Source organism: Pelophylax lessonae, assembly GCF_965119305.1.
Source record: "Pelophylax lessonae genome assembly, chromosome: 2".
NCBI lineage: Eukaryota > Metazoa > Chordata > Amphibia > Anura > Ranidae > Pelophylax > Pelophylax lessonae.
Genome location: NC_138769.1, coordinates 370,114,279 through 370,258,457, shown reverse-complemented (window position 1 = coordinate 370,258,457; position 144,179 = coordinate 370,114,279). Strand labels below are relative to the sequence as shown.

General features: G+C 45.3%; 1 protein-coding gene across 2 annotated transcripts; it reads left to right on the top strand.

Moving 5' to 3' along the window:
• The first annotated feature begins 85,007 nt into the window (after window positions 1–85,007).
• On the top strand, window positions 85,008–128,070 carry TMEM39B (transmembrane protein 39B). Of its 2 annotated transcripts, none has more exons than XM_082246272.1 (9): window positions 85,008–85,108; window positions 85,910–86,088; window positions 95,523–95,742; window positions 103,254–103,337; window positions 103,435–103,589; window positions 113,044–113,362; window positions 117,136–117,323; window positions 117,779–117,899; window positions 127,742–128,070. In XM_082246272.1, the coding sequence occupies exons 2-9, from the start codon at window positions 85,961–85,963 to the stop codon at window positions 127,976–127,978; spliced, it is 1,452 nt and encodes a 483-aa protein (XP_082102398.1). In that variant the 5' UTR covers window positions 85,008–85,108; window positions 85,910–85,960; the 3' UTR covers window positions 127,979–128,070. The 2 variants fall into 2 exon arrangements, with proteins under 2 accessions (XP_082102398.1, XP_082102399.1); XM_082246273.1 differs by lacking the exon at window positions 85,008–85,108 and adding an exon at window positions 85,125–85,235.
• Window positions 128,071–144,179: the final 16,109 nt, after the last annotated feature.

Genomic DNA, 144,179 nt, shown 5'->3' with positions numbered 1-144,179 from the left:
GGGTGCTGGGCCTGATCATATTTACCTTTTGGAATGGAGCAGTTTGCACTGTTCCATCCAAGGTCCCTTGAAAAGGGGATCCCGGTAAAATGGGACTAGTGTCTGAAGTCTCTGGAGAATCTGATCCGGCTGAGCCTGAAAACCAGGAGGTCTCTTGCCTGGTGGTCCAGACTACTATCGATCAATGTGTTGAAACTTCGAGCGATCAGGCTGTGCCTGGATCACTGGCCCGATCGCCTATGGGGGCTTCTGGTGTGGATTCAGTCAGACGATGCCACGGTGGGGGCTTATGTCAATCACCAGGGCAGAACAAAGTGTTTTGGCAGCCCTGGAAGTAGCTGGCATTCTCTGGTGGGGGGGGGGGGGGGTTTGTTCTGGTCCTCTCTGCCATACACGTTCCAGGGGTGGAAAACTGGCAGGCAGACTATCGCAGGCGTTGGACCAAGTGCAGTGGTACCTTCATCCTTACGTGATTCTTCAGATATGCCTCAGGTGGGGCACCCCTGAGGTGGATCTGTTGGCTTACCAGCTCAAACAGAAAGGTGCCAAGGTTTGTGGCAGGGTCACAGGATCCTCTTGCGTCCCTGTGGGGCCAGTATCTTCTGATCTAGGGTCCGACATCTGACTCCACTGTTGTGGTCTCTACCGCCTTGGATCTGAACTGGGTGCTTTCAGTTCTCCAGAAGCCTCCCTTTGAAAATATTTGAGAGATTCTCCTGCTTACTGTCCCAGAAGGTGGCCATCAGTTCTGCTTGCAGGGTGTCGGAGCTGGCTGCATTATCTTGTCATACCTATTTGGTGGTCCACAAAGATGTTTTTTGCCCATGTTAGTCGTTCCTTCCGAAGGTAGTTTGATTTTCTTTTGAATGAAGACATTGTGTTGCCTTCCCTGTGTCCCAGGCATAAACATCCTAAGTATTTTGTTTTGCATGCTTTCGATGTGGTTTGGGTGATTCAGCTGTGTTTGGTAGCAATGGAGTTTCTTTGGAGATCAGACTCTCTATTTATGATCCCGGACAAGCCAGACAAAGGGCTGTCTGCTTATTATGTGACCATTGCCAGATGGATCAGACAGACTGACTCAAGCCTATTTTTATCGGGTCAGGTTCCTCCTTTCCTTGTAACAGCACTCTACTGTGGCGCTTAGTGCTTCATGGGGCGTCAGGTTTGCAAGGCAGCCACTTAGTAAAAGTGTGCACAGACGACCAAATTCTACAAAGTGGATGTGTTGGCATCTGTGGATGCTTCCTTTAGCGGCAAAGTTTTGCAGGCTGCTGTTAGTTTTGTTCTCTTTGGGGGGTGTATTAAGGTTTGGGCCCCAGTTTGTGTTTTAGCCTTGGGATTTTTTGTTGTCAACCCCTCATGTTAGGGACATTCCCTAAGCAGTGCCCATGGTTCTGAATAATGGAGAAGCTGTGTCTGTCATTGGTGTATACCAAGCTGGCATATTAACTCTTCATGACAAGGTAATTTTATTATCTTGATGTCTTACCCAAATAAAGCTCTCGCCTAGTTAGGGATATAGGAATTTTGATAGTTGCTTTTACTGCCACTTGCAGGCGGATTGATCAGTTACAAACTGGGGGCGGGAGAAGACATAAGCCAGGCCCCCTCTCCAGGTGAGGAGGGGGGGACCAGGAGCTTTCTAGATTCCATGGCTAGGCAGATTTTGCAGCATTCTTTCTCTAATGTGAAACAGTGTAGTCATTGCCAGGATCCTCCATCCTTAATGGTACCTTTTTAGAAAAAAGAACCGGACTGGGATTTTTGAGGCCCTAATTGAACACACAAATTATTTTAAAATTGCAAAGACATGACAAAGTGCGATCATAACTGCATTCTGGCTTATGGCATATTATGTGCCTAATAAAGACCACCCCTCCTGTAAGTTACAAAGACTTTTACAATAGCCACAGTTAGGATTCAGAGCATGTTTTTGTTTTTTTTTTTTTTTAATTTTAAGTATTTTATTTGGTTTTAAACAAGAATAATAGCACTGCATGAACAGATGCAAGTAAGAGTAAGACAGACATTGATTGGTTGATGGAATCCCTCAAACATTATGCATATAAAATGAAAAAATTCAGAGACAAACATTTGACATAACTTGAAAGCATAATAAAGAATGTGTGAATTATGAGGTAAACATTCAACAAGGAGGAAATAAAAGGGGTAAGGGCAAGGGGCGCAGACAAGTAAAGCGGGCAGGAGCTGTATGCTCTCCCCGGGACACCCAAATGGGATCTATTTATGTCCCAGGGGGAGCCAGCCCCTTTGTTTACTAGTCGCCAGGCCAATCTGGGGTACACCACCATGACTACCTGTTAACAAAAAGTTCCCAAATGTGCCATCTACCTGAAAATTTAGTGGGATTGGACAGATGCGGACTCAGGAGTTTTTCATATTGATGGGATTCTTTCAGTATTTGGAGTACCTCCCTACGCGAGGGAGGGGATGTGTCTCTCCACTTGTGAGTAATAGCTAGTCGTGCAGCATATAAAATATGTTGGACCACCACTCTGCAGGAGGGCGGATACCAGTCCACTCCTATGCCTAATAATGCCTGCTCAACTCTTTTTTTTTTTTTTTTTTTTTTGTTCAATATGCCTGTAACTTCGGCTATCAGACGGTTGATAGAAGCCCAAAAGCTTCGCAAAGAGGCAGGACCATAAGATGTGTAAAAGAGTGCCTACTTGGGCACAACCTCTCCAACACAAATTGGAGTGCCCGGGATGAAATGTAGCTAGCATGTACGGTGTTCTATACCACCGTAAGTATTTTTTGGGCACCTTCTCTAAAATTAGAACAGGTGAGGGAGTAGTTTAATTTGAAGGCTGATGTCTACTGCTCTTCTGTGAAAGATTGACCCAGATCCCTTTCCCATTTTAGCTGTGGGTTTCCCTTAATGAAATGCAGCCTGTCTTGCATGTGTGAGTAGAAGAGGCTGATGCCTCCCCTACTGGATGTAGGCAAGAGGAGGAAATTTGCCACGGATTCAGGCAAGACTACGTGAGTCGGGGTAGGCAGCAAACCGCAGATCCTTCCATAAGTCAAGAATTCCTTACGGAGCTGGGGATAACGTATACATAAGTCCTCGTATTTAACTATTTTTGAAGTCTTATAAATATCACCGAGGAAAATAAGTCCACTGTTGTTCCATGTTACCATTTTTTTTTTTTTTTTTTTTTTAATCAACACATCCTCTCTTGGGGCACTTGATGGTCAGGCTGAATATGAATGTACAGAGGAGCAATTATGCTTACAATTAACACACACCGCATCAGTCAGAATACCTAAACCAACTTACAAACAAGTAGTGTATACACTACAGAGGGAGATCTCGGCCCCTCCCTCTCTAGTACGTACATTAGCGAAAGAGCGATGGGCGGTAACGTGACCACTGATCGGGATGGATTAAGGTATTTAGAATTTTATAAAATGGCTTGCAGTATATACTACACTATCCTAGCACAGGGGCTGCTGGTGATTGGGAGCACTGTCTTGACAAACCCCTTAATAAATATAGGGGGAGCAAGAGGGAGAATTGCTCTGATCCTGTGAGCCCACTCTAATACATTTAGTCATATCACAAGGCAGCAGTCCTACAAATATTGTTAGCCAGAGCCAGCCATGTAGAAAGACCAAACCAAAATGTGTTTCAGCTCTAAAAAAAATAATCAAATATTGACACCCCTGCATTTCTGATAGCTAATGCACCACTTTGCCAAAACATTTGTAATTGTAAAAAAATTTTCTGGCCATTCTCAGGTTTCTTTTGTATTAATATGACACAAAAAAAAAAAAAGCCGAGAAGCAAAAAGCCAAATTGGACCCATTCCACCCAAAACTCCAATAATGGACTGGGTAAAATTATCGGCACCTTCTGAAAATTGTAAGAAATAATTGCATTCCAAGTTTGTGATGCTCCTGTAATTTCTAACTAAACTCCCCTGTGTCAATTAATAGGTTCTGACAATATAGAAATCACACTGGCAACCAGTTGGCTCGTAGCTATACGTCGCTCTCTAAATGAAAAGGGACGCTATGGTAGCATGCCCAGGAGGACCCCCACTGCTGACACAGAATCTTGAAAAAGCCAGATTAGGAAAACTTCACAAACTTACCTGAGAGCCAAAATACTTTTGGGAGAATGTGCTGTAGACAGATGAAACAAAATTGATTTTTGGTAAAGCCCATCGTTCTACTCTCTCTTCAGAAAGACCCAAAGCACCCAGAAATGGTTTGACAAAGTGCTGGAGAGTACTGAACTGGGTAGCAGTGAGTCCTGTTCTAAATCCTATAGAGCACCTGTGGAGAGATTTCCAAACGGCAGTTGGGAAAAGGAACCCTTCCATTCTGAGAGAGCTGGAGCAGTTGGTGAAAAGTGGTCCTAAATTCAAGTAGAAAGGTGGAAAACTCATTGATCACAGGAAGCAAGATTCCCCCCCCCCCCCCTTCCTTCCTTCCCCCAAGGGCTGTGCTACCAAAGGTGCCTACCAATACAGATAAAAGCAATAAACATGAGAATGCCTAAACACTTGTAATTGCAAAAATTGTTTGGTCTAGTGGTGCATTACCTGACAAAAAAAATTCATAACTTTCCACCTTTTTAACCACTTCTACACTGAAAGTATTTGTCCCCTTAATGACCAGGCCATTTTTTTGTGATTCGGCACAGCGTTATTTTAACGGACAGTTGTGAAGTCGTGTGATGCTGTACCTTAATGAAAATTGTCTTTTTTTTTTTTTTTTCCCCGCACAAATAGAGCTTTATTTTGGTGGTATTTGATCACATCTGCGATCACTTCTTATTTTTTTTTTTTTTTTTAGGTGCTATAAACAGCAACAATTCTGGGGGTAAAAAAACAATTTTTTACATTCTGCTATATAACATTCCCAAAAAACTAATTTTTAAAAATCTAAATGTAACATTTTTAGGCTAATTTGTTGGCTGCTGCATATATTTTTGGTAAAAAAATTGCAATAAGCATATCTTGATTGGCTTGCACAAAAGCTATCGTGTCTACTAAGTACAGGAAAGATATTGTGTAAAAGAAAAAAAAAAATGTGGTTGCAAAAGTTTGAACACCCTTTTATAGCTGAGGATGTAGCGGTGTTCAGGATTAAGCAATCCCATTCAAACATGTTAAATGGGAGTCAATACACACCTGCCATCATTTTAAAGTGCCTCTGATTAACCCTAAATAACGTTCAGCTGTTCTAGTAGGTCTTTCCTGACATTTTGTTAGTTGCACCCTACAGTAAAAGCCATGGTCCAGAGGGCTTCCAAAGCATCAGAGGGATCTCATTGCTCAACTATCGGTCAGGAGAAGGGTACAAAAGAAATTCCCAGGCATTAGCTATACCATGTAACACAGTGAACACAGTCATCGTCAAGTGGAGAAAATATGGCACAATCGTGACATTACCAAGAACTGGATGTCCCTCCATGAAAAGACAACTGGTCAGGGAGGCTGCCAAGGGGCCTACAGCAACATTAAAGGAGCTGCAGAAATATCTGGCAAGTACTGTCTGTGGTACATGTAACAACCATCTGCCATATTCTTCATGTTTGGCCTATTGGGTACAAGACGGAAGCCTTTTCTTACAAAGAAAAACATCTAAGCCTGGCTAAATTTAGCAAAAACCAAATCTGAATTCTTCCAAAAGCATGTGGGAAAAAGTTATGGTCTGATGAAACCAACGTTGAACTTGATATGTTTGGCGCAAAAAACACTGCTCCCCAAAAGAACACCATACCCACAGTGAAGCGTGGTGGTGGCAGCATCATGCTTTGGGGCAGTTTTTCTTCAGTTTGAACAGGGGCCTTAGTCCAAGTAGAGGTAATTATGAACAGTTCCAAATACCAGTCAATATTGGCACAATCTTCAGGCTTCTGCTAGAAAGCTGAACTTGAGGAACTTCATTTTTAAGCATGACCACGACCCAAAACATTCATCCAAATCAACAAAGGAATGGCTTCCCCAGAAGATTAACGTTTTGGAATGGCTCAGCCAGAGCCCAGACCTGAATGGGATTGAAAATCTGGGGTGATCTGAAGAGGGCTGTGCACAGGAGGCTCTTGCAGTCTCAGATTTGGAGTGTTTTTTTTTCCAAAGAAGAGTGGACAAATATTGCCAGGTCAAGATGTGCCATGCTGATACTCGTACCCAAAAAAGACTGCATGCTGTAATAAAATCAAAAAATGCTTCAACAAAGTATGCACATATGCAATCCTATTTTAGTTTTTTACTTTCAACTAAAAGATTTCAGTTCAACTGAGTTGTACAGTTTATAGGTCACATTAAAGGTGGAAACATTTCTGAAATTTATAATTTCTCTTACGTCCTCTGACAATTGACGCCCGATGGTATTAGCCTTCACTAATGGGTAATGGTGCCCTCTGCAGGAGCAAGGCTAGGCAGAATATTAGGTTAATACCACAAAACTTTTATACCTCGGCACGCCACTAGGGGGCCATCCCTCAGCCATTATCCTAAACCCGGTCTGATATTACCTCAGTTTTTTGCTGCCTAGATTAGGAGCGGGTTAGGTCTTTCTGGCCGGGATCTAGTGTCTCGGTTTTCTTTTATATTTTTTTCTGAAATCCATGTTTTTTCTTTGCACAATAGATTTTTATTTCTCACTATCACTAGTTAGTCAGGGCTTCTTTTACTGGAGGACTACAAGTGACTGCAGAGCTGGGCCTCGCACTGGGTACTATAGATCCTTATGGAGTCCCAGCCTGCCAACAAGCGTCGCAGGTTACTGGTGCGCCCAGGCCTCGCAACGACGGTGCCCCTCGGAGCTGCGTCTTTGCTGAGGGTGTCTCAACCCGGACCGCCCACGTGTTGCCAGCATCCCTCCTTGGCTGACGGCACCCCCACTTAGGGTGAGAGGTCTCCCGTATCAGAGCGGTGCCCGCTTCCTGGACTGGTGAGTACCGGATACCCCCCTTGTCCCTGGGGACTTTTGGGGGCTCTGTGGACCCACTCTTAGGGGATAGCAGGGCTGGTGGTCTCTGTGGTATCCCCCTTCTTGCAGGCTTTGGGTATTTCCCAACCTCCCTGTCCCTGCTGAGGGTGCTGTATGAGATACTTGGGGGGGGGGGGTGCTCCATAGGTCCCCTGTGGTTTTGGAGCGGCCGCCATGTTTAATGTGGGCAGATCACTTGTGTCTGTGTAAGGACAGCAGCCATTTTAGGATACTGCAAAAAATCCAGATCGGGCGCCATCTTGGATGTGGGCACATGCCTTTTAAGGGCAAGCGGCCGTTTTCCCTGTGTCCTTTTACATAGTTTCCATAGGCACCTTTTTGTCTGGGTTTGAGGGCTGGGCCTCTAGAGGCGTGAGGTCACTTCCTCCTTCACACATCTCCTTAGAGAACACGCTGGTGGCAAGTACTGACAGGTTGGGGGATTTTTGCTCATCCTTCTGCCATTTTTCTGCAAAAACTATTTTTACTTGTGGCTAGTGGGTTTTCTGAAGGGGCTTTCAGTTAGTGCAGATTGCGTGGGGGTCCACGGGAACCGCCGATTTTAAAGGGCCAGCGTCCCTTTTTAATTTCTATGGCAAATATGGACTCCCAGGACAACAAATTCCCTGCAGACCTGGTGGGGGGCTAAGGGTTCCCCTGAAACCTCTTCCATGGCCTCTATATCTGCTGCTCTTGCGACTTTGGCGTCCAAGGTGGATCTGCTGATGACGGAACGCTCCTCCTAAAAACTGCATGTGCCCTCCCAGTCCTCTGGCTGAGCCCGAATTGGGTGCCACAGACGATGGCCCTCCTGAGGGGTCCCAATCCTCTGCTTCTGAGGGGGAGGAGGAGTAGTAATCTTCCTCCTCGAACGCGCTGCAATGGATGCTTTCATTAGCACCATTAAAGAAACTCTCAATCTTGACGATGAGCCATCTCCTTCAAGCGGTCCGCTTTCGGGTTCCGAAGACCCCAGAAGTCAGGTCAGGTTTTTCCCTGCCCTGAGGAATTTCTCAAGATTGTGAATGACCAGTGGCGACGCATTAAGCATATGTTGGTACTGCCTGAAACGTTTTTCCCTCCGCTATCCCTTTTTGGAGGCTGTGAACAAAAGTGGATCACACTGTGTCTAGGCTGACCAGGTCCACCTTGATGCCAGTAGAGGATTCCCCGGTATTCAGGGGTCCGGCGGATAGGTGTGTGGAGGCGCTGCCTCTCAGGCTCTCATGGCATGGTCCAAGGTGCTTTGCAGCACTCTGGTGGCGGAGTCGGCCTCTCCGACTGCCCTTGCCATGGTGGATCAGATCACCCATACTGGGATGTACTTGTGTGACGCGGCCTTGGACGAGGCTCCGTTAGTCGCCCAGTTGGTCGGGGTCGCGATCCGCCGCATTACCTGGTTGAAAAGCTGGTCGGCTGACCACGTGTCCAAAAAGACAGTGTCTGAGGTCCCCTATGTGGGGAGTCGTCTTTTTGGGGCTACTCTGGATGAGTTGATTAAGGGGCTCACGGGAGGTAAGAGTACTCTGTTGCCCCATGTCACTAAGGGTAAGCCCTCCCGCACGCGGCGGGGGCCCTCTTTCAAGACTCGGCGTAGTTCCTTTTGGGGCGCAGGAGAAGGGTGGACCCTTCGGTGGCCTCAAGAAACCGTGATTGGGTAAGCCAAAAGCCGGTCACTGGCTCGGCCACCCAGTCCACCTCTTCCTGAAGGGACGCCCTCACCCAATGGGTGGGGGGGGGGGGCGTCTGCATTGATTTCAGGTATCCTGGTTGTCCAGCATTCAGGACAGGTGGGATCACGAGCCGATTTGTTCAGGGTACAAGATCGAGTTTCGATCTCGCCCCGCAGACAGGTTCTTCCCATCTAATCTCCAGCTGCCCCCCGATCGTCTCAGGGATCTCATGGGGGCAGTGCATGATCTGCTTGCCCAAGGAGTCATTGTACCCGTTCCTTCACGGCACAGGTTTTGCGGGTTTTACTCCAACCTGTTCACGGTGCCCAGAAAGGAAGGCAAGGTGCGTCCGATTCTGGATTTGAAGTCTCTGAACTGCTTTGTATGGGTACAGAAGTTCAGGATGGAGTCCCATCCGGTCGGTGGTGGCATCGTTGAGGCCAAGGGACTACCTGGCCTCCATCGACTTGAAGGATGTGTATCTGCACATCCCTATTTTCGAGGGTCATCAGAGATATCTCCGCTTCATGGTGGCTGAGGAGCACTACCAGTTCGTGGCATTGCCTTTCGTTCTCCCTTCGTCTCCCAGGGTTTTCACCAAGATGTTGGCTCCGGTTCTAGCTTTGCTGCGTTTTTGAGGGGCATTGCGGTCCTCGGTTACCTGGACGAACTTTTTGTCAAGGTCGAGCTCATGTGTGACCTTGGTGAGCGATCTGGCCGTGATGGTTCAGACACTCCAGGAGTTCGGGTGGACCATCAATTTTCAGCAGAAGTCGGCACTGGCTCCTTCAACTCGTCTTCAGTACCTGGGGATGGTCCTAGACTCTGCTCAGGCTTGAGTCTTTCTTCCGGTGGAAAAACTTGGGACTCTGCGGGACGAGATCAGGTCTCAGGGACAACGATCTCTCCTTGCGGACCTGCATGCGGGCCCTGGGTCTGATGGTTTCAGCTTTCGAAGCAGTCCCGTTTGCTCAATTTCACACCAGGATTTTGCAAGCGGAGATCAAGCTTTGTCTGTTCCGTTGGTCGTCTCTGCTTCCAGGGTGTCCGATCCAGGTACAGACTGACAATGCCACGGCTGTGGCTTATATCAATCATCAAGGGGGCACCAAGAGTGCCTGGGCGGCCAAAGAAGTGGCCGAGATCCTGTCTTAGGCCGATTCGCGTGTCCTGGCCATCTTGGCTGTTCACATCCCGGGTGTGGAAAACTGGCAGGTGGACTGTCTGAGTTGCCAGACTGGGCCAGGGGGGATGGTCCCTACATCCGGAGGCATTTCACCTCCTGTGCGCCCGGTGTGGGACCCCGGACGTGGATCTGTTCGCGTCCCGTCTCAACAAAAAGGTGGAAAGATTCGTGGATGTGTTTGTTGCCTTGGCACCGGTATCGGCTGCCGTATGCCTTTCCTCTGATTCAACTGTTGTCCAGGTTCCTCCGCAGTTTGGCCTCGGAACGGATGTCAGTCATTCTGGTGGCCCCGGACTGGCCACAGCGGTCCTGATACGTGGAGATCGTTCAGATGGTCGTTGAACCTCCATGGCGGCTTCCGCTGTGAGACAATCTTCTGTCTCAAGGACCGATCTTCCATCCTGCTTTTAGTCTCTGGCTTTAATGGCATGGCTGTTGAAAGCCAGGTCTTGAGGGATAGAGGTTTTCACAGGCGGTCATCCCTACCTTGTTAAAGGCTCGTAAAGCTCCCTCTAGAAAGATTTATCATCGCAACTGGAAAGCGTATATCGCCTGGTGCAAAGCGCATGGGTTTCATCCTCGTTCCTTCTCGGTGGCGAAGGTCTTGACCTTTCTTCAGAAAGGCGTGGATCAGCGTTTTTGGTGCTGTCAAGGGTCAGTTGTCGGCCTTGGCCATCTTTTTTTTTTTTTTCCAACGTCCTTGGGCGTCGCATTCCTTGGTCCTCACCTTCATTCACGGGGTGCGGCATTTGGCTCCCCTAAAGAGAGCTCCCTTGCCTCCCTGGGATCTGAATTTGGTTTTGTCTGTGTTACGACCTCCCTTCGAGAACATCAGATTCCTCTGTCTGTGTTGTCCCAGAAAGTTGCCTTTCTGGTGGCTATCACGTCGGCTCGCAGTGTCTGAGTTGGCGGCCTTGTCGTGCCGTTCTCCTTATCTGGTACTTCATAGAGATTAGGTGGTTCTGTGACCCAATCAGTCTTTTCTTCCCAAGGTGGTTTCTTCGTTACATCTCAATGAAGATATTGTGTTGCCTTTGCTGTGTGCGTGGCCCAAGCATCCCAAGGAACTTGCCTTGCATTCACTGGATGTGGTCCGGGCGGTCAAGGTTTACCTGTCCGCCATGGAGTCTGTTCGGCAGTCTGATTCTTTGTTCTTCCTGAGGGACCTCGGAAGGGATTGGCCGCCTCCGCGGCGACCATTTCTAAGTGGATCAGACAGACAATTGTTCAGGCCTATTCTATTAGGGGTCAGGTTCACTGATCATGGACTGTGGAAAATGTTTGCATTTAACTTGGAAATCAAACTCCCAGAGTCTGGAGGAAGAGTGGAGAGGCACAGAATCCAAGTTGCATGATAACCAGTGTGAAGTTTCCACAGTCAGTGATGATTTGGGGAACTATGTCATCTGCTAGTGTTGGTCCACTGTGTTTTATCAAGTCCAAAGACAGCGCAGCCTTCTAGCAGGAAATTTTAGAGCACCTCATGCTTTCCTCTGCTGACCAGCTTTATGGAGATGCTGATTTAGGTTTCCAGCAGGACTTGGCACCTGCCCACATTCCTAAAAGTATCAATACCTGGTTCGATGATCATGGTATCCCTGTGCTTGATAGGCCAGCAAGCTCGCCTGGCCTAAAGCCCCATAGAGAATCTGTGAGGTATTGTCAATAGGAAGATTAGAGTGACCAGGCCCAACAATGGAAATCCAAGCAACCTCGGCTTCCATCACACCTAAGCCTCCATGCCACGCCGTATAGATGGTCAGGGCTTCTTTTGCATGAATTACCCCCAAGTATTGAGTGCATACTATACTGTACATGAACAGACTTTTCAGTAAGCCAGCATTTCTGTATTAAAATGTTTTTTTGTTTTTTTTTTTTATAATTTGTCTTATGTAATCTAATTGAATTTTGGGTTTTCACTAGCTGTAAACCATAATCGTCAAAATTAAACGAAAAATGCTTTGCAATATATCGCTGTGTGTAACACGCATATATATATACTGAAATTTAACTTTATCATTTTCTAATTTTGCAATGCACCTGTATATACACACCTCCACTTATATCTGTTTGTATACTTTAACCACTTCCGGACTGCCCTCCAGTTTTACGTTGCTACTCTGATGTTAAATATCGTTAAGGAAGCAGTTAGCTGCCCTATAACCTGGGTATTTTCTTACAAGGTGGGCGGTCCTCTTTCACAGAATAATGGTCCCAGTGGCAGATTAGTCGCAGAACCCCTTTTTTGGGCGGCAGGAGGGGTCCCCTCCGCCTTTCCGGCACTTCCTGGTAGTTTCCCCACCGCTTGCTGGAGCTGTCGGTAGCGGTGAAAACAATCCGGTCCTTTCAGGTCCTAGGCAGGAAGTTGAGTGTGGGCAAGATGGCCCCTGCTCGACTATAGCCTTGGAGGACTGGTGCGAGGCTATACGTCGCTTCCTCCCTACGGCCATTTCTTTTTTTCACTTACGGGACAGTGTAAAAATAAAAGGTCATATAGGAAAAAATTTAAAGCTCCCCGTCCCGCCGAGGTCGCGTGCACAAGGCAACGCATACGCAAGTCATGCTCACATCTGTAACATGGTGTTCAAACCACACGTATGGTATGGCCGCGATCGTTGGAGCAAGAGCAATAATTCTAGCCCTAGACCTCATTTGTAACTCTAAACTGGTAACCTGTAGAAAGTTTTAAATGTTGTCTATGGAGATTTTAAGAACCAATGTTTGTCGCCAATCCACGAGCGTGCGCAGTCTTGAAGCATGTCCTGTTGGGTATCTATTTACTCAGCGTAAAGTTATCTTTCGCATTATAGAAAAAAGTTGGGCTAACTTTACTGTTTTTCTTAATTAATTAAAAAGTGTATTTAAAAAAAAAAAAAATGCATTTGTCAGACTGCAGCGCAAATATGGTGTGACATAAAGTATTGCAATGATCTCCATTTTATTCTCTAGGGCAGTGATGGCGAACCTTTTTGAGCAGAGTGCCCAAACCGCAACACACAACCAACTTTATTATTTCAAAGTGCCAACACTGCAATTAGCTAGAGAGAGGGGATGGGAGAGAGAGAGAAGGGAGGTGTGAGGAAGGGGGGGGGGGGGGGTGTGAGAGGTAGGAGGATGAGGGGGGGTGGGGGGGCTTGAGAGAGGGGGGGGATGAGAGATACCTCTAGATCTGTCCCTATCTGCAGTCCCTGTTCTGCCCCCCTTTTCCAGTCTTTGTCTGCAGGTAGTCTGTATGATCGTGCCCGGTACCTCCCATGCCAGTCTCTGTCCTTGATCTGGGGGTGCTCTCTGCTCTGTTCCTTCCAGTTCCCCGGGTCTCACTGTTGAAGTTGAGGGAGTTTGAGGAGTCCAGCCTCTGGAAGGCGTCGGATGCTGCACCCACTTCGCGCCTCTTCGGGGGTCAAGGAGGCGGTGAAGCGCTTTTCTCCCTCCCTGGGCTCTCAGGCCTATTGGCCTTCCCCACGGAGGCTGCGGGGCCACCCACTCCCTCGCTGTGTGCAGATACGTTCCCGTACTGCTGTTTGCTGCCACCGAACCTGGACTCTCCATGAACTCTCATGTGCCCACAGAGATGGCTCTGTGTGGCACATGTGCCATGGGTTCTCTATCACTGGTCTAGGGTCTCTGCTAAAAAAAAGTATATAAAATGTTTGGGAGTTCTAAGTAATTTTTCTAGCAAAAAATACTAATTCTAATTTGTAAACAAGTGTCAGAAATAGGCCTGGTCCTTAAGTGGTTAAAGCTCAAGGTGCCCTAAAGCAAAAATTAAATAGGCTCTGAAATTGATAAACAAAACATCCTATCAATACAAAAAGTTTGGTGTTAAAATCTAAAATACCACTTCAAAGTAATCCACAAATAAAAGCTTACTCATCAGAGGAGACTCTTCCTATGACTCCTTGCATAGCATGGTGCTCCTGCACGTGATGGACACCGCACTGTTTTAAAATATCCCTATCACGATATCTAAACCTCTGAATTGTAACTGGGAGGGAATCCTGTGGCCACTTGCTACCAATACTCGCTCAACTAGAAGGCGCCATCCATCTTCCACGAGCACATGCGGGTCTCGGCTGCAACAGCCTCATCCTGGTTTAGGGGCTGCTGATGACAATTCAGACACATGCAACCAACCTTACTGACAGGTTCTGCCAGGGTCTCCCTAGGCCAATGTTTCTCAACTGCGGTCCTCAGGGCACACTAACAGGCCAGGTTTGCAAGAAAACTGAAATACATCACAGGTGATATCATTTGCTGCTCAGTGATTGCTGTATTCTAGTCTGCACCTCCCCAAGGTAATAGCTAAAATCTTGCCTGTTAGTGTGCCCTGAGGACTGGATTTGAGAAACACTGCCCTAGGCCATCTGTCACCCTTTTGTGCAAAAGTGCCTTTTTAGTCTCCTAGGCACCTTGGACATGGGCTCCAAGCCCTTCAAGGCCTCCCCTTCTGGTGGTCCCAATCATCCCTAGCAACACAAAGCCAAGAAGCTGCAGACAAGGCCTTTACCCCCTTAAAGTTTGTGTCACACTGGGGGGTGACTACACTGGTTTGCAGATTCTTGGATTTTTCAACCCTCCGACAGTTGTGTGCATGACCTAATTATGTACAAAATCGTGTTTCTTATCCATCAGACAAGTTCTCTTCCAACGTCAATATCTCACTGTTTTCTCTGTGATCTCTATCTGGCAGTCAAGGGCCTAATTTATAGACTGGTGATCAATCCGGTTCCTGCCCATAGGAGGTTCAAAGGGTTCTATGACATCCTGAAACCTCGTACAGTCAGGCAAAATATTGGCTAGTTCAAAAGGATACAGACGACATTTGGCCCGTGTACACCAGCCTATCTGACAGAAGCCATCAGAAGGGGCATGCTGGAAAATCAGCATCAGTGCTGATCGCTGTGTTCTGACAGGGGGCAGTCCTCCTGTCAGAACATAATAGCTCAGTGGGAAAATCACTGTATTAACATCATGTAATACAGTGAGCTCCTCCAGTTTTTTTTTTTTTTTTTCCGTTCAGCCCGCTGAGTTGAACGAAGTAAAACTGATAGTGTGTACTAGGCATTGTGGTGCCAAAGGAGGGGTGTATTTGGCCAATGCTAGACCGCCTGGCCTGACTGCCTTTCTTAAGGTTTAAAAATGATTGCTGGAATTTGCACGGTAGTCACATCTTTTTACGGGTGGGGGGTGACACTTAGCATTCATAGATGCACAGGTTGCGTATACTTCATGTACCCATCTGTGCAAGGCACTAGGCTTGTGACGGTATCAGATTTTCATGCTGCGATTAATTGATTAAGGTTTTGCCACGGTATACGGTATTATCACGGTATTCTATTATTAAATTTAAATTATTAAATTTCCACCTCACTTCAATTTCATTGCTGAATTTAGGGGCTTTGGTTCACTTATGCACATTATTATATAGTCAGTCAGTACAGACTCTGTGAACCAGGCCTAAAATAGGTCATCAAGCAGTGTCTGGCCTAACTGGTGATAACTGGTCCTGGCGCTCGGCTCCGATCCGATGGCCTGGTCATTAAGAGGGCAAATCCTTGTGGTCAAGAAGTGGTTAAACCTGAAGGAGGTGTTGTTTATAAATTACTTTACTATTGCTTTAGACCTGGTTCACATGTATGCGGGTTGGTGGTTCACACATGTATGCGGGTTGGCGGTTCACATGTATGCGGGTTGGCGGCCCACATTTGCACAGGCATAGCAGCCCATTGATTTGAACTGGCTGCTATGCCCTCATTTTCCGCAGAAAAAAGGTGCATGCAGCATTTTTTTAAAATTCAGTGGCCTTGAAATCCATCCTGCTTTTGCACCATGCGACTAACCTGCAGTTCCTGCTCTGGCAAGCTTTCTGCATTTTTTGTATACGTGGGCACGGCATTTAAAAACAGTTTGCGTGTGCAGCAACGGCAGGTAAGTCGCATGGTGCAAAAGAAGGATGGATTTCATGGCCACTGCATTTTTTTAAATTCTGCATGCACCTTTTTTCAGCTGAAAACGCAGGCATAGCAGCTCAAGCCCATTCACATCAATGGGCTGCTATGCCTGTGCAAATGTGGGCCCCCAACCCGCATACATGTGAACCAGGCCTAAAGCAATAGTAAAGTCATTAATTGGTTAAACCTGCAGGAGGACCGGTGCTTTTATCTATTAATGACTTTACTATTGCGTTAGGCCTGGTTCACATGTATGCGGGTTGGGGGCCCACATTTGCACAGGCATAGCAGCCCATTGATGTGAATGGGCTTGAGCTGCTATGCCTGCGTTTTCAGCTGAAAAAAGGTGCATGCAGAATTTAAAAAAATGCAGTGGCCATGAAATCCAGGAACTGCAGGTTAGTCGCATGGTGCAAAAGCAGGATGGATTTCAAGGCCACTGAATTTTAAAAAAATGCTGCATGCACCTTTTTTCTGCGGAAAATGAGGGCATAGCAGCCCGTTCAAATCAATGGGCTGCTATGCCTGTGCAAATGTGAACCGCCAACCCGCATACATGTGAACCGCCAACCCGCATACATGTGAACCGCCAACCCGCATACATGTGAACCAGGCCTAAAGCAATAGTAAAGTCATTAATAGATAAAAGCCCTGGTCCTCCTGCAGGATCGCAAGGATTTGCCCCTTTAAAGACCAGGCCATCGGATCAGAGCGCCAGGACCAGTCATCACCAGGTAGGCCAGACACTGCTTGATGGCTATATAATAATGTAATGTGGGCTGCTATGCGTGTGGTGTGTGTATGTATGTATGTGTAATATATATTTATATATATATGTGTGTGTGTGTGTATATATATATATATATATATATATATATATATATATATTAGAGCTGCACGATTCTGCGCAAATACAGTGTGACATAAAATATTACAACAATCGCCATTTTTTTCTGTAGGGTCTCTGCTAAAAAAATATATAAATTGTTTGGGGGTTCTAAGTACTTTTCTAGCAAAAAAAACTGATTTTAACTTGCAAACAACAAGTGTCAGAAAAAGGTCCAGTCTTTAAGAGGTTAAACTTCCTTTCTCCCTGGCAGAGGGAAGGAAAAGATACAAATGTAATCATTTTTGTTTATAGTTAGGCTTCTTTCACACGGTCCGCCTCCGCAGGCGGATCCGTGTTGCTCAGCGGGGATCGATCCGCGATCCCCGCTGAGCCGGGCGGATGACAGCTCCGTCTCTGCTTGCAGTGCGGAGAGGGAGGTGTCTCAGCACCCGCTGCCCTCTATGGGGGATTGGAGGAGAGCCGACCGCTTGTCCGCTCTCATCAGATCCGCTCCGCTCCGATTACTAAACGGATGGAAAAATAGGGTTTCCATCCGTCCAGATTTCAGCACAGGATCGGATGCGGAGGGCAGCGGGTGTCAGCGGAGGTCACCTCCGCTGACACCCGCTGCCCCATAGAGCTGCATGGAGGATCCGATCAGATCCGCCTAAAAAACTGACAGGCGGATCTGATCGGACCGCCCGTGTGAAAGAGCCCTTACTGGGAGACTTTAATGCTGAAAGGCTTAGCTGTGTGAGTGAATGAGTCATCCAGCTCACTGAAATGTATCAATTCACAAGTCAGACCCAGGAGCAGAGAAACTCGGTATTTTAAAAATGCCACAATAACAATACCGTGGCTATGCAATACCGCGATATATCGAATTACCGAAAACCGGCATATGTCTACAAGGCACCAGTGTTTTTTCTCACTTTTGCGATTGGGGATCACTTCCAGTTTTTGGTACTTTGACCTTTTGCCCCTGTAGCGTCACTTGTTCCCCTCCCCCCACAAATTCACAATGCAGAGGAGTTTGGTTTGTTTCTGAATTTCAACAAACCTTCACTGGTTCTGACTGCATGTCTAGAGGACCTGGGTCTAATTCTGGACTCTGCTCGGGCCAGGGTGTTTTTCCCGCAGGTCGTCCGCTCTGTACTTCTGTATGCAGGTGCTGGGCCTTGTGATCTGTATTTTATTTATTTTTTGTGCAGTTTCACACATGTTCTGCAGCAGGAAATGCTAACGAAGTGGGACAAATCTCCCTTGTTGCTTGACAAATTCACGTGGGATGGGAATTGACAGGTCACCCTATTGCATATCAATGTCCTGGAAATGCGAGTGATGAGCATTCTTTTGTGTTAGATCAGTGGTGTTCCGGGGGTGCCCAGTCAGTTTAGTCAGACAACGTCCTGGAGTTGATGTATGACAATCGCTAGGTTGGGACAGTGAGTCTGGGGGTGTTTGAAGAATCTCCTTTGTCGGTGGAAAGAGCTTCACATTCCTGCTTTCTACGCAGTCTACATTCTGGGAGTGGAGAACTGGCGGGTAGACTCTCAGCCATCAATGTCTAGACCAGGGAAAATGGGTCTTGCGTCCAGAGGTCTTCCTCCAGATTCATTGAAGGTGAGGCATCCTGGATGTGGACCTCCTTGGCATCTTGCCTCAACAGGAAGGTGTTAAAAGTTTATGGGCAAACAAGGGACTTTTTGCCAGATGCAACGGTGCCCTGGTGTTGCTGTGGGACAGTTACAGCCTCATCTGTGCTTTCCCATTGCTTAAGCTCCCTCCATTAATGCTACAACAGATAGAGGCCAAAGGAACTCCAGTAATTCTCATGGCCCCAGATTGGCCTCATTTCTGGTATGCTGATGTGAGGTGTCTGTGGATGCTCCTTGGCACCTGCCTCTGCAAAAAAAAAAATTGGGCTTGCAAAATTATTCAGCCCCTTTACTTTCAGTGCAGCAAGCTCCAGAAGTTCAGTGAAGATCTCTGAATGATCCAATGTTGACCTAAATGACTGATGATAAATAGAATCCACCTGTGTGTAATCAAGTCTCCGTATAAATGCACCTGCACTGTGATAGTCTCAGAGGTCCGTTAAAAGCGCAGAGAGCATCATGAAGAACAAGGCACACACCAGGCAGGTCGAGATACTGTTGTGGAGAAGTTTAAAGCCGGATTTGGATACACAAAGATTTCCCAAGCTTTAAACATACCAAGGAGCAATTTGCAAGTGATAATATTGAAATGGAAGGAGTATCAGACCACTGCAAATCTACAAAGACCTGGCCGTCCCTCTAAACTTTCCGTTCATACAAGGAGAAGACTGATCAGAGATGCAGCCAAGAGGCCCATGATCACTCTGGATGAACTGCAGAGATCTACAGCTGAGGTGGGAGACTCTGTCCATAGGACAACAATCGGTCGTATACTGCCCAAATCTGGCCTTTATGGAAGAGTGGCAAAGCACTGTATTTGCCAGTGACCAATCCTCCTTTTAGGCAGCAGTATACCAGACTTTATCTGAATTCCTGTGTCCCCCAATGGACTCCAAGAAATAGATTTTATGTAAAATATAGTGGTGCACCGAAATTGCAATTTTGTATTATATTCAACTTTTTAATAATTTAAATGAATATGAATTTGTCGGCCATTATTGGCACCTTTTTTTAGCACAAGAAATGCTCAAGAAAAATGTATCCCTTTTTTAAATTCTATGTATGTCTTCACTGGTCTGTTGCTCTTCCATTGTGGTGTTAAAAATCTTGCTGGCTGCATTTTTGGTTAGTTAATAAACTGCACCAAAACGCTGTTGAAATGCATTGAAAAAGCAGAAAGGACGCATCCAAAATGAACTTGTTTTTTCAATGCAGTTTTTGAGTCACATGGCCTGTGAAAAACAAACCATAAGCACTGTGAAATTATGGTAAAATCGTGTGCGTTTTTGGCGCCTCAATCTGCACTTTTCTCATCTGCAAAATGCTGAACACCATTTTTGACCACTGAAATTTCAGTTCATTTCCTAGTCAAATACTATGAATTTCATTTTGCATTGGTTTTCATGAGCTTTGATTTTTTTTTTTCCAAGGCCTCTATTTCATAAACTTTTAATGTTTTGCTTTTTAAAAAGTTGAGACATGACCAATGTGCATTTTATTTAAAAGAAATTGTAATCCTCATGAGTGGCACGGTGATGGGAACAAACATTTGATTGTGTGAGACCCATGTCTGTTGATGGCACATACATAGGTGTCTGATCCAGGTTCACAGTTGCAAACTAGATTAGATTCTCAAGGATCTGTGTATTAAAAGTCTAACTTTTTGTTTTTGTTTTTTTGCAGACTGTATGACCGTGCTCAGAAGCAGCCATGGGAAGTAACCAAAGTTCATGATGTGTAGAGCATATAGTTAGTGAGGCTTACAATTAAACAGTGGTGATGATGGAAGTTATGTGGAGATTATGGGATAACGGAACAGAATGAACACATACCCCCTTTAATCCAGGTATAGACATGGGAGGTTTACAAACCTAAGACTTTGGAATTTTTTGTTTAGACTGCCATCTCCATTATCAAACATCTGCCTTTTTTTCTTCTACTTCTAAATAAAGATATTTTTTATAATATATGGAGTGTTTCTTCTTGCATTGTGCCAAAATTGAGCCAAGCTAATGGAGCTAATTATAAAAACCTAGGCAAAGCAAATGTCAATTGCCAATCGTAACAACTCATGGTTTCTCTGATCACCTTCATAAGGGTCTATTTCCTTTGTTAGATATTTTCTCTTCCATTCATTTAGGACACGGAGGAGATCTTTAATGTTGGGTTTTAGTGCCACCAGGAGTTGGACAGCTCCTGCTAAAGACCCAACCCTCCATCTGCTGGAGGCTGCTAATTATCCCCTTGCTGACCAGGCCTTTTTATGAAGACCTTTATTGACAAGTAAAAATAAGTATTTCTCTTTCATTCGGACTCAGTGCTCCATAAATAACTAGTGGGTTATATTACTTCCTCCAGGTGTAGAACTAAGCAGAACAAAAAAAACAGGCTATGCCCAAGGGAAGTTCTCAGCTGGTATATAACAGCTGTTTTTCTCTCGGGAGATCTACAATCAACTGCCGGGCTAGGCGTTGGGCTGGATAATCCAGTGGTTGACCCCCCCCCCCCCCCCCCCAGCCAGCGAGCGCGTGCAGACGTGACATAACCTCACTGACAGAGGCTGGCCCTTGAACTAAACTTATTGCAGGGTCGCATACGACTGGGCTTGGGTCTGAGTCGCAGTGGTCCCTTGGCCGATAGCTCCCCTACTTCATGGTGAGGCGTTCTGTCTGCGGCGTTACCCACACCGTGTAAGGGTAAAGCCCCGTACACACGTACCGATTGTCGCTTTTGTCCAGTGCTGTCGTGTTGGTTGGAAAGTGCTCAAGACTGGACACGAATTTTGTCGGCCAACAACAACCAACTTCAGAAGTGATGTCATGTGATGGTTAACTTTCCGTGTGTTTTTTCTTCCCTGAGCATGCCCAGTCTTGCTCATCTGGCTTTTGTCAGCCGAAATCTGTACTGACTGACGAACAATCGGCCGTTCTGGTGACGGGCAACAAAAATTTTATAGCATGCAGACCAGATTTTGTTTGGCCGAAAAGTCGCAGTCGGTTGTCGGAAGCATCATACTAACAAGCCGACAATCGGACGTTGACTGAACATTTAGGGCCGACAATCGGTACGTGTGTACGGGCCTTAAGTCTTTGGGGTGGATGTGGATAACCTCCAGGGACGGTCGGACCTGCCTGAAGATTCCATCCTCCCATCCATAAATCCCTCACTGAGCTTGGGCCCCTCCCATTCCCCCCGTCTGGACCTAGAGTCTGGTGGGGGTCCCAGGGCAGAGCATGCAGCAGACCCCTGGGGTTCTCCCCCACTCTAAGGGTCCTGGGATAGTGTGTCCCACCCTGGTAGTCTTGGAGTCCCAGTGTAGGAGACCCCGAGGTGTATGCCCTGCTGTTTGCAGTGTGGGTATAGTGCAGGGGGTCCCAGTGCAGAGTGCACAGCAGTCTTTCCTGAATGGGTGTCCTACCTTCAGGGGGGGTCCCCTTGCAGAGAGTGCAGGAACGATCCTGGCAACATGCTTCTGTGTTTGTAGCTGATGGTGGCCATTTTCCCTTCGTCTGGTGGTCTCCGTTTGGTGGCCATGTTTCTGTAGCCATTTTGCCTTAGTCTGGGAAATGCTGGAGACAACTCTTGGGGATGCCGAAGCTCCTCCTCTTCCTCCTTAGTTTCCTCTTCTTGTGCCTGGGCCATATGAACAGGGATAGCGTCCATGATGATGCTAGGCTTGATTTCTCAGCGCTCCTCCAGTCGGTAGGGTAAGTCTTTAGGGGTCCTTGTTATCTCTCTGCTGATCGGTACCCTGAGCCTTGGGGAGGATCCTTTAGTGGTGCCAAAAGATCGTTTTTGTACTGCAAGGTCTTCCTTTTTCTTATGGAGCCTCAGGGTTACATCTCCCCCACTGACCCCCTCATGGAGGTGGCAAGTCCCTCGGAAACCCCAGCTTCCCTTGGTTTTACTGATGGTGGTCTTGCAGTCCTTAGTGTCCCGGGTGGAAGTGGCGTGTGGGCAAAGGCACAGGAGGAAGCGTCCCCCTGCTCTCGTCTTATTCTGAGCCTGATGCCGCTGTGGGCGTGGCCCGTCCAGGGGATTTAATATCACACCCGCTAATTCATCTGATAATGAGGATGATTCCCCTGTGGTCGCCGCTGCAAATTAAAAAGCACTGGTGGACGCACTTATCACTGCAGTGCGTGAGACTTTAAAAATGGAGGATGCGGCCAGGGACATGATTGTGTCATTTGGTATGCACAAGTCGCATCGTACTCCAAAGGGTTTCCTTATGTGCCTTATTTTGACAGGCTTTCCTGTAAGGAATGGGAACAACCAAAACTACCCTTTGCAAAAAAGAAAAGGGAAAAAGTGGAGTTTTCAAGGCCTTAAAGGGGATGGTCACAATATACCACACAATTTATTATATAAAAGCCATATTTATTAGATCAAATGGATAAAAAGCATGTGCACATTTGCATGCCTTAAGAAGGACATAACAATTATAAGGACGTCGCATACAAAGAATTGAACATAAATACAATTATCCCTGTAAGGGAGCAAATATTATAAAACCAATGGTGGGTCTCGAATGGAAATGGTAGGAAGTGGTCCCTGCGCAGCCGACACGTTTCGCATGGTAGTGCTTCCTCAGGGCTCAAGAGACCAAAACCAGTCAATGTTCTATAAAGTATACAACAATACTACAATAAGTACATAGCATAATAGTAGGGCGGGGTGCTGGGGAAGCTCTGTGCCCAGGGTACCTGGACGATGAAAGAGTCGAAACTACAGATTAAATGTTTTGGAGCTCAGAGCAATAGCTTTGTCTGAACCATTGGACGACTTGTCTGCATTGAAAAAGTTGAAAAATTCCGCGCTTAGGATAAGGAGTATATGGAAAGGTAAAACCAGAAGCAACGCCACACTCGGCTGCTGCCCACTTCAAGAAATGCGGCCCTAGAAGGGGAGCATCGAATGTATAAAGAGAAATGGGAGAAGTGATTGGCGCTGCCTAGTGGGGTATTCGGGAGATCAATTTGTAGTTACGTCACTCCTAAGATCAATTAAATATGAAGTATGTGTAATAAAAATCCACGTGATAAAAACTAAATTAAAACTGTGTGTATCCTTGTAAAAACATAGCATATGAGCTACTATACAATATAAAATCAAGGGCCACAGGGTGGCAATCAATGTGAAATAAATGCAGTGGTATGCAAATCAAAGAAATATAGGCGTGAAATAAGGAACTATTACAATTACATACAACAAATAAATACAGTGTCTGAAAGTGAACAGATAATAAATATAAAGTGCAGGGGTGCAATAGTGAATATTAGGAGTGGAACAATAAAATTAATGGATATATTCTATATAATAGCAATCATAAATAAAGATAATACAAATGAAATCACAATCAATAAATATAACTGTTATAAGTGTAAGTGATAAGTATAGCTGCCAGTAAATAAGTGCAATAGTGCAAGGGTGAAAAAAATTATATTATGACTGTGCAAATCCGGCAGAAAAAATGGGTGTCCCTATAGGATGTCACACAAATTAATCCCAAAAAATTGTGCAATCACGGTGGATTGGTAGATCCGAAAAGTCCTATATTTATATAGTCCGTATACAGTGGTTAAGGTGCTCTTTTTTCTATGCCCGGAGGGTGGTGAGTGGGCAGAAGGTAAGGTGCTCCCCTAAGCCTGGGGTCTTGCGCTTACCAGATTCCTTTACCCTTACAGGGGTAACCAGCGGATCGATATTGGGGATCGCTCCCATACACTGGCAAACTGGTCGTCCCTAGTACTCGATCTCACTCCGTCATAGGTTATATGGTGTCCGTTCAGTAGATACAAAAATTCCAGTACAGTACCCGGGTATGAAGAAGAAAAGGGAAAGGAGCCTGTAAATGCTGGGTGGTGATCGCTCGCTCTCTCTCTCGCTCTCTGTCTGTCTGCTCCTCTCCTGCACGTTGAGACAACGTGCAGGAGAGGAGCAGACAGACAGAGCGAGAGAGAGAGCGAGCGATCACTACCCAGCATTTACAGGCCACACAGGCTCCTTTCCCTTTTCTTCTTCATACCCGGGTACTGTACTGGAATTTTTGTATCTACTGAACGGACACCATATAACCTATGACGGAGTGAGATCGAGTACTAGGGACGACCAGTTTGCCAGTGTATGGGAGCGATCCCCAATATCGATCCGCTGGTTACCCCTGTAGGGGTAAAGGAATCTGGTAAGCACAAGAACCCAGGCTTAGGGGAGCACCTTACCTTCTGCCCACTCACCACACTCCGGGCATAGAAAAAAGAGCAACTTAACCACTGTATACGGACTATATAAATATAGGGCTTTTCGGATCTACCAATCCACCGTGATTGCACAATTTTTTGGGATTAATTTGTGTGACATCCTATAGGGACACCCATTTTTGCTGCCGGATTTGCACAGTCATAATATAATTTTTTTCACCCTTGCACTATTGCACTTATTTACTGGCAGCTATACTTATCACTTACACTTATAACAGTTATATTTATTGATTGTGATTTCATTTGTATTATCTTTATTTATGATTGCTATTATATAGAATATATCCATTTATTTTATTGTTCCACTCCTAATATTCACTATTGCACCCCTGCACTTAATATTTATTATCTGTTCACTTTCAGACAATGTATTTATTTGTTGTATGTAATTGTAATAGTTCCTTATTTCACGCCTATATTTCTTTGATTTGCATTCCACTGCATTTATTTCACATTGATTGCCACCCTGTGGCCCTTGATTTTATATTGTATAGTAGCTCATATGCTATATTTTTACAAGGATACACAGTTTTAATTTAGTTTTTATCATGCGGACTTGTCTGCATCGTCCAGTTCGGATTCAATCAGACGAGTCTTGGCAGCCAAGGAGGTGGCCGAGATTCTGGCCTGGGCGGAAAAATGTATTCTAGCCCTCTCTGCTGTACACATTCCAGGTGTGGAGATCTGGAAATCGGATTACCTGAGTCGTCAGATGTTGGATCAAGAGGAGTGGTTCCTGCACCCGGAGGTGTTTCATCTCCTGTGTGTTCGGTGGGGGACTCCCGAGGTAGATCTGTTTTCTTCTCACCTCAACAAGAAGGTTCAGAGATTCGTAGCCAGGTCTCGAGATCCTCTGCCCGACGTCGCAGATGCTCTGGTGGCCCCTTGGGGTCAGTATGGGCTAGTTTGTCTTTCCTCCCTTGAAACTCCTGCCGAGGCTTCTGCGCAGGCCAGAGGTGGAAGGGATTTCTGGTGGCTCCGGACTGGCCCTGGCGGTCTTGGTATGCAGACCTAGTAGAAGGGGCCTGGGAGGCACACGGTGCGCCGGCTCCACCGAGTACAAAGGGGTGAAGGCTTCTTTGCCGAATAGCTCCAGAAGGCATCGCTCCACAAATTCTGTGGGATCCCTCCCCTCCACCTTCTCCAGGAGCCCCATAATGTGAATGTTGTTACATCTGAGGGGGTTCTCAATATCTTTAGCCCGCATCTCTGTAGCTTTTGCCAGCCTTGCAGTGGATTGCGTTTCTCTGATGAGCGGAGTAAGCCTATCTTCCACTTCACTGATTCTGCTCTCAGCTCTCTGATCTTCTGCAGGTTCTGTCTTATGAAGCCCACCTCCTCCTTCAGGCCTCCAAAATCATCTTTGAGTGTGTTCACCAAGGCTGTGCATTTATTTACCACTCTCAGAATGTCAGCAAGAGCTGTCTGTTCACCCTCCTCATCTCCCTCCCAGAACAGTCAGAGGGGCCTTGTGTGGGCTGCTCAACCCCTGTCTCAGCATGAAAAATAGCTGGAGTGGCCTCTCGGTCCTCCTCTGGTGCCTGCCCTGTGCTGTTAGACAGTTTCTGGGCATAATATAGAATGTCTTTAGGAGGACCTTTCCCTAACGCCTTTGGGGTCTTGGGCTAATTACTTACTGTGTCCTTTTTGCCTGTGCCTCGTGGACCGCGCTCAAGCAAAGCTGCCACAGCGCCATTTTGGGAGTCTGAGAGTGCCCGGTCCTCGTTACTGCAGGTCACTATATCGGCCGATCGAAGGTTCTTGATACTCTGCCGGGACAGTGTGAGGTACTGGTAGGTCTGAGCTCAAGAACAGGGTGTCTGGTTAGCTGGGAGCAGGATCTATATTGGGAGCTCTGTGGAATGCGACCGCTCACATGCCGCTCTTGGCCACGCCCCGATCAAAATATTCTTAATTTTGGGAAAAAAAATTACGATTTTGTTTTCTTAAAATGTTTACTAATGACGTGACCTGCGCAATATATGAAATAAATAAGGTACAAGGGAACATTTTTGGAAGTTTAGAAAGATACAGATCGATTTCTATTGCTAATTACATGTGAGTGATGAGGCTCAGTTTTCACTAGTGCGACTTATCATGCGAGATTGGACACATAAAGTCGCATGACAAGTCACAGCCCACTGATTTCAATGGCACCCGTTCGCATCTATGCCACTTTGAAAATTAGTGACTTTGAAAAGGTGCCTGCACTACTTTGATGCGACTTTGATCCAAGGAGATCACACAACTTAAGAGTCGCAATAGTGGAAACATAGCCACTAGGCTAAAATGTGACTTTGAGTGCAGCTTTGATTCAACTTTACACTCTCTGGATCAAAGTCACATCAAATGTTGCATCAAAGTACTGCAGGTATTTTTTCAAGGTCGCTGATTTTCAATAGATGGGAGCGATGCCATTGAAATCAATGGTATGTGAGTTGTCATGCGACTGTGTGTCCAAAGTCGCATGACAAGTCACACTAGTGGAAATGGAGCTTTAGTCTACGTTTCCACTAATGCGATTTTAGAGTGCGACTTTGATCCAACTTTACGCTCTCTGGATCAAAGTTGCATCAAAATTCACATCAAAGTAGTGCAGGTATCCTTTAAAAGTCGCATAGATGGGAACGAGTACCGTTGAAATCAATGGGCTGTGACTTGTCATGTGGCTTTGTGTGTCCAAAGTTGCATGAAAAGTCACACTAGTGGAAAAGGAGCTTTATTCTACGTTTCCACTATTGCAATTTTGATGCAACTTTGATCCAACTTTACACTCTCTGGATCAAAGTCGCATCAAAGTAGCGCAGGTACCTTTTCAAGGTCGCTGATTTTTAAAGTTGCATACATGGGAACGGGTGCCATTGAAATCAATGGGCAGTGAATTTAGAATTTAAGGTATTAGGCTCTACTAAGGTATTAGGCCCCTTTCACACCTGTGCGACCTAAAAGTCGCAAGATTTTGCTACGATTCTCCCGCGATTTTGACTGGACTTGAAACGATGCCTATGTCTATGGACCTCAAATTGTATCAAAGTCAGACCGAAGTAGTGCAGGGACTATTTTGAAGTCGTTGCAACTTGAAGTCATACAGATATGAACGGTACTCATTGGAAATCATGGAGTACAACTTGTCATGCGACTTTGCAGTCCCAAATCGCAGAACAAGTCGCAGAAATGTGAAAGGAGCCTTAAACACTTTCAATTTGTTTGCAATCAGGCAATAAGCACTACATAGTTGAAGGTAAATCTAAAGGAAATTGAACAAGAAAATTGTATAATGTATGGCCAGCCAATCTGGTGCACCTGTGCATGGTAGCTGTCAATTAAACAGTTGTATCCTCACCAAAAAAAAACAAACCCTGCAGGACAAAGGCATAATGAGCTAGTATGTGCCTTGGCGCCACGTCTTCCGTGTTGCACGCGTGACGTCACTGCGTTCACACGTGATCGTCATTCTCGCGCCCAAACATAAAGAAGGACATCCGTGCCGCTACCCAGGACGGTAAATTCGTCTTGAATGCGGCAACCCATGCCTCCACTTGTTGACCTCTGCTGCGGCCACTATTGGGTACTCCCTCACTGCTCCCTCTGGTGCCATGGTTCACTACCCTTTTCACAGCCTTTCCACCTTGACCTCACTTTCCTTGGATTCACCTATCCTGGTACAGATCTCCCCTTTTCCCCATTTATACTTTTTGTCACTGTATCATCAGTGCACTTCCCAATTAACCCACTATGTACTACACTTATCATTATAGATACCATGGGAGATCACTACCTCGATCCTATCTATATTTGTCAATTTGGTTATCTTCTAGTCACCCTGATGTGTTCAATGGTTGTGCCCTGGTCCGCAGTTATGGGTTTCCTTCAGCTCCCGGTGCAGACTTTATGGCCCTGGACCCCCATCCACAATTTTATCCATATTTATCCTCATTACAAACATTGACTTGGGATACATCTGCTCCTGACGAAGTGGAAATTGTCCACAAAAAACGCGTTGAGCCTATCCTGGATGCATCCCCCACAATTACTATTATACCCTTTGATTTGGAATCTATACAGGCCCATCATCAATGACTTTCCTCCCCAATGTTTTTCTGGCGTTTTATGTATGACTCAACTATGAGATGTTTTCTGGTATCGATTGACCCTATTACCATACGTATTGTTATTATGATGGATATTATGATAATATCTGATTAAAGCCTACTTTTTACAGATTATTGTACTATTTCTTATCCCAACCAACTCCACACACCTCACGCAAAGTCCCGCTTTTTGTCCCCCCCCTTCCCTTCATACCTTTTATACCTTTGGGGATATCGGCTGTTCTAAGAATATTTATACATATTATGTCATGGATTATAATATTATCCCTTTAATTATTTTATCCAAAATGCCGATTCCCTTAATACCTCACCTCCTATTTACCCAGATTATTCCCCCTATCTTCCCCATATTTATTTATGAACAGGGCTCGGAGGCATACAGCCCAAGTTTTGGCTGTACCTCCCAAAGCCCTACTGTGTTTGTATATATATATGTTTGTGTCTTTGTTTGTCTTTTGTCCTTTTATGTCATCTCATGATGGTTGAAGGTAATTGTATAAGTTGAATTGTATAATGTATGGCCAGCCAATCTGGTGCACCTGTGCATGGTAGCTGTTAAAGCAGTTGTATCCTCACCAAAAAAAAGAAACCCTGCATGACAAAGGCATAATGAGCTAGTATGCATTGCATACTAGCACATTATGAAATACCTTAAAACGAAGCCCCGACACAGTTGCCCGGACACCGCTGAGGGAGCCGTCTCTTCCGGGTTCGGCGGCTCCGGCGCTATTAGGGCCGCGATGACATCATTCCCGCACATGCACGCGGGAGATCAATTTCCGGCAAGGAGCCGGCAAAAAGCTTTGAAGGTCCGCCGGACCTTCAGAGTGCATGTGCCGCTGGTTTCAGCGGCTGCATGCAGAGCAAATATCTCCTAAACCTTGCAGGCTCACACATGTGGTATCCCTGTACTCAGGAGAAGCATTAGAATGTATTTTGGGGTGTCATTTCACATATACCCATGGCGTGTGAGAGCAATATATTTTTTCCCAAGGACTCAACATGCCTCTCAGCAAATATCTTGGAGTGTCTACTTTACAAAAAGGGGTAATTTGGGGGTGTTTGAACTGTCCTGGCATTTTATGCTCAATCTTAGAAGCTTATGCCACACATCACCCTGTCTTCTAACCACTTGAAGACCAAGCTTTCTGTGACTTTTTGTTTACATGAAAAAAATGTTTTATTTTTTTTTTACTAGAAAATTACTTTGAACCCCCAAACATTATATATATTTTTTTAAAGCGGAAGCCCTACTGAACAAAATGGTGGGTGTTGCAATTTTTTCACACGGTATTTGCGCATAGATTTTCCAAATGCAATATTTGCAGGGGGGGAAAAAAAAACACTTTTTTTAAATCATCATCTCCAATCAGCTCTATGGTCAGATAATGGAACCACCGGATGCACTATCAGGTTAGCCGGTGGGACAGGAGAGCCCAAGAAAACCGTGGAAGGCGGCAGGAGAGGGCTAGCGGCTAATTATCTGCTAGGATCACGTTTACATGTAAGCCGACCGCTGGCCTTAATCTGCAGGCATCATCCTGGAATGACCACTCAAACTCCAGCTACGTACCAGTACGTTGCTGGTCCTTGTTGGGCATATATTGTATTTTTTTTTTTGTCATGCAGCCTGTGGGCTGAACAAAAAAAGAGAAGCTTAACAGATTCTTCCATTCATATCGATTAATGTGGATGAAGAAATCTCTGCCAGAAAATGTGTGGTATACCCATCATTAGACCTCCCAACATCGACCCACATCTAATGATGGGCATACATGATGAAAGCCATTTATGCTCTTTTTTTCCCTTGTCTTTCAGGACAGGCACTTCTGACAGAACCTGGCTCCTCCCTTCATAGGAAACACCGCCCCGATCATATAGATTTAAGCCTCCCTCCAGCTGGCTGCCCCAGTTCTGGTGTTTCCTCCAGCGGGGAGACACCGTCCAAAGAGGAGCCATAGCTGAGGCTGGGAGGCTGAAGCTACAAGGGAGTCAGGTACTCTCAGAAGCGGCCAGAAAGACAGCACCGGGTGGGACCCGTCTACCTGTCGGCCGCAAAAGACATCTATCACCCCAGCCCAGCTCAGGGGGGCTTCTAGGCTGGGGGGCCTGCTCTCCACACTCGGGGAGAGCGTCCGATGATTGTGCACCGCCCCCCGCTGTACGGCCAGTATGCAGCAGCCTGGCTGGATGACGGAGGACGTCACTTCCGGTAGGGGGCAGGCACTTCCGTCGGCAACCGCGACTTCCGGGTCGCTGCGGTGAGCAGGCCTGATTTGAAGACTGGTGCACTAAAACTGCTGGGGGACAGCTGCCTGAAGGTGTTCGTGAGCCACTCCAAGAGCCATGTCAGAGGCACAGGCCTCAGGGACTGCTCCGGGGGAGAACAGCACCAGCCACCAGAAGGTAAGGAGACCTGGGGTGGTACTCCCTTGTCTTCTCCCACTAGCTCCACTTCTTTTCCCCTAGAGGCTCTATAAGGGGATCAGGGAGGCTTGAGGGTTATACTGTGGGATCTTTTGGTGATGGTCGTCCCTAGTAACACCCTCTGTTGGGGCAAGCTGTGCGGGCTGGGGGCGCTAGTGAGAGTATATGTCTTTACTATGTTTTTTAATTTTTTCAGATTAAGGCCCCTGAGAAATCAAAAACAGCCCATATTGCAAAGAAGAGATGCCCTTCCTGCAAAGCTAACATGGGGGAATCCTGGACTAAACCTTTATGCAAGGATTGTCTGGATAGTTTAGTCAGGGAGCACACTGAAAGTAAAAATTCAGACTTAGCCACATCTGTCAAGGAGCTTGCTAGCACTTTTCAGTCCTTTAACCGGTTGCCGACCGCTGCAAGTACATATACTGCGGCGGTCAGCCCCGGCCAGGCAAAGTGACGTACCGGTACCTCACTAGCCTGTCACTGGCTTGTGAGCCAATAGCGGGCGAGCGCCCGCCCCGGCTCATTCCCTAACAAGTCAGTGCGTGTGACCAGCGGACCCGATGTCCGCCGGTCATTCGCGATCGTGCGCCGTGAAGGGAGAAAGGCAGGCGGCTAATGTAAACAAAGCCGCCTGTCATTCTCCCCTGTGTAAAAATGGAGATCACACGGTTCTACTATGTAGGACCATTGATCTCTGTTCTTACACCAGTAGCCATGTCCAATGACAGTTAGAAGCAAGCCCCTAGGGACACCTAATTGACGTCAAACTCGTTTAGGTACAGCGTCGCACGACCGCGCAATTGTCCGTTAAAGTCACGCAGTGCCGAATCGCAAAATAGGCCCTGGTCAGGAAGGGGGTAAAATCTTCTGGGGCTTAAGTGGTTAAGGATTTGCTCGCTAACATTCAGCTTCCGCAGAGTTCCCCCAGTCGGCACGGCAGGAAATTGCTCCAACTCCGCGGGTACTACCCTCTACAAGTGGGGAAGCACCAGCGGTTTCTGAATATCAGGGGGAAGAGTGTGACAGCACACCCCTCAATTCCCAATGGGAATCTGAGGCAGAGGGGTCGGATGGGGAATCTAACAGAACCTCTAGGTACAAACTGTCTCTGGAAGAGGTGGAGGGCCTTCTACTGGCTATCCACACCACTCTGGGAATCCAAGAGGAAAAGAAAACCTTATCCCTACATGATCAGATGTATGTGGGTCTGGGCAAACCTAAGAAAAAGGTTTTTCCAGTACACGAGGTCCTGGTAGACACCATAAAGGAAGAATGGCAGGACCCAGAAAGAAAACCCTCTTTTTCAGGCTCTAAAAAGGAGGGTTTCCTTTTTTCGAAGATGATTCGGCAGTCTGGAATAAATCACCTAAACTGGACGCAGCCTTTTCACGAGTCTCCAGACATACGGATCTGGCTTTTGAGGATATGGGGTCGCATCCTGATCCCATGGATAAGAGAGCAGACTCCCTCCTCAAAAAAGCACAGGACTCTTCTTTAGGAAACCAAAAAACCTGCTATGGCAATTACTGTGGTAGCCAGAAACATGGAGTATTGGCTAACACAGATAAAAGCGCACATTGAGGCTGGTACTGCCAAGGAGACCATATTGTCTTCCTTTCCCATGCTGCTACGGGGAGTAGCATACAGTGCGGATGCCTCCGCTGAGTCGGTGCGCATGACAGCCAGGTCATCTGCCTTAACCAATTCGGAGAGCCCTCTGGTTAAAAACTTGGCAGGGAGACGGGGGATCCAAAGCTGTGTGGGATCCCATTTACAGGGGACCACTTATTTGGTCCAGGGTTAGAGACCATCCTAGACCAAACGGCAGATCGGAAAAAATCCTTTCTGTTAAAGCAGGGGAAAAAGGTGGAGTTCAATAAAAGATATCCCCAAAATAATTTTTCGGCTCCAAGAAAATCTGAAGGACAGAGGAAATCCTGTAGTCAAAAAGGAAAGGGCTGTGGGGGGCTATTTTTCGCCCTCCTGAACAGCCCAGGAAGTCGCAATGACAGCATTACCACAGCGGGAGGGAGACTGGGGGCTTTTCACCTCCAGCCATTTTATCCTGGAGATCGTAATACGGGGCTATCAGCTGGAGTTCTCAAGCCCTCCCCCTGTCAGGATGTTAATTACCCATCTGCCAAGGTGCGAGAAGAAGGCCACGGCCATACTCTCCTCCCTCAAAGACCTGAAAAAACAGAAGGTCATCAGGAGGGTATCACCAGGGGAAGTAGGAGAGGGGTTCTACTCCCATATTTTTGTGGTATTAAAGCCCTCAGGCAGTTACAGGTTGATCTTAAACCTAAAGCCCCTGAATCGTTCAGTCAGATACAGGAAGTTCAGGATGGACTCTTATCTATTTGATAACGGCTATCCTTCCCCCAGATTGTTATATGGCCTCGATAGACCTCAAGGACACCTACCTGCACATTCCCATTGCAGAGAGAAGCCAAAAGTTCCTGAGGTTAGCCGTAAGAACAAGGGAGGACATACAGCATTGGCAATTTCAGGCCCTCCCATTTGATCTATCCTCTTCCCCCCCCCCCCCCGAATATTTACCAAGGTCATGGCAGAGACCTTGGCATTCATGCTTCTACAGGGTTTGTCGGTCATCGCTTACCTAGATGACCTGCTACTTTTTGCCCATTCCCGAGAACAATTGTGCAGGGACCTCCGAGATGCAACACGGATTCTGGAAAGTCTGGGTTGGCTACTAAATCTAGAAAAATCCTCCCTAGTACCAACACAAAGGATATTGTTCCTGGGCTACGAGATAGACTCCACTGTCCAGAAAGTCTTCTTACCTCTGGACAAGAAGCAGAGGATAGACAGTGCGGTAGGGCAGTTACAATCCAACCAAGCAATCTCAGACAGTCCATGTCTATACTGGGGTTGGTAACAGCCGCCATCCCAGCAGTTCAGTGGGCAGGCCTTAATTTTCGTCCCTTAAAGTTGTTCATTCTGGAAGCGTGGGACCGCAGCCAGGACTCACTGGATACTCTAATCCACATCCCAACCGGAGTAAAATGATCTCTGTGGTGGTGGAGAAAGGCCTCAAACCTATCGCAGGGCCTCTATTGGGTTCAGATAGCTTCCACCATTATCACCACGGATGCAAGCGACACAGGCTGGGGGGCCCATCTGGGATCCAAGCTAACTCAGGGGGCTTGGGGACCGGAAGAAGCGAAACAATCCTCCAACTGGAGGGAATTGAGGGCAGTAGAGCTGGCCCTCAGAGCCTTCCAAGAAGACTTGCAGGGACGCCAAATCCAGGTTCGGTCGGACAATGCCACAGTGGTGGCATATGTAAACCGACAGGGGGGAACCAGGAGCAATCTCCTATGGGAATTGGCAAAAAGGATCTTTCAATGGGCCGACGTCCAAGTTCTTTCTCTTTCGGCGGTTCATCTCAAGGGAGGGTTAAACCAACTGGCCGATTTTCTCAGCAGGAGAACTGTAAGGGAAGGCGACTGGACTCTAAACCAGGAGGTTTTCAATGTGATTACCCAGAGATAGGGAATACCAAATATCGATCTGTTTGCCTCGCGACAAAACACAAAGTCACCTCAATTCTTTTCCCTGAACAGATGGGACGGAGCTCTAGGAGTGGACACTCTGGCTCAACCTTGGGTTTTCCCCAGATCTTATGCCTTCCCTCCGCCGGTGCTAATACCAGCGGTCCTGAGGAAGTTTTTAGGAGGAAAATACAATGCTAATCCTTATAGCACAACACTGGCCAAGGAGGCCATGGTTCTCGATCCTAAAACACCTAGCGGTAGAACCCCCCTGGTTATTACCAGTGAGGGAAGATCTCCTCTATCAGGGCCCAGTACTCTGTCCTCGGACGCAACTTTGGAGCCTTGCAGCCTGGCTTCTGAAGAACTGTTAAGGAGCAAGGGTTTCTCGGACCAACTGGTGCTAGCCAGGGCCGGTTTTAGACAAAGTGTGGCCCTGGGCAAACCTAAAAGTGGGGCCCCAAATTTTTTTATATTCTACCAAAAATATAGGCGCATTTAATCAATTTAGCCAAATAAAACATACAACTACATGAAAATATGCTTTAATTAAATAACATTAAATAGAATAAATAAGAAATCAAGTGAGCTTTGCACCTTCACACATCAGATCACCCCAATTCCTGCACCTTCACACCTCAGACCACCCCAATTCCTGCACCTTCAAAAATCAGACCACCCCAATTTCTGCACCTTCACACCTCAGACCACCCCAATTCCTGCACCTTCACACCTCAGACCACCCCAATTTCTGCACCTTCACACCTCAGACCACCCCAATTTCTGCACCTTCACACCTCAGACCACCCCAATTCCTGCACCTTCACACCTCAGACCACCCCAATTTCTGCACCTTCACACCTCAGACCACCCCAATTCCTGCACCTTCACACCTCAGATCACCCCAATTTCTGCACCTTCACACCTCAAACCACCCCAATTCCTGCACCTTCACACCTCAGATCACCCCAATTCCTGCACCTTCACACCTCAGACCACCCCAATTTCTGCACCTTCACACCTCAGACCACCCCAATTCCTGCACCTTCACACCTCAGATCACCCCAATTCCTACACCTTCACACCTCAGATCACCCCAATTTCTGCACCTTCACACCTCAGATCAGCCCCTGGTAGGCTGGCACTGGCAGCAAATATTTTATTCAAATCAGGATTTCTTCAGCAAATAGGCTGGCATCAGAGTCAGACAATTACCAAAACCAATGTCATCATGACACATGATCAAAAAATGAGGAAAAATAAGGATTTTTTCTGCAAATAGCCTGGCAGTGACATCATCCGATCAGACAAGGCACTGGCAGGCATTGTACTAGACTAGACTAGTACTATGCCTGGCTGCCAGTGCCAGGCCAGCCTATTTGCAAAAGAAATCCTGATTTGAATTAAATTGTTGCTGCCAGTGCCAGTATATTTGCAGAAGAAATCCTGATTTCTTTGAATAAAATTGTTGCTGCCAGTGCCAGCCCAGCCTATCTGCAAAATAAATCCCTAAGTAGAAGTCACTCCTCTCTCCAGTCCTCCACTTACCTTGGGTGTGCTGTGCGGTGTGGCTGCAGAGTGTTCCCGCTGTACATAGTACAGGAGATGGTCAGAGACTGCAAACATGATACAAGAGATGGTCAGAGACTGAGGACATGATACAGGAGATGGTCAGAGACTGAGGACATGATACAGTATATGGTCAGAGACTGCAGACATGATACAGTAGATGGTCAGAGACTGAGGACATGATACAGTAGATGGTCAGAGACTGAGGACATGATACAGTAGATGGTCAGAGACTGAGGACATGATACAGTAGATGGTCAGAGACTGAGGACATGATACAGTAGATGGTCAGAGACTGAAGACATGATACAGGAGATGGTCAGAGACTGAGGACATGATACAGTAGATGGTCAGAGACTGAGGACATGATACAGGAGATGGTCAGAGACTGAGGACATGATACAGGAGATGGTCAGAGACTGAGGACATGATACAGTAGATGGTCAGAGACTGAGGACATGATACAGTAGATGGTCAGAGACTGAGGACATGATACAGGAGATGGTCAGAGACTGAGGACATGATACAGGAGATGGTCAGAGACTGAGGACATGATACAGTAGATGGTCAGAGACTGAGGACATGATACAGTAGATGGTCAGAGACTGAGGACATGATACAGTAGATGGTCAGAGACTGAGGACATGATACAGGAGATGGTCAGAGACTGAGGACATGATACAGTAGATGGTCAGAGACTGAGGACATGATACAGGAGATGGTCAGAGACTGAGGACATGATACAGTAGATGGTCAGAGACTGAGGACATGATACAGGAGATGGACAGAGACTGAAGACATGATACAGGAGATGGTCAGAGACTGAGGACATGATACAGTAGATGGTCAGAGACTGAGGACATGATACAGTAGATTGTCAGAGACTGAGGACATGATACAGGAGATGGTCAGAGACTGAAGACATGATACAGGAGATGGTCACAGACTGAAGACATGATACAGGAGATGGTCAGAGACTGAGGACATGATACAAGAGATGGTCAGAGACTGAGGACATGATAGAAGAGATGGTCAGAGACTACAGACGTGATACAGTAGATGGTCAGAGAGTGCAGACGTGATACAAGAGATGGTCAGAGACCACGGACATGATACAGGAGATGGTCAGAGACTGAGGACATGATACAGGAGATGGTCAGAGACTGAGGACATGATACAGGAGATGGTCAGAGACTGAGGACATGATACAAGAGATGGTCAGAGACTGAGGACATGATACAAGAGATGGTCAGAGACTGAGGACATGATACAAGAGATGGTCAGAGACTACAGACGTGATACAGTAGATGGTCAGAGAGTGCAGACGTGATACAAGAGATGGTCAGAGACCACGGACATGATACAGTAGATGGTCAGAGACTGAGGACATGATACAAGAGATGGTCAGAGACCACGGACATGATACAGGAGATGGTCAGAAACTGAGGACATGATACAGGAGATGGTCAGAGACTGAAGACATGATACAGGAGATGGTCAGAGACTGAGGACATGATACAAGAGATGGTCAGAGACTGAGGACATGATAGAAGAGATGGTCAGAGACTACAGACGTGATACAGTAGATGGTCAGAGAGTGCAGACGTGATACAAGAGATGGTCAGAGACCACGGACATGATACAGGAGATGGTCAGAGACTGAGGACATGATACAGGAGATGGTCAGAGACTGAGGACATGATACAGGAGATGGTCAGAGACTGAGGACATGATACAGTAGATGGTCAGAGACTGAGGACATGATACAAGAGATGGTCAGAGACTGAGGACATGATACAAGAGATGGTCAGAGACTGAGGACATGATAGAAGAGATGGTCAGAGACTACAGACGTGATACAGTAGATGGTCAGAGAGTGCAGACGTGATACAAGAGATGGTCAGAGACCACGGACATGATACAGTAGATGGTCAGAGACTGAGGACATGATACAAGAGATGGTCAGAGACCACGGACATGATACAGGAGATGGTCAGAAACTGAGGACATGATACAGGAGATGGTCAGAGACTGAAGACATGATACAGGAGATGGTCAGAGACTGAGGACATGATACAAGAGATGGTCAGAGACTGAGGACATGATAGAAGAGATGGTCAGAGACTACAGACGTGATACAGTAGATGGTCAGAGAGTGCAGACGTGATACAAGAGATGGTCAGAGACCACGGACATGATACAGGAGATGGTCAGAGACTGAGGACATGATACAGGAGATGGTCAGAGACTGAGGACATGATACAGGAGATGGTCAGAGACTGAGGACATGATACAAGAGATGGTCAGAGACCACGGACATGATACAAGAGATGGTCAGAGACCACGGACATGATACAGGAGATGGTCAGAGACTGCAGACACGATACAGGAGATGGTCAGAGACTGAGGACATGATACAAGAGATGGTCAGAGACTGCAGACATGATACAAGAGATGGTCAGAGACCACGGACATGATACAGGAGATGGTCAGAGACTGAGGACATGATACAGGAGATGGTCAGAGACTGAGGACATGATACAGGAGCTGGTCAGAGACTGAGGACATGATACAAGAGATGGTCAGAGACTGCAGACACGATACAGGAGATGGTCAGAGACTGCAGACACGATACAGGAGATGGTCAGAGACTGCAGACATAGTACAGGAGATGGTCCAGAGACTGCGGATGTGATACAAGAGAAGGTCAGAGACTGCAGACATGATAGAAGATAGGACACTAGGGGGCCGGAGAGCACAGGGAAAGCAGATAGCACTGGAGGAGCTGAAGGGCAAGGGGGGAGGGAACTGGAGAGAATTAAGGGGGGGGGGGTTTGGAAAGCATTGCAGGGGGGTTGGAAGGTGCAGGGTGTGGATAGCACTGGGGGGAGGGTGGCGGGCAGGGAAAACCAGGGGGATGGAGAGCATGGGGGGGGGGACTGGAGAGCACTGGAAATCACTTAGGGGGAGCCAGGGAGCACGGGGGGGGGTGGAGAGCACTGGGGGAGCCAGAGAGCATAGGGGGAGATGAAAAGCACTGTGGGGACTTGAAGAGCACGGGGGGGCTAAGGAGCACAGGGCGGGGGGGGGGGTAAAAAAATACAGGGGGTTTAAGATCACTGGGGTGGCTAAGATCACTGGGGGGGGGCTAAGATCATTGGGGTGGCTAAGATCACTGGAGGGGGTGGCTAAGATCACTGGGGGGGGGGTGGCTAAGATCACTGGGGGGGTGGCTAAGATCACTGGGGGGGTGGCTAAGATCACTGGAGGGGGTGGCTAAGATCACTGGAGGGGGTGGCTAAGATCACTGGGGGGGGTGGCTAAGATCACTGGGGGGGGGTGGCTAAGATCACTGGGGGGGTGGCTAAGATCACTGGAGGGGGTGGCTAAGATCACTGGAGGGGGTGGCTAAGATCACTGGAGGGGGTGGCTAAGATCACTGGGGGGGTGGCTAAGATCACTGGAGGGGGTGGCTAAGATCACTGGAGGGGGTGGCTAAGATCACTGGGGGGGGGTGGCTAAGATCACTGGGGGGGGTGGCTAAGATCACTGGGGGGGGTGGCTAAGATCACTGGAGGGGGTGGCTAAGATCACTGGAGGGGGTGGCTAAGATCACTGGGGGGGTGGCTAAGATCACTGGAGGGGGTGGCTAAGATCACTGGAGGGGGTGGCTAAGATCACTGGGGGGGGTGGCTAAGATCACTGGGGTGGCTAAGATCACTGGGGGGCAGTAAAAGAAGTTGAATAGGAGGGGGATGGGACAGCTCAGCTGCATATAGAGAAATTGATATTTCCATATTTCTCCTGCAGCCGCAAAATGCCTGCAGAAGGGAGAAGAAGAATCCATCCATCCATCCAGCGGCATAAGGAAACATCAAATCCTCTATATGCAGCCGAGCCGCCCCAACCCCCTCCTATTCAGCACACACGGCCGGGGCTGCACAGGCTGCTCTGCAGGCAGTCTCTTACCTTCCCTCTCGTCGCCGCCCCCCCCCCCCCCCCGCGAGCAGCCCGGAGTCGGGCTGAAGGAGCTCCCATCTGCAGCGGCTTCAGTGATCATCGGCGGCCGCGGGAAGGAATACACACACCTTGACTTCCGGACCGGCTCCGCGGCCAATCAGCCTTCTGCTCAGGGGGGTGTGACTCACACCCCCCCTGAGCAGAAGGCTGATTGGCCGCGGAGCCGGTGTAGTTGGCAAGTACACCGGCCGGCGGCCGCCCGCAGTGAGGGATCGTCTTCTTACTGTATCTGATGACTCTGAGCGCCGCGGCCCACCGGGAGTCGGGACACTGCCCGGTCCGGCCCTGACTGACAGTGACACGGGGCCCCTGGACATTTGGGGCCCTGGGCAGTTGCCCAGTTTGCCCCCCCCCCTAACGCCGGCCCTGGTGCTAGCTGTGCTAAAAAGCAGAAAGAAAGAGACAAAGAGCATTTATCTAAAAACTTGGAAGTTTTTTAAAGGTTGGTGCAAAACAAGCTCTTTAGACGCAGGAAGCCCAGTGTAAGTACTTGAGTTCCTGCAAGAGGGGGCAAACAAAGGGTTAGCCGTCAGCACCCTGAAAAGTCAAGTTTCAGCCATTAGTGTGTTCCTAGAAATTCCTTTAGCAAAGGATCCCTGGGTGATCCGTTTCTTTAAGGCTTTGAATAGACAACGACTGTCAGGAAATCTCCCATTTCTAATCTGGGACTTGTCCGTAGTTTTGCAGGCTCTCATTAAAGAACCATTTGAGCCATTGGAGTCTTGTTTGGTGAGAACCTTAACCCTCAAGACTGTCTTTTTAGTGGCAATCACTACCGCTAGACGGGTTAGTGAGCTAGAGGCTCTTTCAGTTAAAGCACCTTTCTTACACATTTTTGCAGATCGAATTATTTTTAAGACCGATCCAGCATTTCTTCCTAAGGTAGTCTCGAAGTTCCATAGAGACCAGGAGATAGTGCTACATACTTTTTGTTCAAATCCTGTGAAGGAACAGGAAATCAATTTTCACAAGTTAGATGTCAGAAGATGTGTTCTGCAATACTTAACCATCACGAAGGAGTTCAGGAAGTCAGATTCCTTTTTTGTTTTGTTTACTAGTTCAAATAAGGGTGCTAAAGCGTCCAGACGCTCAATAGCCAGATGGCTTAGACTAGCCATTAGTGAGGCTTATAGGCTTTCCGGGAAGGAGGTTCCTATGGGTATCAAGGCACATTCTACTAGAGCAATGGCGGCCACTCAGGCGGAAAGGGCTGGAGCTACCCCGGAGCAGATCTGTCGGGCAGCAACCTGGTCCAGCTATACAACCTTTTCCAGACACTACAGACTGGACATACTATCCGCTAAAGATCAGGCTTTTGGGTGAAAAGTCCTGCAAGCGGTAGTCCCACCCTGAAAGTAAGTACTCGCTTATCCTCTCAGGAGTGCCTGTCCTGAAAGACGACAAGGGAAAAGCTGGAGGGAGGCTTAAATCCATTTGATTGGGGCGATGTTTCCTATGAAGGGAGGAGACAGGTTCTCTCAGAAGTGCCTGTCCTGAAAGACTACTGGAAAAGACGTTACCAGTAAGTAACTTTAATTTTTTAACTGTGATGGTGCAATCACCTCCTACAGCGCTGCCATCCTAGATTTCCATATATATGCTGAGAGCAAGCGCTGTTGCTGTCAGAATATATAAATCAGTGTGGCAACTGATGGGCATACCTGCAAGGCAAACAATGGTTAACAATAAAACAGTAAAAATTAAGCATTACATTATAAAAGCATAGAATGTTGGTATCTGAAAAGTAAAAAATGGTTAACAATGAAAAACAGTAACAATAAAACATTACAGTATAAAACTATTATAAAGTACAGTAAAAGTAGAGTAAGAACAGAAAATTAACTCAATAAAACAACTTTTTTTTGCTTTTTTATTTTTTTTTACACTTTTTTTATGTAACTTTTTTTTTTTACACTTTATCGTTCATCGACAGACGCAGCTGCATCTTCATTACTAGTAGGCTTATGCTCCTCCCATCAGGAATAGGCACTAGGCAGGCAAAAAGCTTAACCACACCTGCAGGCATAACCCCTCGCACTCTGCTATCATTAATCAGTTTGTTAAACAGTTTGTTCTGCCTAGTCTTAGGAATAGGACCTAGCCCTGCTGGGACTTTGGTCTTAGCTGTAACAGGGAAAGTTTGTGATTTTTTATTTTTTCACTAGTTAGTTCCTGAGGACCAAGATCCAGAGGAACTACAAGCAACAGCCGGCTGTGGTTTTCGCACTGGATAATCTAGATCCTTAAGGTCTCCCAGCCTGGCCATTGAGCGTGAGCAGGTTATAATCCAAAACTAGGCCTTGCCACAACAGGGCCCCCATGGATGGGGGACAAGCCAGTGAGTGGCCAGTCTCGCTGGGATGCACACGACCTGGAGCGCCCCGAGTTGCAGCTTCCGCTTGGCTGACAGCACCCCCATCCCGGGTGGGAGGTGATCTGTTTCAGAGTGGCGCCCCCCTGGTACCGTGATATGGTGAGTAAATGTTGCCCCCCGAAACCCCTGGCGGTCTCGGGTTGGTCGTGGGCCCCTCCCTGGAATGTTCGGACCTTAGGGGCTCCCTCGGAGGACTAGTCTGGTATTCTACTCAGCATTCCCCCACCCCTAGCAGGTTTTTATCTGGGGGGGGGTGTAATAACAGAGACCTTTTAGATGCCTATTGTTCTGGGACCCCTTTTTGGGCCGTGGGGGCCGCCATTTTGCTGTGTTTCATGATTTCTATGTTCCCATTAGGATTGCATGGGCAGCCATTTTATATAATTCCCCATTGAGAATGCATGAGCGGCCATGTTTTTGAGGTCTATGGGCTGGACAGGTTAGCGGCATGGCTTTCTACAGATAGAGGTAGAGTTTTCTCTTCCTCTTCCTGTTCAGTCAGTATCAGTTTCCTTTTTACACTGATCATGCTGGCAGCTTCTTGTGGTCTGGTAACTTTTTTCCTGAGGTTTTTCCTCATCTGCTCTGCTATTAATATATAATTATCAGAGTTTGAGAGCCCACAGTGTTAGCGGTGGGACCGCGTTTTTCGCGGGCTTAAAGGGACAGTACCCGAAGAATTTTTATTACATAACTTGGAGTCCCAGGATAAAATTTCACCTGCAGAGTGCAGACCCCCTGGGAGTGATTGCGGGACCTTCCGGTTCCCAGTCTCAGCCAGAGATTGCTGTCTTTTTTGCAAAATTTGATGTCCAAGGTAGATTTGGTCATATCTGGTGCTGCCAGCCGCAAACGCCCTCACCTAAATCAGTAGGGTCTTCGGACTCTGAGATAGATATGGTCGCCGCAGACCACCTTGAGGGGTCGGTGTCTTCGCATTCTAATGGTAAAGAGGACCTTTTCTTCATCAACCGCGGGAACGAGCAATAGCGGAAGCTCTGATAGTTTCTGTGCGGGAAACTCTAAAATTGGCTGTCAGGTGCACAGGTGTCTTTTGGCTCCCACAAATCCCCTAAAATGGGGAAAGTGTTTCCTTGCCCAGAATTTTTTCACTGCAATGTAAATGAACACTGGAGACGCATTAAGCACATGTTGGTGGTGCCTAAGTGTTTTGCACACCGTTACCCCTTTGCGGAGGTGGTGTCCAATAAGTGGACTGTTCCACCAAAAGTAGATTCTCCGGTGGAAATGTTGAATAAGGCGACTCTGGTACCGGTGGAAGAATCGGCAACTTTTCCGGATCTCCTAGATAGACGGGTGGAACAGTTGTCCCTCCATTTACACGTGGTGGCAGGTCACAGGTTAAAGACTAGCTTTGTGAATGTTCTGGTAGCGCAGACTGCTACTGAATGGGTGAAGTTACTTAAAAGTAACTTGGAAACTGCGCAGCTTCCCCCTGCAGTGCTGGAATTACTAGACCAGTTGGCTCAAGCTGTGGTATTCATGTGTGCTACGTCCCTGGATTAATCTCTGTTACCAGGACGTCAGCAGTGGAGATTGCGATTAGGCGCTTGGTATGGCTGAAATGCTGGTCGGCTGACCTGGCCTCAAAAAAGGCTGTGGCTGATCTTTCGTTTACATGGGAAAGACTGGATCCTCTCTGGACGAATTGATCAAAGGTATCACGGGGGGTAAGAGCTGTAATCTGCCCCAATCTTCTAAAAGTAAGGACTCCACGTCTTAGGCGGGGGCCTTCCTTTAATGCTCACAAACGTCTTTTTCGTGCCTCCGGTTTGCAAGAGAAAGAAAAATCGTTCAGGTCTTATGGGGGGTCCCAAGAAGCCATGGTCCGGAAAGACTACGTCCGGAAAATCTTGGCCTGCCAATGAGTCCTCAGCTGCATGAAGGGGCGCTCTCACTTGGTTCTGGGGTGGGGCGGATGTCTTTGTTTCTTTCAGGACAAGTGGGTTCACAAACTGATTCGATCAGGGTACAAGATCGAAATCCGGTCTCGTTCGTTGAACAGGTTCTTCCCGTCCAATCTATAATTATCTCCAGACGGGTTACGGGACCTGCTTGGGGCGGTACAAGATTTTCTGTCGCAAGGAGTGATTGTACCAGTTCCATCTCAGGAACGGTTTCAAGGGTTTTATTCAAACCTATTCACAGTGCCCAGAAAGGAGGGCAAGACACGTCCCATTCTGGATCTCAAGGCTCTGAATCGGTTTGTGTGAGTACAGAGGTTTTGGATGGAATCCATCAGCACAGTAGTGGCGTCTCTTCATCAGGGAGAGTTCTTAGCCTCCATAGATATCAGATGCATATCTGCACATCCCTATTTACGCTGGACATCCGGCGGGTACTTCGCTTTGCAGTAGAAGGGGAACATTATCAATTTATGCCGTTACCCTTTGGTCTCGTCTATGCTCCCAGAGTGTTTACCAAGGTCTTAGCACCCGTATTGGCATTGCTGCGTCAGCGGGGGATTGTGGTACTGGAATACCTAGACGATCTCCTGTTGAGAGTGGACTGTCCTTCAGTCTTGTTGCGAGATCTGACGGTCACTGTCAGAACTCTGCAGGATTTCGGTTGGAACATCAATTTCAAGAAATCGACGCTGACACCTATCTTGAGACTTGATTATCTGGGCTTGACTCTGGATTCAGCCTTGGCCAAGGTGGCGATTGCAGGAGGCGATTCGGTTGTTGTTGGTGAACAGTCTGTCCTCTCTACGAGTATGCATGCGGGCCTCAGGTCTGATGGTATCAAACTTCGAGGCGGTTCCGTGTTCTCACTTCCATACCAGACCTTTGCAAAGGGAGATTCTTGTCAAATGGAACAAGGATCCAAAGTCCTTGGACTCTTGGTTAAGCCACAACACAAAGTTTGCTCTGTTGTGGGGGATCCAGTCTCCAGCACTATGCCAGGGCAAGTCCTTCCTCCCGATGTTTTGGACGGTGGTGACCACGGACGCCAGCTTATTATCGGGCTGGGGCGGGGTGCTGGGGAAGCTCTATGCCCAGGATACCTGGACAATAGAAGAGTCAAAACTACTGATAAATGTTTTGGAGCTCAGAGCAATAAAGCTTTGTCTGAGCCACTGGATGACTCATCTGCAAGATTGTCCGGTTTAGATTCAATCAGACAACGCCACGGCTGTGGCTTACATCAATCACCAGGGGGGGCTCCAAGAGTGTCTTGGCAGCCAAGGAGGTGGCCGAGATTCTGGCCTGGGTAAAAAATTTATTCCAGCCCTCTGCTGTACACATTCCAGGTGTGGAGAACTGGCTAACGGATACCTGAGTCGTCAGGTGTTGGATCAAGGGGAGTGGTCCCTGCACCCCGAGATGTTTCATCTCCTGTGTGTTTGGTTGGGGACTCCCGAAGTCAATATGTTTGCTTCTCGACTCAACAAGAAGGTTCCGAGATTTGTTGCCAGGTCTGGAGATCCTCTGGCCGACGCCACAGACTCTCTGGTGGCTCCTTGCGGTCAATATCGGCTAATTTATGCCTTTCTTTCCTTGAAACCCCTGCTGAGGCTTCTGCACAGAATAGAGGTGGAAGGGATTCTGGTGGCTCCGGACTGGCCTCGCCGGTCTTGGTACGCAGACGTAGTAAGGTTGGTCGCTGATGCTCCTTGGAGACTTCCTCTCAGGGAAGATCTGCTGTTTCGAGGTCCAATCTTCCATCCTGCTTACCGTCGCTGGCTTTAACGGCATGGCTGTTGAAAGCCAGGTGTTGAGAGATAGAGGTTTTTTTTGACTCTGTGATTTCTATGCTATTGAAGGCTAGGAAGTCGACTCCTAGGAAGATATTAATCGTACGTGGAAATTGTATATTTCATTAGTGTGAATCACTGAAGGTGCACCCTCACTTGTTTTCAATAGCTAGGGTCTTGGCCTTTCTGCAGAAAGGAGTTGAACAGCGGTTGGCTTTGGGCACTATCCAAGGCCAAGTGTCGCCTTTTGGCTATCTATTTCCAACGCCCGTTAGCTACGCATGCTTTGATTCATACCTTTATACAAGGAGTGCGCCATATGGCTCCTTTGAGATGGTCCCCGCTACCGCCGTGGGATCTTAATTTGGTATTATCTGTTCTTCAAAAGCCTCCTTTCGAGAACATTCGGGAGATTTCTCTGCTTTCTTTGTCCCAGAAGGTTGCCTTCTTGGTGGCTATCACTTGCACTCTCAGAGTATCTGAACTGGTAGCGTTGTCCTGCTGCTCACTTTATCTGGTGATACACAGAGATAAAGTGGTACTTTGAACTAATCAGTCGTTTCTTCCTAAAGGTTGTTTCTGATTTTCATCTGAATGAAGACATTGTGTTGCCTTCACTCTGCCCTCAGCCCAAACATTCTAAGGAATTTGCGTTGCACTCTTTGGATGTGGTTCAGGTGATCAGAGACTATGTGGACACCACTGAGTCTTTTAGAAAATCAGACGCTATTTTTATCTTTACCAAAGGATCTCGAAAGGGATTGGCTGCGTCTGCGGCGACCATATCCAAATGGATCAGGCAGACGGTAGTTCAGGCTTATTCACTGAAGGGTCAGGTTCCTCCTCTCCCGGTGAACGGTTCCTACGTTGGTTCGTGCAGGAGGGGATGCCTAAGCTGTGGTTTTCTGGGCTTTGACTTCTGATTTTCCAGATCTGAAACTTTTTGGTCAGTGAATCATAAATTATTGAGGCAAATTATTGGGGCTTACATGCTCTGTGTTCGTCAATAGACACACACAGCCCAGTTCGGCATCAAGCCCCAAGGTGTGCCCCCATAGCAAGCGGCTTGCGGAGGGGGCACGCAAAGAAGAGGAGGAGCCAAGAACACTGATGGGGGACCCAAGAGGAGATTCGGGGCCGCACAGAGCAGGTTAGTATAACATGTTTGTTATTTTAATAAAACTAAAATGCATCTTTAGGCTCGGTTCACACCTATACAGTTTGCTTTTGATCCGTTTCTGCAGTGCGTTTTACCGCAATTTGCATTTTTTTTTCAATAATTTTATTGAATTTTAAAGAAAGATATATTTGTTCACACCTCACATTTCGCGGGCGCAGCCACTTATTAGAACTTGATACAATGAAAAACATTTAGCTTGCCAGCATGGCATTTTAAAGGAAAAACACGTTAAGAACTAGTTACCTACGCAAGTGATAGTCCAGGTACTTAGTTATGTAAACAACAGCAACAGTAATGTTATGATGGCGTAATAAGGGAGTAAGAAAAGGCATAGGATGGGTATTTGAGTTCCTGGGTCTTATGGTGGGTGCCAGGATACCCATGGGCCCCATATGAGTTCAAAGTTACGGATGGATTGTATATATGGAGTGAAGGATTTTTCATACAAATAATGTTGTTGGGTAATGTTCACTACTTCTGAAGGATTAGGAGCTAGGTCTTGTTTCCAATACCCAGTGAGAATTAATCTAGCTGACATTAGTATGTTGGCAACCGTTCATTGTAATTGGGTAGGAAATTGCTCAATGCCCAGATTGAGTAGTGCCAATGCAGAGTTCATCGGGGTAATAAAATCTGTCATTTCCAATATCAATTGAAAGGTTTTCCGCCAGAAGCTGCGAATGTTATTACATGTCCAAAAAACATGCATAATCGTTCCTAAATCACTGCATCCTCCCCAGCATAGGGGAGAGCTTGTTTGATATATTTTTGACAATCTGGAGGGGGTTAGATACAGTAGGGATAGAAAGTTTGGGCACCCCAGGTAAAAATTTGTATTAATGTGCATAAAGAAGCCAAGGGAAGATGGAAAAATCTCCAAAAGGCATCAAATTACAGATTAGACATTCTTATAATATGTCAACAAAAGTTAGATTTTATTTTCATCATTGACACTTTCAAAATACAGAAAACAAAAAAATGGTGTCTACAAAAGTTTGGGCTCCCTGCAGAATTTATAGCATGCACTGCCCCCTTTGCAAGGCTGAGACCTGTCAGTGTCATGGATTGTTTTCAGTCATCGTCTGGGAAGACCAGGTAATGTCAATCTCAAAGGTTTTAAATGCCCAGACTCATCTGACCTTGCCCCAACAATCGGCACCATGGGATCTTCTAAGCAGTTGTCTAGAAAACTGAAACTGAAAATAGTTGACGCTCACAAAGCTGGAGAAGGCTATAAGAAGATAGCACAGCGTTTTCAGATGTCAATATCCTCTGTTTGGAATGTAATTAAGAAATAGCAGTCATCAGGAACAGTGGAAGTTAAAGCAAGATCTGGAAGACCAAGAAAAATATCAGACAGAACAGCTTGCAGGATTGTGAGAAAAACAATTCAAAACCCACGTTTGACTGCACGATCCCTCCAGAAAGATCTGGCAGACACTGGAGTTGTGGTACACTATTCCACTATAAAGAGATACTTGTACAAATATGGTCTTCATGGAAGAGTCATCAGAAGAAAACCTCTTCTACGTCCTCACCACAAAAATCAGCATTTGAACTTTGCAAATGAACATATAGACAAGCCTGATGCATTTTGGAAACAAGTTCTGTAGTCCGATGAGGTTAAAATTGTAGTTTTTGGCTGGAATGAGCAAAGGTACGTTTGGAGAAGGGGCAAAGAATTTAATGAAAAGAACCTCTGTCCAACTGTTAAGCATGGGGTTGGATCAATCATGCTTTGGGGTTGTATTGCAGCCAGGGGCACAGGGAACATCTCACGAGTAGAAGGAAAAATGGATTCAATAAAATTTCAGCAAATTTTGGATGGTAACTTGATGCCATCTGTGAAAAAGCTGAAAGTTAAAGAGAGGATGGCTTCTACAAATGGATAATGATCCTAAACACACCTCAAAATCCACGGGGGATTACATCAAGAGGCGTAAACTGAAGGTTTTGCCATGGCCTTCACAATCTCCTGACCTCAACATAATTGAAAATCTATGGATAGACCTTAAAAGAGCAGTGCGTGACAGACAGCCCAGAAATCTCAAAGAACTGGAAGACTTTTGTAAGGAAGAATGGGCAAAGATACCTCAAACAAGAATTGAAAGACTCTGTCTGGCTACAAAAAGTATTTACAAGCTGTGATACTTGCCAAAGGGGGCAGTACAAGATATTAACTCTGCAGGGTGCCCAAACTTTTGCAGACGCCATTTTTTGTTTTCTATTATTTTGAAAGTGTAAATGACGGAAATAAAATCAAACTTTTGTTGACATATTAGAAGAATATCTAATCTGTAATTTGATACCTTTTGGAGATTTTTCCATCTTTCCTTGCCTTCTTTATGCACATTAATACAAATTTTTACCTGGGGTGCCCAAACTTTCGATCCCCACTGTACCAGCGATGTAGGAGTTTCAATGCCAGTTCCCAGTGATTTACACAGTGTGAGATAGTGTGGGAGTATTTAATAATTTGGATCCACTGGATAGTAGAGAAGGAATATTTTAGGTCTGTTTCCCATTTGAGCATTGAGTGTGATTTATGGAAGAGCATTTTATCATTCAATAGGTTATAAAGTAAAGATGTTCTTTTTATTGATTTGAGGGGGTTTGTGTAAAATTGCCTGAAAATATAAAGGGCATGTAAATATATAGTTATATATGCGGCTTGTGGTGAAATGTGAGGAGTTAGGGAGTTTGAACTTGTTGATAAAATTCTCTGGTGTAGTGTGAAACCCTTTTGGCATGAGGTCCTTTAACCAACAGAGCCCCTTTGTATCCCAGTCTTTAATATTTAAGTCTTTGATGACATGTTTTAGAGTAGTGATTGGTATGTCTGCTCTATGATGTTGTGAAGAGTTTGGTGTGAACTGAGTCATTGCTCGCCATGCTAACAAGGATGCGGTTGCTGTAGGTGGTAGGCAGTTTAGTAAGTGTCAGCATATAGTATGGAGCTGTCAGGATTATTGAGGAGATTAAATAAAAGAAAAATGGAATTATATAAAGTCTGGCTATATATATTCAGTTCTATATAGAAATTTTGAGCAGCTTGGCATCCATTTTGTTAGAGGTGAATGAAAGTTCAAATGTTCTTTTAAACAAGATGTCTCTTACAGAGGGTCTGATGGTTTCAACAGAAAATTCTGTTTATCTATGTAGTCATAAATAAGTAGAAAACTGACGTTCTTTTAGATAAGACTCAGTCAGCCTGACGCTAAACCAGATGCTAATAATGTTAGTGTTATAATCTTATCTGTGTGTAACCATGAACAATAGTTTAGTATATTCTGTTAAGGCTCATTTAAAATAAGTTTTAAAGAAATATTATATTGTGTGAGAAAATATTAGCAACCATGTTATTATACATGTGTAACATACATAGATATTTAGGAATGCCTTGTATACTATATTTTGTTTCATATCTTTGCTAAGTACCAATTTTACTTAAGTTGAGCTAATTACTTCATTTTTAAGGTATATTTATGTAAGGTCTTGTAAGTTTTTATAGTTGCCATAAATTCTCTATTCTCGCCACAAAGTCTGAAGTATTTGACAGAGTTTTGGGAATTTAGAGCTCTTCACCAGCCTAAGGTCAAAGGGTTATCTGTGGGAAAATAATGTAATTATATTCTATATCCCAAATCTAAAAGTAATACAACACTGCCCTCTCTCTGGTGATTGCTTAATTTTGGGTTCAGGTATTAATTATTAGAAATTATATCCTTTGAGTGACGTAGAAATTATATGGTAATGAGATCCCCACGCACACTTAAGGGGGCATAAAGTTTTAGTCAGCCAGAGAGAGGGGGAGAATTGAAGAGATCGTAAGAGGAGTAAGATGCTTTTGGAAGAAAGCTCTGGGACACTGATGGGTGACATTTGATCCTGAAAGCCAGGGCAGCATGACATCCCATGCAACAGACTCTCCAGAGTTTGGTAAAGTATACGTTCTGTATTGCCTTATACATATAATCCTAATTGATCCATTCTCACACCTAATCTGTTAGCATCAAGATTTGAATTTAAAAATAATAATAAATAAAATAATTCTTTGTAGTAGATTGACTGAATATAATTTTACTTTACCAAAAATCTTTGGACTTTAATAAGTCCCAGTACATGATATAACAATTTATATCCATGTAGCTTTATTTAAAATATTGTAATTATGAATATCTGTTGGATCAGAGAAGTCGCGTGTCAAATCTGTCATATTGGTTTCCATCTTTTATGTCTTCCTGGTAGACTATTAATCATCTTCTAGAAGTCACTGGTTATGGACATCTTATTATTCTGAGATAATATTCTTTGATTTTATTCTCACATTACCTGTGATATATTTTATTGTATTTTATTCTAAACTTTGTGTTTATCACCAATTATATTTTTGATATTTTATTTTGCACTGAAGTATTTAATAAATATATATATTTTTGCACAGAATTGTATCCTCCTTATCTTCAGTTTAGCATCACTTAAAACGATCTTGCATTTTTATTGATTTATGGAAATAAGTTGAGAATCTCCTAACTTACAGATCTTTGCTTGTTTACATAAATTGACACTGTTATATCAGTATAAACATTCTAACATAATTGGAGGCCCGTGCGCGAGATAAGTACCTAGTGAAATAAGGGTTACAATTGTGCAAAATATATATTTTGTTGCCATTTGCATTAATTAATTGTTGCTATTGTTGGTTACAATATTGAACATGGCTGAATCCGAAGATATGTCGGATGAAATTGGTCACATTGACGCAGGACCAGAAATGGGTATGAGCAATGAGAAGATTAGAAAAACGGTCACATTTAATGTGATGTCTTATGTCAAAGATAGATTGGATATTAAAGATGAGGTCGATAGTTGGGTAGTTGAGATGAAACAAAGAATTGCAGGATATGTAAATGATATCTGGAGTGAAGACTCATGGGTGGCAGCATTTCTTGGTCAAATTGCTGATGCTAAAAATTAGAAAGATAAAGATGCACTGATATACAGATCATGGCCAGAATTTCTTTACACAATTGTTGCATTAGCCGATCGATCGGACCGGTTTCAAAATGAAATGGGATCTCAGGCTAAGCTTGTTGCACAGTTACAACAAAAAGTTTGTGAGTGTAAAATTCAATCTAAAAAGTTGGTTGATGAAAATAAGAAATTGGCCGATCACATATCAGTTCATCAGGCGCAAATCAATCAGACCAAAGAAATGATTGATTCTCTAAGAAGGGAACTGAATCAAAAACACTGTGAGTTGGTAGCATGTGACAGAGAGAGGCCTACTTTAAAAACGGAATGTGAAAAATTGCAATTGGCTAAACAATTAATTCAACAGGAGTTAGATGATTCGGCCTACCTAAACTCAGTACTGGGAAAACATGCCAGCAGTGAAAAGGTTAAGCCTTCTATTTGGAAGGGAGAAAATGTCCCTGAATTTTTGAGCCGAACATCTGCTGAAGATAATGTTTTTAAACGTCCCATAAAAACTCAAGTGTCAGATTCTGAAAGTGATTCCAATAACCCATTAGAGGAAGATATATGTAAACCCAAAAGATATTCTCTTTACAAAGGGAGTTCAATCTCACCTCAGAAACAATCTCATAGAAGTGAAAGAAAGACTTCTCAACCTGTGTGTGATAGCCCAAAGGTGATAAAATTCTTAAAATAAACAGTGGATCTGTTTACTAAGAAAGGTTCTCCTTCTATAATTAATCATATAGAAGCCTACGAGGAGGCCATGTTGACTCTAAATTTAGACCATGATAGGCAGAAAATCAAATTCATTTCATGGGTGTTTGAGTCAAAATACAGGTTTTCTTTAATTCCCTACGAGATATGGGCAAAAATTCCTGGTCTGTAGTTGTTTTAGAAATAAAAACTGAATTTGGTCCCTATCAGACAGCTACCGCTGCAAGGAAGGCCATGTTTACTTTGAAATGTCGGCCAAATCAAAGCCCTAGGGAGTTTTTGTCCATTCTCAAAAATGCCTATAGTCTGGCTGAGGAAAATCCCCAATTTGGGAGCAATGAATTTATCCAACTGTTTTACGGTGCTAAAATAAGAATTATTCTGGCCCTGGAGGATAATCCCAAATGGGGTCTGGATTGGTTACGGTCAGAAAGTACAACCCTATTTGCTGTTTTGCAAAATAGTGAAGAGACTCAGGATAAGAGGTTTAAAAAGCCAAATAATGAAATCGCTGAGGTTCATAATAAAAGAGATGAGGGACACTTTGAAGCCCCAAAAAGGAGTTATGCAGATGTGGTTAAAAACCCCAATACTCCCAAATTAAATAAGGCTAAACCCCATTCAGAAGATAAAAAGGGTCCGATAGTCGATAGTGCACCAGATAAAAAGCATCAATGGGTAAAAAGACGCAACCCTCCATTTAAAAGATACCCGAGAGGTAAGTATAGGAATTATCAATATGGCCCTGAAGAAGATCAAAATAATTGTTCTGGATCAGAAGGTTCTGGCAAGTCTCAGACTTCTAATCCCAAAAATCCAGCCACCAGGGGTCACTGGAAAAATAGAAATAACTTCCATGATCGAATGGATCAAAAGCAGAACCAGGTGGGGGTTTTAGCAGAACAGATGGACAAAAATATCCCAGCTTCTCAGTAATAAACCTAACAATCCTTTTTTAGGACCTAATTCTGTCGAAAGCAACCCACAATAACAGAGCTTTCCAGTCATGTAAATACCTTTACTGTACCAATACCTAAAAGTGAAATCATTGAACCTGTTGTTTGTATGCCTGAAGAGAATTTAACCCTTCCAATGCCAGATGGCAAGGAGGAGGGGCGACTTGTTTGTGATCTTATATTGCAGCCCACAATGAATTCAGCTGTTGAAGAGCTGACAGACACGCACTCTTGTGTGAAAAAGGAAGGGGGGTCGCTGGGTAAGACACAGCATGAAAGTCGTTTCACTGGACATTCCAAATACTTATGTGCATTGCAAGAAATTGATCAAAGGTATTACATCGAGGTTAAATTGCATAATGATTTCCACAAATAATGGCTTTATTGGACACAGGTAGTCATGCAACCATTTTATCTCAGGAATATTTTCAACAAATCCAGGATTTATCTTCTGAGAAATACAAGCTGAAAAGTTTTAAAGCTAACCTCATAAATGTTTCAGGCACTGCTTTAAAGGTCAGAGGAGAAGCTTGATTGAACGTCAACTTGGGGAATAAAATAATTTGTCATCCCACATTGATAGTTGATTTGCCCTATGATCGTTTATTGGCATAGATCTCCTTAAGAGACTGAATCCCATTGTGGATTTCATCAATAAGGTTATTTGGTCCCAAGCAAAAATGTCCATTAATTATGAACACTCCCAGTCCTATCATAGTAAAGGTAACTGCCATGTGATTGAGGAAAGACCGGACTCTATTGAGATCCATTTTAGGAATTCCCAAGTTCCAGATATCTCATTTCTAGAGGCCACACCCACCTCTACAATAGGTGGACAGGAGGATAACACCATATGTGGGTCCCCTGAGAGAGTTAAAAATGTTTGCTTGGAAAATGATGTTCTGACCATTCCCCTTCATCCTGGAAATACTGACCCTACTGGGTTCAGTGATCATACACAATTCTTAGCAGGAATTGAAAAGATGAATGATGAAAAGTTCTTTCCCCTACAGGTTAATGACTTGGGAAGAACTAAAAGGGCTAAACTGGATCTGCGCCAGGAACAGTTACATTAGTAGGGATCTGCTAAAACAAGTGGCCAATCCTAAAGTAATTAGGTACCCTAACCCTCAAGATAACTGGGTCCATGAATTGGATGATAACTCTGATAGTCACAATGTCATTGCAAAATGCATGTTATCTATTTCCATTGGGGGTAAAACAGCCACTCATTTATTCCTGGTACACAATGAGCCACGGTATCAAATGTACATTGGCAACGATATATTACATCCGTTTGCCATACACGTGGATGAGGTGAATTCCATATTGTAGACTAGGTTAAAAGAGGATCCATGTGCTTTCATGAATGAATATGAGGCTATCAGATCATCCCAGATACTGCCATATGCAGTAAAGGTATTAGTACCACAAAATTTTGTCATTCCTCCAGGTTCCAATAATTTCCTATTACCCATTCAGGTACCAAAAGGCCAAAAATTAAAGAACCTTGATGCATTAATATGCCTCTCAAATTGGATGCAACCCCTGGGAATTTCAGTAAGTCATATGCCCATGGTAAATATTCACCAGTCCAAAACCCAAATCCATTTGTCAAAAGACACTGTAATTGGTCTGGCCTTAGATTCAGATTATTATATTTTTGGATTTCAAAATGTAGTCATCGGCCTAATTCCTGAACAATATCTCACTGAGGAGCAAATAGTTGAACAAACATTTAATTCTTCTTCTGAAGGATTGTTCACCATTAATTCAATTTTTCCTTTTGATCCTGAAAAAGGTACCTGCCAGGTGGAGGAATCTTCCCTTTCCTTTGATCATCCACTTAATGAGCAGGTAGCAAAGGAATATAGTGTGTCTGTCGGTGAGACTAATTAGCCAAGTCATGACCTCACTGACAAACTTGAAGAAGCCTATGAAATAGGTCAACCTGAAGCTTTTCTAGGGTTTTTAGAAATGGTCCAGCAAGAAATTTTCTTAGCTGATGGATGCTCTAATGACTCAGAGCGCCAAAGACTAAAAGAAGTTCTTCTGGAGTGTCAGGATATCTTTGCTAAGGATTCCTATGATTGTGGTTTAACAGACATACACATGCTAGGATTCAAACTGATCCAGAGGCACCTCCCGTTTATGTTAAGCAATATCGTCTTCCACTAGCTTGTTACGATTCGCTAGCGGAAATAATAAGGAATCTCAAGGAGAGAGGCATTATAAGATCGGTGCACAGTTCTTATAATAATCCTATCCTTGATATCCTTAAACCGAATGGTCAATGGCGTTTGTGTGCTGATCTCAGACAGCTCAATAATGTATATGTCCGGCTGGCCCATGCCATATATTGACCAATGCTTGGCACAAATGCAAGGAGCCAAAATTTTTACCGCACTGGATTGTGCCCAAGGCTATTGGACCATCAAGGTAAGTCCTGAAGACCAATACAAACTAGCATTTACATTTGGCAAGGAACACTTCACGTGGAATCATATGCCGTTTGGTTATATAATTGCAGGTCCTGAATTTGCTGTGTTCTTACATAAGGCTATGCCTGATGCTACTGAAAGGGGAAATTTGACATATGTGGATGATATTTTGTTGAAAAGCACCTCCTTTGAACAGCATATCCAAGAGATTAGGCATGTGCTTAACCAGTTGAGAGAGGCAGGTGTAAAAATTTTGTTAAAGAAAGCCCAGTGGTGTCGTACCAAGGTAAATTTCTTGGGATACGAGGTCACTTCCGAAGGCCTTAATCCTCAAAAGAAGAAAGTAGAGGCTGTGATGAAATCTAAAACACCTACCAATGTCAGTGAACTGAGATCATTTTTGGGTATGATGAATTATTTACGTAAGTTTATTGATAATTATGCAAAAATCAGCAAACCATTGTTGACATTGCTAAAGAAGGATGTACCATGGACATGGGGGGAAGACCAGGAATAATCCATGGTTGAACTTAATGGACTCACCCAAGCCACATGTCTCATATATTTAGAGGGGGGGAACCCTTTTATCTGGAAACTGGTTTTACAAACCTCAGCATCAGTGCTGTATTGTGTCAAAAACAAGACAAATTGAACAAGGTCATCGCATATGCCAGCAAAGCCCTGTCCCCTGTAGAGGTAAAATTGAATGACTGTGAAAAAGCACTATTAGCCACGGTCTTGGCCCTTCAAAACTTCAGGGTGAGAAAATCATCGTTGAAACCGGCACACCAACCACTACAATATTTACTAAGTGACAAAATCAGAGATGGCAATTTGTCCAACAGCTGAATAACTGCGTGGACGTTATCCTTACAAGGTTGGCCATTAGAAATTCTGTATAAACAAAATAAAGAGTCCAGTAGCTCAAGGACTTGCTGAACTTCATGATTGTGCGGCTCATTCTCATAAAGAGGAGCCAATAGAGGATTTCTTAGAGGAACAAATCAGTTCCCCTTACAAAACATATGATAAGGATTACTGTCCTTTACTTCCATGTGTATATATTGATAGTTGTGCTTATCACACCACCACAGGGGATGAGAGAAAACTAGTAGCAGGTATTGGAATCGCTTGGACAAGTGGATTTCCAGATATTTCAGTAGGATACAGCATTGGCGCTAAGAGCTGCCAAGTGGCCGAATTAGCAGCTGTATACAAAACTGTTCAGATTGCTATAGAGCATAATATCACCAAAATTGTTATAGTCACCGATCCCAATTATGTACGTAATAGTTTTGTTGAATACCTGCCTACTTGGAAAATAAATAACATGTTACGGTCCAATAACAAAACTGTAAAACACGCCAAGTTGTTCTGTGCCATTGATGAATTAGTCAAAAGTAATGGCCTAACCATTTATTGGAAGAAAATTAAAGGTCATTCTAAAACCCAGAACGTGGACAAAGAAGGTAATGAGCTAGCCAATCAACTTGCTAAACAAGGTGCCATCAATGGAACAAATGTAGACATAGATCATTTACTAGGACTGATACACATTGAAGCTGTCACTAGACAACGAGCTAGCACTCAAACTACAAATAATGTGGCACAATGGAGTCAAGAATCCACAAGTGAGGATCTAATTAAAAGCCAAAAAGAAGATCCTAAACTTGGAATCTTTATAAGCACATTGAGGATCCCATTAACAACCCCCTATCGGAGGAAGATTATGCCCAAAAGGAAGACCTCCGATTACTTGTGAGAACCAAATCTCAGTTTAAAATTCAGGATGGTTTACTAATGAGGTCATCTAAGAATGGTCTTCAACAGTGGGTGGTTCCCACTACATTTAGAGGCCTAATGTTACAACATGCCCATGACGCACCCATAGCAGGTCACCGTGGTGAAAAGATTACTTATGAGTTACTAAGTGATTATGCTTACTGGCCTCAAATGTTGAAAGATGTCCAAACATACTGTCAGGGTTGTCTGGTCTGTGCTCAATTCCAACCTCAAGGCCCTACACATTGTGCCCCACTTCAGAGAAAGGAAACCGATATATGTTGACTGTCACTTGTCTCTTCACCAAATGGGTAGAATGTTTACCAGCTCATAACACTGCTGAAACATGTGCCACTTTGCTTGTTATCCATGTTTTTTCCAGATTTGGTCTGCCATTAAAGATCGAGTCGGATCAGGGCCGGCACTTTACAAGTGAGGTAATGTCTAAGCTGTGGAAAATCTTGGGGGTTAAACGAAAGTTGCACATTGCATATCGTCCAGCATCTAGTGGAGCGCTATAGCCAGTCAATTGTCAACATCATTAAGAAATTCATCAAAGAATTAAGTAAAGACTGGGACATAAAATTGCCTTTAGTACTCATGGCTATTAGAGCCACGCCAAGCGCTGCCACCAAGATGTCGCCCTTTGAACTGGTAGGAAAATGGTTCTTCCACAACATCTGTTGTATCGCACATCAGATCATAACCTGACCAATGCAGCCACGACACATCAGTATGTGGAGCACCTACGTCAACATCTCCAGCATGCTTTTGCTTTTGCGCAGAAGAACCTCGAGAAAGCAGCCGTAAGTAACAAGACTTATTATGATCTCAAAACCACCAAGGAGTACGAAACAGGTGATAAGGTGTATCTGTACAATTTTGCTTGGGATCGAGTAAAGGAAAAGAAGTTTCTTCCTTCATGGAAAGGTTCATACACCATCATTGATAAGATCTCACCTATGGCTTACAAAATAAAAATTGTCAAGAATGAAGGTTTTGTAGAAAAATGGGTTCATGTCAATCAATTACGTGCTTGTCATCCTAGGTCCCAACTGAGAATGCTGGAAGGAGAGGCTGAAGAAGAAACCTAATGTACATAATGATTTGACATTGTGATATTTTCTCTCACTTAACAGATCTTTACATGCAAAGCTTCTTTATAGTTGCGTAGATCTTGCAAAATATCAATTGATAAGAATATATATATATACTGTATTCATACTGTATATTTCATCTAATAGGAGGAGATTAACCTTCCATGCCAGGTCGTTGATCGGTACAGACGATGATGAATACCAAAAACGCAGCGATCGGATGGGTCATCTTTCTCCTTGGAGCCCAGCTCAGGACGGAACCCCTCATTGAATCGGGTCCTTCTTCAGGAATCATGTTGCAAGACGCCCCTGGATTCTTGTTGATGGAGAGGAAGATTTGTTTCAAAAGATCTTTGTGAATTTGATCCGAGGATATCCAGTGAGAGGAATTACAATACCTCCTATTTTCAGTTGAAGGAGATGCGAGAATGGTACATTGCATATGTAAGCAAAACTCAGTCTAGGTGTATGACACTCTAGACCATGCTGAGACCATTCATTATTCAACCAACATCCAAAGAGATTTCTCGGATTCCTGATTGCCAAGATTGTTTTACTGTGCTTTGAATGGTAGTTGCCAATACCATTGCGCCAGTTAATTTCCGTCTCTATCAAGACTTTACAAGCTGAAGTTGGAGATTTCAAGACAATATTGAGTTTCTTTACCAGGAGATCGAAGTTGAAAAGATTAATAAGGAACAGTTTGTGACATAGCTAAAACTAGCAAAGTCGCTACGAACTTACACTTGGAATTGATCTTTCATTTCACCGCCTTACTTAAAAGTTATGAACAATTCCCAGTATGAACTATTCTCTTATAAAAAGACGTTTTTTTTTTCTCTCCTGACCTTTTCCCAGATGTCTAAGGTTGTTCACCTGAATACTGGGAATAAAGGGGGGAGGGATAAGTCAGGATTATTGAGGAGATTAAATAAAAAGAAAAATGGAATTATATAAAGGCCATATATATTCGGTTCTATATAGACATTTTGAGCAGCTTGGCATCCAATTTGTTAGAGGTGAATGAAAGTTCAAATGTTCTTTTAAACAAGATGTCTCTTACAGAGGGTCTTATGGTTTCAACAGAAAATTCTGTTTCTCTTACGTCCTCCGACAGTCGCAGCCACCTCTAAGTCATCACTATTGGGTAGCTAGGCATAAGACTTAGTCAAAAGAACAAAAGCATTTAGCATAGACACACCCATGGGGGCTGTCCCACTGGTCAATACCCCCCTGCAGTGATCCCTCCCAACTCAGTTCGTTTCTGCCTAGCGTCAGGAGTAGTTAGGCTTCCCTGTGCTGGGGCTACAGTCTCAGCCTTTCTAATCTTATTTCTTTAATTTTCTTTGAAAATGTCAGTTTTTTCTTTGATTTACTAGCTGTTTATTTTGTCAGCTTTAGTTTTTAGTCGGATCTTCGGATGAAGACGGATTCTTGCGGAGCTGGGATTCGGACTGACTGCCCTGGTTCTCCAGGGCAGAGGGTCAGATGGACCCCCAGCCAGCCATCGAGCGTTCAGCCATGTGTTCGTCCTGGCATTATGAACGACCCATCCCTGCTCGCAGCAGGGATGCAGCCTGTGAGGTGGCTACCTCACTGGACACATCTGCGGTGCTGCAGTGTCCTGTCCTTGGCTAACGACATTCCCTGTCAGATGAGGACAGTGGCTTTCCGTTCATAGAGGCACTCCACGCCATCCGGTACAGGTAAGTACTTTCTGTGTGGGGCCTCTGGCTGGGGTGGCAGTCCTGTGTTTGCTGTGTATTCCCCATGTCTGTTTCTGTGTGGGGCTCCCTGATGCGATCCCTGCAGGGGTCTCCTGTTACATGTGCTGTGTGGGTTCGGGGGCCCCTTCCCCTGTGTCACTGCGGTGTTTGGGGGTGCAGACTGTGTCGTGCGGCGGCCGCACCGGGTGAAAACCGCGCGGTCCGCCATTTTAAGTATGGGCAAGCGTGTCTGGCTTCACTGTGGGCTTCACTACATGCTGTTTTGGCGCCATCCGCCGCCATCTTGTGTGTGGCAGAACGATCGTTCCGAGCACATGTTCGGCGGCCATCTTGCCGAAGCCTTCCATTCAGTTCTATGGGCAGCCATTTTCCCTGGGTCTTGCAGCTTATAGTTCAGCCTCTGATGACCTCACTTCCTTTTCCTCTGAAGCAGCGATCGATGTGGTAACACTCTGTGGGGGCTCTGCAGACTGTCTCTTCCATAGCTCCTTGTTTTGTCCTTCCTGTCTCAGTTTTGTCTCCTTTTGGGGGTCTTTGTTCACTGTGCATATAGCGGTGGGCTGCACACTCCGCAGCGATCTTAAAGGGCCAGTACCTCTTCTTGTACTTTTCTACTGTAACTTGGGCAATGGAATCTCAGGACAGAAAATTCCCTCCAGCCCTGGTGGGGGGCCCCAGTCCTGCTGTACCCCCTGTTATACCTGATTTGGCCGCCGTAGTGGCGTCTTTAGTGTCTAAAATGGAGGTGCTGATGGCTGAACTTGCTGCTAGGAAAAGGCCTAGATTATCTTTCTCCTCTGATTCAGATGGTGATGTGGCTGCTGTGGCGGGCATGCCCTTTTCAGGGTCTCGCTCATCCCTGGACCCTCTGGGGTCTGAGGGGGAGGCGGAGGGGGTTGATGATTCTCCCCCGGGGTCGCCTGAAGAACGTGCAACTATGGATGAGTTGATCTCTTCTGTGAAAGAGACACTACATTTGGAGGATGAGCCCACTCCTCCGGGCATTGTGTCATCGTTTGGTACACATAGGACCCGCAAGTCGGCGCAGGTTTTTCCCTGCCCCGCTGAATTTCATTACACTGTGAATGAACTGTGGCGCAATTTAAAACGTCCATTCGCGGTGCCTAGTCGGTTTAAACTGCTTTATCCCTTTGCGCCGGCTACGGACACGCGCTGGTGCGTGCCTCCACAGGTGGATCACACTGTGGCCATCTTAAACAAGGCTACCCTGATTCCCACTGAGGACACCCCGGTGTTCCAGGATCCCACGGACAGGAGGTTGGAGTCTCTGGCCCGCCATTCCTACACGGTGGCGGGTTCCTTGCTCAAACCTGTTTTCGCGTCCGTCCTGGTGGCTCAGGCGGTGGCGGATTGGACTAAGGTGCTTAGGCGCACCCTCACATCTGATTCTGCCACACTGGCTATGGTGGATCAAATTCATCAAGGAGTCATGTATTTGTCCGATGCGGCCTTGAATGAGGCCCCTCTGGTCGCACGCCTGTCGAGTGTCGCGGTGCTTAACCGTCGACTGATCTGGCCGAAGAGCTGGTCGGCTGACCAGACATCACGGAAGACAGTTGCTGATTTTCCTTATGCAGGTTCTCGCCTTTTGGCGAGGCGTTGGATACCTTGGTAAAAGGCGTCACGGGGGGCAAGAGCACGATGCTGTCCCAGAACCCGAAAAACAAGTCCTTTCATGGCAAGCGGGGTTCCGCCTCTCGACCCAGTCAGGGGTCTTTTTGTGCCTTTCGGAATCAAACAAAGGGCAAGCTCTTCAAGGGCCAAGGTAGCCAGAAGAAGCCCTGGGCGGGCAAGCAGAAGTCCGGCAATGCCGATGCGGCGGGTCAATCCGCCTCTGCCTGAAGGGGCGCCTTCACCCACTTCTGGGGTGGGGGGACGTTTGCGCGGTTTCCTCCAACCTTGGCTGCTCCGCATTCCGGACAGGTGGGTTCAGGAAATCATTCGATCAGGGTACAAGATCGAATTCCTTTCCCGGCCGGCAGACAGATTCTTTCCCTCAAATCTTCATTTGACCCCAGGGCGCCTGCAGGACCTGCACCAAGCGGTGCAGGACCTCCTTGCTCAGGGGTTGATTGTCCCGGTGCCTCATCGGGACAGGTTTCGGGGGTTTTATTCCAATCTGTTCATCGTGCCCAGAAAGGAGGGCAAGGTGCGTCCTATTCTGGACCTGAAAGCACTGAACCGCTTTGCGTGCGCGTTCGGAAGTTCCGTATGGAATCTCTCCGCTCGGTGGTGGCCTCCCTGAGCCCAGGGGAATTCCTGCCCTCTATAGACCTGAAGGATGCGTACCTACACATCCCCATTTTCGAGGGTCACCAGAGGTACCTTCGGTTCGCTATCGCGGAGGACCACTATCAGTTTGTGGCGTTACCTTTCGGTCTCGCTTAGGCTCCAAGGGTCTTTACCAAAGTGCTGGCGCCTGTTCTGGGCCTGCTAAGGGCACAGGGCATTGCGGTCTTGGGATATCTGGACGATCTCCTCTTAAGATCGAGTGTCAGCCGGAACCTACTGCGCGATCTGTCCACCACGGTACAGACGCTCCAGGAGTTCGGATGGACCATCAACATTCAGAAGTCGTCCTTGTCTCCTTCGGTTCGTCTTCCCTATCTGGAAATGATCCTGGAATCTGCTCAGGCAAAGGTGTTCTTGCCGGAGGACAAGCTCCGGACCTTACAGGACGAGATCAGGTCTCTCAGGGACAAACCATCCTCGTCGCTCAGGGTCTGCATGCGGTCCCTGGGGTTGATGGTATCGGCCTTCGAGGCGATACCCTTCGCTCAGTTTCACACAAGGTCTCTTCAAGCGGAGATCCTGGCCAGGTGGGACAGACTACTTCAGTCCTTGGATCTGAGTGTCTCTTTGATTCGCCGGACCATAATGGATCTTCTGTGGTGGCTCCAGTCCCCGGCTGTGTCAGAAGGAAAATCCTTCCGTCCGTTACTGTGGACAGTGATTACCACGGATGCCAGCCTGTCGGGCTGGGGTGGAGTTCTGGGCAACCTGTCTGCCCAGGGCACTTGGTCGGAGGAGGAATCCTCCCTTCCGATCAACATTTTGGAATTGAGAGTGATCAAACTCTGTCTCTTCCAGTGGTCGGACCGACTTCGGGGCCGTCCTTCGGGTACAGACGGACAATGCTACCGCGGTGGCTTACATAAACCACCAAGGGGGCACTAGCGGCCCGGGAGGGTGACCGACATTCTGTCTTGGGCCGAGACTCATGTTCCAGCGATTTCGGCAGTTCACATTCCGGGTGTGGAGAATTGGCAGGCCGACTATCTGAGCCGCCAGACCCTGGACCAGGGGGAATGGTCCCTGCACCCGGAGGTCTTCCAGATGCTGTGTGCGAAGTGGGGATCCCCGGACGTGGATCTGTATGCCTTTCCTCTGGTTCAGCTGTTGTCCAGGTTCCTTCGCAGGTTGGCCTCGGAACCGCACTTGGTGATTCTGGTAGCGCTGGACTGGCCGCGTCGGTCCTGGTACACCGACGTTGTTCACCTGGCAGTGGCGCCTTCTTGGCAGCTGCCAATGCGGGAAGATCTACTGTCTCAGGGACCGATCTTCCATCCTGCTTTACAGTCGCTGGCTTTAACGGCCTGGCTGTTGAGACCCAGGTCCTGAGAGACAGGGGTCTCTCCTCAGAGGTCATTCCTACTGTAATCAAGGCTAGGAAATCATCTTCTGGTAAAATCTATTACCGTACCTGGAAAGCTTATTTCGCCTGGTGTGAGTCCAGGGGGTTCTCCCCTCACTCGTACTCGGTGTCAAGAGTGTTGGCTTTCCTCCAGACTGGTGTGGACCAGCGCTTGGCGCTGGCCACGATAAAGGGCCAGGTATCTGCACTGGCTATTCTTTTCCAACGCCCTGTAGCGTCTCATTCCTTGATTCGCACCTTTATTCAAGGTGTGCGACATTTGGCCCCTCCGTGGAGGGAGCCTTTACCTCCATGGGACTTGAACTTAGTTCTGTCCGCATTACAGAGTTCTCCCTTTGAAAACATCCGGGAGATATCGTTGCCTCTGCTGTCTAAGAAGGTTGCCTTTTTAGTGGCGATCACTTCGGCTCGCACGGTGTCGGAGTTGGCGGCGTTGTTCCACCTTAATGAGGACATTGTCTTACCTTCGCTCTGTGCGAAGCCGAAGCATCCTAAGGAGGTTGCTTTGCATTCCTTGGATTTTGTCAGGGCGATCAGGGTTTACCCGTCGTCCACTGAATCCTTTTATAAGGTGGATGTTCTGGCATAAGCTGATGCCTCCTTTGGCCGCAAAGTTCTCAGTGCGGCAGTGCCATAAGGGGACCCTTGGTTTTTTTGTGGGTCCATGGCTGTTGGGGTGTTTATCCCCTGGATATTTGTTTTCCTGGGTTGTTGCTCCTGTTGAGCCTTTTCTATTGCCCATAAGGTTCTCTTACTGTGCGTGTAAGGTTCCTTTCTCTGATGTGGGTACTGCGTTGCCTTTTCTACGGTTGCGTCTCCCACCCCTCATGTCTACACTGCTTTGGGACATCCCAATAGTGATGACTTAGAGGTGGCGGCGACTGTCGGAGGACGTAAGAGAAAACGGAATTTTTGTAAAAGCTTACCTGTAAAATTCCTTTCTCTGAGTCCTCCGACAGTCGCCGCCCCCGCCCCTCTTTTGTTTTTTTTTTCTTGTACACCTACTGCTATTCTACCAAACTGAGTTGGGAGGGATCACTGCAGGGGGGTATTGACCAGTGGGACAGCCCCCATGGGTGTGTCTATGCTAAATGCTTTTGTTCTTTTGACTAAGTCTTATGCCTAGCTACTTCTGCGGAGCGGAAGTCAATACCCAATAGTGATGACTTAGAGGTGGCGGCGACTGTCGGAGGACTCAGAGAAAGGAATTTTACAGGTAAGATTTTACAAAAATTCAGTTTTATCTATGTAGTCATAAATAAGTAGAAAACTGACGTTCTTTTAGATAAGACTCAGTCAGCCTGACGCCATACCAGATGCTAATAATGTTAGTGTTATAATCTTATCTGTGTGTAACAATGAACAATAGTTTAGTATATTCTGTTAAGGCTCATTTAAAATAAGTTTTAAAGAAATATATTATGTGTGAGAAAATATTAGCAACCATGTTATTATACATGTGTAACATACATAGGTATTTAGGAATGCCTTGTATACTATATTTTGTTTCATATCCTTGCTAAGTACTAATTTTACTTAAGTTGAGCTAATTACTTCATTTTTAAGGTATATTTATGTAAGGTCTTGTAAGTTTTTATAGTTGCCATAAATTCTCTATTCTCACCACAAAGTCTGAAGTATTTGACAGAGTTTTGGGAATTTAGATCTCTTCACCAGCCTAAGGTCAAAGGGTTATCTGTGGGAAAATAATGTAATTATATTCTATATCCCGAATCTAATAGTAATACAACACTGCCCTCTGGTGATTGCTTAATTTTGGGTTCAGGTATTAATTATTAGAAATTATATCCTTTGAGTGATGTAGAAATTATATGGTAATGAGATCCCCGCCCACACTTCAGGGGGCATAAAGTTTTAGTCAGCCAGAGAGAGGGGGAGAATTGAAGAGATCGTAAGAGGAGTAAGATGCTTTTGGAAGAAAGCTCTGGGACACTGATGGGTGACAGTTGATCCTGAAAGCCAGGGCAGTGTGCAGGGCCGGACTGGGAATAAAATTCAGCCCTGGAAATCATTTCATACCAGCCCCAACGCATTATTATACCGACCCAACAGCATAGCGCCATTATTTGCTTGTTCATAAAAGGGAAAACCATGCATTTTTAAGCACATTTGAAGAGTGTATTAAATATAGATAACAAAGATATAAAAGCATGTAGTGCTTCCTATATATATGAGTAAAATTCCGGTTAAAAGTGGTAAAAGTGCGGACATGATACAGGAGATGCAGGGGCTGCGGGCATGGTACAGGAGATGCAGGGGCTGTGGGCATGGTACAGGAGATGTCGGGGGCTGTGCGGCAATAGTACAGATGTCTGGCGCTGCGCGGCCATGTTACAGATGTCTGGCGCTGCGCGGCCATGGTACAGATGTCTGGCACATGCGCGCCCATGGCACAGATGTCAGGTGCTGCGCGCCCGTGGCACAGATGTCAGGCGATGTGCGGGCATGGCACAGATGTCAGGCGATGTGCGGGCATGGCACAGATGTCAGGCGCTGTGCGGGCATGGCACAGATGTCAGGCGCTGTGCGGGCATGGCACAGATGTCAGGCGCTGTGAGATCATGGTACAGATGTCAGGCGCTGCGCAGGCATGGAACAGGAGAGCAACACAGGACAAGTGGTCAGAGGCTGTGCATTTTTATGGGAGAGGAGAGAAAACCATGACAGGGGGTCAGAGGCTGTGCAATGGATGGTAGAGGACAGAATGTATAGGTGATCACTGACCAGAGGCTGGAGGGGTACAGTCCTATTGCTCGGCCGGCCGGCATGCACCATCACGGAGAGGGCTGAAAATGCATTTAAAAATGGCGCCGCCCAGCAGCATTACGTGACCGGAACTTCCCCTCCGTCCTCGCTCCCCATACGTCCCTCCCCCTGTCAGCATGGCTCCTACCTGCTCCTCCGGCGGCGATAGGTAACCCAAGGAACGTGACCGGATCTGTGCATGCGCTGTGTGGCCGAATATGCCAAAGCTTGTACAGGTATCTTCGGAACGGCGCATGCACAGTTGCCGTGTCAGCCGGGCCAGGAGACATTTCTTTATGGGCGCCGCTGCCCTCAAAGCGGCCCCAGGACAGGCGGACTTGCCGGCCTACCTGGAAATTTACCGGTATCCCGGTAGGCCAGTCCGGCTCTGGCAGCATGACATCCCATGCAACAGACTCTCCAGAGTTTGGTAAAGTATACGTTCTGTATTGCCTTATACATATAATCCTAATTGATCCATTCTCACACCTAATCTGTTAGCATCAAGATTTGAATTTAAATCATTCTAACTGCAGTATGATTGGTTTAATTCTTCTTATCTTGGGATTTGAAGCTAATTTTGTCTTTAGTAAATGGTTCAATTATGATGATAGAATTTTACTTTACCAAAAATCTTTGGACTTTTAATAAGTCCCAGTACATGATATAACAATTTATATCCATGTAACTTTATTTAAAATATTGGAATTATGAATATTTGTTGGATGAGAGAAGTCACGTATCAAATCTGTCATATTGGTTGCCATCTTTTATGTCTTCCTGGTAGACTATTAATCATCTTCTAGAAGTCACTGGTTATGGTCATCTTATTATTCTGAGGTAATATTCTTTGATTTTATTCTCACATTACCTGTGTGATATATTTTAGTGTATTTTATTCTAAACTTTTTGTTTGTCACCAATTATATTTTTGACATTTTATTTTGCACTGAAGTATTTAATAACACGCAAAAATAGTTGCCGTAAGATGTGAGCCATACCCCTATATACTATGAAGAAAAATATAGAAAAAAGTGGGGCTTTCAAGGCTCAAATGAGATGGTCAATAGACTCAACGCCACACCGTACTGAAGTTAAAACACATTTTATTAACTATCAATCAATAAAAAGGGCATGAAAACATGCCTACAAGCACATATATACATATACCACATATATTTAAAATGGAACACAAAGTAGGTAACCAGATGGTAGAGTCTCAGTCAAAGTGATGGATATGGTCCCTGGGCAGCCCTGTGAAGTATTTAATAAATATATATATTTTTGCACAGAATTGTATCCTCCGTATCTTCAGTTTAGCGTCCCTTAAAACGATCTTGCATTTTTATTGATTTATGGAAATAAGTTGAGAATCTCCTAACTTACAGATCTTTGCTTATTTACATAAATAGACACTGTTATATCAGAGCAGTATAAACATTCTGACAGAGCATAAATTGGGGGTCTTATTCAGGACCTTTTCAATGTCTATAGTGGTTCTGAATAATGATTAAACCAGTGTTTTAAATGATCAGCATGAACAGCTATGTGGTAGTCTTATAGGTTTATTATACCCATACCTCCTGTTGACCTATGCTTTGTAAGAGATGCTTTGGAGCATTTGGCACTCTTACCTTGCCATATAAAGCTCTTCATTTGAGAAGTTAGAAATTATTGTTTTAGGGGTATGTGCAGAGTCCTAAATAAATATTGGATTTGAAGAAATATCATAATTTTGTAACCTGCCAGTCTTCCCACCCAGGACAACTCAACTTGAGCAATTAAAATGATCTTGCATTTTTATTGATTTATGGAAATAAGTTGAGAATCTCCTAACTTACAGATCTTTGCTTATTTACATAAATAGACACTGTTATATCGGAGCAGTATAAACATTCTGACAGAACATAAATTGGGGGTCTTATTCAGGACCTTTTCAATGTCTATAGTGGTTCTGAATAATGATTAAACCAGTGTTTTAAATGATCAGCATGAACAGCTATGTGGTAGTCTTATAGGTTTATTATACCCATACCTCCTGTTGACCTATGCTTTGTAAGAGATGCTTTGGAGCATTTGGCACTCTTACCTTGCCATATAAAGCTCTTCATTTGAGAAGTTAAAAATTATTGTTTTATGGGTATGTGCAGAGTCCTAAATACATATTGGATTTGAATAAATATCATAATTTTGTAACCTGCCAGTCTTCCCACCCAGGGCAACTCAACTTGAGCAATTATTTTAAGTTTCTTATCAATTTTGGTTAGCACCAGTTTATAATTTGCTTCCTTTAGGAAGGCACATGTACACGTGATCTTGATGCCCAGATAGGTAATTTCCCTCTTGGCCCAAGTGTACAGTAGACTGTCTTTAGGTAGTTCAATTGTTTATTTAGGCATACCAAGGTGTAGGATTATTGATTTAGAGTGATTAACCTTATAGTATGACAGCTGGCTAAATTCTCTTGTTAGAATGGCATGGGCCTTAGGTAGTGAAGTTTTAGGATTCGTTAACATTAGGATGATATCATCTGCAAATAGGTTAATGATGTGGGCTTTGTCTCGAAAGAGAAATCCTGTAATCTGTGGGTCCAAAGGGATGGTTTTCTGCCATTGGTTCAGTCAGTAAATTAAAGATTGTTGGCGAAAGTGGACATCCTTGCCTCGTGCCATTTGAGATTGAGAACATTTTAGATAGCATACCCTCTGTATAAACCTGGGGGGAATAGTACAGTGCTAGACAAGTGACATATAGGTCCAGTATATTCGGTGGAACACATTTTCTCAAGTCGTCTTCCAGGACAGCCCATGAGACCTAGGGCTCCTCCTACCAGGACAGGAAACACATTCCAATCAAATAAAAGGCGTCGCCCTAGTGCTCACCTTCAGTATTAGTGTTTCCTCCGGACGGGGGGGGGGGGTAACATGTTCCTGGAACTGAAGCTCCTGGTCTCATGGAACTGTCCTAAAAAGACCGGGATTGAAAGAATGCATCTTCTCCTTGCCCAAGTGCGGTACCCTTACTTGTTGCAATAGGGGCTGACCGCTTCTCTCCTGTATCTCATGGTCCACAGGGGCAGGACCGTGGATGTCGTCAGTGGATCGCAGGGGGAGTCTTCTTCCGTTCGTGGTGGTGTCCTTGGAGCAGCACAGGCTATGTACCCGTGACCCCACCGATTCAGCAGGGAAACCTGCAAGTTTGAATTTGGCGCCACAAGCTGAGAGAGCGGAACTCCAGCATTGCACTCTGGCCCTAGGAGGCATCACAGGTCACTTCTGGTGCAGTGACGCACATCCACGGGCACTGTAAACAGTAGTTCCGATTTCCAAAGGCGCAAACATGTGATGCTGGGCCGCCGGTGTAAGGTGAAGCCCAGCACAGGCTACGGACAACCAAACAGAGCAGGATGGATCCAACGACCGCAGCCGCTCAGGCGGTAGAGGCAGGCTCCGACACCTCCCAGGTAAGCAATGGGGAATTTTCCCTTCCAGCATATACTTGTGGTGGTCTTTTTCCCTCCCCCCCCCTTTTTTTAGTTAAATCAGGGCGGTAGAAGGAGGCACTATTTCTTTACCCTGTACACACTGTGTGGGAGGGTGAATTTGGGAGTCATAACTAATTATGTTTTTTTGTTGTTATAGACCAAGGCTCAGGACAAGGTCCAAAGACGCAGCCCCCCCCCCCCCCAAAAAAAAAGAAATGTGCAGTTTGCGGGACTAGGCTAAGTTCCACATGGAGCAAAAGCGTGCCGCACATGCATTTGATAATCTTGTTTAAGATGACTCTACTGTATCCATCCAAAAGAATGTTGACCTTTTAGTTAGGTCAGAGTGTATGGTGACGACACAAGGGAAGAATTGGAGTCCCCTCATCTTTTCAGTTAAAGAGTCTGGATCAGGGGAGGAACCCAGGGAAAGAGAGTCCTGTGAAGGTTCCAGATTCAAAATTATCCCTTAAAGATGTGGATGAATTGCTTAAAGGTTACACTAGAAATGAAGAGGAGAAGTTGCAAGCATAATCTTTTGTATACAATCCATAAGAAAAGTGCTAGAGTTTTTCCCTGTACACAACTCCTTGCTAGAGACAACTCAGGATGTGTGTGTGATTAACAATCACTGGCAATCAATCAGCTCTGTGCAAGCTGCCATGGGAAAAATCCTGAAAGGTGGAGGACAATGAGTGCTGATTACACCAAATCTCCCCCACCACCCTGAACAGACGATTCAGGGTATGTGTGTGATTACCAATCACTGGCAATCAATCAGCTCCTTGCTAAAAATACAATCAAGCTGGAATGGGAAAATCCTGAAAGGAAACCATTTTTCTCTAAATTTAAAAAGAGGTTTTCCTTTGACAGCAAAGAACTATGGAATAAAATTCCAAAATAGATTGTCAGTGAGGTTTTTCCTTACCTGTTCCTCCTTATGGAAAAATAGAAATGATGAATGGAGGAGGATGAGTGCAGATTACACAGATCTCCCCCACCACCCTGAACAGACAACTCAGTGTGTGTGTGTGATCCTGTTACCAATCACTGGCAATCAATCTCTTAACAAGGAGTTTTTTTTGGCTGATTCATCCGCTGAGGTGGTTAGAATGACAGCCAGAACCTCTGCTTTGGCAGGAGAAGTTTCTGGCTCAGGTCATGGTCTGGTGACTGTACTTCCAAACTATGCCTCTGTGGTCTCCCCTTTACAGGTGACCATCTCTTCAGGCCCCATGTTGTCAGAAGCTCTGGAACATACTACTGACAAAAAGAAGGAAATTCCAGATAAGAAAAAATCCCCATATACCGAATGTTCTTTCAGGGCAGGGGCAAACAGCAAGGGCCATGTGAAGTTCAGTCCATGTCCAAGAAACACTGGACTGGACACAAAGGTAGGGGTAGGGGGAGCATCCTGTTTAACCCTCCTCAGCACCCCACCAAACCTTAATGACTCCTTTCACAAAGAAGATTAAAATTACCAGTCTGCCAAAGGATCCAGCCAAAAGCAGCTGCTCTAAATCTCTAGATTGGAGACTTAGTAGATCAGAAGGTTTTGATACCTGTTCCAAAGGAGGAACAGGAAAAAGGGTTTTATTCCCACATTTTTGGGATAAGAAAACCCTCAGGGAGTTATCGACTGATTTTTAACCTACAAAAATTAAATCTCTCGATAAAATACAAGCATTTTCGCATGGAAAACAATGTATTCCATAAGAAGCTTGCTGTATCCAAAATGTTTCATGGCAACACTGGACTTAAAGGATGCCTACTTTCAATCCCCATTCACCTGGATTATCAGAATTTCCTAAGACTGGCAGTGAAGCTAGGACCAGAGGGTCAGACACTATCAGTTTCGGGCACTGCCCTCCAGATTATCCTCAGCCCCCGTATCTTCACCAAGGTCCTGGGGGGAAGCGTTAGCTCCATTGAGACTGAAGTCCATCATGATCATCCCCTACCTGGACGATCTCCTGGTAGTGGCGGATTCAGATCACAAACTAAAGGAGGACCTACAATAGTTCAGGAGTTCCTTGGATCACTGGGATGGATGATCAACAAACAGAAATCTTGCCTGACACCCTCTCAGAGAGTGACTTATCTCAGATACGAGATCTCCTCTCTGGATCAAAGGGTTTTTTCTACCAGAACTCAAAGTTTTAAAAATGTTTCACATGGTGGCTTCTTTACAGACCAGCCAGTGGGTCTCACTCAGGGACATAACAAGAGTCATAGGCCTCATGACTTCCTGTTTCCCAGCTGTCCCTTGGGCAAGGTACCAGCAGCGTCCCCTCCAATGGTTCCTGTTAAAGAACTGGGACGGACTTCCAGATTCCTTGGAACTGAAGGTGAGAATTCCCACCGGGGTAAAAAGAACACTATGGTGGTGGAGATCACCTCTTCACCTTACAGAGGGACAAAACTGGGTTGTTCACATATCTCAAAGAATAACCACAGACGCAAGCTCTTCCGGATGGGGGGGGGGGGGCCCATCTCCAGAACCAGTTGGCTCAGGGAGAATGGTCCCAACAGGAAGCTCAAACCTCGTCAAATCAGAAAGAGCTCATGGCAGTACAAAAAGCTTTAGAGGTTTTTCAGATAAACATAAAGGGGAGTCATCTGCAGATTCAATTCGACAATATAGCTACAGTGGCGTACCTTACAGGGAGGTACACGGAGTCAAGGGTTACAGAGCATAGCCCAGAAAATTTTCCCCTGGGCCGAGCTGAAGCATGCATCCATTTCAGCTATTCATCTGAAGGGGACTCAGAATGCCTACAGGCCCTAACCTCCAAGCCTCCAATAATCTTGCCCTGGAGACAAGACCTGTTGACTCCGGTGACCCATCCAAACATCAAATCCTCAACCTAACAGCTTGGTATCTGAAGAGCAGATACTAAGTTCCCAGGGATTCTCAGACAAATAATTAAGACCTTGATCAATTGTCAAAAACCTGTCATGAGAGCTATATACTCCAAAGTATGGAGAAAGTTTCACTCTTGGATGGCTGAAAATCACAGGCTATCTCCAGAAGATTCTTTAAGGCAATTGCCTGGGCTAAGCCTCCAGTGGTCAGAACATGTCCAACTTGGAACCTATCTCTGGTCTTTCAAGCTTTAGTAACGGTCCCTTTTGAAGGACTTAACAGGAAGACTACTCACTCTGAAAGCTTCATTTTTAGTTGCAGTGACGTCAGCTCGAAGAGTTAGTGAACTGCAGGCCCTCTCAATTAGGGGGCCCTTTCTTATGATTTTGAAGACAGAATAGTGTTAAAAACTGATCCAGGGTTTTTACCTAAGGTAGCTACTTCCTTCCACAGAACACAGGATATTGTATTACCTACCTTTTGTAGTTCTCCAAATAATGAAAAAGAGAAGAATTTTAGTTTTTTGGATGTCAGAAGAGCTCTTCTGACCTACTGTACCTGGAGGTGACTAAAACCTTTAGGAAGTGTGATACCCTATTTGTGCTTTTCTCTGGTACATATAGGGGTAAAAAGGTTTGAAAAGTCACCATAGCTAGGTGGATAAAACAGACTATTACAGAAGCCTATATAGCAAAGAATGTGGTTGCACCATATATTAACGTACATTCAACAAGGGCCTTGGCCACGTCTTGGGCCGAAAGGGCTGGTGCCTCACCAGAGCAGATCTGTAAGGCAGCTACCTGGTCTAACTTTTTGACCTTTGTTAGACATTATCGCCTGGACCTCCTCTCTTCTCAGGAACAGGCATTTGGTCGAAAGGTGCTCCAGGCAGTAGTCCCTCCCTAGACTGGCAAGTTTCTGGCTCATCGTCTCATGGGCTGTCCTGGAAGACGGTTTGAGAAAAGCGAAGTTAGACTTACCGGTAACTCCTTTTCTAATAGTCTTCCAGGACAGCCGGATTACCACCCGGTATTGTCTTGTATTATGTATATATATATATATATATATATATATATATATATATATATATATGTATATGTTTTACAGGATGCCCTACGGTTCTCGAGAATACTGAAGTTGAGGACTAGGGCGACGCCTTTTATTTGATTGGAATGTGTTTCCTGTCCTGGTAGGAGGAGCCCTAGGTCTCATGGGCTGTCCTGGAAGACTATTAGAAAAGGAGTTACCGGTAAGTTTAACTCCGCTTTTCCACATCGATTGAGAGTAGCAGAGAAGGCCATCGATCGCGTTCAGCAGCGTGCAGAATATTAATCACCCTTCTGGTGGCATCGGAAGTCAGTCTTCCAGGTACAAAACCAGTCTGGTCAGGTTGTATTAGTTTGGGCAGTGTCTTTTTCAGTCTTTGCACTAGGATTTTGTCGTAAAGTTTGCCTACATTAAGAAGTGAATTTTATAAGCTATATAAAATTAGTGGGGCATTCTGGGTTTTTACCTGATTTAGGGAGTGTGATAATGTGTGCTTTTAACATCTCCGGGGGAAAGGTTGCTCTGTTAGCTGCCTTAGTGAACACAGATTTTAACTAATATAAAACAAACCTTAGTGCTGCGCTAAATGATAACATATAAAACAATCAAAGAAATATATAAATAAATAACAGCTGTTAGAACCTCAGTTGTGACAAGTGTGCTATACTAGAGGTAACGTGTGAATTAAGAATACTTGTGATATAATCCAATGCTTCTTTTAAAAAACAAAGTCCACAACTATGCAAATTTTATGTAAATATATTGTGATGATCCTCCCCGCCACCGACATCCATGTTGTACCGGGTGCTCACTCTTCCTTCCCCTTTTGTGCAGTTAAATGAACACATCCATATGCCACCACGGTGAGTGCCCCCCCCCCCCTTATAGTTTGGTTCTCACCTCAAATGATGTGACCCCGCACCTAAGCTCGGTCTAATAATGCCTTTATACCTCTCCCCGGCCTGGGGATGAGTATCCGATTAGCCCCAATACGTACTGCTTGTCTCTTCACCCCACTCTTCCACAGTACTGTTGCAATGTCACATATGAAGAAAGAATTCAATAGTGCTTATACCCTTAAAAGCATATCTTAAAAACAATAGTGTGGGTACTCACATTTTGCTGGTGCTTCCAGCGCACCAGACTAAACATACAAAATATCCTCCAACAGCAGTTTAATTCGTGCCTGCAAGCCGTCAGACCACACTCCTGGAAGCTGGTTCTACCTAGCCGCCGGGTGCTGCCGTCACTGTCCTTGCCACTCCCCTACGCGTATCGACACAGGGTCACGTGTCTTCATCAGGGGGAAATTCTATGGGACAGAAGACTGACTGACTTTTTATACTGAGTCATTCTCCATTTTCTTGGAACTCAATGAGCGCATCCATTTTCTATGTAATCAAATTCACCAATGTAACAACACCCAATGCTAACTATATATGCTACTATGTTGACAAATAGATGCACCGCTATGCTACACTTCTTATAAACATAGGACGGCAACATCTGATCGGCTTGTGTATGATATGAAACCAACTAACACCCATATAAAATATCATAACCATATTGAAGCAATAAATATATAATGTTATTTACAGATTTTAAGTAAGTTAATTAGGGTTTAGCTAAAAGTCTGGTAATATTCACAAGGGATTCCATCTGGGCCAGGTCATTTATTTTTTGGTAAGAAGCGAATTATTGAAAGTATCTCAGAATTAGAGAAGGGCGGTTTAAATCTTCTAAATCTGAAGAGGTCAGCAAAGTCAAATTTAGTGTTTCCAGGAAGGAGATGATTACATGTCGTGGGTTGTGGTGTGGTCGGGTCGTCTTTTAAGTTATATAATGCCCCATAGTAATCTGCAAACGCGTACGCTATTTGTTTGGGGTCAGACAATTTCTGTTTCGTGGAGGGAGGATATATAAATGGAATTTTAGCTTTGATCTTTCGTGCTTTAAGTCTAGAAGCTAGAAATTTCCCCGTTCTATTATGTGAGGAGTAATACTTCAATTGAAGTTGTTTAAGCATTAGATCATGCTGGTCTTGGAGTATAGAACGAAGCTCCATACGTAATTTGGATCATTTTAGAGCAGTAGAAGGGTTTGGGTTGTCTTTATTTCGATGTTCTAGATCTCGTAGCGTTTTGCATTTTTATGCTTTTTTTTTTTTGGCCAATTTGTTGTTAGGCAGATTACAAACCGCAAATTGTGGCAAAATCGCAGCAAAAATGCACTACATGCTTTTCTGCAGCTTCTCCATTAAAGACTATTGAAGCAAAAAAATAAAAACGGTTTTGAATTTAAAAAAAGTCCCTGACCCTTTCCAAAAATGCAGTGACTAATAAAAAAGCATTGATGTAAACATGTCCCATAGGAAACCATGTTAAATGGACTGTAGTGCCCTTCTGCAAAAAGCATTAAAAAATGCATAGGTGTGCTTGGTTCACGCCAATGCATTTTTTGGTACTTTTTGCTTTTTTCAGAAATGCAACACGGTTCAGAGCCCTTTCACCCCCTTCCTGCCCAGGCCAATTTTCAGCTTTCGGTGCTGTCACACTTTCAATGACAATTGCATGGTCATGCTACACTATACCCATATGAAATTTTTATCATTTTTTTGACACAAATAGAGCTTTCTTATGGTGGTATTTAATCACCGCTGGGTTTTTTATTTCTTACAAAAAAAAGTTTTTCTTTTCTGTGAGTAAATTTTGAAAATAAGTAATTTTTCTCCTTCAATGATGTGCGCTGATGAGGCGGCACTGATAGACTGCACTGATGGGCACTGATGAGTTGGCACTTATGGTTAAAACTCACACATGACAATCTGTCTACTACTTTGTAAAAACCTTGTAAATAAATTTATTGGAATTTTATGTTTATACCAATTCTTTGTATACTTGCCCTGAAAGTCCCATATAACCTGGTTTGAGGCACCAAATCTACACACATATTACCCCAGGGACGGTGGCAAAACCCTTATTGCAAAACCATTTAGAGGATCAACCCCCCTCTCTTCTAGGGCACTGATAGGCAGCACTGATGAGCACTGAAAGGCGGCAATGATGGGCACTGATGGGCGGCACTGATGGGCAGCACAGATGGGCACTGACTGTGGGCACTGATGGGCATTGGTTGGGGGGACTTATGGGCACGTTTTTTTACTTCACAGTAATCAGGGCACTGATGATTACCTATCCTATGCTCCCCTTTGAGGAGGAGCCACTAATTTTCTCCCCTCGCCACACACTCTGACAGTGTGAGGCAAGGAGAGCCGAAAAAAGGCACTTCCTCATTTACATGTGATCGGCTGTGATTGAACACAGCTGACCACATGGGTAAAGTGCCATGTCTTTGGCTCTTTACCAAGATTGGGGTCGCGCCACGTCCTAGAAACACAGCACGGCCAAAACACAGCACGGCCATTAGCGTTGCACTGCGCGCCCCCGGGGGCGCGTGAGAGAGACTGTTCTGGTGCGCCGTCATATGACGGCGTCCCAGAATGAGAGCCGCACCACTCCGCCGTCATTTGACGGTGGGCAGGCGGCAAGTGGTTAACATGGTTTCCTATGGGACACATCACTGCATTTTTAGAAAGGGTCGGGGTCATTGGTGCTTTTTTGGTTCAATAGACTTTTTTGCCAAAAGACTGGATTTTACCATGTTTTTTTAATCTGCCCAATAGCAAATTGGCCGAAAAAAAAAGAAAAAGCATAAAAATTGCAAAATGCAAATCATGTCAAAATCGCGGTAAAATTGCATGTGAAAAAACGCACCACAAAAAGCACTGCAGAAACAGATCAAAAGCAAACTGCATACATCACTGCTTGCTGTAGTGGGTGGGCCCGGGAGTCAGAAAGCCGGTCTGACTTGCCCACTATGATTGCATGGTTTTAGTGACAAGACAGAAGAGACAGAAGAGAGCGTGTACTCAAAGAACTTTTTACATTGCAACATGTCTGCCCTCCAATCCCACCCACATCCCGCCTATTCACAACTACAACTCACATTGTTTGATGAGCATTTGAGTTTCTACTAGTGCTACCGCACAGTGAGCAGCTGTGATATATCTGCCACCATAATACCTCCTTCAGGTTCCTGGTCGTAGATGCTTTTTACCTATGGAGTGATGACACAAACATGTCTAGTAAATGGTAAAGCTTTATTGTAAAAATTCAAAGCTATATAATACAGAATGGCACTTACGGAGCGGTTTTACTTATATCTCAGAGTTCAGCTTTAACTGTCTTCTTTCCAAGCTGTCCCTAGTGCGAATGCGAGTGTTCCAGTGATATTAGGACAAAGCCTTTTGTAAATGAATCTATGTATTCTCCAAAGTGCTCTCCATTATACAGTATATGTACTATGTGAAAAGTTTAAAAGCTTTATTTTTATTGTGATCATTAACCCAAGGTTCTTGACTGCAGATGAATTACCATCTAGATTGAACATGTGTTACCCAGCAGTAGACAAACATGCCAAAGTACATTAAGGCTGGGTTCACACTTAAATCGGATGTGGATGAGAAACAAACCTGTGGAAAGATTGAAAATTGTATACAACTTCATATGAAATCCTCTAAAATGGTAATAGGTTAAACCATATGTCTCCCAAAGTTGTCCAAACTGTCACATTATTGGTCAGCTCTCAAACCAAGTAGATATTATACAGAAAAGGATGGTGACCAGGAAGTTCCCAGTATGACACCCATTGTCCCCTAGGAGAATGAGCAAGACTGTATTGCAAGCTACCACTGTTAGTCTCTTCACGTGTCCTGAAGAAGCGCAATTGTGAAATGCGTTGACCCATGGAAACTATTTGTCACAATATCACTTTAAGACACTGAGCCGAAATATTTGGACATCTTAGGTATTTCCATGTACTACCGTTGATGCTTCCACTTGTTTCTATCATGAATTGGTTTTAGCTGACCTTTTTTCTTGTCATGTTTATGTAATACTTTGTAATAAAAATTATCTTTTATAAATACTACAGATCTTTTATAAAGCCTAGTTTGCCTGTAAAGTCTGAAAGATTTCTCTCTAATATTTCACATTCTGCTAGTCAGGGACTTTTTGCAGCAGGGACAGGGGGGGACGCATTCCTGGCACCTCCAGCACTGAACGTTTACAGTGCCTTGAAAAAGTATTCATACCCCTTAAAATATTTCCACATTTTGTCATGTTACAACCAAAAATGTAAATGTATTCTGTTGGGATTTTATGTGATAGGCCAACACAAAGTGGAACATAATTGTGGGGTGGAAGGAAAAAGATAGTTTAAAAAGTTTTTTTAAAAATAAGTATCTGAAAAGTGTGGGGTGCATTTGTATTCAGCCCCCCTAATTCAATACTTTGTAGAACCACCTTTCACTGCGATTACAGCTGCAGGTCCTTTTGGGTATGTCTCTACCAGCTTTGCAAATCTAGAGTGACATTTCTGCTCATTCTTCTTTGCAAAATAACTCCAGCTCTGTCGGATTGGATGGAGAGCGTCTGTGAACAGCAATTTTTAAGTCTTGCCACAGATTCTCACTCGAATTTAGGCCTGGACTTTGACTGGGCAATTCTAACACATGAACATGCTTTGACCTAAATTGTTCCATTGTAGCTCTGGCTGTATGTTTAGGGTCGTTGTCCTGCTGGAAGGTGAACTTGTGCCCCAGTCTCAAGTCTTTTGCAGACTCTAACAGGTTTTCTTCTAAGTTTGCCCTGTATTTGGCTCCATTCATCTTCCCATCATCTCTGACCAGCTTCCCTGTCCCTTCTGAAGAAAAGCTTCCCCACAACATGATGCTACCAGCACCATGTTTCATGGGGATGGTGTGTTCAGGGTTATGTGCACTGTTAATTTTCCATCACACATAGCATTTTGCTTTTAGGCCAAAAAGTTCAACTTTGGTCTCATCTGAACAGAACATCGTCTTCTACATGTTTGCTTTGTCCCCCACATGGCTCCTCGCAAACTGGAAACGGGACTTCTTCTGGCTTTCTTTTAATAATGGCTTTCTTCTTGCCACTCTTCCATAAAGGTCAGATTTGTGGAGTACACGACTAATAGTTGTCCTGTGGACAGATTTTACCACCTGAGCTGTGGATCTCTGCAGATTCTCCAGACTTATCATGAGCCTCTTGGCTGCTTTTCTGATTAATGCCCGGCCTGTCAGTTTAGGTGGATGGCCATGTCTTTTTTGCAGTCGTGCCATACTCTTTCCATTTTCGGATGATGGATTGAACAGTGTTCCGTGGGATGTTCAAAGCCTGGGATATTATTTTATTACCTAACCCTGCTTTAAACTTCTCTACAACTTTATGCCTGACCTGTCTGGTGTGTTCCTTGGCCTCTTCATGATGCTGTTTGTTCACTAAGGTTCTCTAACAAACCTCTGAGGGCTTCACAGAACAGCTGTATTTATACTGAGAATAAATTACACACAGGTCTACTCCATTTACTAAATAGGTGACTTCTGAAGGCATTTGGTTCCACTATATTTTAGTTAGGGGTATCAGAGTAAAGGGGGCTAAATACAAATGCACGCCACACTTTTCAGACATTTATTTGTAAAAAAAATCTGAAAAACATTTATCATTTTCTTCCACTTCACAATTGTATCACCCTCCTAGGTAGGTGCTAGAGAGAAAGTATAGTTTTGGGTCCTGTCTGCTTACCAGAAGAACTGCAGGTAAATCTCTGTTGTTCTCTGCTTACCAGAGAGCAGGATCTGCTAGTGAGGTCTGCTCAATGTGCTCAGGTGCAGCTCAGTCTGTCTGCAAAGTGTTTCACACTGGTCCAATAGGGAGGCATATTGGACAGTGGGAGGAAACTTGACGAATGAGTGCACAGGCTTTTGATACAGCCCTGATGATTTGACAGAGGAAAAGTGCCTCGTTGCATGCTGGGATACTGTATAAAAGCCAGGAGCACATGTGCTTGGGGTCTTTCGGCTGAATAGCGGAGTCCCGGAGGGTGGGGGGCAGCTGCCGTCTCCTCTGTAGAGGGGTTGTGAGGCCTAGAGAGTGCCAGTGAGGAGCTGAACCCAGAGGTCCAGAGAAGCTGATTGGAAGGGGAGACACTGAAGGATCTGATTCTGCAGTACAGTGAGTACAGATCTGTATCTAGGGGCCTGACCTGAGGGGGGGGGGGGGCACCCCTGCAGTTAGAAGAGTCAGTGGACCGATGTCAGTAAAGGGGATGCTAGTGAGTGTCCCAAAGATGATGTAGGAGCACCAAGTCTATTGCTGGTGAGAAAAGAGTAAGGAGACTTAACCCTTTCCATACAAGTGACATTATGTATTAAACAGCTCTGTTGTTTCCACAAGCAACACATTGAGGCAAGTGAGAGTTGTCCTTATCCCTTGTGAATAGTTACAGTTGGAGTATCCCACTATTCCCTTCTCCCATCCAAGTTCCAAAATAAACACTAAAAACCAACACCCCCAGACTGTTTATTGTGTGACGAGCCACCAGGAATAAGGAGGGATAATATATACTACTCCTTAAGTGACTGTGTGCTGGTAATGAGAGGAGGCACGAGAAGTCATCTTACAGCAGGCCATACGGGGACAGTGCTACACAATTATATGACGCAACAGCTGTATTTATACTTAGATTAAATCACACACAGGTGGACTCTATTTATTAATTAGGCGCCTTCTAAAGGCAACAGGTTCCACCAGATTTTGCTTAGGAGTATCAGAATAAAGGGGGCTGAATACAAATACATGCCACTTTTCAGATATGTATTTGTAAAAAATGTTGAAAACCATTTATCATTTTACTTTGCAACTATGTGCAACTTTATGTTGGTCTTTCACATAAAATCCCAATAAAATACATTTACCTTTTTGGTTGTAACATTGGAAAATTTCAGAGGGTATGAATCATTTTTTAAGGCGCTGTATAACAAGGGTCCTGGGATGTGCTGGAGTGTCTAATGATGTGGGCTGCTAGGGACTGGGAGAGCCCTATTGCTGCTGCTGTGTGTGCGTGGGGGGAATCTATTGTTTCTGGGGGTCTGGGGAGGGGGGGGGGAGGTCAATTGTTGATGGGAGAAATTTCCTGGCTATTGGAAAGTCTAGATGCTGGATACTGGGAGATCTATTGTTACTGGGGGGGGGGGGGGGTGTCTATAGCTGTCAGGCAGGATCTATTGTTGCTGGCTGCAGGGGACCTATTTTACTGCCTTTCATTAGCGAATTCCATACAAACTACTTAGCAACATTAAATTTCACTTTTCTGTATTCTCTAGGTAAAGCGTAGAACCAAGGGATGGTGCTTAGAGGAAGGTAGGGAGTGGGGACAAGGGGTGACTTGGAATGGGAGAGTACCTGCACCTGTTCTTTGAGAAAAAAAAAGCCTTAGTATTTTTTTTAAAACCTGTAGCTGATCTAGCCTGCAATATTTTAACATGTATTTTTATTGGTAAGGCCTCATGCGCATCGGACATTTTCACAGCTGCTGTTTTTGGCTTTAGTAGTAGTGTTTTCTTCTACAGCCAGTAAACTCCCCAGCATGTTTATGTGTCCATGCACACATAGGCCGTTATCAGCGTTTTTTGGCAGGGGCGTTTTCTGGCTGGAAAAACCCGCAGAACTAGTTGGGTTTAAGAGTTTTTCAGCTGTAAAAATGCTCTAACTCTGATAAAAGCAAAAAAGCACAGATATTCAGCATTTTTGAGCCATATGCTTTAGTGGGAGTAAAGTTTTGCTAAAAAAAATGCTACTGCAAAAAACATTCTACAGCTAATATTACTGGCATTTTGATCATGTCCAGTGTGCATGAGGCCTAAGCCCCCCTTCACATTGGTGCGATTTGACATGTTAAATCGCAGGCCTATTGCCAGCAATGGCACTGTCCCAATGTGTGCGATGCCGACTTTGCAGCACTGCACAGATTTCCAAAAGTAGTTTCTGCACTACTTTTGGCGACTTCATGAACCCGCACAGATTTCTTTCAAAACGCTCCCAAACTCGCACTGAAATGCGGGTTTGAAATTGTGCGAGTTCAATGTGAACGAGGGCTTAAAAGAGAAGTATGGGGTTTGGCTTTTTTCCCCCGGTTATACTTACCTAGGTGGATGTAGCATTGGTCCGACCCTGGCGCCTCTACACTGAGAACCGAGCGATTGCACACCGCCGATCGCTCGGTTCTGACAGCTCCCTGAGCAAAGAGCTGTCATCCGTCAGCAGCTATCCGCTCTGTCCCCTCCTCGCTCACTGAAGCGCTGGGCTATGGAGGGTTGGGGAGCGGCCGGCTCAGGCTCTCATGATGCGGTGCCTGGACTGACTTCAGCTCACTCTGCTGAAAACGGGTCACAGGAGTACAAAACTAACTGCACTCCTGTGATCCATAGATGTACAGCTTTGGCTATACTTCTTTAAAGAGGAAGTAAACTCAGTGTGGTTTTTTTTTTCCCCTGAAAAGTACAAGCATACTGTGCTGGTATGCATTGCATACTAGCACATTATGTGACACTTACCTCCAAACTAAGCCCGTGTCATCCCCACTGGAGGCTGCATCCATTTTCAGTTGTCTTCCTTCCTGGTCTGTGGACTCCGGCTATGCTCTTGGCCGGGAGCTGCATAACGGTCACCTTCCTTCAGAGCGCATGCGCCGATTATGTCATTGGATCCCTATACTAACGGTGCAAGTTTAGGAGATATTTACAGTACCTATAGGTAAGCCTTATTATAGGCTTATCTATAGGTACAACTTACAGTAGGGGGGGGGGGGGTTACAACCACTTTAACCTCGCACAGAACATTATCACAACTGTCTTATCAAACCAAAGGCTCAACTCAACTGTCAAAGCTAACACATGAGAATAAAGATCCTCATTTACAAAGTGAAGACTCTCTCAGCAGTGTCCAATTGCCACATGCCTGAACAGAAACAGTCTTCTCCTCCTGTTTACTATTATCACTGAATTGTCTCTTCTATTGCTGAATGACAAGCACACCACAGAGACTCCCTAATGACAGAGCACGATAATGCGCGCGCAGCAGACTGTTCTCTTCAGCGTCTGATGTCATCACGCTGGATGGAACTCTTCCTCCACAAGCGGGATCCTCTGTGCGCGGCCCCGATGGTGTATGACACAAGGCGCGCTCTCGCCGGGCTGAAGCGGTGAGTGTTTTTGGTGAGGGGGGAGGCAGGCAGTTCTTACTGCTTACCTGGCGGCTAATAGGAGCACTTCCCGTATATGCGCTGCCCTCTCGTAGGTTACTACGCTGCTATGTGTTTGACGGGTGTGGTAAGGCGGTTTAAAGTGCTTTACATGTGTTCCTGCACACAGGACACGGGCTTATGTGTACATGCGTTTATATTACCACTGTCAGCACCCAGCTGTGTCTGAGGGGGGCCCTGATTTACTGCACATGGGCTCTGTGCTTCTGCAGGGCTTGCAGCCCTCATATCTAGGCTCCTCCTGTATTATTTGCATTGCTTTTATTTATGGACACTGCTGTATTACCAAATGCTAACTACAATGTAGGCATTTCAGGAACATGGCTTCACATTCAACTTCTTTACTTTCTCTAATATGGCTAAACTCAGTTACTGACAGCTTATCAGACACTTGAAATAATGGCTATAATCAGTAAGTAATCAATAATCACTCAGACCAGATGGAAGCATACATTTATGTTTATATATATATATATATATATATATATATATATATGACACATTTTTATATAGATATATGTAAGCTCTAAGGAGCAGGGCCGTCTAATTCCTCCTGTATTGTATTGTAACTGTATTGTCTTCCCTCATATTGTAAGTGCTGTGCAAACTGTTGACACTATAAAAATCCTGTATACATTTTATATATATATATATATATATATATATATATATATATATATATACACACACACTGCATCCTAGGGCTACAATGTTTATGTAATGTCTCCTATTCACACCCAGGTTAATCAAGCATACATGCCAGGCAGTACCTAAAGTCATTTAAGCCCAGATATGGCTGGGGGGCGTCGGGGCCCAAACCGGACATCATATTGTCGTACGCCCCTTTGTGACCCAGGATCTGGAGGTGGTGCAGTTCACGGCGGAACACCTGCTGTCAGCGGAGTGAGATCCAGAACCAGGTACAAATCCAAATCTAAGCTAAGTTTTCTGTGTCGTAACCAAGGGACAAGGATTTGCTTTAAAGTGAAACTAAACCCATGTATTTAAAGTGTTCCCTGCGTTTTACTAAATCTGGTCTCCCACAGTACACAGAACATGGATATGCAATTATTTTCGGAAATATAAACTGCTGAATACCCCTTCTCGTCAGCAGCAGTATATAGCAGTCTTGTGATTTCTATTAGTGTCTGGTTAAAGCTTGTAGGAGGAGTTTTCATTGTACTCCATCTGTCCTATGAGGTTGCAGGACCTCTGACCCTCTGGGCAGTGCTGATTGGCCCTGTACTGATTACATGCACTCTACCAAAAAGAAAAAAAAAAACTCTAGCAATGCACACCAAACTGAGCATGTGCAGAGGGACTCCAAAGACTCTGTACTATCAGAAGGTGGATTGGGGACAGCAGAAGGGGAGGATCAGAGAATACAGGAACCAATAGCCTTTTTTACATAATGTAGAGGATTAACCCCTTAGGTTCCACAGTGAGTATAACAAGCATGCTTTACGGCATATACAGACTGATATTACTGTTGTGGGTTTAATAATACTCTAACCAGTTCTGGGTTCACACAATTGCAATATCAAAAATTGCATGTGATTCGCACTGCATTGCTATGCAGCTCACATGCGATGTCTGTGCAATGCAAATTGGCTGAATTCGCTACGCATTTGGACAAAAGTGGCGTAGGACCCCTTTTTTTTGGTCTGCACTGGAATCTGATCAGGTGGGTATTCCTGCACCATTTGACAGTTTGCACTGCGGTCCTCTCCTTTACAGCCAAGGAATCTGACATCTAATACGGGCGGCACAGTGGTGTAGTGGTTAGCACTTTCACCTAGCAGCAAGAGGGTCGCTGGTTCGAATCCCAACCACAACGCTACCTGCCTGGAGTCTGCATGTTCTCCCTGTGCCTGCGTGGGTTTCCTCCGGGCACTCCGGTTTCCTCCCACACTCCAAAACATGCTGGTAGGTTAATTGGATCCTGTATAAAAAAAAAATTGGCCCTACTATGTATGAATGAGAGTTGGGGACCTTAGGTTGTAAGCTCCTTGAGGGCAGGGACTGATGTGAATGTGCAATGTATATGTAAAGCGCTGCGTAAATTGACAGTGCTATATAAGAACCTGAAGAAATAATAATCTAATCCTCTTTTGAATCTTCTGTTGTCATGGTGCTGCACATGTGATCAGTTATGACACTTGCCATTCTAAAGTATAACTATATGCAAAACTTTTTTTTTTTTTTTTTTTTTTTTTCCATTTTGGATAGAGCAAGGGAAGGTTATATCTCTGTCCCATTGTAGAGAATTCCCTTCACTTCCTGTCCTATAGCCAAACAGGAAGTGGGAGGAAATCCCTGAAAATTAAGGGAATTTCTTGGGAACCCCCCCAGGTTACCAGAACTGGTGTCCTCATTGAAAGATTTCCTGTCTAATACTTTATTGGAGAAAACCCAAAATTTGTGGGTTTTTTTTTTTTTTCCCTCTTAATTTCACTTTTAATAATGTATAACAGGGCAAATGGAGAGGGTGAATCTCCTTAATGGGGGCACGGGTAGAACTAAAAACCTGACAGGTGTTCTAATCCCTCTCCAAAACTTAAAAAAAAAAAAAAAGTTTTGCTTTTAGTTAGCCACTTCCGGACCGCCCGCTGCATATATACTGCGGCAGGGTGGCCCGGCTGCGTAAAATCAAGTACATGTACATGATTTTATGCAGGGGATTTTGGGGGCGCGTGCCCAGGACCTGCCGATCGTTCGGCGGGATGCCAGAACGGTGATCTGCCTATGTAAACAAGGGAGACCTCTGTTCTGTCACAGAGGAAGAGAGCAATCTTGTGTTTCAGCTAAGCTGAAATGCAGATCTTTTTTTTTTTTTTTTTTTCCTCTAGTAAATTCAGTCCCCCTCTCTAGGAGCACAGTTAACACCTTGAGCACCCCTAGTGTTAACCCCTTCCGTGACAGTGTCATTTATACAGTAACTGCATATTTTCAACACTGATCACTGTATTGGTGTCAGTGTCAGATTTGTCCGCCACAATCCCGCTAAAAATCGTTGATCGCCGCCATTACTAGGAAAAGCAATAATAAAAAAATAAAAATCCATAAATGTATCCCAAAGTTTGTAAGCTGCTATAACTTTTGCTCAAACCGATCAATATATTATGATTTTCTTTTTACCAAAAATCTGTAGCAGAATACCTATTGGCCTAAATTGATGAAAAAATGTGATTGATCTTCACAATCTTTTTATTGGGAATGTTTTATAGCAGAAGGTACTTTTTTTTTTTTTTTTTAATTTCTTTTCAAAATTGTGTTTTTTTTTTTTTTTTTTTTTTTTGTTTTTTTCTGTTTATAGAGCAAAAAATAAACACCGCAGAGGTGATCAAATACCACCAAAAGAAAGCTCTATTTGTGGAAAAGACATCAGTTTTTTTGGGGTACAGCATCGCACAACCGCGCAATTGTCAGTTAAAGCAACGCAGTGCCGTATCGCAAAAAACGGCCTTTTCATTCAGGGGTTAAAACCTTTCAAAGCTGAAGTTGTTAGGTTTTAAGGCTTGACGGTTTGGTTGAGAACACAAGCGGACTGTGACCGTTACTATTCACGGCATGCCTTGAATGTAACTGCTTTGGAAAACCACTGATGCGTTTTGTTCAGCTTTAAGGCCCCTTTCACACAGGCGGACCGTTCAGATCTGCCTGTCCGTTTTTTTTTTTTTTTTGGTGGATCTGAACGGATGCCCCTATTTTCCATCCGTCGATCGGATCAGATGAGAACGGACAGACGGTCAGTTCTCATCCGATTCCCCCATAGAGAACAGGGGGACCTGACAGCTCTGTCTCCACACACAGCGCAGAGACAGAGCTGCCATCCGCCTGCTCAGTGGGGGATCGCCGGATCGATCCCCCGCTGAGAAAAACGGAGTCCGCCGACAGACTCTACAGTGTGAAAGGGGCCTCAAGGCTACATTCACAATGGTGTCTAAGGCCGGTGCAAATTGTAGCAGCAGTTTCTGTTTCTCTCAGCATCTATGTGAGGCTGCCGACCCAGTTCACTATAATGATAGGTTGGCGGTGGCCGCAGTGCGGCTTGCACCCGAGGGTTCTTAAAGAGCTCAGCCAGGTGAATGCCAGACCATTATTCTTGATCTTTAAGGATAGTTTACAGACGGGTATGGTGCCAGCTGATTGGAAAAAAGCTGACGTGGTACCAATATTTAAAAAAGGGCAGAGATATATCCCAGGTAACTATAGGCCGGTCAGCCTAACATCAGTAGTCTGCAAGATTTTGGAGGGGATGTTAAGAGACCACATACAAGACTTTAGTAATAAAAACGGTATTATTAGTAGTAATCAGCATGGATTCATGAAAAATCGTTCTTGCCAAACCAATCTATTGGAGAGAGTCCAGAGAAGGGCAACAAAAATAATTAGGGGAATGGAGGACATCAGCTATGAGGAAAGACTACAAGTACTGAACCTATTCTCTCTGGAGAAGAGACGATTGAGGGGGGATATGATATCAATGTACAAATACTGTACTGGCGACCCTAGCATAAGGAACAAACTATTCAGAGTAAGGGAATACAATAAGACACGTGGCCACTCACTAAAACTAGAGGAAAAGCGGTTTAACCTTAAAATACGTAGGGGGTTCTTCACTGTAAGAGCAGTAAGGATGTGGAATTCTCTTCCACAAGCAGTCGTATCAGCAGGGAGCATTGATAGTTTCAAAAAACTATTAGATGGGCACCTTAAAGACCACAACATACAGGGGTATACAATGTACGGTTAACAGCAAACACACACGCACATCATAGGTTGAACTGGATGGACGGATGTCTTTTTTCGACCTCACTAACTATGTAACTATGTATTCATAGATCTCTGCACAAAGTGCGTCCAGCAGCGATCGCCGCTGGTAATCGAAGGCTGTGCAGAGATCCACTAATAGCGCTGGCCACCGGCAACCTGTCATAGTGGAACAGGACTGGCAACTGCACCTAGCCGTTGAGCACAACAGAAGGAATCTCTGGTTCCTGCCACTACTGGTCGCACTGGCCTTATCGTCAATGTAGCCTGATAACCAAAACAAGTGCATTCAAGCCATGCCATGAATGATAACTGTTACAGTTACTGGTGTGCTCATGTTAGCTTTCAACTGAACTGTCATAACTAATCACATCTGCGCTCCTCCATGACTTTTCCATCAAGCTCAATAATACAACTATCAGTCCCTCTCCTCAGGCTAAAGTGCATGGTGTAATCCTAGACTCTGACCTATCCTTTCAGCCCCAAATCCAATCCCTGTCCATAGCTGTCAATAGCTTGTAGACTTCACCTCTGTAACCTCTCTAAAATGTACCCCTTTTTAACTAATGAAACCACCAAGCTCCTCATTTACTCCCTTGTTTTCTCACACCTTGACTATTGCAACTCCCTTCTCATAGGCCTACCTAGCCATAGGCTATCCCTTCTTCAGTCTATCATTAATGCTGCTGCCAGACCCATCTACTTTACCCACTGCTCAGTATCTGCTACTCCTCTTCACCAATCTCTCCACAGCCTTCCGATAACCCAGAAAATTAAGTATAAAATGCTAAAAATAACATGCAAAGCCATCCACAACTCTGCCCTGAGCTACATCACTAATCATGTCTCCACATATTACTGAAACCATCCTCTCTGCTCCTCCCAAGACCATCTGTCAAGCTCACCTCCTACCATGCTCCTCTCCAGGATTTCTCCAGAGCCACTCCCATCATCTGGAACTCTCTACCTCAATCTGTCTGGCTATCTCTTACTCTGGCTGCCTTTTAGGTTATTATTGAAAACTCATCCATTCAGGGTAGCCTATCACACTTTCCAATAACTAAACTTTTATCCTTTCCACCAGTTTATCCCGACAGTTATAACATGTTGTACTACTTGTGCCAGCCTATTAGATTGTAAGCTCCTATGATCAGGGCCCATTTAACCCTCTTGTATTGTATTATTTTGTAATTGTACGTTCTCCCTTAAGATTTTCAAGTGCTGAGCAAACTTTTGGTGCTATATTATTCCTGTATAATAATAATATAGTGCAGCACCATGGCAATTGCAGATCAGAGGCTAAGATGGCAACTTCATGGCTGTAGGATAAAAGGGTTTAGTTCCACTTTAATGACTGAAGAAAAACGAATGAGTAGTTGCAAGTTTACTGTGATACAGTAAGGACATGGGTTGGGAAACGGTTCACAATAGCATGCTGACCATAGTCTAAATTCTTGTTAATTATAAATGTGGCTCAGCATGATGCAAACGTAACACACTGCTAGTTGCCCTCTGAGTATTGGTGGTTTTAACTGTTTACATGAAGCTTAAATTGGAACTAAACCCACCAATTTGTTTCCAAAAATGATTACATTCAAGGCATGCTGTGAATAACTGTCACAGTTGCTCGGGCTCTCAACCAAACTTTCATGCCATCAAACGGTTTTTGTTATAACTGATCACATATGCAGAACCATGGCAACTGCAGATCAAGCTAAGATTGCAGCTTCTGTGGCTGTTAAGAATAGGAGTGTTTAGTTCCAGTTTAATAGGTGCTGAACAGCAGCTGTGAGGGATTGCCAGGTAAATGTCATGCACATAAGTCCGTAATCATAAACTGCGGGCATATTCCCACATTCACGTTACACAGCTGCTGCGTACAGCAAACTGTAGCAATGAATGGCTAAATGGGGCTGTATGGGGGTTTTATGATGCTACATGTGTTGATAGAACAGTTTCATGCATGTAACTTATAAAGGTACAGTCGCATATGGCCATTCAGCTGCATGTGGCAGCTGTAAATCCCAAACGTGGAAATAGACTTGCAGTTTACGTTATGACCTCATGCGCTCCTGTGCATAAAGTCTTCTGTCCATGTCAACATGATGTATATTTTTTACCATGGCGACTTTATGGGAAACATTTGTTCAGATTTGTGCTGCGCATTTTTCTTTTTCTGTTATTCCGTTCATTATAGTGAAAAAAAATTGTATTCTGTATGGGTTTAAGATCTATATTAATAGTATTCAGTATGTGTGTTTCACAGGCCTTTATTTATATTTTTCAGCTATACATGCAGGCCCAGTTGTCCAGCAAAGTGCAGAGTTTTTGTGTTGGACTAAACTATTATACTAACTGGGGTGCTTACTATGCTCATCATTTTGTTCATGTGGATTAAACCTTTTTTTTCCAACTGCCTGTGCCTCTGAACACCTCTATAATGCAGAAAAATCGACGACTGAAGCCTCGTCAAAAACTGCCACTTGTGGAAGTAATGGATTCTTGGTGCCCTTGTTCTATCAGAATACTGTTACCTATCAGATTCTGCAACCAGAAGTGACGTACGGACTATAACCACTTATTGCGCATGCACCATGCGTTCCAATATGGCCGCTATGCGTTCCAATAGGTTTCCTAATGTGACAGAACACGAAGCAGAAGCGGACATCTTCTTACACCCACGCAAGTCTTGAATTTTACATTTATTTTAGCAGTAAACTCACTTTATAGACCAAGTGAAATAGTCTTTTTCACAAAATAAACAGTTTGTCGCTGAGCAGTTCGGGGTGTACCAAGATGGCCATTGCCACCTGTCTACCTGCAGGCTTCTAGCTATACTTACTAGAATACAATAATAATATAAATGTAGTACTGTGATTCAGTATATAAGGTGAGCTTATTGCTAAAATAAATGTAAAATTCAAGACTTGTGTGTAAGAAGATGTGAGCCTCTGCTTTGTGTTCTGTCATGTTAGGAAACCTATTGGAACGTATAGTGGCGATGTTGGAACGCATGGCGCATGCGCAGTAAGTTCTCGTCCGAGTGTCACTTCCGGTTGCAGAATCTGATAAGTAGCGGTATTCTGATGGAACCCCCTGCTGTGCTCAGTGGTTCCTCCTTTGAGCCCCACACATTACCCTTGTGTCCTGTAGGAATTAGGGGGCTGGCAGGAGGAAAATGATAAACGCATTGGGTGGGAAGAGGCTGACACTCCTGAAGCGTTGGCTTCTAAATAGACTTTCGTCAGTTATTTCTCTTCATCAGAGTGGCACAAGCAGCAGAAGAGTATTTTCTATTGTCTTTGCAGATCCATCTTTTCTTGGCAGTTTTGTTTAAATGACGGTCATTTTAAATTCAGTTTACAACTACATGTCCGTCTAAAACTACACTAATTTAATGGTGGCAACAGTGCACTGGGTTTACTGCAGAACAAACATGATTTTTACACCTTTACAGGACAGAGAAAATCAACAGATTCAACAGGTAGTAAAACAGTATCTGAGGAAAGGGATTTAGGAGTAATTATTTCAGAAGACTTAAAGGTGGGAAGACAATGTAATAGAGCAGCACGAAATGCCAGCAGAATGCTTGGATATATAGGGAGAGGTATAAGCAGTAGAAAGAGAGAAGTGCTTATGCCGCTGTACAGAACACTGGTGAGACCTCACTTGGAGTATTGTGCGCAGTACTGGAGGCCATATCTCCAGAAGGATATAGATACTCTAGAGAGAGTTCAGAGAAGAGCTACTAAACTAGTACATGGATTGCAGGAAAAAACTTACCAGGAAAGGTTAAAGGACCTTAACATGTATAGCTTGGAAGAAAGAAGAGACAGAGGGGATATGATAGAAACTTTTAAATACGTAAAGGGAATCAACTCGGTAAAGGAGGAGAGCATATTTAAAAGAAGAAAAACTACCACAAGAGGACACAGTTTTAAATTAGAGGGGCAAAGGTTTAAAAGTAATATGAGGAAGTATTACTTTACTGAGAGAGTAGTGGATGCATGGAATAACCTTCCTGCAGAAGTGGTAGCTGCAAATTCAGTGAAGGAGTTTAAGCATGCATGGGATAGGCATAAGGCTATCCTTCATATAAGATAGGGCCAGGGACTATTCATAGGATTCAGATATATTGGGCAGACTAGATGGGCCAAATGGTTCTTATCTGCCGACACATTCTATGTTTCTGCCAGAGGGCACTCTAAAAAACAGAATCTGCTGTGTTAAAGCCAATATCCAAGATTTGGAAAAAAAACTGCTTGTTAACTAGTTGGTAGAAGAAGTCAGTATTACTAACCATATTCTTCACTCTGGTGCTTTCCTCTTCTTTCTGATGCTCTAGTTTGTGGGCAGTCTCTCAAGGCAATTGAGTACAATGCAGAACTATTTGTTCTGCATTATATGTGAGTAGGCAAGCATGCACAGGCTGGAGCATCTTGGACAGGAGGCTGTAGGGGACCTGTTACACAGATGGAGGATGCCTGTGGGAGTAAGCAATAAGGTAATTATTACACCTTAATCCTCATTTCCTGGGAGTTAACAAGTATTTACCCCTTGGTGGGACCCCACTGCAAAGTGATTATTTTTTTCTTGTGCCCTGAGTTGGGATTTAATGCTAGTGAGAAACTTTATTATATACAGTATCTCACAAAAGTGAGTACACCCCCTCACATTTTTTGTAAATATTTTATTATAGCTTTTCATGTGACAACACTGAAAAAATGACACTTTGCTACCATTTAAAGTAGTGAGTGTACAGCTTATATAACAGTGTACATTTGCTGACCCCTCAAAATAACTCAAACACAGCCATTAATTTCTAAACTGATGACAACAAAAGTGAGTACACCACCAAGTGAAAATGTCCAAATTGGGCTCAAAGTCAATATTTTGTGTGGCCACCATTATTTTCCAGAACTGCCTTAACCCTCTTGGGCATGGAGTTCACCAGAGCTTCACAGGTTGCCACTGGAGTCCTCTTCCACTACTTCATGATGACATCACAGAGCTGGTGGATGTTAGAGACATTGTGCTCCTCCACCTTTCCGTTTGCTGATGCCCCACAGATGCTCAATAGGGTTTAGGTCAGGAGACATGCTTGGCCAGTCCAGAGGACTCCAGTGGCAACCTGTGAAGCTCTGGTGAACTCCATGTCCAAGAGGGCTAAGGCAGTGCTGGAAAATAATTGTGGCCACACAACATATTGACACTTTGTGCCCAATTTGGACATTTTCACTTAGGGGTGTACTCTGGTTTAGACATTAATGGCTGTGTTTGAGTTATTTTGAGGGGACAGCAAATTTACACTGTTATACAAGCTTTACACTCACTACTTTACATGGTAGCAAAGTGTCATTTCTTCAGTGTTGTCACATGAAAAGATATAATAAAATATTTACAAAAATGTGAAGGGTGTACTCACTTTTGTGAGATACTGTATGTATTTTTTTTCTCTTGCTCATAGTTCCACTCAAAGCTGTCCTTTTTTAAATAATTGCATTGGAATGTAAAATTAAGTTTTCAGACTATATTAAGGTAGTCTTCATTTCCAATGATTACATTGTGTTTTCATTTTCAGAAGCAGTTCCAGCACCGGCTTGTCCAGCCCCCCTCTGGCTGCTCAGACAGTTGTACCTCTACGGCACTGCAAAATCCCTGAGCTACCTGCAGATCGCCACCTCCTGTTTGAGCTGCAGCTTTTTTTGTGTCACCTCATTGCCTTATTTGTACACTACATTAATATCTACAAGACTGTTTGGTGGTACCCTCCATCTCACCCCCCTTCGCATACATCTTTGGTGAGTACCACAAATGGTAGCGAATTGTTATAAAATATATTTTTTTAAATGTGTTAATGACAACTATATATTACAGCAGGTCAAGAAGTCCCATAGGCTTCTGCCTCTGGCCACTGTTGCAGTAGACCTAAATCCAATCAACAGTGACTTCATTGTTCTTCCTAAAGGGTTACTTTACCAAAAAACTGCCTATACAGGGAACGGGCATGTGTAGATAAAAACAAACTGCGCACCTTTGACTAACGTTGAATTATGCCCTTGTTAAAGGTGTACACCATTTACATACCTGATGAAGCCTGACGTGTCAAAGTTTTAGCAGCATCCTGGGAGTTTTAAAGCAAGGCCCAGCTATTACTGTTTATCTGCACCATCACAGGAGTGAGCTCTCTCTATTTCAAACCTCCTCGCATGCACTTTCTCTCCCCTGATGCAGTAACTCTGAGCTCAGAGTTTGAGAGCTCGCTCCTGTGACTGTGAAGGTGAAGAGTAAAAGCGAGGCCTCGCTTATCAACGTCCTGGGAGTTTTCAGGTCTGACTTTGAGGTACATACATGGCCTATACCTATAGCAAGGACCTTTTATTCAACTTTAGTCAAAGCTGCACAATTTTTTTTTATCTACAGGCTCTCCTCATCTGCATAGGCAGTTTCTTGGTAAAGGTGAATAAACCCTTTGAGCTATTATTTATTCATGTACTGCTGGGTGAATTAATATCAGCCTGGTGGTACTGTTTGTGCTATGGATCCTGATATCACCACACTGACCAAGAAGCAGCGCTGGACGTCAGGAAAAGCGCTATGATCGGCCACGTGATAGCTCCTCTGGACGGGGGCTGCCCTGCGAGTTAAACGTCTAGTGAGGGTGCATTCAACCTGGCTTTGGCCGGAGTCGCAGCGTTCTTCCTGGCCGACAGCACCCACATTACAATGGAGCGGTGATCTGTCCAGAGCGGTGCCCACCCTGTTCCTGGTGTGGTAAGTAGCTGTACCCCCTCTAACCCTAACGAGTTTTGGGGTGGACATGGGCCCCTCTCTGGGATGGTCGAACCCCTGGAGTCCCCTCCTTCCCAGACAGCTCCCCCCCTTTCTCGGTGGCCTTCTTCTGCAGGCTTTGGTCACCCCCCATCTGCCCCCCCCCCCTCAGTGGGGGGGACATACCACTTTAGGTCAGTCTGGGGTGTTGAGCTGGCGATGAGGGTGGGTGGGGAGCGTGCTTCTGGGGACCGGATGATCGAACTTTGGGAGGGGACTGGGCCTGGTGGGGGCACCTGCCAGCGCTCCCCTTCCTTTTGGAATAGTTTTTGAGCTCCTGGAGTTGCAATGCAGTACCCTTATGAGGATTCCCTCCTTTAAAAATGGACGGTTCCTCCTGTAGTGGACTATCCAGTTTCCAGGTTGAATAAAACCACTGTAATTCTTGTTGAAGAGTCCCCGGTCTTAACAGATCTGGCTGATTTGTTTACTGGCTGGTTCGGTACTTTGGCCGGTATTTACTATTGCCCTGGTGTCGCAAGCTATGACTGAATGGGCAAAACTTCTACGCCGGGACCTGGAAGGGAAACCGCTCCCCCCTGCCTTTGCGGAGCTGGAGAATCGGATGGTCCAAGGGCTACAGTTTGTCTGTGATGCCTGTTTGGATGCGGCTCCCTTGACTGTCTCAGCAGTGGTCCTACAGCATATTATCTGGTTGAAATGCTGGTCTGCATACCAGGCTTCTAAGAAGGCTTTATCTGATCTTCTTCCATTTGTGGGGAATCGCCTGTTTGGAGCTTCCTTGGATGACATCAGAGGCCTCACAGAGTGAAAGAGGACTCTTCTTCCACAGGCTTCCAAGGGTAAGGAGCCCCGTCGCAGACTGGGGGCCTTTATTTTTCATCTCACAAGTGGCCTTTTTGTCAGGGTCTCAAGACAAGGTTCTAGCGTCAGCGGGGGATCGTGGTACTGGGGTACCTGGATGATCTGCATTTGCGAGCAGTGTCTCTGACTGCTCTTCTGGACAACTTGGAGATTACTCTGCAGGAGTTCAGTTGGATTCTTAATCTTCAGAAGTCTGCTCTGGTTCTGTCCACCAGTCTGGACTATCTGGGTCTGACTCTGGACTTGGCCTCAGCCAGGGTGTTTCTTTCTCTGCAAAAACTCCAGAAATTGGAGGAGGCAGTTCAACTTCTGCTGTCCAGTAGACGGTCATCTCTTTGGACTTGCATGCGGGTGCTGGGCCTGATGGTGTCTACATTTTTGAGGCTGTTCCTTTTGCTCAGTTCCACACAAGGTCTCTGCAAAAAAAAGATCCTGGTAAAATGAAACAAGAATTCTCAGTCTCTAGACAATCTGATCCTGTTGAGCCAGAGTACGAGAGGGTCCCTGGTTTGGTAGCTTCGTTCTCCGGCATTTTGTCAGGGAAAATCTTTTTTTTTTCCCCTGTACTGGACGGTCGTCACCATGGATTCCAGCCTGTCCGGGTGAGGAGGTGTCCTCGGCACGGAATATGCTCAAGGGGTCCAGGCTACCGATCATTGTACTGGAACTCCGAGTGATCAGGCTTTGTCTGGACCATTGGACGATTTGTTTTCAGGGGTGTCCGGTACGATTTTAATCGAACAATGCCACGGCTGTGGCTTATGTCGATCACCAAGGGGGCACAAGTAGTACCTTGGCGGCTTGGGAAGTAGCCAGTATTCTAAGGTGGGCAGAACGTTTTGTTCCAGCCCTCTCTGCTGTGCACATTCCATGACTTGAAAATTGGCAAGCGGATTACCTCAGTCGACAGGTGTTGGACCAGGAGGAATGGTCACTTCACCCGGATGTGTTGACATGAAAGTCTCAACATGAATGTACAGAGGTTTGTTGCACAGTCTCGGGATCCTCTAGTCGATGCCACAGAGGCCTTAGTGGCTCCTTGGAGTCGGTATCGTCTAGTTTACGCCTTTTTTCCTCTCAAACTTCTCCTGAGACTCCTGCGCAGGATCGAGACAGAAGGGCCTCCAGTCATTCTAGTGGCTCCAGACTTGACCGGCTTGGCCGGTCTTGCTATGCCGATCTGGTACAGCTGGTCGCCGATGCTCCTTGGGGAATTTCTCTCAGGAAAGATCTGCTGGCCCAAGGGCCAATCTACCATCCTGCTATACAGTTGCTGGCTTTAACGGCTTGGCTGTTGAAAGCCAGGTGCTAAAGGACAGGTTTGTCTAAATCGGTGAATCCTATGCTCCTTAAAGGCTAGAAAATCTACCTCTGGGAAGATTTACCGTCGCACTTCGAAGATGTACATGTCCAGTGCGGTCTCTATTGCCGCCATGGGATATCAATTTGGTGTCAGTTCTCCAGAAGCCTCCTTTTGAAATTTTTCGGGAGGTTCCCTTGCCTATGTTGTCACAGAAGGGGGCTTTTTTGGTGGCTATTACTTCTATGTTGGAGCTGGCAGCGGTGTGTTGTCATTCACCTTACCTGGTGGTTCTTCGTCAATGTCCGTTGTTCCTTCCAAATGTCGTCTCTGATTTTCATTAGAATGAAGACCTCGTGTTGCCTACCCTGTGTCCCAGGCCTCAGCATCCTAAGGAAATTGCCTTGCATTCCCTGGATTTTGGTCGGGCAATCAGGGTGAACCTGGCAGCTACGGAGTCTTTTAGGAAGCCCCACACACTATTTGTCCTCACGGATGGACATTGCAAAGGGTTGGCTGCTTCTGCTGCGACCATTTCCAGATGGATCAGACCCAGTGATTCAGACTTATTCCGTTAAGGGTCAGGTTCCTCCTTTCCCTGTTAAGGCGCATTCTACTCGGGCGCTTAGTGCCTCCTGGGCCTTTTGTCATCAGGCGTCAGTGATGCAGGTTTGCAAGGCGGATACCTGTTCTTCTGTGCACACATTCACAATTTTTTTAAGTTGTATGTGATGGCATCTGCGGATGCTTCCTTTGGCCACAAAGTTTTTCAGGCTGCTGTTTAGAGAACTTGGTCCTCTTTGAGGATGTTTTTTTTTTTTTTTTTTTTAGGTAAGCTCCAGTTTTATGGTTGAGCTCCTTGTTACCTGGTTAGTTATGTTTAGCCTTTGGAAGTATTTTTTTTCTTGCTGTTCCCATTCCTCCATGTTTGACACTGCTTTTGGGACATCCCATGTAGTCAAGAATAGGAGGAGCTTTGTTGTCAACGAACGAAAGAGAAAATTAGATTTTTGACTTACCGTAAAATCCATTTGTCTGATGTTTATTGACGGACACAGGTCCTTATCGTCATCCAAGAAATGGATTTTACGGTAAGTCAAAAATCTGATTTTTAATGTTTTTGGAGATTCTCTTGGAACACCATTTTTGCTGAAGGGTTCCTCAAGGGTAAACAGGTTGAGAAAGGGCTTTAATACAGATATATATTAGAGATTTAAAGCCCCTTCCAGCTAAACTTAGAACAGAAAAGGGTTAATCACCTTTTTTCTATTTATTATTTCTTTAATAGCTAATTATGGCCCCTTTTTGGGGAGCGACAGGAAGACACTTTAAGCAATAAAACCTCACTAAGGTTCTGATGCACCTGCTTAAATATAATGCTTTGTTGCTGTCTGTGCCTCCATTAGAGAAATGAAATTTTCTTGACTCTCTAGAATGCCCTGTCATCAAGACAGGAAGTAAAAGGAAATCCCCAAGGAACCATAGGTAGAATAATCTGACAAATGTTTAAAACCTCACTGGAAGTGGCTTAGCTTCATTTTATAATCTGTATAATATACATATGTGACAGTGGCGGAACTACGAGGGGTGCAGCGGTCGCAGGGACACTTGCTGCACAGCGCAGCGGACCGCCCACACAATCCCTGTCCGGTCCGTGCAGCTGCAGGCTGATGAATGGACATTCTGTCTGTCTGAGAGCCGATCTGCTGACCCAGTACAGTGATGGGGGAGGAGCTGCAATTCTGATTGGTTGTGATGCTGAATGAGGATGGATGTCACAGGAGACACGTGGAGCAGAGAGGGAGCCGAGAGAGGCAGCAATGCAGGGGGAACCGAGTGCACAGTGACAGGAAGTAAGTGTCACTGAATCCATTCCCCACCACTGCTGCTGATTTAATCCATCCCTAGCTCTGACACCCATCCCATCCATCCCCCCCCCCTCCCTAGCCCTGACACCCATCCCATCCATCCCCCCCCAGCCCTGACACTCACCCCCTCCTCCCTAGCCCTGACACCCATCCCATCCATCCCCCCCAGCTCTGACACTCACCCCCCCCTCCCTAGCCCTGAAACCCATCCCATCCATCCCCCCCCCCAGCCCTGACACTCACCCCCCCCCTCCCTAGCCCTGACACCCATCCCATCCATCCCCCCCAGCCCTGACACTCACCCCCCCCTCCCTAGCCCTGACACCTATCCATCCCCCCCAGCCCTGACACTCACCCCCCCCCCCCCCTCCCTAGCCCTGACACTCATCCCATCCATCCCCCCCAGCCCTGACACTCACCCCCCCCTCCCTAGCCCTGACACCCATCCCATCCATCCCCCCCTCCAGCCCTGACACTCACCCCCCCTCCCTAGCCCTGACACCCATCCATCCCCCCCAGCCCTGACACTCACCCCCCCCTCCCTAGCCCTGACAACCATCCCATCCATCCCCCCCCCAGCCCTGACACTCACCCCCCCCTATCCCTGACACCCATCCCATCCATCCCCCCCCCGACACTCACCCCCCCCCCCCCCCAATTGCATACAGCCACCTGCACACCTGACTAGGAGGGTGGCGACATATAAAGTAACCAATTTTCTTAATTTTCTTTCTGCAGCCTTTTAGTTGCTGCAGGAGGAAAATAAAGGGTGTCTATTCCTCTATATGCCACCCCTCCTATTCACCGCCTGCTGCCCCAAGCTCTTGTGCCCGCAAAAAAAAAAAAAAATGTAAAAAAATAAAATTGTGAAAAAATAAATAAACTGGTAAAAAATAAAATAACTAAAATAAAAAAAATGACACCAGTGGCTGAACTACCAGGGTCCCAAAAGTTGCACTTGTGACCGGGCCCTAGCATTTTGCCAATGGCTGGGGGTCAGGGGGCCCTTTATGGTGTCTTGCACCCGGGCCCGGAAGGTTCTAGTTACGCCTCTGATATGTGATATCCTGCCGTGTTATACAAGAGAAGGTAAGATTATTTTATTGGGTAGACACTGGGTGCATGATGAATGTTGAATATGAAAAGTTCAATAACCACAAGCTTGTCCTCAAGATCGGTGTGTGATTTGTTTCAAACCAGATGGTCTGAAAAATAACTAAATGGATAAAATGTGAAAGTGTTCTGGATTTAATGCAAGTGGTCATAAAAGCAAAGATGTTTTTTTTTTTTTCCCTTGATGCATTCTCTGCATAATTGTAAACACCTTTCAATAGCAGCTCTCCCCTTGAAAAACTTACCTGAGTCTATTTTTGATCCAGCACTATGCCAGTCTGCTGCCGGTCTTCTCTCCCCTTCCTGTATTCACTGGAGGCTCAGAGAGCAGTGGGAGCCGTTGGCTCCTGCTGCTGTCGATCAAATCCAGTTTGAAGGGATCAGGGGGGCATGTAGCTGAACTGTGCTACGTGTGTGTGGCTTGCTTATGGGGGCACTGAGAGAAGAGGAGTAGCAGAATGCACTGGTGGAGGACCCCAGAAAAGGAGGTCCAAGGCTGCTTTTTGCAAAATCACTGCACAGAGCAGGTATTTATGAAATTATTTTTATTTTAGCAAAAATAAATGTAAGCTTTACAGTAGAGCTGCACGATTAATCGTTAAAAAAATTGCGATCTCGATTCACCCCCCCCCCCCCCCCTTGATCTTAAAACGGCATGTTCTCGATTCTTACAGAGCTGTTCTCTGCTCACTTACAGCTGACAAGAAAAAAAAGCCTCAGGAAAATGTCTATCAACATTGTTAAGGCTGCTAGATAACTATAAACACAATGTTTTACTATGTTTGTTTTTTTGGGAAAAAATACGCTATAATGAATTTAAAAAAAAAATAAACATTAAAGTTAGCCCAATTTTTTTGTATAATGTAAAGGATGATGTTACCCCCAAAAATCGTGTTGTTTATTCTAAGCAAAAAAAATTGTGATTCTCATTTTATCCAGCATCGTTCAGCTCTACTTTACAGTCACTGTACAGTAAACCTGTTGTGAGAAAACGACAAAAGCTGACATGTTTGTGCTAACAATTCTAGCTCCTTGGCTTTTTTTCTTTTTTTAATTTATTATAGGATTTAATAATTTTTGAGTCACTGAACTGGAAGAAGTAGGCAGAGCCAAAAAAAAAATTCACAAGTCCATATCTGTTCATGGTCAGCGGCTTAATGTTTTTAAGCCAGAAGGGTCTGCTTGATAGCCACCTATTAGCATTTTTAGAACAAGTCATCAGTGGCAGCCTAGGTTTCCTTTAATGATATATGGTATATTATTTTAGAAGATAGAAAATGTCAGATATTCTGTGATTATAACTGGAGACATGACTCTTTAATTTGAACATGGTTCATCCAAAACAGATCCGTTTAATTTATTTCATTTACTACAGAACTTCCACCTGATAGATTTTAACGTTTTGACACTCACCACGATTGTGCTTGCACGAAGATTGATTGCAGCTATTGTGCGGGAGGTGAGTCTGCAGAACAAACCTCAGTGAAAAAGTTGTGTTTTTTTATTTTATTTTTTATTTTTCACATTTTAACAATTCCTTCTCTTTGATTCTGTAGGCTTCACAAGGAGGAAAGTCATCCCTGCCACACTCATTGCTTTTGGTAGCTACACGGTTTGCAGTTCTGACTGGAACGGGATGGAGTCTGTGTAGATCTATAATACTGTTGTTCAGGACGCATTCATTCCTCAACCTTCTCTTTTTATGTTACCCGTAAGTAAAAGGTTATTAGTGCTTTATGTACTGCAGTTAAAGCTTTTCACATCAATAACCTTAAAATGCACTGCATTCACTAGAGCGAATTTACAAAGTCTGAGGTATAAAGAGAGTGCAGAATAAGTGTATTCTTTTACAGTTTCTGTTGGGATTTACCATGTTAGAATAGTTGGTGACACAGGAATCACATTCTCAAAGATGATTTTTGTTTAACATTTTTTTTCGTAAAGCCAGCCATACATGGATCAAAATTTTGGTTTGTTCAGCATGGACTGGCCAAATTTCAATTCATGTATGAGCACCCTGGTTGTACACAAGTTGGTCCATGGATCAACATGTATAGAAAGCCTGTGTGGTTCTTCTCGCACGATTAGTGCTTCCAAATAAATGATCCATCTCTAGCTTTTCGGTGTTGCAGAAATCAAGATAAACTTATTTGCCATGCAGAAGGGGACTGATGGCCTCAGCTGTGCATGTTTCTCCTATGAGACACTGTAGAGGTGGGTATGTCTATTTCCTCCTCTCATGTCTTGGATTACCCCAACTCCCTGATCTATGTTGTACATGTGTGAGGTCCTATCCCTGCCTTCTTGAACTCAAAAATGCTGTCTAAAATTAGTGTTCCTTAACTACTGTGTAAGTGGCTGTAGCAGAGAGAGGGCTGCAGAAAAACAGGTACAACTTATGTAGGAGAAATTATTTAATCTCTGCATCACCTAAAACTAGTCACTTTAGTGGCTATATGTATGGGTTTACAACCTTTTTTAAAGTGATTGTAAATGTTTTTTTTTCTCTTTCGTTCACTGACAGACACCGCTTTAATTCTTCAGACCATTGGGCTCACTTCCTGCTGTAGGACACCAGTTTTTGTTCTGCCTAGCCAGGAGTATGAACCTGGCTCTCTGCTGGGATCTGTGGTCCTGGCATTTTTTCCAATTTTTAATGGATTTTTTTTACTTTTTCTTATTTTTGTTCGTATGTGAACTACAATCGACAGCGGACTGGGAGACGCACTGAATATTCTAGATCCTTACGGTCTTCCCAGTCTGGCCTGCAAGCGCGACCCAACTATTAGCTCTGCGCTAGGTTGGCCGCAACATATCCCCACTGGACGAGGGCTGACCGGCGAGTGAAACGCCTCACGGGGTCGCAAAGCCCTGGTCACGACAATAGTCCTGACCAAAGTCGCAGTGTACCTCCTGCTGCAGCACCCCCATTCCAAGATGGTGCGGTGGACTGCTGGTAGTGGCGCCTGCCTGGTGACAGTGGTATGGTGAGTAGTGTCCCTTCTCCTTTCCTGCGGAATTGCTGGGATGGTAGGCCCCTTCTGTGTCCTAGCTCCCCCCTTGTGTTTCCTCCTTCTCCTTTGCGGGGTTCCCCCTTAAGTTTGTGCCCTCAGCTGTCTCCTATTCCCCCCCCCCCCTTTTTTTTTTTTTTTTTTGGCATGGGTGAAATTGGTTAGGGGGGCTGCATGGTGCTGGGCTGAAGATGCTGTGTGTGCTGCCGCTGTCGGCCCTTTGTAGGGGGTGTTCATACCTGGGTGGGGGTCCCCTCCTGGGGTCTGTGAATTTTTCCCTGGAGTCCAGGGTCCCGTGCAGCGCTGCGTGGTGCCACCATTTTGCCATGGTCTCAAGATTCCCGGCTTCGGCGGCCATGTTTTTGGTTTCCCCATAGTTTCATTGGCAGCCATTTTCTTTTAGCCAGATGCAGTGCTGAGCTGTGGGGGGCCTCTAGTGTCAGGTCAGTGTCTGCCACTCTTCCTGCAGTGTGGCAGACAGTTTTTTTGGCACGCTTCGTATAGGGAGTTTCTGGGGGTATATACTCCTTCCTCTGCTGTATATAGCGCAGCGGGTGCGATGATAGTTGTGGTGTCCCAGCGGTGCACAGGGGGGAGGGGCCTCCCGTTTTAAAAAAAATAAAAATTTTCTTTGCTGAGCAGCGCGGTTACGTTTAACCCTCTTATTGCTATGGAGCATGTTTCACCACCCAATCCACTCCTGGAAGCTGCAGGACCCTCTGGGTCTCAGTCTGCCTTGGCAGCCATGACTGCAGCTCTTCAGTCGTTAGTAGCCAAAGTAGATATAGCCCTGTAAAGGAGACCTGGCAAGAAGGCCCCCCCGCCTTCACCTGTATCCTCTGCTTCCTCAGATTCTCAGGTGGATTTGGCCACCGCAGACGAGAGTCAGCCCACTCGGTCTGCTTCAACGCACGCTGAGTGCTCTGATATTGAGGATGAGTCTTCTTCCTCTGCAGCTGCGCATGGAAAACCGCTGGTGGAGGCCCTGATTGTACCAGTGTGGGAAACTTTAAAGTTGGAGGACTCAGCTTCTGCTGAGTCGGCTACACCGGTGCAATTTGGTATCCGCAAATCTTCCAAGGTGAACAAGATGTTTCCCTTTCCTGCCTATTTTGACGGATTGTCAATAGTCAGTGGGGTTTCCAGAAATGCATGGTTGGTATACCTATTAGTTTTGCTAGAAGATATCCCTTTGGGGAGTCTCTTCTAAAGAATCTAATGGTTCCACTGTCGGTGGACCCTCAGGTTTCCAGGCTAAATAAGGCCACACTTTTACCAGTGGAGGATTCCCCGTCTTTTAAGGACCCATGGACGAAAGAGCCGAGGCTCTGGTCTGGTACCTCTTCACCGCGGCTGAAAAAAGAAAGAGAGCAAACATTTGCCTCAAGTACCCCTCATGGACTTGGATTGACAAAAAAACACCCAAATGTAAAATCATGTAAATTTTTGTTGACCTATTCAATTTAAAAATACAATTGTGTGTCCAACAGGAAAGGAGACACTATACATAAATGCAGTATACAAAGCTGAGATCATCGTACAGAATATGGTATGATACATGGAATAGGATAGCACTTAACAGGGTAATGTCCTTCAAAGGCTGTATCCAAATTCACCCATATATCTGGATAAAACATCAAAACATAATCAATGCGTATGTTTAATAGTAGGCGTGTATATTGCAGTACTCACATGTCCATATAGGATTGATGTACAAAACTCATAATCGAGCTATGAAAGTGAGCACTGCCTATAAGTGATAGTACGGTGTCTCAATGTTGGAGAGATTGCTGCAAGGGATGCGCGGCAGGCCGAGTTGGACTGCAGATCACGAGGACCCAGGGCTGGTATATCACCATATGCCCCATTACTGCTAAAATGTTAAAAAAAAAGAAAAGGGGGGTCTTCACCGCGGCTGGGTCGATTTTGAGACCAGTGTTTGCTATGACTTTGGTATCCCAGACCTTAACAGACCTGGGGGGATCAGTTAATCCAAGAGTTATAGTTTTTTTTTTTTAATGCATCCCTGGATGCGGCCCCCTTGGCCGGCAGGATTTCTGTGACAGCGGTGATCCTTCGCCACATAATTTTGTTCAAGTACTGGTTGGCTGACCAGGCTTCCTGAAAAGGTGCTGACTGATCTTCCTTTTGTAGGTGACTGGTTCGGTTCCCTTTATGGAAGAGATCAATAAGGGCCTAATGGGAGGTAAGCAGGGGTCCCTTTTTTTCGGCTCACTAACGGCCCTTTTGTCCGTCTGGTTCACAGGAAAAGGGTTTGAGATCCACCTGTAACTTTGTGGGAGGCTCCAAGAGACCCTGAAATAGGAAGTTCCTAAGCGGGCACTTCTGGTTCCCGCAGACAAGCCTTCCTCAGCCTGAAGGGGTGCCCTCACCCGCGCCTGAGGTTGGGGGGAGTTTTAGTCCTTGCCCCTGGCAAGGTTCTTTCCTTCCAACATATGCTTGTCTCCAGAGTGGCTACAGGGCCTCTACGGAGCAGTGCGCAGGACCTGTTAGCACAAGGAGTTATTGTGCCGGTTCCAGAGTCGGAACCTTTCAAGGTTTTTATTCAAATCTGTTCACAGTTCCCAGGAAGACCAGGTTCATCCGATATTGGATCGAAAGGCTCAGAACCACTTTGTGCGGGTTCAGACCCTTACAAAGGGCGACTCTGATCAAATGGCACAAAGATCCGCTGTCATTGGACAATCTGATCCTGTTGAGTCGGGATTCGAGGGAGTCTCTCCTATGGTGGTCTAGAAAAATATTTTCCTCCCCTGTATTGGACTGTAATCACCATGGATGCCAGTCTGTCCAGATGGGGAGGTGTCTTGGGAGTGTATTCGGCCCAAGGTGTCTGGACTCGGGAGGAGGGAGGAGTCCAGGTTGCCTATCAACATCATGGAGATTCGGGCGATCAAACTTTGTATCAATGGACAGATCGTCTACAGGGACGGGCTGTACAGATAGAATCAGACAATTCTATGGCTGTGGCATAGGTCAATCATCAAGGGGGCACAAGAAGTGCCCTGGTGGCCCGGGAAGTGGCCGGCATCTTGAGGTGGGCAGAACAATATTTTCAGGCCCTCTCTGCTGTGCATGTTCCGGGGGTAGAGAATTGGCAAGCAGACTATCTCAGTCAGCAGAAGTTGGATACGGGAGAATGGTCTCTTCACCTGGAGACATTTCATAATCTGTGTCTTCGTTGTCCTCTGATGTGGACCTGCTGGCTTCCTGTCTCAACAGGAAAGTGCAGAGGTTCGTGTCAATGTCTCGGGATCCTCTGGCCGATGCCACAGATGCTCTGGTGGCCCCTTGGGGTCAGTAACGTCTAAGTTACGCCTTTCCTTCAATACAACTTCTTTCAAGACTGCTACGCAGAATCGAGGTAGAAGGAATTCCAGTTATTCTGGTGGCACCTGACTGGCCTCGCTGGTCTTGATACGCAGGCCTGGTAAGGCTGGTAGCAGACATCCATTGGAAGCTTCCTCTCAGGGAAAATCTTCTGACTTGGGGACCAATCTTCCATCCTGCTTTATGGTTGCTGGCTCTAACGGCCTGGCTATTGAAAGCTAGGTGCTGAAAGACAAAGGGCTGTCAGTCGGTGATTCCTACACCGTTAAAGGCTAGGAAATCTACTTCCAGGAAGGTTTAGCACCGAGTATGGAAGGCGTACATTACTTGGTGTGAGTCGCATGGGGGTTTCTCCCCGCTCCTTTTGTGTATCGCCTGTTGGAGTTTCTACAATTGGGTGTAGATCAACGTTTGGCTCTGGGCACCATCAAGGGCCAGATTTCTACCTTGGCAATTTTTTTTCCAAAGACCGTTGGCGGTGAAATCTTTGCCTTCCATTCCTTAGATGTGGTAAGGGCGATTCGGGTGTACCTGGCGGTGACTAAACAGGTTAGAAAATCCGGTTGTTCTTACGGATGGACCTCGCAAGGGGCAGGCTGCATCTGCTGTGACCATTTCCAAGTGGATCAGGCAGACGGTTGTGCAGGCCTACTCTTTCAAGGGCCAGGTTCCTCCTTTCCCTGTTAAAGCGCATTCTACAAGGGCGCTTAGTGCCTCCTGGGCCTTCCGTCATCCGGCGTCAGTGGTTCAAGTGTGCAAGGCGGCTACATGGTCATCTGTACACACATTTACAAAATGTTTTAAGGTGATTGTATTTGCATCTTCGGATGTTGCGTTTGGCCGCAAGGTTTTGCAGGCTGCGGTTGCAGAGGCTTCCGCTTCTTGAAGGTGGAAATTTTTCCTGGTGGTGTGCTCCAGTTGTTCCTAGTTGAGCTCCTGTTGTTACCTTGTTTGCTATGTTTAGCCTTGTTGGGAATTCTGTTTGTGGTGGGGTTTTTTTTTTCCCCACCCCTCATATTGACACTGCTTTGGGATATCCCAATGGTCTGACGAATTGAAGCAGTGTCTGTCAGTGAACGAAAGGGAAAACTGGATTTTTGTCTTAATGTAAAATCCTTTTCCCTGAGGTTCACTGACAAACACAGCACCCGCTCCTCTGTTGGGGTTGAGTTATTTGTTCTTCTGACACTGCTTGTTACAAACTGATGTCCTACAGCAGGAAGTGAAGGTATACCCTCTGGGACTGCCCCAGGGGCGTAACCAAAAAGGTTTCCGCCTAGTCCCACTTCTTGAGAGCGAGAGCATAAGCCCAATGGTCTGAAGGAATGAGGCTGTGTCTGTCAGTGAACCTCAGAGAAAAGGATTTTACGGTAAGACAAAAAATCCAGTTATTTATTTTTTTTTAATAAAAAAAAAAAAATACACCGGTTTAGGCCCCTTTCACACGGGCGGCTCTGTGAAGCGGGAATGGCTTAGCAGGGGATTGCTTAGCTGAACCCCGCTGAGCAGGCGGATTACAGCTCTGTGTACACTCCGCTATGCAGAACGGACACAGCCCTCTCTAGTCTACGATCGATCAGATGGAAACAGATCACCTGTCCGTTTCCATCCTATCCGCCAGACAGATGGGGAATAGGTCCCCCATCCATCTGTTTTTGGCGAACAGGATCAGCTCAGATCAGATGGTGGTGGGTGTCAGCGGACACATGTCCGCCGCTCCATAGAGCAAACTGGAGGGTCCTATCGGGTCCGCATGAAAAACTGTTTTTCAGGCGGAACTGTTCAGATCGCCTGTGTGAAAGGGTTCCTATACTCGTCTGCTCTGTGCTATAGAATTGCACAGAGAGTCCCTGAATCTCCGCCTCTTGGGTCCCCCGCTGGTGTCTCCTCTCTGGCGAGTGCCCCCATAGAAAAACGCTTTGTATGGGGGCTTGCTCCCGAGCCTTGCTGTCTGCATCTATAGATACAGACAGCGGGACTTGGCCCCACCTCCTGCTCACTTATTACTTGTTTTGATTGACAGCAGTGTGAGCCAATGGCTTCCACTGCTTCAGCAAAGCCAGTGAGACCAGAACTGCAGCTGGGCATAGCATTGGATCAAACAAAAGGCTCAGGAAAGTAAAAAGAGGGGTGATACTGATGCCTAACTTTCTCTTTCGTTCATTGACGGACACAGTACCATATTTTCTTTGACCCTTGGGTTATGCTGCTCTCATTAGGAGTTGGACACTAGGTAGGAAATCAGTTAATAAAGCTTAACTGCATCCATAGGGCAGTCCCAGGGAGTATACTCCCACTTCCTGCTCTGCTCTTCAGTTTTTCGTGTTTTTTTTTTTTTTTTGCCTAGTCAGGACTAAGGACCTAGCTCCCTGCTGGGATCTTTTGGTCCTAGCATTTTTTCCTTTTTAAACTGACCCTTAATCCTTGTTGTTTTTCTTTCTACGATCAAGTCTTTTCAGTGAGAACTATTATCAACTGCCGGACTGGGTGATGCACTGGATATCCTAGATCCTTACGGTCCCCCCAGTCTGGCCAGCAAGAGTGTGCAGACCGCAGCTCCATGCTAGGTTGGCTGCGACATAGCCCCACTGGAGCTCTCTATCAGTGCCTATGTACAGTTTGGCAGGGGCTCACCTGACAGCCCTTCTCTCCCATGATCCCGCGGCACACCTGAGGACCTCTGGCGGCACACTGGTTGAGAAAGGCTGCTCTAGATAATCTGATCCTGATGAGCTTGGGTAAGAGGAGGGTTCCTGCTTTGGTGTCTTCACTCTCTGGCGCCTCTTCGGTGGTCACCATGGATGCCAGCCTGTCCGGGTGGGGTGGCGTGTTTTTGACACAGGTTGTGTTCAGGGTTCTGGCCTCTGGAAGGATCCAGACTACTGATCGATATAATGGACATCTTCTCGGAGGTGTTTCATTAGTGGTATCTCTGGGGGGAACTGCCGAGTTGGTCCTGTTGGCCTCTCGTCTCCACAGGAAGGTGTTTGGGTGTGTGGCACGGTCTTGGGATCCTCTGGCCGTAGACATGGACGCAATGGTGGCTCCTTTGGGGCCGGTGTTGTCTGAAATACGGCTTTCCTCTTCTGGAAATTCTGCCAAGGCTCCTGCGTAGGCTCGAGGCAAAAGGGATTTCGATCATCCTAGTGGCTCCAGACTGGCTTTGCCAGTCTTGGTACACAACTCGGTTGCAGTTGGTCGTCGATGTTCCTTGGTAACTTCCTCCTAGAGGAGAGCTGTTGGCTCAAGGGCCAATCTTCCATCTTGCTTTATAGTCGCTGGCTTTAACAGCTTGGCTGATAAGCCAGGTGCTGCAGGCAAGAGAGTTGTCTGAATCTGTGATTCCCACGCTGCTGCAAGCTAGTAAATCGACTTTTAGGTAGTTTTACCATCGCTTTTGAGGAACATACTTTGCGGATGTGAATACCCTAGGGCTCACTTCCGCTCCTTTTCGGTGATTCGGAGTTGGTTTCCTCCAATGCGGCATTGAGCATTGAACAGAAAATGTTTGCGAGATTCCTCTGCTTACATTGTCCCAGAAGTTAGCCTTCTTGTTGGTGGTATTTCTTCTGCATCAAGGGTGTCGGAGCTGACAGCTGTCTTGTTCACCTTACTTGGTGATCGAGTAGTGCTTCGTCTCTGCCAGTTTCCTTCCTAAGGTCGTCTCTGGTTTCCATTTAGAATAAAAGCATTGTGTTGCTTTCTTTCCTTGTGTTCTAAACCGAAGCATCCTAAGGAGATTGCCTTACATTCTTTGTATGTGGTTCGGGCAATCAAGGTGTACCTGGTGACAACTGAGTCGTTCCAAAAAATTGGATTGCCTGGTTGTCCTTGCGGATGCTTCCTGTAAGAGGCTGGCCGCGTCTGCTGTGACCATTTCCGATGGATCAGGCAGACGGTGGTGCAGGCCTATTGTGTTTAAATTCATCATCCTTGGTTTTCCTGTTAAGGTGCATTCTACTAGATCGCTTAGTGCCTCTTGGGCCTTCCTGTCATCTAGCGTCAGTGGTGCAGGTTTGCAGGCGGCGATCTGGTCGTCCGTGCACACTTTCACAAAATTCTATGGAGTAGATATGTTGGCATCTGTTGATGCCGCCTTTGGCTGCAAGGTTTTGCAGGCCGCTGTTGGAGAGGATTAGTCCTCTTTGAGGGTGTAAATTTTGCCAGGTGAGCTCAAGTTGTTTCCTTGTTGAGCTCCTGTTTTACCTGGTTGGCTACGTTTAGCCTTTGGGAAGTATGTTTATTGCTGTGTTCTTCCCACCCCTCATTTGGGAAGTCCCAAGGGTCAAAGAAGCTAGGGAGCTGTGTCCGTCAATGAACGAAAGAGAGAACTGGATTTTTGTCTTACAGTGAAATCCTTTTCTCTGATGTTCATTGATGGACACAGCACACGCCCCTCTAATGAGTTGGGGTTTATGGTCTTCTGGCACTGCTTGTTACAAAACTGAAGAGCAGGAAGTGGGAGCATACCCCCCCTGGGACTGCCCTATGGGCGTAGTCAAGCTTTAACTCTTTTCCGCCTAGTGTCCTACTCCTAATGAGAGTAGCATAACCCGAGGGTCAAAGAAGATATGGAGCTGTGTCCGTCAATGAACATCAGGGAAAAGGGTTTTACGTTAAGACAAAAATCCAGTTTTCTACCTTAATGCATTAAGGTAAAAAATGTTTAGGCTTTATAACCACTGTAAATGCAAAACTAAATCTGTATTGCAAATAAGCCACTTTTCTTCCCAACTTTGTTAGTTTATACAGTTTCAATTTAGTTCAATTCCATTTTATCTTTGCACTTTTTTTATGTTACAGGTTTGGCATGTACATCCCTTTTTTGCATATGGGATATGATTTCCGGCGTTCAAGTCTTTTTGCAAATGTTCCTGGCGCCCGTGTTGGTGATCTAAGTTCTGTGGACAAGGCAGGTCGGGATTACCTGACGGTGCTGCAGCACATGTGGAGGCCCAGCACAGATCCTCTTCCCACGCATGCATGCTGCCTCTCTCCTGATCTTATTCGCAGTGAGGTGCATTATCTGAAGCTGGACTTCAACTGGCGTGTGCGGGAGGTGCTTCTTAGTTCCATGTTGTCCGCCTACTATGTGGCCTTTGTACCTGTGTGGTTTGTCAAGGTACTAGCAAGGCATATTACTTATTACTTGTATAACGAATAGGGGATGGGGGTGGAAACACATGGCTCATATCTTGAAGTGAAACTAAATGTAAAAATTTCGAATATGCAGACTTTATATTGCAAAAGAGGCATGCAATGTCTCTCCTGCAATAAAATACACTTATAGTATAAAATAGTGTAGCGCAGTCCATATATAAATAAACTCAATTGGTAATAAATAAATTAAAACCAAACAATTAATAAAAATGGCATTATGATGAATAAAGGAGAAAGTTCATATGGTGATGTAAAAGATAAGATGATAAAAGAGACACAGTCCACTGGTGATCCGGTGAAAAAAATATAGCAGCAAGTGTGACTTCTGTGCTCATAAAATTCCCATCACCTGGCACTATCTGCCTCTCACCTCCACAACTCGACCCCAGAGGGTCAAACAGCATGAACAATCACCACGATATTCAGCCAATGATAATCAAATGGAAAACAGGACCACAGCCTCCAGCATAAAACCGCCTAGAAATCGATTATGGCAGAGGATACAGCTTCCCAGATCGTGCTCAAACATAAGGAAAAAAAGAACAGATCTAGTGCTCTCTGTTGCGGTTTAAACGATTTATTGCTCAAATAAAAGTATTGCACTTACATTATATTGCACAAAAACGAGCCTGTAATGCAGAGCCTGCAGCATGCAGAGCCTGGATGGTGCCTGATTTCCGGGTTGTTAGACAGCCTTCGGACCGTGTGACCAATCCCCACGGGGGATTGGTCACACGGTCCGAAGGCTGTCTAACAACCCGGAAATCAGGCACCATCCAGCACGCTGCAGGCTCTGCATTACAGGCTCGTTTTTGTGCAATATAATGTAAGTGCAATACTTTTATTTGAGCAATAAATCGTTTAAACCGCAACAGAGAGCACTAGATCTGTTCTTTTTTTCCTTATGTTTGAGCACGATCTGGGAAGCTGTATCCTCTGCCATAATCGATTTCTAGGCGGTTTTATGCTGGAGGCTGGGGTCCTGTTTTCCATTTGATTATCATTGGCTGAATATCGTGGTGATTGTTCATGCTGTTTGACCCTCTGGGGTCGAGTTGTGGAGGTGAGAGGCAGATAGTGCCAGGTGATGGGAATTTTATGAGCACAGAAGTCACACTTGCTGCTATATTTTTTTCACCGGATCACCAGTGGACTGTGTCTCTTTTATCATCTTATCATCTTTTACATCACCATATGAACTTTCTCCTTTATTCATCATAATGCCATTTTTATTAATTGTTTGGTTTTAATTTATTTATTACCAATTGAGTTTTATATATGGACTGCGCTACACTATTTTATACTATATTACTGTGAAGGTGTTGGATTACCCTTTTAGTGTTAGCTGCTGGTCCTTGATAATTTATTCAGCGCTGAATCTTTTACAATAATTTTTTAATAAAATACACTTACCTGACTATTCGTAATCCTCTGCAGAAGAACCTGGAGGGAAGATGCTTGTGAAAGAGCTTACTGGCTTCAGACTGTTGAAGCATAGGTATTTGTGCCATTAGTTCTGCTTTAAGCCTATTTACAGATTTAACTGGTTATGAGAACTGTCCTTTTGTGTTCAATAAATATTCCACTACTCTCTGCAGCTAGCACTCCTGAACCATGGGATTTTGGACTTGCAGTTCCCTTTTTCAGAGAAAAGGGAAATTTCATACATACACACTCTCTCACAAAAGTGCGTACATCCCTCACTTTTTTGTAAACATTTTATTGTATCTTTTCATGTGACAACACTGAAGAAATCACACTTTGTTACAATGTAAAGTAGTGAGTGTACAGCTTGTATAACAGTGTAAATTTGCTGTCACCTCAAAATAACTTAACACACATTAAGCCATTAATGTTTAAACCGCTGGCAACAAAAGTGAGTACACCCCTAAGTGAAAATGTCCAAATTGGGCCCAACTAGCCATTTCCCCTTCCTGGTGTCATGTGACTCTATAGTGTTACAAGGTCTTAAGTGTGAATGGGGAGCAGGTGTGTTAAATTTGGTGTTATAGCTCTCACTCTCTCATACTGGTCACTGGAAGTTTAACGTGGCACCTCATGGCAAAGAACTCTGAGGATCTGGAAAAAAAAGAATTGTTGCTCTACATAAAGATGGCTTTAGGCTATAAGAAGATTGCCAAGACCCTGAAACTGAGCTGCAGCATAGTGGGCAAGACCATACAGCTGTTTAACAAGACAGGTTCCACTCAGAACAGGCCTCATTATGGTCGACCAAAGAAGTTTAGTACACATACCCAGAGGTTATCTTCCTCCAGGAAGACCACTGCTTTGCTAAAGAAGCTTGAGGGCAAAGGTGATGGCCAAGAATGTCTCCAGACCTAAACCCTATTGAGCATCGGTTAGGGCATCCTCAATCGGAAAGTGGAGGAGCGCAAGGTCTCTAACATCCACCAGCTCCGTGATGTCATGGAGGAGTGGAACAGGAATCCAGGAGCAACCTGTGAAGCTCTGAGCTCTGGTGAACTCCATGCCCAAGAGGGTTAAGGCAGTGCCACACAAAATATTGACCCTTTGGGCCAAATTTGGACATTTTCACTTAGGGGTGTACTCACTTTTTTTTGCCAGCGGTTTAGACATTAATGGGTTTGTGGTGTTATTTTCAGGGGACAGCAAATTTACACAGTTCTACAAGCTGTACATACACTCACTACTTTACATGGTAGCAAAGTATCATTTCTTCGGTGTTGTCACATGAAAAGATATAATAAAATATTTACAAAAATGTGAGGGGTGTACTCACTTTTGTGAGTTACTGTATGTATGTATGTGTATATAGCAGGCTGTAGGTGCACTTAGCAGAACTTACAACGGGGAATTTTACAATGTAGTTTGTGTCGCTTCAGCGGGGAACAGCCTGCCTTTATCAAGATAAGACCACAATAAGGTCACCAGCCTCCTCTCTACCTGCTGAAAAAAACTCCCAGTGGATGAAATGGTGGCTGTCCGGCGTTCAGCTTTAAAGTTTACCTTTCTTGTGATGCTGTCATTCAGGCTCATATGTCTTTTTATCTACTATTTTGGCCTACTAATTTTATGAATTTATATATGAAAGCAAAATTATTTACTTTTATCTCTCCTTAAAAACCTGCCATATGGGAGTGATGCTCGGTAAATCCTCTTCTCACTTGACAAGTATTCCTTCTGTTTAAAGTATAATTAAAGGCAAAACTTTTTTCTAATTTTGGATAGCGTGGAGTGGGATTAGAACTTGTGTCAATTTTGTTGCTATCGGTGCCCTCGTTAAGGAGATTCACTCTCTCGATTTGTCATGTTTACCATTATCATTTAAAGGGAAAGTTAAAAAAAAAATCCTAAATGTAGGGTTTTCCACAGAAAAGTCATGAAGCAAAATTCTTCCAATGGGGACACTAGTTCTGGTGACCTGGGGGTCCCCAAGGAATTCCCTTAATTTGTAGGGATTTCCGCTCACTTCCTGTTTGGCTAAGGGACAGGAAGTGAAAGGGAAATGTTCGCAGTGAGACACAGATGGCAAAAAAAAATGTTTTGCCTATAGTTCTACTTAATAGCATGTTGTACAGATTCTTGATATTTTGTGAGGCATAGGCAGAATGCAATAGTGAATCACACCACCTCAGAACAGTGTAATGTGTCATACGGGATTTTGATTTCTTTTTTTTTTTTTTTTTTCTGCTTTGACCATTTTAATGTTTTATAATAGATTACAACTACTATTAGTCTTATTTTTCTTTTCAGAGTACTCAGTATTATGACAAGCGATGGTCTTGTGAACTCTTCCTCCAAGTCTCCCTCAGCACCTCTGTAATCCTTACTCAGCACCTTTTGCCTGCTCGATACTGTGATTTACTTCACAAAGCAGCAGCTCACCTTGGTTGCTGGCAAAAGGTGGATCCAACACTCTGTTCCAATATGCTGCAGCATTCGTAAGTAAACACTTATTCTAATAGCTCTACAGTCAGTGATTCAGACAAACAAGTATTTTATTAATTATACTCTGAGTAATCATAAGTGTTTTTTAATGTTAATATTTATTACATGTTTTTGGACTTGCCTTGACTTGGTTGGTTTCTCCCCAAAATTGAGCATCAGATAAGTGAATTGAGTGAATGCAGGTTACCCAGGTGATCATGGTCCCCCCAATCAAGTCTAATTCCTATCCAGCTTTTGGACCGTTGATCAGCTTCTTTATCTCTTCGGTTGTCATATAATCCCTTATAGATTTATTTGGGGATAACTCCAGACTTGCAAATGGGCTAAGAAATTTGGATCACAGTGTTCAGTAGTATTTGCTTGGTCCACCTCATCTGCGTTTCCTTCTTTATTGTGAGGGTAATGGATGATTCCTTTAAGACTAATTCAGTAATACTTGTTTTGGCAGGTGGATGGAGGAATGCATGTGGCCCCAGGGAGTGCTGGTAAAGCACAATAAGAATGTCTACAAAGCAGTTGGTCACTATAATGTTGCGGTTCCCTCCGATGTATCTCATTTTCGTTTTCACGTAAGTGGTACCATTATTGTCGGTTAGTATTTAGGAGAGAAAATGCAAACCTATTTAAATGCTGCGCTCCATGCAGACAAAAAATAGTCCCCATTTATGAAAAAAGGGGCAAAATCCACACTAAGAATAGTGGTGTGGCTGCCGCCTTCCTGCAAAATATACCCAAAGAGGTATATGTAATATGAAAAGAGAAGGGGGTGAGAGGTAAATGGCGCAGCCTATACTGATTTGTTTTACAAGAACGTGAACCAAAAAACTCAATAAAGGTGATATATGCATAAAAAGTGCTGTAAATCAGTATATCGTCACAGATCATAAAAAAATAAGTATATGTAAACATAGGTATACGAAAAGTGACACAATGTGTAAATTGAGATAAGGGGTAACATCCTAAATATATAAATTAAATATAATACCATACAACAATGGGTAAATGATCATAGAGTGGATGGAGAAGGGGTACAAGGGTTTGAGCACAAAATATTAAATAAAGTGTCTAGTGCAAGGTGATCAAGTGTATATACCAGTATCGATACCTATACACAAAATTTAAACAACCAATCCTAGTGGTGATAAATATCAACATAAGAATGGGTGTCAAACTATAATAAAGTGACCAAGTGATCAAATATTTAAAAACAATCCATCAGGTGACTATTGATATAAAGTCCCAAATAAAGTGAATCTTGAGGTGATCCAAGTCTGGCCGTGCAGGTGAGGAAACAATAGTGCTCCCCTCTCAATAATGCCCGCACTCACCGGAGCTAGGTACCCCTACAGGGGTAAAGAGCATAGTCAGGGGTAGGATCCCATCTTGTAAAAGGGCACCGGTCCCAGTGGCTCTGATCGTCCAATTGGATCCTCACTCAGGGGTATAGGGTTATATTCAATACAATCTGGTCATCCAGTAGGGCCCTCACATAAGGGTATAGGGTACACTCAGTGTAATCAATATGTCATCAGGTAATGTAATACAGGGATATCCAGACCATAAGTGGGAAAGCGAGTCTCACATAGTGAAGTATTGCCAAAAAGTATTGTTTTATTTAAAACCGGTACTCGCATATAGAAGGAATAAACGAGCGTGGTTAAAATGACAAGAACAGCAACTTCCTAGTTAGCGATGGACTTCCGGAACGCAATGCGTTCCACCCGCCGAATGTGCATTCCAACAGAAGCGGAAATGACGTGATTACGCTCTACGCGTTTTGTCAGTTGACGCCATCAGCATCAGGGCTGCTCCAGATGACGTCAACTGACTAAATGCGTAGAGCGTAATCACGTCATTTCCGCTTCTGTCGGCACACACATCCAGGGAGTGGAACGCATTGCGTTCCGGAAGTCCATCGCTAACTAGGAAGTTGCGGTTCTTGTCATTTTAACCACGCTCGTTTATTTCTTCTATATGTGAGTACCTTTTCTGTTTTAAATAAAACTATACTTTTGGCAATACTTCACTATGTGAGACTTTCCCACTTATGGTCTGGATATCCCTGTATTACATTACCTGATGACACATCGATTACACTGAGTGTACCCTTATGTGAGGACCCTACTGGATGAACCAGATTGTATTGAATATAACCCCATACCTCTGAGCGAGGATCCAATTGGACGATCAGAGCCACTGGGACCGGTGCCCTTTACTAGATGGGATCCTACCCCTGACTACATACCATGCTCTTTACCCCTGTAGGGGTACCTAGCTCCGGTGAGTGCGGGCATTGAGAGGGGAGCACTATTGTTTCCTCACCTGCACGGCCAGACTTGGATCACCTCAAGATTCACTTTATTTGGGTCTTTATATCAATAGTCACCTGATGGATTTTTTTAATATATATTTTTTTTTAATATTTGATCACTTGGTCACTTGATTATAGTTTGACACCCATCCTTATCGCGTTGATATTTATCACCACTAGGATTGGTTGTTTAAATTTTGTGTATACAGAGAGTGCAGAATTATTAGGCAAATTAGTATTTTTGAGGATTAATTTTAATATTTAACAACAACCATGTTCTCAATGAACCCAAAAAACTCATTAATATCAAAGCTGACTATTTTTGGAAGTAGTTTTTAGTTTGTTTTTAGTTTTGGCTATTTTAGGGGGATATCTGTGTGTGCAGGTGACTATTACTGTGCATAATTATTAGGCAACTTAACAAAAATCAAATGTACAGTATACCCATTTCAATTATTTATTTTTACCAGTGAAACCAATATAACATCTCAACATTCACAAATATACATTTCTGACATTCAAAAACAAAACAAATCAGTGACCAATATAGCCACCTTTCTTTGCAAGGACACTCAAAAGCTTGCCATCCATGGATTCTGTCAGTGTTTTGATCTGTTCACCATCAACATTGCGTGCAGCAGCAACCACAGCCTCCCAGACACTGTTCAGAGAGGTGTACTGTTTTCCCTCCTTGTAAATCTCACATTTGATGATGGACCACAGGTTCTCAATGGGGTTCGTCTTTCAGCCTTTCTTACCTTGGCCATGTCTCTGAGTATTGCACACCTTGTGCTTTTGGGCACTCCAGTGATGTTGCAGCTCTGAAATATGGCCAAACTGGTGGCAAGTGGCATCTTCGCAGCTGCACGCTTGACTTTTCTCAGTTCATGGGCTGTTATTTTGCGCCTTGGTTTTTCCACACGCTTCTTGCGACCCTGTTGACTATTTTGAATGAAATGCTTGATTGTTCGATGATCACGTTTCAGAAGCTTTGCAATTTTAAGAGTGCTGCATCCCTCTGCAAGATATCTCACTATTTTTGACTTTTCTGAGCCTGTCAAGTCCTTCTTTTGACCCATTTTGACCAAGGAAAGGAAGTTGCCTAATAATTATGCACACCTGATATAGGGTGTTGATGTCATTAGACCACACCCCTTCTCATTACAGAGATGCACATCATCTAATATGCTTAATTGGTAGTAGGCTTTCGAGCCTATACAGCTTGGAGTAAGACAACATGCATAAAGAGGATGATGTGGTCAAAATACTCATTTGCCTAATAATTCTGCACTCCCTGTAGGTATCGATACTGGTATATACACTTGATCACCTTGCACTAGTCACTTTATTTATTATTTTGTGCTCAAACCCTTGTACCACTTCTCCATCCACTCTATGATCATTTACCCATTGTTGTATGGGATTATATTTAATTTATATAGTTAGGATATTACCCCTTATCTCCATTTGCACATTGTGTCACTTTTTCTTATACCTATTTGGCCACTACTTATTGCACTTTAATACAAGTTTGCATCTTGTGCACCTTATACTTGATTTATGTTTACATATACTTATTTTTGATATGTGACGATATACTGATTTACAGCACTTTTTACGCATTTGTCACCTTTTTATTGAGTTTTTTGGTTCATATGTTCTTGTAAAACAAATCAGTATAGGCAGCGCCATTTACTTCTCATCCCCCCTCATTTCAAAAAACAGTCCCCATTTAATCCACTTACAAGTGGGGAAAATAATTATTTGGTCCCCTGCAGGTTTTGTAAGTTTGCCCACTTACAAAGAAATGAAGGGTCTAAAATTTGTCATAGGTGTATTTTAAATGATGGAGAATATGAACCAAAAATCCGGAAAACACACTATACAAATGTTATAAATTGAGTTGCAGTTCAGTGAGTAAAATATGTTTCCTGACAGTCTCCATGGCAGCATTAGCCCTGCCTCCTCTCCTACCCTATAGGACCCCACTCCCATAAATTTTGCTCAGTGCTAGGGGCTGCAGTCCTTTTGTCTACCGCCTACAAGTTTGGAGTCTTACTCTATATGAAGATTTTTTTTTTTGCCACCCAGGCTTGGCGTGTTTGTGAGGTGATGGATCCAGATGGTGTTCTCTCGGAAGTCCAGAAATTCCAGCTATTTAGCAGGGTGGTCATGGGTGATGGATACGGTGCAATAAGGAGCTGTAATTCCTGGCCACTGGCAGATTAGCGGCAGTTGGCTAAACGTCCCAGCTACTAGTGGGAGGCCCTTGCGCCCTGATCGCCGGTAACGTTCGGTGGTAGCTTTTGGAGTTCCAGGCCGGTTCTTGTGTTGCCATGGTGGTAATGTATATGTTCTCCTGTAATGGCAGCAGTCAGTATTGTATGTGCTTTTTTTCTGTTTCTCCTATGTTGTGTTTTGCCATGGCGGCTGGAACGCATCTTGCAGTCGAAAACGAGGCTCGATTCGCACACGCGTGGTTCTGGCAAGTAGGCGTCATGCGCGTGGGCTCCGCCCAGTGTCGATCCCAGTTCAGGCAACGTCAGCCCAGCCGGCAAATTTAAACAGCGGTGTTGCGGTGTTTCTCTGGATGACCTGCGGGCTTGTGTGGCGGCTTCCCCAAGCTCTGTTCTCAACCCTGGTGAGTCCTCTGCCAGCTGCCTTGCTGCGCAGGTTTTTTTTTTCTCTGCCTCACCCTCTGGTTCTTGCAGTTTCCAGGTCTCAGAAGTGCTGTCATGGATGTCTCACCGCCCCCTGGTGGACAACTCTTGTGCAGCAGGTAGGACTGGTCCTGTTAACCCCTGCCTGGCTGTCTGTCTTAAGATCCTTTTCTTTTGTTTGCATGTTCTCTTTTCAGCCCTTCTAGGTCTGATCGACATCATTCTACATGCGAAGACCAGGACCGTTCCAGATCAAAACACTGTCACTCCTCCTCCAGATATAGACACCATAGGTTGCCATCCAGATCGTGAATTCCGGAAGACCTGGAAAAGAAACCAGTCCACTGACCAGAAAATTACGTAAGAAGCATCTTTAGGTGGTCGGGAAGCCACTAAGTCCTTTTGATATTGAGCCTGTCCAGGCAGCTCTAGTAGGCGCTCACCTGCTCCTCTTTTCACACGTCTGAGCAGCCTCGATCAGGGACCACTGGGCCATCAAAACGGTCTCCCATGGTAATGCCTGGGCATTCAGCACCCCTTCTACGCTCCGATCCTTACCTACAACCCTCCCACGTTCAGAAGAGAAAAGACAGATTCTTCTATCATATGTGGATTCACGGGTGGCTCAGGGCGCCGCCGTGCCCGTCCCAGCCGGCAAAAGGTTTCAAGGTCTTTACTCGCCTCTCTTCATGGTCTTGAAGAAAAACGGCTCCTGGAGACCAGTCTAAGATCGAACGCACTTGAATTCCTTCATCAAGAAAGAGAAATTCAAGATGGAGACACTTTTTACGATCGGCCAAGCGGTAGAGCCAGGCGACTGGATGGTCTCCATAGATCTGAAGGATGCTTACTTCCATGTCCCGATAGCGAAAGATTTCCAGAAGTTTCTTTGCTTCGACGTGGACCAGGTCCACTTTCAGTTTACCTGTCTCCCGTTCGGGCTTACTACATCGCCTCGTGTCTTTTCAAAACTCTTACTGGCTGTCTTGGCCCTGATCAGGGCCGGAGGTATTTGGCTCTACCATTATTTAGACGACCGGGAGCAGATCTTGCTGCACAGAACCCAAGTCCTCTCCAGTCTTCTCGAGTTCGGTTGGTTATTGAACATGGAGAAAAGTCACCTGGAGCCGACGCAGTCCCTGATATTCTTTGGGGCACATTTCCACATTTTCAAGAGCATCATCTCCCTGTTGGAGAAAATCCCGGTGATTCGGGACAGATTATGCCCGGCATTGTTATCCCCTGGTACCATGGTAGCCATGACTCCCCATTGTGAAGTGGGCACAGTGTAAAATGCGGCCTTTCCAGAAGGGCTATCTCCAGCAATGGAGTCCGGAGAGCCAAGATCAACCCATACGGATAACCTTGTCCACGCGGGAGAGCCTCTCTCGGTGGCGACAGAAAAAGAAAAAACTCCAACTGTCACTCCATTGTTCCTGTCTCTTGGATTACAATCTCATCAGATGCCAGCAATTCGGGCTAGGGTGCTCACTGCCTATCGGAAGTAGCCCGGGGCAGATTAGAATTCCCTTCTCACGAGATAGTTTTGAATGTTCTAGAACCCCGGGCAGCTTTCAGCGCTCTTCAAACTTTTCACCACTTTTCACCACTTAACAGTCGGCCTCGATCCTCCTAAGATTAGACAACACCACAACTGTCTCATACATAGAGGAAGTCTCCTTCGCAGTCTCTCTCTGTTGAAGGAAGTAAAGCCGATCATGACCTGGGCTCAGGAGAATTTATCTGACTTAACAGCCGTCTATCTTCCCAGAATCCAGAACGTTCGGACGGACTTTCTCTCGAGGGTACACCTGGATAAGGAGTGGACTCTCCACAACGAAGTCTTCAGGTGGGTCATATCCTTGGGGATTGTCCCAGAAGTGGACTTATTCGCCTCCTGTATAACTTCAGGCTGAAGAAGTTCTACACGAGGTGTCGTCGTCCCCAGGCATTCGGGGTGGATGCCCTGATGGACCATTGGAGATTTTGCAAGGCGTTTCTGGTACCCTGTGGCTGTGAATTAACGAGGATATAAGGCCCCGGAGTCCAGGAAAAATAACCCCTTAAGGAGGCATATTACACAGTTACCTGTTTACTGCATATCGGGCTCTTATCTTTCCATTGTCTGGTGAGTGGGGATGAGAGGGGAACACCGAGTGAAAGACCTGGCACAGTGTTGAGCACCTGTGTGATCTATTGCACAACAAGTTCACTACGTATTATCACCATATAAATGGACTTCTTGGGACTGTTACAATTTACAGCACTTATACCATTATAAGTGGATTGGCATATTAATACAGTATATTGATTTTGCAATGTACCACCTTATGATTATTTAGAATATTTTCACTTGCCACTTTATACACATTGATGAATTTTAATTATTTATATGTGTTTGCACTTTTATGTTTTTTTGCACAGTAGTAGCAATCTTGTCGTGTCTTGCCCTTTGGTCTCACATCTGCTCCTCAGGTCTTCACAAAAGTGTTAGCCCTGGTGCTAGCTTTGCTACGCCAACGAGGGAATCGTGGTACTGGGCTACTTGGACGATCTCCTGTAAGCGGAGTCTCCCTCTTCTCTGGTGGAGAACCTAAAGATCACAATACAAGCTCTGCGGGAGTTCTTCTGGATTCTGAATTTTCAGAAGTCTGCTCTAGTTCCGTCCACAAAGCTGGACTATGTGGGCCTGACTCTGGACTCTGCCTTAGCCAGAGTGCTCCTTCCTCTGGACTAACTCCACAAATTACAGGCTGCAATTTGCCTCCTGCTGTCCAACAAATGGTCATTCCTCCGGACTTGCATGCGGGTTCTGGACCTGATGGTGTCTACCTTCGAGGCGGTTCTGTTTGCACAGATCCCTACGAGGTCCATGCAAAGGGAAATTCTGACCAAAAATGGGACAAGACTCCGCAGTCTCTGGACAATCAGATCTAGCTGAGTCGGGGGAAGGAAGGAGTCCCTGATATGGTGGCTTCGTTTTCCGTCGCTTCAGCTGGGAAAATCCTTCCTCCCCTTGGACAGTGGTCACCACAATTGCCAGCCTGACCGGCTGGGGAGGCATCCTCGGCAAGAATTTTGCTCAGGGGATCTGGATGCTGGAAGAGTCCAGACTCCCGATCAATCTCTTGGAACTCGTGAGTTCTCGGACTGTGTCTGGATCATTGGACGAATCGTCTTCAGGGGTGTCCAGTGCGCATTCAATTGGACAATGCCACGGCCGTGGCTTGCGTCAATCACCAAGGGGGCACAAGAAGTGTCCTGGCGGCTCTGGAGGTAGCTGGCATTCTAAGGTGGGCAGAACGATTCGTTCCAGCCTTCTCCGCCATACACATTCCTGGGGTGGAAATTTGGCGGGTGGAAAATTGTCAGGGGAATTACCTCAGTCGGCAGGCGTTGGGCCACTGGGGAGTGGTCCCTTCATCCTGAGGTGTTTCATCGGCTGTGTCTCCGATGGGGAACCCAAAAGTGGGTCTTTTGGCGTCTCGGCTCAACAGAAAGGTGCAGAGGTTTGTGGCTTGGTCAAGGGATCCTCTGGCCGATGTCACAGATGCGCTGGTGGCCCTGTGTGGTCAGTATCGTCTGATTTACGCCTTCCCTCCTCTCAAGCTTCTGCCAAGAATTCTACGCAGGATAAAGGCAGAAGGGATTACGGTCCTCTTAGTTTCTCCGGACTGGCTTTGCTGGGCTTAGTAAGCTTGTCGAATGCGGCTGATCACTGACGGTCCTTGGGACAGCAGATCCTCCCTGAGAGGAAGCTGCCAAGGACTGATCTTCCATCCTGCTTTACAGTCGCTGGCTTTGATGGCTTGGCCTTTGGGAGATTCCCCTGCTCACATTGTCCCAGAAGGTGGCCTTTTTAGTGGCAATCGCCTTTGCGCACAGGGTGTCGGAACTTGCGGCGTTATCCTGTCATTTTCGTATCTGCTTCCCGAGGCTCAGGTACCATCTTTCTAGTCCATTGACTGTTTTAGATGGATCTGATAGCTAACCCCTTAGATTCAGTGATCTTTGATTGGGGTATATAGCATATCTTCTTTGAAGAAAAATGTGGAGAGACTCTCAATCGTGACCATCACCTTTAGACACTGGCGAAAAAACTGAGGTACTTTCCTGTGTGGGAGGGGTTATATAGGGGGACATCCTTTCTGATTGGTTGCCAGTGCCTTTCACCTGTAGGTGGCTATATGTTTGTTTAGATTTATGGTTTTGTGTTCTGTGATGTATAAAAATAAACGTATTTTACTAACCAAATTTTAATTCCATTTACAGTAATCCCCGCTCCATCGCGGTTCAGTTTTTGCGCTCCCGGTAATTCGCGTTTTTTTTTTTGTAATGTTATTTTACTATATAAATCATTAAAAATGAAATATTTTTGTGTTTTCCATAGCTCTTGCTATGTCTCTTAGTATCTTTTATGTGTTTAAATGAGTCTCTATTGTTTTAAAAGTGTGTTTAAAGACCTTAAAATGCTTCTACACGTACAGTGACAGTAAAATAAACATGCCTACAATGCATTTTAATAGGGTTTTTCTATTTCGCGGAATTTCACTTTTTGCGGCTGGGTCCGGAACGTAACCTCCGCAATGGAGGGGGGTTTACTGTATAACCTTTTGTATCATTTATTTTTAAATCTGTCTCGATCATTTAAACACCTATGATAACAATTCTAGACCCTTCATTTCTTTAGAAGTGGGCAAACTTACAAAATCTGCAGGGGATAAAATAATTTCCCCCATTGTCTAAGCAAATATCTAATCAAATGTAAATTTAAACGCTGCTACTAGAAATACCTGAATTATTTTTTTTGTTTTTCGTTTACTATAATCTTTGCATAAAAGGACTTAAACTAGGATATGAAGGGATAGCAGTGTGAGCCATTAATGCTCTACTATAGGCTTTCTCAACTAGGGTTCATTGTTACCAGGGGTTCATTGACAGATTGATACCCTACTTACAATAACCAATGTAAGGGAGCAATTTCTTATTGATATCCAATGTAAATAGTTACTTTTGCAAGTGCAAGGGGGTATTTCTTTACTGATCACCAATGTAAAGGGGACAGTTTCTTTACCCAAAACCAATGTAAGGAGGTATTTCTCCATTCTACCACCAGTGTAATGGCATAGGGGCATTTTTCCACTGTCCACAAATGTAAAGGAACATTTATTCACAAATTACCAATATAAGGGGCATTTAATTTCCTCGCTGACCACCAGTGTAGGCAAGGGGGATTTCACCACCAATGTAAGGGGTTGGCTACATACTTGTTCCAGGTAAGGGAAAGCATTGAATCAAGAGACAGCCAGGTAACTAGCATTTTCAGAAGTCAGCAAAGGCAGCCTACATATTTATTATGTAGTAAGGATTCAGGAGAATTCTCTTTTAAATACTGCTAATAAATTGTAATTGATTTAATATTTGTTTCCTTCTTTTTCAGTTTTTTTTCAGTAATCCATTGCGGGTCCTCAACATATTAACAGCCCTCGAAGGATTGCTTATCTTTTATCAACTGTATTCACTCTTTTCTTCAGAGAAGTGGCACCATACAATTTCTCTAGCTCTCATTTTATTCAGTAATTACTATGCCTTTTTCAAGCTGCTTCGTGACAGAATTGTATTAGGGAAAGCATATTCTTATACAGGGGTCGCCAGTACTGAACAGAAACTGAACTGACCTCCCCTGCACCAAAGCCCTGTATTTTTGTTACAAATTGCTTTTGTTTCTTTCTGTAATTAAAAGCAAGAGAATATTTTTTTACTCTCAAACTGTCTGTTTTTTTTTTTTTTTTTTTGTTTTTTGCTGCACGATTTGGTTTGTATTCTTAAACCGATTTTAGGGGGATCACAAAACGCATAAAGTTTTTCTTCAGGTGTTTACCAGAATTTTTACACTGATAAGCCCTTCAGCATATAACGAGTTCACCACCCCCTAAACATATCTGTTGCTGCCAATGCCCCTTGGCTTTTTGTCTTTTCTTTTACTTCTTAAAGTGACCCTCATTTGGAAGCTGCCAATGTAGGCCTCCTTGCTGCCTGGCCCTGTGTTTGACTTTAGTACTTTTTTTTTGTCACAGACCTTGTAACAAGTATAATAGAAATTTAAGAGCTTCATATTAAGCCCACATCCCTAAATTGATAATAGAACCAAAATCCCAACGGGATTGTACTGGGCATAGATTTATGAGAGACTTTTTATATACAAAAAAATAAAGCTTTATTCATACAAAAATTGATACATAAAATACATTTTACTTGTACATATTTTAATTTCTCTGTCGCTCATTGACAGACGTAATCCTCGTTGATTAATAACAACTCGGGTTATACTGCCCTCTACAGGAGTAGGACTAGACAGGAAAGAAAACGTTCTGGCCACACCCTAGGGGCAGTCCCAGAGGGTATATCCTCTCACTTCCTGCTACAGCAAATCCGTTTTTTTCTGTCTAGTTAGGAGTAAGGACCTAGATGCCTTGCTAGGATCTTCGGTCCTGGCAGGATTTTTTTCTTAAAGATTTTTTAGACAGCTTTTTTCTCCAGTGTACCTGTGAGATCTTCAAGCAAGAAAGCTGGAACTGGGCGACGGGCTGGATGTTGAGATCCAGTGGTCACCCCAGTTCAGCCTACGAGCGCGTGCAGGCCATAGCTCCGCGCTGGGTTGGCCGCGACATAGTCCCACTGGACGGGGACTGACCCTGCGAGTTAAACGTCTCGCTTAAACGCCAATGACCATGAGTCACGGCGTCCGTATTGGTCGACAGCCCTCCCACCCCGGTGGAGAGGGGTACTGTCAGGAGTTGGCGCCCGCCTGGTTCCGGTATGGTGAGTAGTATGTTCCCCCTTTTCCCCCTGACGGGTTTGTGGTGAACGCGGGCCCCTCTCTGAAATGGTAAGGATGGGTCTCCCCTCTATCCTATAACATGTCACAGATCCCCCTATATGAGTGTGATTTTTGTGAACAAGAAACCAGGAGGCTTGGTTTGGGAGCTGACAATCTAATGTCATTTCAAAACTGTAAAGATGACTGAAGTCAGTGGCAGTACTAGAATATTAATGTGGTAGCATAAGGTATCCTACCTGTCAGAGGTGTTCACAGGGCGATGTCTATGCATGTATAACTGCAGTCCAGATCGCATTCCTCCAGCAAGGGCAGGCTGCCTTCCGACGGCCCATGGACCGCATGCGACCCGCCAGGGTCCGGTACCGCCGGCCAGGCTGATCACCATCCAGGGTGAAGTTTGGGGGGCCGATGCACTCCCGCAGGCCGCAAGGCCAAATACAGCATCCCGCAGGCCGCTGCTAAGCCGCCGCTATCCTAACAGGCCGCCGCCATTGTCTTGCAGAGCACACGAGGCCGCCATATTGGCGTAGCCTCGTGTCTCCAGCATGGGGGCGGCCATATTTGAGGTGACCAAACACCTCGTGGAGCCAGGGGGAGGCGCCGGAAGGCGTGTTAAGGGGCGGAGCCGCCTCCTTTACCCAGGAAAAAGGGCCAAAGACTTCCTGTCTGTAACAGGACAGCACTGAGCAAGCTGATGAAAACTTCTTTGCATCAGGGATGAGCCTTGGGGTCTCTCTCTCTCTCTGTGGGGTCCAAAAAGGCAGGTAACACTGAGGGGCGCTGTTGCGACTGGGGGATAAAAAAAAAAAAAAGTTTTTTACTTTGTCATTTTTTGTCGCTGGCAAATGTCTTGTATAATCATTGACCCTGCCGCATAGGTATCTCCACCTGATCCCCTCAAGGTGGCCGCAGGACCCTCCAGTACCCCACTTGTTTTTAATGCATTATCGGCAGTTTTGGAGTCTTTGGTATCCCGGGTGGAGGTGGCCTGTCAGGGACGGGGATCAAGAAGCGACCCCTGCCTACCCCTATTTTTTATCTGATACTTCAGATACGGATTCGGAGCTGGTCAATGCATCTGCAGGTCCCTCTTATGGGGCTGTTGTCTCAGGTAATGTCTCCTCAGCAGTGAGGAGAACGTTTCTGCCTCCGCCATAGCACAAGAGTGGTGGATGCACTAGTTGTGTCCGTCCGGGAAACCTTTTAGTCTTGAGGTTACACCGGCAGAGGTAGCTGAGACTGAGATTCCTTTTTGGTACTTGTTAGCCTACCAAAAGGGCGAAGGATTTTCCTTTACCCAAATGGGGTCGTTTTGAAACGAACCCCTGTTATTTCCTAACGCATGGCTAGGCGCTATCCGTTTGAGGAATCCCTCTTTAAAGGATAGACGGTACCACCTGCTGTCTTGCCACAGACTGTTAGGATAAAGAGGACCTCGTAACCGAGGACCTTCCCTTTCTGCTCATACAGAGTTTGTTCGTTCCGCGAGGGCGGGCGATAAGGCGAAACCCTCCAAAGCCCCTTCACAGGGTTTTCAAAGGGCGCTGGTCGGCTAAACAAAAAGTCCGGCTCAGCCAAGCCTGAAGAATACAGCCTGATGCGCCCCTACCCATCTCTGGGGTGGGGGGATGTCTTCACCGGTTCCCGGATCCATGGCTTGCCAGAACCCCGGACGAAGGGGTTCGCGAGATCATACGGTCAGGATACAGGATCGAGTTTCGATCACTTCCACCGGTGCGATTCTTCCCTTCTAACATTGAACGGTTTCAGGGGTTCTATTCAAACCTGTTCACAATGCCCAGGAAAGAGGGCAAGGTGCGTCCAATTTCTGGACTTGGGGAAAAATGGAGTCCATCCGAACAGTGGTAGCCTCCCTGCATCAGGGGGATTTCCTGGCGTCCATAGACATTTAGGATGCCTATCTTTATAGCCCCATCATCGCAGGACATCAGCGTTTTCTTCGCTTTCCCAAAGATCATCCCTGGTTCCCACCAGGAGACTGAACTATCTGGGCCTAATGTTGGATACATCCTGGGCAAGAGGGTTTCTCCTTGCGGAGAAACTCCAGAAGGTTCAGTCAACGATTCGGATGTTGCTGTCCGTCAATTGGCTGGGACGGATGGTGGCCTTCTTAGAGGCAGTACCAGTATATCCAGTCTCCTACCCGAATTCTCCTGAAGGAGATTCTTTTCTTATGGAATCAGAATTCCGATTTCCTGGACAATCGGATCCGGTTGAGCGAGCGGACCAGGGAGCCTCCGATGCTCAACCAGGGGAAGTCATTCCTTCCGATAGTATCCAGGTTACCAATAGGGTATCGGAACTGAGAGCGATCAGATTTTGTCTGATCTACTGGACCAAGCAGCTCTAGAGCAGGCCGATTCGGATCCAATCGCACAATGCCACGGTCGTGACTTATGTCAAGAAAGGGGCACTTAGAGTGTCCTGGTGGCCATCGAAACGACTAGCATCTTTCGTTGGACGGAACGGTTTGTTCCGGATCTCCCCGCAGTGTTCACTCCGGGGGTGGGAAATCGGCAGGCAGATTATTTCAGCCGTCAGATTCTGGATCAAGGGGCATGGCCTCTTCATCCAGAGGTTTTCACTAGCTGTCCCTTCATTGGGGAACCCCGGATGTGGATCTGTTGGCACCTTGGCTCAACAGGAAGGTGCGGAGGTTTGTAGCTCGCACCCGCGATCCTCTAGCGGACGCAGCAGAAACGCTGATCGCCCTGTGGGGGCAGTATCAGCTACGGCATGCCTTCCATCCTCTCAAGTTACTGCAGGAACTTCTTCGCAGGATAGAGGTGGAGGGAATTCCAGTTATTCTGGAAATTCCGGACTGACCTCGTCGAGCCTGGAACGCCGACTTGGTGAGGCTAGTCGCGGACGCTTCTTGGAGACTTCCTCTCAGGGAGGATTTGCGGTCTCAGGGACCGATCTTCCATCTTGCTTTACAATCGCTGGCTTAATGGCCTGGCCATTGAGACCCAGGTACTGAAGGACAAGGGAGTGTCAGCTTCAGTTATTCCTACCTCTAGTTAAAGCAAGGAAAGCGACTTCCAGCACATGGAAGTCTTATATTGCGTGGTGTGAATCTTTTAGATTTCCCCCACATACCTATTCAGTGACCCGAATCTTGGTCTGTCTGCAACAAGGGGTTGAGCAGAAACTGTCCTTGAGCACTATCAAGGGTCAGGTTTCAGCGTTAGCGATCTGCTTTCAGAAACCTTTGGCTAATCATTCCTTGGTGCGGAATTTCAGCCAGGGGGTGCGACATCTGGCTCCGCCAGTGCGCGCACCCTTACCGCCTGGGATCTTAATTTAGTGTGGTCGGTTCTTCAGAAACTTCTCTTTGAAGATATTAGGGAGATTCCCTTGCTTACATTATCCCAGAAGGTGGCCTTCTTGGTGGCCATTACTTCTGCACGCAGGGTGTCAGAACTGGCCGCATTATCTTGACGTTCCCCATATCTGGTGGTTCATAGGGATAAGGTGGTTCTTCTTCCAAATCCATCCTTCCTTCCTAAGTGGTTTTCAGAGTTTTCATCTGAATAAAAATATTGTGTTACCTTCCCCGTGTCCTAAAACTAGCCATCCTTGGGAGTTTGCATTACACTCCTTGGATGGGGTTCAGAAGGATACACTTGACTACTACGAACTTGTTTTCGTAAGACGGACTCACTTTTTGTGATCACGGATAGCCCTTGAAGGGGGTTGCCTGTGTCTGCCGCGACCATATCTAGATGGACCAGTCAGACGGTGGTACAGGCTTATTCTATTAAGGGTCGGAATCCTCCGTTCCCTGTTAAGGCGCACTCTACTTGGGCGCCTAGTGTCTCCTGGGTCTTCCGCCATCAGGCGTCAGCGATCCAGGTTTTCAAGGCGATGACTTGATCGTCGGTTCATACCTTTACAACATTTTATAAAGTTGATGTGATGGCATCGTCAGATGCCTCTTTCGGCCACAAGGTTCTGCAGGCCGCAATCTGAGGAGACTGTTGGTCTACCTCAAGGGTTTGTTGGGTGTTTCACTTAGGTCTCATCTTTTTGCTCGATGAGTCCTTGATGCTTCTGGTTGGCTCCGGTTGGGCCTTCTGGATTTTGATTTCTGTTATCCCACCCCTCATTTGTGGTACTGCTTTGGGACGTCCCGAGTTGTTATTAATCGAGGACTACGTCTGTCAATGAGCGACAGAGAAAAATGGATTTTTGTAAAATCTTACCGTAAAATCCTTTTCTCTTAAGCTCATTGACAGACGTAGTACCCGCCCCTCTGTTTTTGAGTTGGGTTGGGTTAAATTCTCTAAACACTGTTTTGTGACATAACTGATTTGCTGTAGCAGGAAGTGAGAGGATATACCCTCTGGGACTGCCCCTAGGGTGTGGCCAGAACGTTTTCTTTCCTGTCTAGTCCTACTCCTGTAGAGGGCAGTATAACCCGAGTTGTTATTAATCAACGAGGACTACGTCTGTCAATGAGCTTAAGAGAAAAGGATTTTACGGTAAAATTTTACAAAAATCCATTTTTCACATATACCATTCCTGAACTTATGCATTTGAGGAAAGCCTGCTTAGTTCTGTTCACCAACACCATTTGGAATGAAGACTGAAATACCCTACACGTTTCGAATAATAATTTTCATTCATATAGCTTCATGAATATGCAAGATACAGAGAAAACATTTATAGCATTAACCACTTTCCGTCCGCACTATTGCCGAAAGACAGCTACATCGCAGACCTTAATTGCCAGGAGGGCGTCCATGTATGTCCTCCCGTGCATGAGCTCGCTCTATGATCAGCGAGTCCATGAGACTCGACTGATCAGAGTAAGTGGCTGGTCCCGGTCCCTTACCATGTGATTGCCAGTGACAGCTGATCATGTGATGTAAACGGCAGCCGACGATCAGCTGTTTTTCTCAAGTCTTCTTCCAGGACAGCCCATGAGACCTAGGGCTCCTCCTACCAGGACAGGAAACACGTTAACCCCACCAAATAAAAGGCGATGCTTCAGTATGTGTTTCCTCCGGACAGGGGGGTAACATGTTTCCTAGAACCTGGTCCCTGGTCTCATGGTCTGTCCTTTGGAGACTTTGAGGGATTTTTCACTTACCTTCTCTGGCCCAGAGCGATAGCCCTACTTACAGGTTAGTGATGGCTGCTGACTCCTGTTTTCAGTGCCTGGGGAGGGCCAGGACTGCTGTTGGAGGCAGGAGGGAGGCTCTTCTAATCCATGTGGTGTTTTTTGCAGCGGGGGAGGTGCTCAGTCAGTACATGCAGAGGTGTTTTCTTTGCAGGCTGCAGAGTGCTGTGCTCAGGGTTTCCTGTTTCAGATCTATGTGTAAGAGGAAGGGGCGTAACTTCTGCGTTCCACGCTCGCCCCAAGAAGTGACGAGGTCACTTCCGGTCGCAGTGACTTCATCAGAGGGTGCCGAAGATGCTGGTTCTGGTCTCTGTAAGCGCAGACAGGAGACTGCTGGGTGGCTGGTGTTGCGTGGAGAACCCAGCAGAGGCTGTGGGAACACTTACAGAGCAGGATGATCCCTCTGCAGCAACTGCTCAGGCAGCAGACTCTGGCACCAGCACCATTCAGGTAAGCCTGGGAATTCTTCCCTCTTTTCTTTTCCTCCATCATGGCTTATGGGCCTGTTGAAAGGGGCACTTTTTCTCTCCTATACTGGGGGTGTTGAAGATTTGAGTGGCAGTGGTCAGACTAAATATCGTTTTAAATGTCTTGCAGACGTTACCTTAGAAATCGCTAAAGCATTCGATTCTGTAGAATGGAACTATCTCTGGACCTGTCTGGATAGATATGGTTTTGGACCTAGGTTTATTAAGTGGATACAGTTGTTGCCGATTGCCAGGGTGTTGGCAAATGGGTGGGTCTCAAACAGTTTCCTCTTTCCAGAGGCGATTGCAATACATTCACACCCAGAGGTGGTTGAATTGACTAAACGTACACTGACGGAAAAGATTAGCATGTATGCTGACGATATCCTCTTGTATCTGGCGGATGATGGTGTTTCCCTGACGACGGCCTTAGACTTGATAGATAGGTTTAGGGTCTTCTCCGGGCTCAAGAGTAATTGGAATAAAACCCAGATACTCCCCATAGATAGCTTTCCACCTCCCTCTTCTCATATGGCAATACCCTTGAAATATGTGAACAATATTAAATACCTTGGGATTCACATAACCAAGTTTCCATCAGACTATGTATTCCTCCCCAAGATACTGTATGCGGTGTGGCATTCACCCGTGTATTTACCCCTTAAACATTTTAAGACTATGGAGGCTTTGCTCAGACCATTTGTCTGGGGAAATAACAGACATAAACTCCCTTGTCAGAAGTAGAAGAATCCCACGAACCTGAGAGGTGCTGCACTTGGATTTTAGTCTGTATTATAGAAACATAGAATGTGTCGGCAGATAAGAACCATTTGGCCCATCTAGTCTGCCCAATATATCTGAATCCTATGAATAGTCCCTGGCCCTATCTTATATGAAGGATAGCCTTATGCCTATCCCATGCATGCTTAAACTCCTTCACTGTATTTGCAGCTACCACTTCTGCAGGAAGGTTATTCCATGCATCCACTACTCTCTCAGTAAAGTAATACTTCCTCATATTACTTTTAAACCTTTGCCCCTCTAATTTAAAACTGTGTCCTCTTGTGGTAGTTTTTCTTCTATTAAATATGCTCTCCTCCTTTACCGAGTTGATTCCCTTTATGTATTTAAAAGTTTCTATCATATCATAAAACGTTGTCCCCCAAGCTCTCTGATCGTCTTAAGCAGTTGAACATCCTACACCCCTCCTATATAACTCCGGTCCGCCGGGCGAGGTATAGACCACAACAGACTGGCCTGTGTCCAATGTGTGGTGTTAGCTCAGGTACCTTTTTATCCTTTACTGTGACAGTGTCCTCGAGTTCAGGGTTTTTTGGGAACAAGTTATAAAAGTTCTACACCACAATATGGGCTCCCCATTACCTCTGCAACCCAAGCCCTGCCTGCTGGCCATCCTTCCAGACTCTGAGTTCGATAGATCCACTAGAACCTTCTTCATGAAACCCTTTTCACTGCTAGAAAGCTCATTGCCAGACAGTGGATGCGTACACGACCCCCCCTGATTCCAGGACTGGATTGCTGAGATAAATAGCACTTTACCATGTAAGAGGTTTATGTACACCCACAGGGGCTGCCCGCTTAAGTTTAACAAGATATGGGACAGATGGCTCAATTATGTGGTGACTTGTGGTTAGTATAACGGAGATGGGCCTGGGATTCTATCTTTACCTAGTGAGACCAGGGGGAGCCAGGGCATGCATATGTTTCATGTGTCGCACAGGTCGATCTAGGTGCTTCCAAGTATAGAATGTACCCTGTTACCTTGCAGGGTTTTATGGTTTGTTTTTCCTTTTTGTTTTTGGTATTTTTCTAGGATGAAAGCCTATAAAGCATTTTATGTTTGTCTATTACTAAGTTTTATACCTATGCATCATTTTGCGAGTGTATTCTGTGCAATTTTTTTGTATTTGTGAATAGTTTCGAAAAAAAAAAAAAAAGTTTGAAGTGAAAAAATGTCTTGCAGATCAAGGCTCTGGACAAAGTCCCGGTGCAACCACCCAAAAGGAAGTGTGCAGTTTGTGGGGCAAAACTGAGCTCCTCATGGAGTAAAGTGGTCTGCCGCTGGTGCATAGACAGTTTAGTTAAAGATGATCCAACTGTATCCCCACAAAAGATGCTTACGTCGGTTAGAGATGAACTAACCTCTACCTTTTTTAGTTCCTTTAAAAATCTTATTGATAAAATGCAGACTCCCTCTGAGTCGGGGCTTGGCTAAGCCTATGGCCGGAGTTCCTCTGCAGGGTGCAGGTGTGGATCCAGGGGAGGAGTCTGCGTCTCCCCATTCCTCACAGGAAGAGTCAGGATCAGGGGAAGAGCCTAAGGATAGGGAATCCGTCAAAGGCTTTAGATACAAATTGTCATTAGAGGACGTAGATGATCTATTAAAAGCTGTCTGTTACACCTGAAATTGAGGAGAAGGTTCAGTTATCAAAGCATGATCTTATGTATGAAAGAATGCATAAGAAAAATGCCAAGAGTTTTTCCTGTGCATAGTTCCCTTCTAGATACAATTTGATTAGAATGGGAAAATCCCGAAGGGAAACCATTTTTCTCCAGCAGCCTAAAAAGGTTTCCTTTTGATGATGACATGGCTCAGCCGTGGAACAAGTATCCCAACTTGGATGCCCCTCTCTCAAAGATTTCCAAAAAGATTGATCTAGCCTTTGATTACATGGGTACAGTTAAAGACCCCATGGATAAGAGGGGGGATATCTTGTTGCGCAGGGCCTGGGACATGTCTACTATTAGTCTCAAACCGACCTTAGCATCTACTTGTATAGCCAGTCACCTGGAGTAATGGCTTTCAAAAATAGACTCCCTTATCTGCCGGCACACAGATTTAATCAGATTAAATCTTTTCCAGGCAGTGGGTTTTTTGACTGATTCCTCCGCTGAGGCGGTTAGGATGACAGCTAGGATCTCGGCATTGGTTAATTAAGCCACACTAAGTCTGTGGCTTAAAATATGGTCAGGAGACCCTTCTTCCAAATTACGCTTATGTAGTCTTCCCCTGACCGGCGACTATCTCTTTGGTCCCGGGTTTCAACAAGCTCTGGAATGTATGGCCCTTAAAAATAGCTTGTTTCCAGAAAAGAGGACGTTCCCAACTCTAAGTTTTTTCGAGGGAAAGGGGGTAGACAGCAGGATCCGCAAGAGGAGGCCAGGCCCAAGAAGCATCGGACTGGCCACAAAGGCAGAGGAAGGGGGGGGGGTGTATCTTGTTTAACCCACCTCCTCAACAACCCTCCCAGCTGCACAGACTCATTCCGCAGATTAAGGGCCTTCCTCCCACAGTGGAAAGAGATCACCTCGAACCCTTTTATTATAGATCTGGTGGCCAAAGGGCACAGACTGGAGTTTGATAACCGGCCACCCGTGAGATTGTTAATCACCAGTCTGCCCAGGGATCTAGTAAAGGCTACTGCCCTGGGTCTCAAGTTAGATTTGGTAGATCAGAATGTTTTGGTCAGGGTTCCAGAGGCAGAGCAGGGCGGGGGGTTTTACTCCCACACCTTTGTGATAAAGAAACCCTTTGGGAGTTATCGCTTAATACTAAATCTATGTGCTCTAAATGGCTCGATCAGATAGAAACGATTATGCATGAAATCAGTGTATTCCAAAAAGTTTCTACGTCTAGCAGTAAGACTAGTACCGGGAATCAGACATTTCCAGTTCCAAGCACTGCTCTTCGGGTTGTCGTCAGCCCCACGCATCTTTACAAAGGTCTTGGGGGGGGGGGGCGGGGGAAGCATTGGCCCCATTAAGACAAAAATCAATTCTGATCGTCTCATACCTTGATGACCTCCTAGTAGTTGCAGATTCATATCAAAAACTAGAGAGGGATCTCCAGATGGTTCAGGAGTTCCTGGGCTGGTTGGTCAGCAAGGAGAAGTCTTCTCTGAAACCTTCTCAAAAAGTGACATACCTCGGGTACGAGATTTCGTCATTAGCTCAAAAGATGTTTCTTGCGAGGATAAAGATTTCAGAAATCGCTCACATGATGGCATCCTTGCAGACCAACCAGTGGATCTTGCTCATAGAGGTTTCAAGAGCCGTAGGACTTATGACCTGCTGTTTTCCAGCTGTGCCTTGGGTGCGGTTTCGACAACGCCCTCTTCAACTATTTCTTCTAGGAATCTGGGACAGGTCTCCAAGTTCCTTGAAATTGAAGGTAAAAATTCCCTCCAAAGTAAAAAGAACCCTGTGGTGGTGGTGGAGGTTGCCATTTCACCTCGCAAAAGGGGTTGGAATGGGTCATTCCGATACCACAAAGAATAACGGATGCAAACTCTTTCGGATGGGGAGCCTATTTTCAAGATAAGATAGCACAGGGAGAATGGTCCCCGCTGGATGCAGAAGTCATCAAATCAAAGAGGGCTTCTGGCAGTGCAGAGAGCCCTAGAGGTGTTTCAGGGAGACGTCAGGACGCCATCTGCAGATCCGCTTCGTCAACATTGCAACTATAGTGTACCTCAACGAACAAGGGGGTACAAGAAGTCAGACGCTGCAGTTCATAGCCCAAAAGATTTTATCTTGGGCTGAGGCGAATCTGGCCTCTATTCATTTGAAAGGGGCTTGGAATTGTTTGGCAGATCACCTCAGCCGCCACCAGGTGTGTCGGGACAAATAGTCCCTCAACCCGGACATTTTTGCAAAAATTTCTGCAAGGTGGGGTCTCCCAGAGGCAGACCTCTTTGCAACCCAAACAAATACCAAAACACAGATTTTTTTTTTCCCCTGAATCCAAGGGATCGGTCTCTGGTAATCGACGCTTTTGCGAATCCCTTGCCGTTCAACATCTGTTATGCCTTCCCTCCTATCAGATTAATCCCGGAAGTCCTCCGGAAATTTCTCTTGGAAGACATCAACTTGATTCTGATAGCCCCCTCTTGGCATAATAGGCCATGGTTTTCATGCCTACAGGCACTAGCCTCTGAGCCGCCAATGGCTCTACCCTTGAGAGAGGACCTGCTGACTCAAGGTCCGATAGTTCATGCTCAGGTGGCATCCTTAAACTTGAGAGCTTGTTATTTGAATAGCAGATACTAAGCTTCCAGGGGTTCTCAGACAAAGTTGTGAAAACTCTAATTAGTTCTAGAAAGCCTACCACTAGAGCTATATACTGCAAAGTTTGGAAAAAAATTAACTCTTGGTTATCTGAGAATCAAAAAGTATCCCCTGACATCCCATCTATTTTGGAATTTTTCCAGGAGGGTGCCGACAAGGGTCTATCCCTTAGTACTTTAACCACATAACGACCGCCCACCGCAGATATACTGCGGCAGGCAGCCGCTGCTGGGCAAAGTGACGTAGGGGTACGTCACTCGCCCTCCCGCCCCCGCTCGTTCCCTGGGGAGCTAGCTCGAGTGGGTATGTCACTCGCGATCACCCGCTACAGAGGGAGAAAGACAGACAGCTGATGTAAACACAGCCGTCTGTCATTCTCCCTGAAGTAAACAAAGAGGCTATGCAATCCTGCTATATAGGATCGCACGTCTCTGTGGTTACTCCACGAGCCATGCCTTCTTGTCAGTTAGAATCAAGCCCCTAGGGACACAGTGAACCCCTTGATCACCAATAAAGTTAACCCCTTCCTGCCAGTGTTTTTTTTTTTTTTTTTTTTTTCATTGAATTTTTATTGGAAATTTTCAAAGTACAATTGCTCACCTGAGCATAACAATGAGATCAACAGAGCAAAGCTACATTCAACTCTCAAAGTGATAGATCATGTACATTCAGCATATACAACATTAGAGGTACACGTAATTCAACAGCGCAAGGCTGCAGCATTGGAGTTGAGAAGAGTGGTGGGGGGAAGGAAAAAAGGGGGGGGGGGGAGTGGAAGAAGGGGCAAACTACAAGGAGGCAAACAGACGCCCAAACAAGCAAACCTACAAACAAAACGGGTCAGCCATACATAGGATTTGGTCACATTATCGGTATGTAAACAGTACATTAGGTAACATGGTCTAGCAGGTACTTGCAATCCATGCATTCCACAGTTTCCAGTGTTGGTCAAACAGGCATCTACCACCACGTTTTTGGGCCAGTATACACTCGTACATTTGATTTGTTTTAACCAAGGTAACAACGTCTGAGGCATTGGGCACCTCGTTCAATTTCCACTGTCTAGTGATCAAGTTTCTGGCCGCCAGGAGTATGTGTGTGGCCATGTTACGACAGTCCCCCGGGAACTTATCTATCCCTACATTCAGAATTGCCAGTGCTGGAGAGGGGCGGGTAAGAACACCTGTAATTGCAGATATAATGGAAAAGATTTTATTTCAGAAGCTCATTAGATTCTTACAAGACCAGAGCATATGTTTAAGATGAGCTACCTCCCCGCATCCCCTCCAGCACAGTGGCGAATAATCTGGCATAAATTTAGAAAGACGGTATGGGGTCAAGTACCAGCGTAAACTTACTTTTTGGGATAAATCCCAGTGGTTTACACAAGAAGATGCTTGTCGTACCGAACGAAGGGCGCACTGCCACTGTTCGACAGTAAAGGATTTACCCAGTTCTTCCTCCCATTTCACAAAGTGGGCAGTTTTACAAAATACAAGTTTTTGTTGCAGGGAGTTATAGAATGTGGAAGTTCCTTTGGCGGTACGTGAGGTTCCTAGCAGGAACATCCACCCCTGAGAAGGCAAATGTATATGGGTAGACGGCAGCGAGCGCAAAAAATGAGAAATCCTCAAGTAGAAGTAGTATTCCGTGTACGGAAGGCGGTATTCACTTTGCAAACTTAGGAACGGTTTTAGGGAATCTCTGGTCAGTATGTGGTCTATAAAGTTAATCCCTTTGTCTGTCCAGATCTTGAGGGAAGCATAAGGTAGGACGATTTCCAGAACATTAATCTGTATGGGGACTTTTACACGCAAGGTTGGCGAGAGTTCGAGAGAAGCAAATTCCCTCCACGCCAGCAATGAGGCTCGGACTGATATGGGCAGATCCCTCAAGGGGAAGGGGCGCCATAAATCCGCCAGGAGAGCCGACCGCAGGGGCGCGCAGAACTCTGATTCCATGACGCTCCACAGGGTTTGGTGCGCTTGGGATACTTAGTGTTTGAGCTGTGCTAAGTGGGAGGCCAGGAGGTAATCTGATATCCACCGTGCCCATACCCCCTGTGGACCAATGTTTGATGAGGAAGGAGTGAGCGATTCTAGGCCGCTTGCCTCTCCAAACCAGACGTTTTAAGTGTGGCATTGAGAGCGTGGAGGTATAAATATATAAAGAATTTGAAGTAGGAGAAGCATCTTGAACGAGGCGAGGCGCCTAGACCAGGTTAGTTCTGTTTTAGAGATGCGGTGACACTCCTGAGTTATTTTTGTTATCAGAGAGGGAAGGTTAGCTTCAGTCAATTGGGACACTTTGGGGGTAAGTTGAATGCCCAGATACGGTATGCTGTGCTGCTTCCACGAATAGGGATAGGCACATTGAAGTTTATGGGAAAGTGCTGGAGACAAGCCTGTCTCATATCCCCCTGAGGAAGACACGTGATCCCTGTGTCGTCACACGTAGGGGGAGGGGAAAGGACGGATGGAGCGATACACTATTGTCTAGGTGAGGCTGTCCGCTATCGGCACACGCTGTGGAGACCGGTGGCGCTGTGCAGTCTCTCCCACTATACCACCACGATTTCCACCATTTACTTGATGCTATTGTCCAAGTGCATGTGTTTCACCTACAAATGTGAGTGAGATTTATCCACCTTTATTTAATAAAAGCTGATTGTTTAACTACCTCCCACCCGGGCCATAGTACATATACGGCCGGGCGGGAGTCTCGTCCTTCTGAATGAACGTTCCGGAACGTCCTTCAGAAGGAGAGAGATCGCGCTGCCGCGGGCACGCGCAGGGGCACGATCTCGATGTGCCTGTGTCCCTCGGACACAGAGCAACATCATTCGGCAGGAGGGCCCTGTGATTGGCCCTCCTGATCACATGACTGCTGTGTCCAATCACAGCCGTCATGTAATGTAAATAGAGCCGTTGTAACGGCTTCGATCTCTTCTCCTCCTGACAGATCCTGTCAGTGAGGAGAAGATCAGAGGATTGGTTCTGCAGCCGGGGTGATCAGTGAGTATTTCTAATTACTCACTGATCACAGGGGGGGTCTGTGCTGGTAATCAGATGATTGATTACCAGTGCAGCCCTGGGGGGAGGGGGTGCCCACCCATGACCACCAGGGGTGCCCACTATGGCCACCAGGGATGGCAAACAGGGCTCAGAGAGCCCCCAGTGCCCTCCCTATCAGTGTTGCCCACCAATGCCATCTATCAGTGCTGCCCACCAGTGCCGTTATTGCCATCTATCAGTGCCGCCCACCAGTGCCCATTATTGCCTATCAGTGCCCATCAGTGCCACCTGTCAGTGCCCATCAGTGCCGCCAATCAGTGCTGCCTATCAGTGCCCATCAGCGCTGCCTATCAGTGCCCACCAATGCTGCATATCAGTGCCACATATCAGTGCTGCATATCAGTGCTACCTATCAGTGCCCATCAGTGCTGCATATCAGTGCCACCCCATCAGTGTCTCCTCATCAGTGCTCATCAGTGCAGGAAAAAACATATCTATTTACAAAATTTTATAACCTAAACAAAAAAACTTTTTTTTTTTTTTCAAACTTTTCAGTCTTTTTTTATTTGTGCACCAAAAAAGAAAAAACCTGACAGTGATCAAATACCACCAGCTCTATTTGTGGGGAAAAAATGACACAAATTTGGTTTAGGTACAGCGTTGCATGACCGCGCAATTGTCATTCAAATTGCAACAGCGCTAAAAGCTGAAAATTGGTCTGGGAAGGAAGGGGGTTTAAGTGCCCAGTATTGAGGTGGTTAAGGATTTCATACACTATTGCAAGTCTTTTTGTTTGCATATATACTGCATTGATTGATGCTGCAACTCCTGTGAATGAGAGGAGCCCTGAAGGATATGGATGGATGATCTTTTTGGGATAACAATCTATGCGCTCTTTTTAAGGATTTGAGGTGAGCACCCGTTCACAAGGGGGTGCACGGCTGGCTGTTCACTGTGACACTCTGGTCACTTCTCTCTAAGAGCACAGATCACTTTAGGATTACATTTTGGACTTTGTTTATTGGCTTTTTGCACTTTGCACACTGGACTTTTATATCTATATATTCTCTCTTTTCTATGAGTATTATATTATATTTACCACTTTATTAGCACTATTGGCACTTTAACATTATGTCACATATAAATATTTTGGGTTTTTAATAATTTAAGCACAAATTAATTTAATTTTTTTTTGCGCAACACTATATATTTATTTTAATTAAGCACACTATTATGAGAAGTGGAGTGTCTACGGCAAATAACTGATCGATTTAGAGCCTCAGGGTCGCTCGCAGGACTTATTCCTTATTCTCTAGCGGGAG

What these genes read in the sequence shown, in the direction of transcription:
- TMEM39B (XM_082246272.1), top strand. Translation starts at nt 85,961, where the DNA reads ATGGCTGGGGGGCGTCGGGGCCCAAACCGGACATCATATTGTCGTACG. An exon ending in GGAGTGAGATCCAGAACCAG is followed by an intron (nt 86,089 to 95,522) that starts GTACAAATCCAA and finishes TTTCATTTTCAG; the next exon opens with AAGCAGTTCCAGCACCGGCT. An exon ending in TACCTGTGTGGTTTGTCAAG is followed by an intron (nt 113,363 to 117,135) that starts GTACTAGCAAGG and finishes TTTTCTTTTCAG; the next exon opens with AGTACTCAGTATTATGACAA.